General features: G+C 34.1%; 5 protein-coding genes and 2 long non-coding RNA genes across 8 annotated transcripts; 4 read left to right on the top strand and 3 right to left on the bottom strand.

Annotated features, from left to right (window-relative positions):
• Positions 1-20082: 20082 nt before the first annotated feature.
• Positions 20083-28087, top strand: LOC128209361 (uncharacterized). Its single transcript, XR_008256979.1, has 9 exons — positions 20083-20192; positions 20499-20612; positions 22223-22324; positions 22969-23096; positions 23403-23516; positions 25127-25233; positions 25878-26005; positions 26312-26425; positions 28036-28087. It is a non-coding gene; the product is annotated as an uncharacterized LOC128209361 (long non-coding RNA).
• Positions 28077-29508, top strand: LOC128209362 (uncharacterized). Its single transcript, XR_008256980.1, has 3 exons — positions 28077-28149; positions 28794-28921; positions 29228-29508. It is a non-coding gene; the product is annotated as an uncharacterized LOC128209362 (long non-coding RNA).
• An 18854-nt stretch (positions 29509-48362) lies between these two features.
• On the top strand, positions 48363-53811 carry LOC128208462 (plasminogen-like). The gene is made up of 6 exons (XM_052912026.1): positions 48363-48401; positions 48667-48835; positions 49412-49475; positions 50109-50220; positions 51645-51815; positions 53690-53811. The coding sequence occupies exons 1-6, from the start codon at positions 48363-48365 to the stop codon at positions 53792-53794; spliced, it is 660 nt and encodes a 219-aa protein (XP_052767986.1). The 3' UTR covers positions 53795-53811.
• A 1289-nt stretch (positions 53812-55100) lies between these two features.
• LOC128209640 (endoplasmic reticulum lectin 1-like) lies at positions 55101-84349 on the bottom strand. Its single transcript, XM_052913756.1, has 14 exons — positions 84144-84349; positions 82821-82913; positions 81971-82051; positions 79921-79998; positions 69294-69366; positions 68102-68166; positions 67428-67651; positions 66331-66442; positions 62503-62694; positions 62133-62192; positions 61291-61400; positions 59258-59335; positions 58517-58595; positions 55101-57542 (listed from the first exon to the last, which is right to left on the bottom strand). The coding sequence occupies exons 1-14, from the start codon at positions 84264-84266 to the stop codon at positions 57468-57470; spliced, it is 1443 nt and encodes a 480-aa protein (XP_052769716.1). The 5' UTR covers positions 84267-84349; the 3' UTR covers positions 55101-57467.
• LOC128209636 (uncharacterized) lies at positions 72931-77838 on the bottom strand. The gene is made up of 5 exons (XM_052913753.1): positions 76453-77838; positions 76067-76219; positions 75491-75609; positions 75093-75168; positions 72931-74759 (listed from the first exon to the last, which is right to left on the bottom strand). The coding sequence occupies exons 1-5, from the start codon at positions 77630-77632 to the stop codon at positions 74185-74187; spliced, it is 2103 nt and encodes a 700-aa protein (XP_052769713.1). The 5' UTR covers positions 77633-77838; the 3' UTR covers positions 72931-74184.
• Positions 77929-120436, top strand: LOC128209639 (transmembrane protein 87A-like). 2 transcript variants are annotated; one of them, XM_052913754.1, is made up of 22 exons: positions 77929-78656; positions 83063-83270; positions 84153-84235; positions 84535-84673; positions 88045-88105; positions 91636-91727; positions 93927-94073; positions 97608-97646; positions 98264-98563; positions 98823-98922; positions 100399-100460; positions 101290-101410; positions 101807-101972; positions 102900-102993; positions 106022-106103; positions 108174-108278; positions 113896-113951; positions 114353-114456; positions 115677-115753; positions 116172-116230; positions 116531-116583; positions 117003-120436. In XM_052913754.1, the coding sequence occupies exons 4-22, from the start codon at positions 84578-84580 to the stop codon at positions 117067-117069; spliced, it is 1881 nt and encodes a 626-aa protein (XP_052769714.1). In that variant the 5' UTR covers positions 77929-78656; positions 83063-83270; positions 84153-84235; positions 84535-84577; the 3' UTR covers positions 117070-120436. The 2 variants fall into 2 exon arrangements, with proteins under 2 accessions (XP_052769714.1, XP_052769715.1); XM_052913755.1 differs by lacking the exon at positions 83063-83270.
• LOC128209641 (uncharacterized) lies at positions 118022-119324 on the bottom strand. The gene is made up of 2 exons (XM_052913758.1): positions 119218-119324; positions 118022-118895 (listed from the first exon to the last, which is right to left on the bottom strand). The coding sequence occupies exons 1-2, from the start codon at positions 119322-119324 to the stop codon at positions 118022-118024; spliced, it is 981 nt and encodes a 326-aa protein (XP_052769718.1).
• Positions 120437-124160: the final 3724 nt, after the last annotated feature.

The raw sequence follows: 124160 nt of genomic DNA, 5'->3' as shown, positions 1-124160 counted from the left end.
AAACTATTATATAAACACGTTAAGGTGCACTAGCTGATATATCAAATCAAGTACCTTTGCAGCTATCCCTAATAAAAACTAGGTAAATTAGCAGACATACACTAGTATGTTAACAAATTAAGGTACATAAGCTGACATATCTAATCCAATTAACGTACATAACCAGACATGCATGTATAAATACAGGTACATTATCATTACATCATATATATGGCATCAGACATATATGATAAAATAAAGGTACATTATCAGCCATACCCAAACACATAAAGGTACATAACCAGACATGTTTACACAAAAAGTGCATTAGCAGACATTAATTGACAAATTCAGATACATTACCAGACAAATCTGGACAAATAAAAACAAGTATCTTCTATATTTTATCAAATATATTGCTTTGTGCTAACAAATAAAGACATTTCATTTTCATTCAAAGACAGCCCAGTACCTGGATATGTTTCCACAACTGAAGGGAACTTCAAAAAGACGACATTCTTGTACGATAAAACTGACAAAACAATGTCCTGTCACCCGGAGACTGTCCCGGTAGTTGCGGATGAGTAAGTATGAAAAATAGTTGTTATCTTTTTTATCAACACAATATGGCTTTATAGGAAGATTTACGTACACATTTTAAATATAATTTAAAAAAAAAAAAATTCTAAACCATTTGAAGAGTTTTCAACTATTCATTGTTTTATGTATACTTCCGTGTCCGCTCTGTATCCCTTGCATCACTTGGAGGATGTTCATGAGACTCTGGTCACAACGTCCATACGATTGCTAAACTCACAATTCAGGTATGCAGGCTTAACATCAAGGTCAAAGTTCAACCACATTTTCATAGAACTTGTGTCCAATGTTCACTTATTGACACATAATCCACGATCTGCTCCATACCAAATGTCTTGGAAGGAATTAGACAATCATTTGTTTAAAAAAATCAGTATAGTTTCATAACGTTTAATACGCATTCTTTTAATTTACCAACATTTTTTACGATGCATGTGACTTTTCAGGGATCACGTGAATGAAGAAACAAAGAAAGGATTGAGCACCGGTGTAATTGTTGGGATTGTTTTGGGCTCACTGGGATTTATCGCTATTGCGTCTTATTGTTTTTGGTGCTGCAGAAAGATATACACAAATTGTTAACGATGTTTGTACATTAGTATATAAGCCGTACACGATGTCAAAAAGAAACCATTTACATGGACACGGATCAATGACGTTATTTCGGAATTATTTTATGTAAGGCTTAGTGATGTGTGGAAATAGAATACTACATTTAATCCGATATAGGAGCGTGTTGACTCTGTAGCAAATAGTGTTACTGTGAATGAGCAGTCTCAATCGAACCGAGACTGCTGTTAATTTGTATATAATGTGTGCTTCCGAGTGATCCTTTTTTCGAATGTATAGAAAGACAATGTGTGCTATTTTCCAAACTGTATACTGTATAAGTTGCTTGAATTTTTTTTTTCTTTTCTTTTAGATATTTTTATGCTTTTGTGTGTTATTTGTTCTAAATTGTAAAAATATTTAACGACGAGTTAAACTCCAATACAAGACAGTTCATTTGGATGTCCATAAAGTTTCCGTTCTTGTACATACGTTTTCTTTGTATCCCCTTTTACGGTGAAATAAAACCATAAAAATACGACTTTAAAACTATCATACTATGGTATACAAGGGAGAGCACGTATTAGGTTTCAAACGAATATTTTACTCTTCAATGATGGCGGCAAAAATGATAAAAACGCCGTGTTTTGATGGATATTTTCACCTATATTCATATTGTTTTGTGTGTTTAGTGAATATGTCCCTTTAATCACCATGATATCTCTTACAGTGCCCTTTCGGGTATACATTCCTTTGTACATGTCGGTCTGTCTGTTTATCGGTCTGTAAACCAAATCTTTCCGATTGATAACTAGGGAATGATTGGTTCTTTGATCCTCAAACTAGGAAGGAATGTTGGTCATGATTAGCAGATGACCCCTGCTGTTTAAGGACAGTAGCTCAAAGGTCATTATCATGGTACCCGTGAACACAAAATATTGATGACTTAGGCATGCTTTGGCCTACGGTCCTCAAACTTATTTGGAAGGTCAATCATGACCACCATATTACCCATATTAATTTGGAAGTCAGTAGGTCACAGATCACGGTCGCGTTGACCTTGAACACCATAGTAATTGTCTGTCATGCAAAAATGTGTTTATCTCGGCTCAAAGCTCAAGGTCAAACTTCCGCGCGTTGCTTGGTCGCATTTTACGAGGCATACGTTACAGAAAGGCAAAACGTGAATAAAAAATCGGCGCATTCTTTTAATATGATTATTCTTATCGTTAACTAAAAACATTTACCATTGAACTGTTTAGTATTTAATTAAAAACAAAAAAAGTGGATGTCTCATCAAATGCTGAATAAAATTTCAACAGGCGACATTCCATCGTCATCAGTATTTAGTTGAGAAGGTGACACTGATATTGTATTCTTTTTACGTTCTTCATCACAGCCCAGGTAAAACATCACATATATAAGGGCAAGCATTTAATCCAAAGTGATAACTCGGAGGAAGACTTCGACTACCTGCAATTCTAAGTGTAGCTTACGCTTCTTATTCGTATTTTTGGCTTTCACTTTCACTTCCATTCACTAATATTCAATCCCGCAAATCGAGTCTCGTCGATTTTAGATAGTGACGGAGTCTCCCTTATTGTTGCGTACATTTGCGTCCGGACAACATCAAGTGTTCCGGAAAGCGATGCTATTATTTCTCTTTTGGTTATACTTATATCTGTGGGAGAAACGGCGCGGTGCTTAGGCGTTATGATCTCATAAATCGCTGTTGACAATTACAACAGCGTTTGGGATAATTGGAAGAAGTTTGACCACGGTGTTTTTTCTTGGACTTTTGAAAATATCAATGATAAAAGGCAAACGCATTTTTAATCCATTTTTCAGATTAAGCAAGCGGTCAAGCAAATACACCTTGTATTGAAGGGAATAAAAGGATATTTTCAAAATGATTGCAGAATTTGTCAATAGTCAATACTTATTTTGTATCTAGTGAAAATAATCAGATTTTTATGAAACCAATTTGTGTTAAATGTATTTTTGATACTTTAATAATGATGTTTAAATTTACATTCAGCAATAACTAATCTTACATATAAAGTAAAGTATCACGCTGTATCACCTCGTGGCAGCTGTTCTTCCTGGCTAAAGTCACTTCCTGTTCACGGTTGTGGGTTTCTGGTAAAATATCACAAGTCAACCTCAGCCCTAGTTGTGACCAAAACTTATAAAGATAAGTATTTTAAATGAATTTCATCCATCTCTGAAATGAACGAGAAAGATTCGCAGCTTTGATAAACGCTCACATTTTGGTCACAATGCTGATATAAAAAGGTATGATGACGCCGCGCTCTTGGTTTTTATCTCAAATTTTAGAGTATGGAAGTATGTTTATTTGCGTGATCATTAGTTTAAAACTGTTTCAGATAAAAAAGGAGGTAATATATTCTTTAATCAGTATTCAGTTCCTAAAAGTTGTACGAGTATATGTATTATGGATAAACATAACTACCGACAAACTGAGGATTTTACTTGTTCTTCAAGTGTATATATTACACCTCAACTTCCATTCCTTCAATGAAGTGCCTTTTTCGCAATTGCGTTTATCAATCGATGAACGCAACATCTTCGGATATGTTCGGATCGCAATTCATCCCATAAAAATATACATGAAACTTATTTATCGTGTTATTGTTTGTATTGTGTCAGCAGGTCCCGTAAAATATAAATCAACATTTGAGAAAGTGTTTATTTATTATATTTTAAATGTATTGTTGCCATAAGTGTTTCAATTTTACGTTTTAAAGTGATTCCAAGTGGTTGATCTTTTCCCGCGTTATTGTGAAGTCATTTGAAAAAAATGTTTCCGGTTTCAGTCGGGTCGTTCTATTTACAAAATGGGTAAGAAAGGATTACTGAAAGGTTTTCTTAAATGAAATGAAGTATTTTTTAAACAATTATTGAATGAAATAATAAAAAATTGGTGTAAATATAAGTAATGAATTGCGGGGTTGATGTCATTATCGGGGATATGAACGCACACACGCTTTGACCATCCCATTTGTGTTCATACCCCGATAATGACATTAACCCCGCAATTCATTCCTTAAATATACATACATGTTAAACATTAATTTAATTTTCAAATTCGAAGGGAAAGAAACACAAGGGAGACATATGTGTAGTTATTGGCATTTTAAACAAAAGTGTTGTTTTAATGAAGATTTCATGATAGATTGTATTGACAAAGTCGGTTATTTTTCAGATTTCATAAATTTTCGTTAGACTATATTTTCCAACGGTGAAAAAGGCAAAACAATATTTGAGTTCGCGTTTGGACTGACAGTTCCATGTCGTTTCAACCCATTTTTTTTTGTCTCAATGCGCTCTATGTTTAGCAGAATGACGTCGACATCATAAAAATAGATTAGTTGTATTGCAGTCCGAGTATGAGTTCTTGCTTGTTCGGCTATTTCCGCGCTGTATTTCTGTATCCCGGCGTTTTATTTTTACAGAATATAACTATTTTTAGATCGTTATATTTATCAGATTAATGTTGGTCAAAATAATGGAGGCTCTGGTAGGAAGGTAACATAATGATATTCACTCTGAGTTTAGCCCAAGATGTTCCAGAAATTATTACCGACTGCAAGTGTCCAATCGCCTGCAGGGTTTGTTATTATAACCTGACGTGACACTGAAGCACGCTTATTTGTAATGGTGCATTTTTTATATTACTTTTATGAGATAAGAAACAAAAACGATTGTCTGAGTGACAAAATAGTTGTATCTCAGGTTTTGCGTGTATGTTCATAAAAGGAAATGGTATATATGATGTATTATACTTTCCTATCGTATGATATCTAATCAAAGCAACGAAAACAGTTTATAAACGATTGAAAGGGCATGCATTGTAACATTAAGTACATGCGGATGGGGGATTACAACGATTGGAGTGACGTTTACATAAACAAAATGACACAAGACTCCATAAAATAGATATAGATATGTTTGTTTCATCGTCCAATTTGTGCACAAGCGCTCTTGACCATCAGCACATTCTTCATTTTTATCTATGTGCCCTTCACCCACTCCCATTGTTCAAATAAAATTTGCAACTCTCACATATTTGCCCGCAGAAAGTCTTTCAGCGCATTCGCGCTTTGATTACCATACAGTTTGGAGCCACTCAAAATATTTTTTTGGATTTTAATTTCATTGTCTGGGAACAGAATTGTAAATTAAAGCAAAATACCTTTCGTCGCGCCTACAGCCTTTCAACGCCTTCAGTGCTTTCATTTTGGTTTTGTTGAGGTTAAACGCCCTATTGATAGCTCAATTAAAGGCGTTGTCAGTTCATATAAAATCTACATGGCCCCTTATCCAGTGCATTCCTCGGTTTCACTTCGCTTGACTTACAGCTTTCCGACTTCAGATATATATTATAATGGTTTGCCCGTCCAATCGTCTGTTCGTCCGCTCTCTTGCTAGACTGTGTTACATGTATCACACTAACTTTTTTCTAGGATCTAAATCAAGTGTATTGCAGGTCATCAGCTTTAAGGCCAGAACCCACTTTTGAAGTATATGCCACTTGTTCACTATTTTTTTTTCTTCTTCGAAATTTGTGCAAGTGACACCTCATACATAAATTATTTTGTTTCGGTAATTTTGATTTAATAAACTAACTGTGTCAAAAATTTGTTTTTTCATTAATGTTTTTTATTTAGAAATAGTCATAATTGGTGTTTCTTATAGCAACGGAATACATCATATCGGAGAATACACACTCTTGATAACAACGTGTGCTAGTCAATAGATGAAGTAAAATCTCTTTACAGCTTATTTGGAAACACACACACACAAAACAAATGTTTTCATGTATTATCCAATCAGGGCAAATGGGCGAGTACTTTAGACATGGCCAGTAAAGTGAAGCAGTGCTCCTATTTCAGACGTAGAGCATATGCAGAGCTATAAATTCCACATCGTCACCGTGATGATTGCGTCACAATACGTTTCTGCTTATTACTTAATTAGGGAACAAAGTAATCACAAGGAACTGTAAATAGGGGGGAGTAAACACACAGCATGAGATACATAAAATTTCTGTATTTTGTAATCTTTGAATAAGAATGCCAAATATCAACACTGTGATTATATTGTTGTAGAGCGCATGCCAATGCCACAACTTTCCCCTGTACATAAAAAGGCTATACTCCGTAAAGTATCTGCGTTAAAATATCTATATTCAGTACATTACCACTGCGAAATTAAACCAGAAGTTCACAGATATCACTTAGAAGTTCTTAAAATGCTTTGAAACAGAGAATCTTGACTAACAAATAAAGAAACCCCTCAATTCAGATGTATGTTATTTGACGTTTACAAGCCAAATTATTAAAATAGTTAAGACACTTTGCCCGTGAGCTGTCTACTTTATATTGATGTATGTAGACCTGGACATGTCTATACCCGATTAACTGATACTTCATTGTGTCAATCTTAGTTTATATACTACAATAACAAGCCAAACCCTTACCGTCCCAGTGTTTACGTCTCACTTGTGCTACTTTATCCGGTGTACGGTGATTTAACGTGGTAATACACGTTAGTGTCTTTATGTCTACTTTACTGAACTATTTGCTGCTTTTTTTTAAAAGATTCATTTTTCACACTTGCCAAACACGTTAAAATATACTCTAGGTTCGTGAGAATATTGTTCGCATCATGGCAAAACTATGAACGTATTTTTAATGACACATACATACATGTATATCAAAAGCTAAAGTAATGCAAAAGAAATAGTTGAACACTGAATTTCGGCTAAAACTAGTTAAAGAAATGATGTTTGTTTAAATCGATTTAATACAAGTTAGTAATACTTATGTATATGTGTATAAAATATATGATAGGTTATTAAAAGCATCAATAAACTTTTTTGTATCATGAACGTTTTTACATCCCAAAGTCCAAGCGATTGAACGATATCGTTTTTTGATACGTAAAAAAATATAAAAAAAGAATGGAATATTTTGATAGTTTCAGGGGGTAAGAAATTTAAATTGTAAAATTATGTTGCTGTGCAATTGTAAGGTAGGAGATGATGATCTCAATTAGATAACCTACATCTTCATGTACTCCAGCATAGGGTTTTTAACACGCATCGAAATCGTAGGTGACATCTTTTTCTGACTTTTTGTCATTGAATTAACTCACCTTTGGTGATTTCATAGTTTTGTCATTTATTCTAAGTTATTGAAATGCTTACTAGGAATGTGAATGCTTTTTACAGTCGGCTGTAAGGTAGCTGAGTTCTACATAAGAAATACACATGTTCCAATCGGACATGGTACCTGACAACAATATACTTCTTTTGGCCTTTTTCGATAGAGTCCAATTTCTACAAGGTCAGGACAATAAAATAGAATATTCTAATTCACGTAATTTATTCTACCGAGTGTTTCGATTCAGAGACACACTGTTTTAATAGAAAAATATGGATTTTAAAGTGTTATACTTTTTAAGTATTCTATATGTTATTGTCCAGGCCAAGAACACCGAAAGAAGAGCAGTGTATGTTCTGACAATTGTTTCTTCATGTGCTGATTATGCCAATTCAATATATGATATTCTTGACGGAGAAAATAACCCAGGCACAGTCTCTCCTGAAGATCTGGAAAATGCAAAAAATAAAATAATCACAGTCTTCTCTGAAAAGCTATCTGCCGTGCAAGCAGAGTTATATGGGAGCATAAAAGAAACGCTGGCATTGTCAAAGATTGATGAAGTTAATCACAATATTCAGAGTGTTCTGATCGATTTGGCAGCATATTTATCAGCGAATGGAACTGAACAGAGCATTTTTAAAAAAAGAAGAATTTGAAGCACAGGGTGCATTGTACATTGCAACTATTCGAAGCCTCCCGTCTCGTTTAGAAAAGTCCCTTGCTACTGCAGATCAATCGCTGATACAATTAATGGCTGCTAATTCTAAATGCAATATGACTGGTATTAACCAATTCAGGGATTTCTTTTCAATCTAACACAAACTGGAATAATTATTGAGCTTTCCTACAAGAAAATAAAGCACGGAAGCTCTCTTGAAACAGTAACGGAATGGTGGGATAGTAAGGTTCGACAAATGACCGTTTCTTTTGAAAAAAAGAACATTTAAATTGTAAAAGCATGTTCCTTACATTACTTGAAAGCTACTTGGAGAAACTCGACAATCTCAAAGAGTTATCGAATACTGTGCACCAGAAGTATATTTGGTATATTATTGACGTATTTATCTTGCAACAAAATAGTGGCGACGAAATCTATATTGAAGGCAATGAAACAAATATAATGACGATGGGTGTAAACGGTCTTCGGAAATACCTAATCTTTGTAGACAAACAAACCAGAGCTAATACCATCAAATGTCTTTTATTAAAGACAAACACTCAGACGCCGCTTGACGAAATCTTTATTCTCGACACAGGTAAGAAATCAGTGTAACCAGGTGTTTTCAATTGTTTGTCTATGTTGGTGTGTTTCATAGTCGTGTATGTTTACCGGTATACTTGATTGGCTTAGGTGTGTAAGCGTCTTCCTGGAGACGTTGTTACATGGCAGTGAACATTTTTGTAATACATAGAACAAATAGGGTCACTTAGCTCATACAACACACATGTTGTCACTCAGCTAAAGTGGGGTCACACAGCGCAAATGGGAGTCACGTAGAACACAAAATTTCACAAAGAAGAAATGAGAGTCACACAGAGCAAATTGTTTGCAACATAACAAAAATGGGGGGACAAACTGCACGAATGGATCAAGCAGAATATATCTATTTGGAGGTCACATAGTACAAAATAGGGGGAAACAGAACGATGGTTGTCAAACAAAAAAATAGGGGCCACATAGCTCAGATGCTGTCACTCAGAACAAATGGGGTCGCACTGACAAAAAGGAGCTCACGCAGAAAAAGCGGAGTCACACAAACCAAATGGTAGACACACAGAACACATGAGGGTCATACGGAAAAAAATATCTTCACAACGATATCGGTCACACAAAACAAATATCTTCACAACGTGATGGGACACACAGAACAAATATCTTCACAACGCAATGGGTTACACAGAACAAATATCTTCACAACGCAATCGGTCACACAGAATAAATATCTTCACAACACAATGGGTCACACAGAACAAATATCTTAAAAACGCAATGGGTCACACAGAACAAATATCTTCACAACGCAATGGGTCACACAGAACAATTCGGGGTTATACTGACTAAACGGGGGTCACATAGACAAATGGGCGTCACACATACTAAATGGCATCGCACAAATCCATTGGGGAAAAACAAAACAAACTGGGGTATATGGTCACACGAAACCAATCGAGGACACACGAAAACATATGGTGGTCACATACAAATTAGGATTTATATAGACCAGGTCACACAGAACAGGATATCCACACAGCACAACTGTCAACAAAACGGAATGTTCACGAATTTACAATTGAAGCCTTAATACTATATCCATCAAAATATGTTTACCATATGCTTCTATTAACACCTCCACGTCGTTTATACAAAATGTATCGGAAAAGAATGCTACAAAATGTCAATAAATTTGCAAACCAAATGAAAATGCAGATTTAAAAAAAATGGGTTTAAAAATTGGAGGTGTAAGGAGGACTGTTCCATCCATACATACAGATTGTTGTTTGTTGCTGACTGAATATGTTGCTATCAACAATAGTTTCAATCGGTATATCCAAAGCTTCAACTATATAGTGCTTAAATCTACCGCCATCTACAGTTCTTTTTATAGTAGTTCCAATTGTCTGCAACGCCTCTTAGAAGGTTATCACCAATGCCACAAGAGTTGGGTTTGTTTTGAGCAGCAGACGATTAAATCATTTTAAGCTCTAAACAAAATCAATATAAAGTACCCCATGGAATAAAATTCCTCAACTCATCGACTATCAAATTCATAATGTAAAGATAAATAGACATTCAAGGGTGTTTTGGGGAAGTGTAAGCTGTGACCAATGTTGTAAATCGCATGTTATTACTAGATACTTTGTGTTCAGTTGCTATGATGCATGTTCAATATACTTTTAATCCGAGAGCCAACAATTTGCTTTATATCAAATGGATCAACGAAGTCGTTCTGTGGAATCAGTGACAACTCTAAAGAGAAATAACATTCCTCCGAGTTTGTAACTAAATGTGTATACTCAGTTTGTTTCAAATGTTTGTTTTGAATCGTATTTAGTTTTTAGCAATTTGATAATCGGTCTAGGGTGACCAAAGGATGGGCAAATTCCCTTATTTATCAGTAATAATTACTAAAGAACATAAGTATGTATACATTTGGTCAGTCATTCGCTAACTAATGTTGCAAATTACTCTCGTCTTTTATTAATTTATGCTTTCCAGTGGTTTATATAACTGTTTGTAAGATAAAGTTGATTAATCACTGTTTTAAAACAGTGATATAACATTCTGATAACTGTTTGAAAATTGGGCACGTTTTGCCGTCCAAATACATCAACAGCGCGCACGCAACTGGGACAAAATCAATGGCGTGACGTTAACAATGTATTTGGCGCGCTGTTATGATTGTATGCCATTATGCCTGCTCTCGGGTTGACAATATCAATGTCACACATGCTGCCATATATTTATTTTATCATAACGAACAAAATTAAGTACATAAGTTTAAAAAAATTTTTTTATTCATTTAAGTTAACAAGTTTAACAAGGTAAACAAGATATAACATAATAAAATAATTACATCTAGAACAAAATGTCACCGTTAATTATGCTAAAATTCCTTCAAAAACTGTTTTTTATTACTGTATTTGTTTATGTTTACTTGCTGACAGTTCCCGTCGTCTGATGTTTTTGTGTACACATTGAATAGTGACGTCACTGCTGTATGTGTAAAAGGGAGGCAATCACGTCATGATTTAGCTAAAACATTGAAGCAGTTATTTGCCATTATATAACATTCAAAATATCACTGCGGTAAAATGACCTGACAGTAAATTTTCGTTTGGTCACGTGTCAAAAAGGTTGAAAATGTTTTTGATAGTCAAAATATCTCTTTTGGGTAATGGGGTTTTACCATTGTAGACAAAAGTGAGGTATAATAATGAAGCATATTTAGTTGACAGAAGAGTTGTTTATTTCTGTGAGATATGTATAATATTTCATCTCGTGAGCACTGAAAGTTGATATTTTCACTCGTGGTGCAACTCGTGAAAATATAACTATCGGTACTCACTCAATGAAATATTATTGATCATTCATTAAATCAAACAATTTTCCTCTTTATTTTATCCAACATATTGCGCTTTGTTCTATCAAATAAAGGATATGTCATTTTCATTCAAAGAAACCCTTGCACCTGGCTATTTTTCTACAACTGAAGGGAACATCAAAAAGACGACATTCATATACGATGAAGCAGACGAAACAAGGTCCTGTTTTCCGGAAGTTGTCCCGATAGATGCAGAGAAGTACGTATAAATAATAGTTGTTGTTCTTTAACAAAACAACTTGGCTATAGCCAGTAGTTTTTTTTGTAAATATCCAAAGATATGAAAAAAAAAAAACATCTCAATATTTTCCGTGGGTTTAAAAGACCTCTCGTTATGTTTTGTAGGGTCAAACATAATTTAAAAGAAAAAGTTTAATGTTGATTAACCGCTTTCAGCACTGTTATAATATTGCAGAAAGTGCTTAATCCATTCTTATTGTGGCATATAACTGCCTTAAGATAACCAGTTAATGTTCGCGAACTGTTTCGTGTTAACCACTTAATTTTCGCGATATTATCTAGTCAACATTCGCGTTACCATTTAGGTAAGATAAATATCATAAGACTTAAAACAGGCTTGAAAGTGCCCATAACTGCCACCTATTACCTTTTTAAGCTGTACAACACTTACAGAGTAACTAGTTATGGTGTGCGAATTCCACTTAATAAGTAACATACTATCTGATTAACGTAATAAGATACGTGTAATTACCACTAAGATATAAATGCACTTTTGACTCCAAGCAGTAACTGGTTAACTAGTTGTGGTTTGCGAATTCCACTTAATAAGTAACATACTATCTGATTAACGTAATAAGATTCGTGTTATTACCACTAAGATATAAATGCACTTTTGACTCCAAGCACTAACTGGTTAACTAGTTGTGGTTTGCGAATTCCACTTAATAAGTAACATACTAACTGGTTAACGTAAATCGACAATTTTAACCTTGATTTAAAAAAAAAATGTCAACAAAATTATAATGATTGGTATTTTGCTGTTTGATGCTATTCAAATATATTCATAAGTTGGCTCGGTAAAACAAAATTTAAAAATATTGTCACCAGCATAAAACCTGTAAGAAGATCACCATTTATTTTAAATCTATACATTTTATAAATGAATGGTTGTACGAATCACGATTCATTAATTACATTTAACCTAGCAATATCAATTTGGATTCTTGACATATTTGGTTTTGTGCTTTTGCCCTAAGTATATGTTTGTTTCAATTCTGTATAATCCTTTGCTATGCAGGGAAAGACCAATTGTTCTGGTGCGTAGATTCCATGTCTGTAACTCAATAACTCTTAAAACCCATGAATGATTTTCATGAAACTCGGATGTTCACCATATCGAGATGACATGCAAAACCCATAGTCCATGTCTTGTTCACCTATTGGATAATTTCCAGATGAAGTGCTGTACTCACATTCAAGGCGTGCCAGCTCAATGTCAAGGTCATAGTTCAAGGTCAAAGGCTCGAGCTTTAAAGCTGCATTCTCACAGGTATACCATTTTTACAACTTGATTTTGTCGTAGAAAGAGCAATTTTTTGCGTAAATATCTGCAAACCAATGATATATGATTGCTGACAAAAAATCAGATCGTAGATTTTCATATTTCCGTTCGAAAAGTAATGTTTTATGGCTTAAACCGTTACTAACGGTTTAAGAAAAATGCATAAAACATCACTTTTTGAACTTAAATATAAAAATCTGCAATCTATTGTTTTTGTCAGCAGTCTAATATAACTGGTTTCCATTGATTTTTGCAAATATTGGCTCGTTCCGAGTCAAATATAAAAAAAAGTTGCTAACACGTTCAATCTGTGAGAGTGCAGCTTTAAGCTCTAACACTTGTGTCTAATGTCCACGTCATCGACACAATACCAACAATGCGCTCCATATCCCCAAACGTGAAATGTCGTTGAATATAATGAGACAAGCATGTGGGTAGGCATCTGTTTTGTTCCCAACAAACAACCGCCTAGAGTCTTACTGTTTACGTTCATTATGTAAATTTTATTACCAATATTTACGATATATGTGTTGTTGTTTTCAGTGATGAAGGCAGTGAATCGAACGAAGGATTAAGCACTGGTGCTATTATCGGGATTGTTCTTGGTACACTGTCATTTCTCGCTACGGTAATTGCTGCTGTCCTTTGTTGCTGTAAAATGCGTAACGCAGGCTAACATAGAAGCCGTAGAAGCCGTAGAAGCCGGACATGATGTTAAAAAAAAACAAGCAGTTTCATGTGCACGGATCAGTGTAGTTATTTCGGAATTTAGTGTTACTGTGAATGAGCAGTCAAAACCGAGACTGCTGTTAATTGTATGTAATTTGTGATTCCGGTGAATATTTTTTTTTCAGAATGTATATAAGGGCTGATTGCTCACAGCTTTGTTAAAGATAACAACAGTGTAAAACGTCATCATTGTAAGTTTTCAAATCGTTACTGCCCCGGGGACGTGTTCATGAAGTATCTTAAGTCATTGCCTTACTTAAGCCGATTACTTATTTTTCATAGTCAAATTAATAGAAATGTATAAATGTTTTAAACATTAAAGTATGTTGTTGTTGTTTTTCAATAACGTCATGAAAAATATATTTCTTGGAAATTCTTAAATTTTTATTTCATATGACTAAAGTGATACTAAAAATAGGAAAGTCGCTTAAGTTAGGAAATGACTTAAAACGTTTTATAAATACCGCCCATGGACTTTTAATTGATATACTTGTAATCTGCTGTTTTTGTAATAAAAGCTATGACAATTGTTTGCTGAACTTGGTTGAATTTTAAATATGTGAGCAAATAATCATATATTTCACGCTTAAAAACTAACAACGATTTCGTTAATCATGTTGTTAAAATTAATAAAGATCGGAACAATCGGCCCATTCTATTTTCCAAATTGTGTACTTTTTGGCTGTATTGAATTTCATTTATTATAGCAAACACATTTGGGTTTTTTTGTTGTTTGTTATAATTTGTTCTAGCATTTACGACGAGTTCAAATTAATTCTTCGACTAAAATTTACAACTCCGAATCGAATTGTTCAGTTGGATCCAATCTCAACTGCAATCATACTTTATAAAGGTAGATAGTTCTTTAGGGATTCCAATGACAAAGATTAAAACATCGAAACATATATTGCAAGTTGAAACGGGATGATACATATATATTGTCACTAGTCAAAGAAAATGTAATAACTGAAAAAGAGATATCGATGATGAATTTCATTAAATTCTTTCATGTACAGAATTAAATAATCCAAGAAATAAATTCATGTCCATGTATTACTACAATACAGAGCCTTAGACCGTGCAAAAGTCGTTTTAAAGACCGAAACATCAAATATTAAAAAAAATATTTTTTTAAATTTAGTTTTGAGGTTCTATATATAGCAAGCATGGTACGTTTATCCTTGGGACATATGTACTGTTATTAGGAGTTGAGAAAGTTTTACGAAGGACGTTTTTATCCAATTTCTAATAGAAAAAAACTATTTGCATTTTTTTCCTGAAATATCTTTATACAAAATGAATATGTGTGTGTGTGTGTCAAAATAGTCAGTACTAATCAATCAACAATGTTTTGATGCCTTGTAGTGATTGCAGCTATTCTAAGAAAGATATTTGCATTTTTGTAACCAGGAAATTAATTAAATACACTATTTTTCATGATCTTGTATCTATTGTAACACTTTTCATTTCTTTTATTCGATACATGTGTTGGTTTTATATTTGTTCTATTGTGTTCTACTATTTACGACGAGTTCCAAATAACTCTTCGACTAATACATACAATTTTACAGATTTTAGGAGAAATGAATTGCAAACTGCTTTTCCCGATACATATACAAATTGAAATATGCTATTGTTATTAGCATCAGTTTGATTAGTTCATTTTACATTTGTTTTGTTTTAGCTGTTTTATTGTGTACTTTATTTGTATACTTTATAAAAATTACCATTTCTTTCATGCTTTTCGATGAAATACGGTGAAATAGTTTTATCAGTGAAATAAGTCAAATAACAACAGTGAAAATCTCAACTTTAAGAACTACTTTTAAAATCCATTGTAAATACTACCCCTTCATCGAAACTTACGCAACACATTTGAACTAGATAATGTTGCCAACAAATAATTTAAAATTTAATAAAGGCTGTATTAGTTTAAATATAGATATATTTGGGAATCAAAATTATCGGTCATTAGAAAAATGGTAATCTTGTTTTTAAGCGTTTCCCTTGAACTTTGACGTTGAATGTTCGAACATATGTTTTCATACATAAAAATAACAGACGAAAACAACTGTTCGAACATAAATAGGATTGTAAATCATCGTTTAAATATCATTTGAACTGTTTGTCGATGTAAAACGTTATAAAAACTTCCAAGAAAATCTACACAACAATAAACAGATTCGCAATTGATATTTTACCCCATCCGTGCCTCAAAATTGGTCAACAACCTATCTCTTCTTTCTTTATCTGTAAAACGACCTGTCTGCCAGCGAATCAGACTGGTCTCTGACAGTGAGGGATGACTCAATACCCATGTATCATGAAACAAACTTTAAAACTAAGAAAAATGTGTTTATCCAATGAGTATCCGCAACTGTTTTGCTAACAAGTTCGACTTTTCAAATTCTCATTCTATAAATGGCGGCATAGTAATGCGGTCATGTATTAATTCTCTGTTTAATTTAAAAGTGCTCTCGTGCTAACTGTTATAATTTGAAACATAGATGCATTAATAAAACATCATTGATTAATGTTCATATTTTTTGCACTAAACAACGAATGAATAAAAAACTAAATAAAAAACATCGGAGATCTTTTTATCCACGAACTGGACATAGAAAATTGACAGCTACGTCATCAGCTATAATCTTGAGGGAGGGGCGTCCCACGGGTAGCGGCGCAGAAAACACTCCTTCTAAAAAGGGGGTATTTAGAAAAATAAATTCAACTACTAATAAAACTCAAATACTAAGCATACAAGAAACAGAACAATTGTTGATTTCAGTGTAAGATCGTTTTTAATTTCACTTGAGTTCATAGAAAAACTATTTTTGATAATATCACTATTTAAAAATATGTTTTTCTACGACACTCGTGAAATAAAATACGATCTTCAACAAAATCAACGAAAATCCTGAATGTAATGTAAATTTAATTGCAGTTTACTTTATAAATATACTGTTTTGTATATATGCATTTCTCATGTTGTCCCACAAAGTGGCCTGAGATATTCAATAAAGTGTACTTGTCTTGGCCCATTTGTAAATATATGCTCTTTGTATCTAGTTTTCGTTTAAATACAAGTATATAACCAGCCAATTCGTTGAATTGATATCCCCCGCCTGATAATTAGGCAAAGTAAATGGAATGTAAATCGAGTGTTGGTGAAATTTTCCAACCGAAACATGAAATACGGCGGCAGAGTTGAACGTTTGATATGAAATATATGTTTGTTTTGCAATTGTTTGAAAAAAATAATATCGTATATAGTGAAGTCTTTAAATTTGACTTTGTTAAATAGTTTTTTTTATTATGCGTGATCTAATTTCAAACTAAAAATAAGAATCATAAGGGCAAACCTTACGAATAAATTTCATGAAGATTGAGTCAGAAATTATGAAAAAATATATAATGACGGTAAAGTTGGAAGGTAGTTGGTAGTTGGTAGTTGGTAGTTGGGGATTCGAATAATCAACTACTTACCAGTTGCCAGTTGGGTATTCAAATATTCAACTACCTGCTAGTTGCCAGTTGGGGATTCGACAAACACTGTTTTAATTCACTTTTATTGGTATATTCGCCAGTCGGATATTCGACCATTTCCAGTCGATTATTCGCGAATGTTCAACTGCAAACCAGTCAGTTATTGGGAATTCAGTTTATGTCTTTATGTATGGTTTTAAAGGTCACCTATGGGAAATTAATCGCCAAATGTTTCTTTATGCATCTACACATATGTTTCTTTGCGACACACACTGTTTTTATTTACTTTTATTCGTATATTCGCCAGTCGGATATTCGACCATTTCCAGTCGATTATTCGCGAATGTTCAACTGCAAACCAGTCAGTAGTTGGGGATTCAGATTTTTTTTATATGTATGGTTTTAAAGGTCACCTATGGGAAAATTAATCGCCAACTGTTTCTTTATGCATGTACACATATGTATCTTTGCGAAAAACACTGTTTTAATTTACTTTTATTCGTATATTCGCCAGTCGGATATTCGACCATTTCTAGTCGATTATTCGCGAATGTTCAACTGCAAACCAGTCAGTAGTTGGGGATTCAGATTATGTCTATATATATGGTATTAAAGGTCACATATGGGAAAATTAATCGCCAAATGTTTCTTTATGCATCTACCATATATATAGACATAATCTGAATCCCCAACTACTGACTGGTAAGCAGTTGAATATTCGCGAATAATCGCCTGGAAATGGTCGAATGTCCGACTGTCAAATATGCGAGAAAAAGTGATTTTATACAGTGTTTGCCGCAAAGATACATATGTGTACATGCATAAAGAAACATTTGGGGATTAATTTTCCCATATGTGACCTTTAAAACCATACATATAAAAAAAATCTGAATCCCCAACTACTGACTGGTTTGCAGTTGAACATTCGAGAATAATCGACTGGAAATGGACGAATATCCGACTGGCGAATATACGAATAAAAGTAAATTAAAACAGTGATTGTCGCAAAGATACATATGTGTACATGCATAAAGAAACATTTGGCGATTAATTTTCCCATATGTGACCTTTAAAACCATACATATAGAAAAAATCTGAATCCCCAACTACTGACTGGTTTGCAGTTGAACATTTGCGAATAATCGACTGGAAATGGTCGAATATCCGACTGGCGAATATACGAAAAAGGGTAAATTAAAACAGTGTTTGTCGCAAAGATACATATGTGTACATGCATAAAGAAACATTTGGCGATTAATTTTCCCATAGGTGACCTTTAAAACCATATATATAGACATAATCTGAATCCCCATCTACTGACTGGTTAGTAGTTGAACATTCGCGAATAATCGACTGGAAATGGTCGAATATCCGACCGGCGAGTAGGCTCAAGACCACAGTTATCTGCCCCCCGTTGACCAAGATCCGGATGTGAATACAGAAACAAAGAGTGCTTGTGTTCAAGTATCAATATTTTATTAAAATTGAATGAAAAAGAAGCAAAAAATGTTCTTTTTGCAGAGAACTTGACTGAAGTTGACACTCTATTGCAGAAATTGATAGTTTTCAATGTAAATATTGGAAAAATCATAGCTTGTGGAAGTCTGAAAATTAGTTGTTTGTAGCCGATTGACTCCCTGGCGGAAGGGTTATGTATTTGAACTCAATTTTGACAGTCGGGTCAATGGTTAACATGGTGTTTTCTTGTGATTATATTTTGTGTCTTGAATTGTTCTAGAGATGCCATGTCCTTGTTTTTCAATTGGGGTGTGTATAAAGTCAAAAGCCAGGTTAGTGTCTATATGAAACATATAGTAAAAATAACTGTGGTCTCACGCCTGATATAGAGGAAGCTTTTGGAGGGGTGGCCTATTTTAAATTGTTATAAATTCTTAATTTATACAGCTATCTGGTTGAAATTTGGCCAGTCGACAGTGCTTAGCCATAGAATATTGGTGTTTGAGTATGAAATGTGAAAATCTTATATTACATAATATAAATTAATAATATATAATTTTCTTATATATTTTTGACATTTTTAAAAAAAACTACTTTCACTTTCAATTTAATGTTTGGAAATAGTTCCAAATGATGGTAACTAATGAATGAAAGCCTCACTTTCAATTCCAAAGTATAAATGGAGGGATTTTTTTAACATAGGAAGCAGACCCAGGAGGAACTGTCTGTTGAAGACCCCCCCCCCCCCACCAAGCTGCCCACCAGAGGCCAAGCTGTACTTGGTGTTTGCCAACATGCTGTAATTTGTAAGTACTTCAATATAATATATTAGAAAATGGTATCCAAACTGAAGTACAAAGTGAGACAGTTTGGTCATAAAAGCCCATTGAGACTGTTTGTTCCATTCCTAAATGAATTTCTTTCATGTTGTCAATCATTTCTGGTGTGGCTTTAATAATAATATTATTTTCTAATGAAACTGCTGACTTGTATCAGTCTTTGGTCTGTATTGTGCATCTATTCACACATTTTGTTTGCTCTTTTAAGCAAACATTACAATAATTGCAAATTCTATAAGCAATTAAACAAAACTTACTGCACATAGGATGCAGAATGATGTTTTATTTAGTGTGCATATGATTTTCAGCTTATGGACAAGAAAACATATACTTTAACAATCACAGCAACACAATGAGATCCCAATTTTAAAGAAATAATGCCACCTTTCATTAATTCATTAATTCATTCTATCAATCATTCATATATATTCATTAATTCATTCATTTATTCAATTTATTCATTGAAAAACTTGACATTTCTCAAGGCAAAATAAATAAAAAGTGAGCAGCTTTCATAAAGAATAGAGCCTTTTCCCTTAATGCATTAAAAAACACAACCTTAATACAGTATAAATGTTTTAAAAACCCTAATTTATTGCTTATTTTAATAGCCAGCCTGGTTGCTGTAGCCACAGAGGAATTTTCAAGGACAAGAACCAGTGCTGGTAAAACTGTGGTCTCTGTGGTTTTCCATACCGGCTCTCGGCAAGGATTTTCAAGAAAGGAATACCATCTCCAAGTAAGAAGAAATTCTAAGCATGTCTGGTTTGAATGCTTGCAAAATGTATCTGGGTACTCAATAAGATGAGGTTTACCTTTGAGTTGTTAAAAACTGATTGCAAAATGTCCAAAAGACTATATATTCTATTAAATTTGTCCTGAAAATCTTTGAATTCATGAACTTTTCTGCATATTTATCACATTTATGACTATATTAAAGGTTGTGTATGCCTCAAATGAGTGTTTACAGGCCTTTTTCAAACTTTAACAGTAGTGGCAGATAGTTTTATTTGTGTAAAACATTGCTTTTGTGTCTTGCTTGCAGATCATGATGTGCCAATAAGCTCCAGTTAGCTGCGGCCTTTTCCCCAGGCGGTAGTCCTGCAATCTGAATCCAGGAGATGCAGCTCTGAATCCAATATTTCAGAAGAATGAAGATGTTAGTCAACTCTGTAGTGCTTGTTTGTGTGTAAATGATTCCAATGAGTGAGATTTATAGCAAATCAGGTGTAAATAAGCATCTTATAGACAATAGTGAAGTGCTGTACTCTGAATTTAATGCCAAATCTAGCCTTCAAAACAGATTCTTAAAGTAAATTTTTTTTAAAAATGGGCATAATAATGCTATCTCTGCATTTTCTACATCATGTAGCCACCTCATACATGAAAACACTAGCAGTTGTCATGAATCTTTAAGTTTTGGTGTGTTTTTTGCCATTTCCTTTGTTGCGCCATTTGTCCCGGAAGCCAACAATTTGGCATATAGTGTTGTTTAGACTGTCTATTAACACATTATCACTAAATTTCTTGTGTTAAACTGAACAGTTCTGTTACCTTTGTATATAAGTGGACCAGAAAAGCAAAATTTTGACAAGTTGAGGCATTTCAGTTGGGCTCTATGTCATTTTTTATATAAAACACTAAGCCGATGAAGTGGAAAAACCTTATTTTGCTTAGAAAAAATCTTAAAAGAGTAGGCAGGCCAGTTTTGTGGTGCTGTTCTATAGACACCATTAAAAGCTACAAGGAAAACTTTACTTGGTCAAATTATTCCAATGCATAAGGAAATAATGGCTCTTCAAAGGTTTGCGGCTTAACATTTGAGGGAAATGGCTGTTTCTGCTTTTTATGAAAATACCACAGGTGCTAATACTTGTCTCATTCATTTAGTGTTTGATATATCATTGCCAAACTTTCAGTATGTGTTGCATATAGCCTGAAGCTGAACTATAGGAGTTTTGAAGTCTGTTTCTGAAAAAAATGTTGCTTAAATAGGCTCAAGACCACAGTTATCTGCCCCCCGTTGACCAAGATCCGGATGTGAATACAGAAACAAAGAGTGCTTGTGTTCAAGTATCAATATTTTATTAAAATTGAATGAAAAAGAAGCAAAAAATGTTCTTTTTGCAGAGAACTTGACTGAAGTTGACACTCTATTGCAGAAATTGATAGTTTTCAATGTAAATATTGGAAAAATCATAGCTTGTGGAAGTCTGAAAATTAGTTGTTTGTAGCCGATTGACTCCCTGGCGGAAGGGTTATGTATTTGAACTCAATTTTGACAGTCGGGTCAATGGTTAACATGGTGTTTTCTTGTGATTATATTTTGTGTCTTGAATTGTTCTAGAGATGCCATGTCCTTGTTTTTCAATTGGGGTGTGTATAAAGTCAAAAGCCAGGTTAGTGTCTATATGAAACATATAGTAAAAATAACTGTGGTCTCACGCCTGATATAGAGGAAGCTTTTGGAGGGGTGGCCTATTTTAAATTGTTATAAATTCTTAATTTATACAGCTATCTGGTTGAAATTTGGCCAGTCGACAGTGCTTAGCCATAGAATATTGGTGTTTGAGTATGAAATGTGAAAATCTTATATTACATAATATAAATTAATAATATATAATTTTCTTATATATTTTTGACATTTTTAAAAAAAACTACTTTCACTTTCAATTTAATGTTTGGAAATAGTTCCAAATGATGGTAACTAATGAATGAAAGCCTCACTTTCAATTCCAAAGTATAAATGGAGGGATTTTTTTAACATAGGAAGCAGACCCAGGAGGAACTGTCTGTTGAAGACCCCCCCCCCCACCAAGCTGCCCACCAGAGGCCAAGCTGTACTTGGTGTTTGCCAACATGCTGTAATTTGTAAGTACTTCAATATAATATATTAGAAAATGGTATCCAAACTGAAGTACAAAGTGAGACAGTTTGGTCATAAAAGCCCATTGAGACTGTTTGTTCCATTCCTAAATGAATTTCTTTCATGTTGTCAATCATTTCTGGTGTGGCTTTAATAATAATATTATTTTCTAATGAAACTGCTGACTTGTATCAGTCTTTGGTCTGTATTGTGCATCTATTCACACATTTTGTTTGCTCTTTTAAGCAAACATTACAATAATTGCAAATTCTATAAGCAATTAAACAAAACTTACTGCACATAGGATGCAGAATGATGTTTTATTTAGTGTGCATATGATTTTCAGCTTATGGACAAGAAAACATATACTTTAACAATCACAGCAACACAATGAGATCCCAATTTTAAAGAAATAATGCCACCTTTCATTAATTCATTAATTCATTCTATCAATCATTCATATATATTCATTAATTCATTCATTTATTCAATTTATTCATTGAAAAACTTGACATTTCTCAAGGCAAAATAAATAAAAAGTGAGCAGCTTTCATAAAGAATAGAGCCTTTTCCCTTAATGCATTAAAAAACACAACCTTAATACAGTATAAATGTTTTAAAAACCCTAATTTATTGCTTATTTTAATAGCCAGCCTGGTTGCTGTAGCCACAGAGGAATTTTCAAGGACAAGAACCAGTGCTGGTAAAACTGTGGTCTCTGTGGTTTTCCATACCGGCTCTCGGCAAGGATTTTCAAGAAAGGAATACCATCTCCAAGTAAGAAGAAATTCTAAGCATGTCTGGTTTGAATGCTTGCAAAATGTATCTGGGTACTCAATAAGATGAGGTTTACCTTTGAGTTGTTAAAAACTGATTGCAAAATGTCCAAAAGACTATATATTCTATTAAATTTGTCCTGAAAATCTTTGAATTCATGAACTTTTCTGCATATTTATCACATTTATGACTATATTAAAGGTTGTGTATGCCTCAAATGAGTGTTTACAGGCCTTTTTCAAACTTTAACAGTAGTGGCAGATAGTTTTATTTGTGTAAAACATTGCTTTTGTGTCTTGCTTGCAGATCATGATGTGCCAATAAGCTCCAGTTAGCTGCGGCCTTTTCCCCAGGCGGTAGTCCTGCAATCTGAATCCAGGAGATGCAGCTCTGAATCCAATATTTCAGAAGAATGAAGATGTTAGTCAACTCTGTAGTGCTTGTTTGTGTGTAAATGATTCCAATGAGTGAGATTTATAGCAAATCAGGTGTAAATAAGCATCTTATAGACAATAGTGAAGTGCTGTACTCTGAATTTAATGCCAAATCTAGCCTTCAAAACAGATTCTTAAAGTAAATTTTTTTTAAAAATGGGCATAATAATGCTATCTCTGCATTTTCTACATCATGTAGCCACCTCATACATGAAAACACTAGCAGTTGTCATGAATCTTTAAGTTTTGGTGTGTTTTTTGCCATTTCCTTTGTTGCGCCATTTGTCCCGGAAGCCAACAATTTGGCATATAGTGTTGTTTAGACTGTCTATTAACACATTATCACTAAATTTCTTGTGTTAAACTGAACAGTTCTGTTACCTTTGTATATAAGTGGACCAGAAAAGCAAAATTTTGACAAGTTGAGGCATTTCAGTTGGGCTCTATGTCATTTTTTATATAAAACACTAAGCCGATGAAGTGGAAAAACCTTATTTTGCTTAGAAAAAATCTTAAAAGAGTAGGCAGGCCAGTTTTGTGGTGCTGTTCTATAGACACCATTAAAAGCTACAAGGAAAACTTTACTTGGTCAAATTATTCCAATGCATAAGGAAATAATGGCTCTTCAAAGGTTTGCGGCTTAACATTTGAGGGAAATGGCTGTTTCTGCTTTTTATGAAAATACCACAGGTGCTAATACTTGTCTCATTCATTTAGTGTTTGATATATCATTGCCAAACTTTCAGTATGTGTTGCATATAGCCTGAAGCTGAACTATAGGAGTTTTGAAGTCTGTTTCTGAAAAAAATGTTGCTTAAATAGGCTCAAGACCACAGTTATCTGCCCCCCGTTGACCAAGATCCGGATGTGAATACAGAAACAAAGAGTGCTTGTGTTCAAGTATCAATATTTTATTAAAATTGAATGAAAAAGAAGCAAAAAATGTTCTTTTTGCAGAGAACTTGACTGAAGTTGACACTCTATTGCAGAAATTGATAGTTTTCAATGTAAATATTGGAAAAATCATAGCTTGTGGAAGTCTGAAAATTAGTTGTTTGTAGCCGATTGACTCCCTGGCGGAAGGGTTATGTATTTGAACTCAATTTTGACAGTCGGGTCAATGGTTAACATGGTGTTTTCTTGTGATTATATTTTGTGTCTTGAATTGTTCTAGAGATGCCATGTCCTTGTTTTTCAATTGGGGTGTGTATAAAGTCAAAAGCCAGGTTAGTGTCTATATGAAACATATAGTAAAAATAACTGTGGTCTCACGCCTGATATAGAGGAAGCTTTTGGAGGGGTGGCCTATTTTAAATTGTTATAAATTCTTAATTTATACAGCTATCTGGTTGAAATTTGGCCAGTCGACAGTGCTTAGCCATAGAATATTGGTGTTTGAGTATGAAATGTGAAAATCTTATATTACATAATATAAATTAATAATATATAATTTTCTTATATATTTTTGACATTTTTAAAAAAAACTACTTTCACTTTCAATTTAATGTTTGGAAATAGTTCCAAATGATGGTAACTAATGAATGAAAGCCTCACTTTCAATTCCAAAGTATAAATGGAGGGATTTTTTTAACATAGGAAGCAGACCCAGGAGGAACTGTCTGTTGAAGACCCCCCCCCCCCCCCCACCAAGCTGCCCACCAGAGGCCAAGCTGTACTTGGTGTTTGCCAACATGCTGTAATTTGTAAGTACTTCAATATAATATATTAGAAAATGGTATCCAAACTGAAGTACAAAGTGAGACAGTTTGGTCATAAAAGCCCATTGAGACTGTTTGTTCCATTCCTAAATGAATTTCTTTCATGTTGTCAATCATTTCTGGTGTGGCTTTAATAATAATATTATTTTCTAATGAAACTGCTGACTTGTATCAGTCTTTGGTCTGTATTGTGCATCTATTCACACATTTTGTTTGCTCTTTTAAGCAAACATTACAATAATTGCAAATTCTATAAGCAATTAAACAAAACTTACTGCACATAGGATGCAGAATGATGTTTTATTTAGTGTGCATATGATTTTCAGCTTATGGACAAGAAAACATATACTTTAACAATCACAGCAACACAATGAGATCCCAATTTTAAAGAAATAATGCCACCTTTCATTAATTCATTAATTCATTCTATCAATCATTCATATATATTCATTAATTCATTCATTTATTCAATTTATTCATTGAAAAACTTGACATTTCTCAAGGCAAAATAAATAAAAAGTGAGCAGCTTTCATAAAGAATAGAGCCTTTTCCCTTAATGCATTAAAAAACACAACCTTAATACAGTATAAATGTTTTAAAAACCCTAATTTATTGCTTATTTTAATAGCCAGCCTGGTTGCTGTAGCCACAGAGGAATTTTCAAGGACAAGAACCAGTGCTGGTAAAACTGTGGTCTCTGTGGTTTTCCATACCGGCTCTCGGCAAGGATTTTCAAGAAAGGAATACCATCTCCAAGTAAGAAGAAATTCTAAGCATGTCTGGTTTGAATGCTTGCAAAATGTATCTGGGTACTCAATAAGATGAGGTTTACCTTTGAGTTGTTAAAAACTGATTGCAAAATGTCCAAAAGACTATATATTCTATTAAATTTGTCCTGAAAATCTTTGAATTCATGAACTTTTCTGCATATTTATCACATTTATGACTATATTAAAGGTTGTGTATGCCTCAAATGAGTGTTTACAGGCCTTTTTCAAACTTTAACAGTAGTGGCAGATAGTTTTATTTGTGTAAAACATTGCTTTTGTGTCTTGCTTGCAGATCATGATGTGCCAATAAGCTCCAGTTAGCTGCGGCCTTTTCCCCAGGCGGTAGTCCTGCAATCTGAATCCAGGAGATGCAGCTCTGAATCCAATATTTCAGAAGAATGAAGATGTTAGTCAACTCTGTAGTGCTTGTTTGTGTGTAAATGATTCCAATGAGTGAGATTTATAGCAAATCAGGTGTAAATAAGCATCTTATAGACAATAGTGAAGTGCTGTACTCTGAATTTAATGCCAAATCTAGCCTTCAAAACAGATTCTTAAAGTAAATTTTTTTTAAAAATGGGCATAATAATGCTATCTCTGCATTTTCTACATCATGTAGCCACCTCATACATGAAAACACTAGCAGTTGTCATGAATCTTTAAGTTTTGGTGTGTTTTTTGCCATTTCCTTTGTTGCGCCATTTGTCCCGGAAGCCAACAATTTGGCATATAGTGTTGTTTAGACTGTCTATTAACACATTATCACTAAATTTCTTGTGTTAAACTGAACAGTTCTGTTACCTTTGTATATAAGTGGACCAGAAAAGCAAAATTTTGACAAGTTGAGGCATTTCAGTTGGGCTCTATGTCATTTTTTATATAAAACACTAAGCCGATGAAGTGGAAAAACCTTATTTTGCTTAGAAAAAATCTTAAAAGAGTAGGCAGGCCAGTTTTGTGGTGCTGTTCTATAGACACCATTAAAAGCTACAAGGAAAACTTTACTTGGTCAAATTATTCCAATGCATAAGGAAATAATGGCTCTTCAAAGGTTTGCGGCTTAACATTTGAGGGAAATGGCTGTTTCTGCTTTTTATGAAAATACCACAGGTGCTAATACTTGTCTCATTCATTTAGTGTTTGATATATCATTGCCAAACTTTCAGTATGTGTTGCATATAGCCTGAAGCTGAACTATAGGAGTTTTGAAGTCTGTTTCTGAAAAAAATGTTGCTTAAATAGGCTCAAGACCACAGTTATCTGCCCCCCGTTGACCAAGATCCGGATGTGAATACAGAAACAAAGAGTGCTTGTGTTCAAGTATCAATATTTTATTAAAATTGAATGAAAAAGAAGCAAAAAATGTTCTTTTTGCAGAGAACTTGACTGAAGTTGACACTCTATTGCAGAAATTGATAGTTTTCAATGTAAATATTGGAAAAATCATAGCTTGTGGAAGTCTGAAAATTAGTTGTTTGTAGCCGATTGACTCCCTGGCGGAAGGGTTATGTATTTGAACTCAATTTTGACAGTCGGGTCAATGGTTAACATGGTGTTTTCTTGTGATTATATTTTGTGTCTTGAATTGTTCTAGAGATGCCATGTCCTTGTTTTTCAATTGGGGTGTGTATAAAGTCAAAAGCCAGGTTAGTGTCTATATGAAACATATAGTAAAAATAACTGTGGTCTCACGCCTGATATAGAGGAAGCTTTTGGAGGGGTGGCCTATTTTAAATTGTTATAAATTCTTAATTTATACAGCTATCTGGTTGAAATTTGGCCAGTCGACAGTGCTTAGCCATAGAATATTGGTGTTTGAGTATGAAATGTGAAAATCTTATATTACATAATATAAATTAATAATATATAATTTTCTTATATATTTTTGACATTTTTAAAAAAAACTACTTTCACTTTCAATTTAATGTTTGGAAATAGTTCCAAATGATGGTAACTAATGAATGAAAGCCTCACTTTCAATTCCAAAGTATAAATGGAGGGATTTTTTTAACATAGGAAGCAGACCCAGGAGGAACTGTCTGTTGAAGGCCCCCCCCCCCCCCCCCCCCCCCACCAAGCTGCCCACCAGAGGCCAAGCTGTACTTGGTGTTTGCCAACATGCTGTAATTTGTAAGTACTTCAATATAATATATTAGAAAATGGTATCCAAACTGAAGTACAAAGTGAGACAGTTTGGTCATAAAAGCCCATTGAGACTGTTTGTTCCATTCCTAAATGAATTTCTTTCATGTTGTCAATCATTTCTGGTGTGGCTTTAATAATAATATTATTTTCTAATGAAACTGCTGACTTGTATCAGTCTTTGGTCTGTATTGTGCATCTATTCACACATTTTGTTTGCTCTTTTAAGCAAACATTACAATAATTGCAAATTCTATAAGCAATTAAACAAAACTTACTGCACATAGGATGCAGAATGATGTTTTATTTAGTGTGCATATGATTTTCAGCTTATGGACAAGAAAACATATACTTTAACAATCACAGCAACACAATGAGATCCCAATTTTAAAGAAATAATGCCACCTTTCATTAATTCATTAATTCATTCTATCAATCATTCATATATATTCATTAATTCATTCATTTATTCAATTTATTCATTGAAAAACTTGACATTTCTCAAGGCAAAATAAATAAAAAGTGAGCAGCTTTCATAAAGAATAGAGCCTTTTCCCTTAATGCATTAAAAAACACAACCTTAATACAGTATAAATGTTTTAAAAACCCTAATTTATTGCTTATTTTAATAGCCAGCCTGGTTGCTGTAGCCACAGAGGAATTTTCAAGGACAAGAACCAGTGCTGGTAAAACTGTGGTCTCTGTGGTTTTCCATACCGGCTCTCGGCAAGGATTTTCAAGAAAGGAATACCATCTCCAAGTAAGAAGAAATTCTAAGCATGTCTGGTTTGAATGCTTGCAAAATGTATCTGGGTACTCAATAAGATGAGGTTTACCTTTGAGTTGTTAAAAACTGATTGCAAAATGTCCAAAAGACTATATATTCTATTAAATTTGTCCTGAAAATCTTTGAATTCATGAACTTTTCTGCATATTTATCACATTTATGACTATATTAAAGGTTGTGTATGCCTCAAATGAGTGTTTACAGGCCTTTTTCAAACTTTAACAGTAGTGGCAGATAGTTTTATTTGTGTAAAACATTGCTTTTGTGTCTTGCTTGCAGATCATGATGTGCCAATAAGCTCCAGTTAGCTGCGGCCTTTTCCCCAGGCGGTAGTCCTGCAATCTGAATCCAGGAGATGCAGCTCTGAATCCAATATTTCAGAAGAATGAAGATGTTAGTCAACTCTGTAGTGCTTGTTTGTGTGTAAATGATTCCAATGAGTGAGATTTATAGCAAATCAGGTGTAAATAAGCATCTTATAGACAATAGTGAAGTGCTGTACTCTGAATTTAATGCCAAATCTAGCCTTCAAAACAGATTCTTAAAGTAAATTTTTTTTAAAAATGGGCATAATAATGCTATCTCTGCATTTTCTACATCATGTAGCCACCTCATACATGAAAACACTAGCAGTTGTCATGAATCTTTAAGTTTTGGTGTGTTTTTTGCCATTTCCTTTGTTGCGCCATTTGTCCCGGAAGCCAACAATTTGGCATATAGTGTTGTTTAGACTGTCTATTAACACATTATCACTAAATTTCTTGTGTTAAACTGAACAGTTCTGTTACCTTTGTATATAAGTGGACCAGAAAAGCAAAATTTTGACAAGTTGAGGCATTTCAGTTGGGCTCTATGTCATTTTTTATATAAAACACTAAGCCGATGAAGTGGAAAAACCTTATTTTGCTTAGAAAAAATCTTAAAAGAGTAGGCAGGCCAGTTTTGTGGTGCTGTTCTATAGACACCATTAAAAGCTACAAGGAAAACTTTACTTGGTCAAATTATTCCAATGCATAAGGAAATAATGGCTCTTCAAAGGTTTGCGGCTTAACATTTGAGGGAAATGGCTGTTTCTGCTTTTTATGAAAATACCACAGGTGCTAATACTTGTCTCATTCATTTAGTGTTTGATATATCATTGCCAAACTTTCAGTATGTGTTGCATATAGCCTGAAGCTGAACTATAGGAGTTTTGAAGTCTGTTTCTGAAAAAAATGTTGCTTAAATAGGCTCAAGACCACAGTTATCTGCCCCCCGTTGACCAAGATCCGGATGTGAATACAGAAACAAAGCGTGCTTGTGTTCAAGTATCAATATTTTATTAAAATTGAATGAAAAAGAAGCAAAAAATGTTCTTTTTGCAGAGAACTTGACTGAAGTTGACACTCTATTGCAGAAATTGATAGTTTTCAATGTAAATATTGGAAAAATCATAGCTTGTGGAAGTCTGAAAATTAGTTGTTTGTAGCCGATTGACTCCCTGGCGGAAGGGTTATGTATTTGAACTCAATTTTGACAGTCGGGTCAATGGTTAACATGGTGTTTTCTTGTGATTATATTTTGTGTCTTGAATTGTTCTAGAGATGCCATGTCCTTGTTTTTCAATTGGGGTGTGTATAAAGTCAAAAGCCAGGTTAGTGTCTATATGAAACATATAGTAAAAATAACTGTGGTCTCACGCCAGTATTCGAATAAAAGTGAATTAAAACAGTGTTTATCGAATACCCAACTGACAACTAGCAGGTAGTTGAATATTCGAATCCCCAACTGGCAACTGGTAAGTAGTTGATTATTCGAATCCCCAACTACCAACTACCAACTACCTTCCAACTTTACCGTCATAAAAATATAGCCTCTAGAGCATTCACAAGGTGTTTCTAACATTTGACCCTTGGTCTAGTTTTTGACCCCATATGACCTAGTTTCAAACTATACTTTCGGTTCGGTAGGAGATAAAAAAAAGGCATCTTAAGTTTTGACAAGGTATTTTAGGGCCTTCATTATATAGTTGGCTACTGGACTTGTCCCCATATAGTTTCAATGTACCTTTTGAACTCCCGATTTGTAGTAGCCTAGAAAGGAACGATAATATATTTATGTTTGCGCATCCTAGCCTCTGAAGTTTAATTTACGTTCCAAGGAAGACTTAAGACAGGTTGGATTGAAAGATCTGGCTTTTATATTAAATGCCAGACGATTTATTAAAAAGCATGTACTATAATGCACCAGTCACTGAGTACTACATACACAGAGAGTACAATATACACAGAGTACTATATACACGGAGTGTTATATACACAGATTACTATATACAAAGAGTGCTATATACCAAGTCTACTATATATACAGAGAACTACATACACTGGGTGTTATATACCCAGAGTACTATATGCACATATTACTATATACACAGAGTACTATATACACATATTACTATATACACAGAGTACTATATACACAGAATACTATTATAACACAGAATACTATTATAACACAAAGTACTATATACACAGAGTACTATATACACAGAGTACTATATACACAGAGTACTATATACACATATTACTATATACACATATAACTATATACACCTATAACTATATACACATAGTACTACTTACACAGAGTGCTATATCCCAAGAATACTATATACACAGAGTACTGCATACACTGAGTAGTATATACCCAGAGTGCTATAAACACAGAGTACTATATACACAGAGTACTACCTACAATGAGAGTTAAATACCAAGATACTATGTACGCAGAGTACTATCTACATTGAGTGTACTACACCAAGCGTACTATATACACAGTCTACTACTTACACTGAGTACTACCTACACAGAGAGTACAATATACACAGAGTACTATATGCACAGAATTTTAAATACGAAGATAACTTTATACACTGAGCAATCAATACACTGAATGCTATATACACAGAGTGCTCTATACACAGAGAAATATATCGACTTAGTGCTATATATACTTTGGGCAGTATGCAAAAAGTACGAAATACACAGAGTACTATAAACACAGAGCATTATATACACAGAGTACTATATACACGGAGTACTACATACAAAGAGTTATATATTCCAAGACTATTATATACACAAACTACAACATACACAGAGTGTTATATACAAAGACTACTTTATACACATAGTTCTTTATACACAAAGTGCTATATACACAGAGTGCTGTATATAAAGAGTACTATATTCACAGAGTACTATATTCATAGAGTACTATATGCACAGAGTACTACATATACTCAGAGTACTATATACCAAGTCTACTATATACACAGACTACCATATACAGAGTGCTTAATACCAGGACTACAATATATACACAGACTTCAATATATGCACATAGTGTTATATACCAAGACTACAATATACACAGAGTGCTATATACACAGACTACGAAATACACCGAGTGCTGTATACAAAGAGTACTATATACACAGAGTACTTAATACACAGAGTACTACTTACACAGAGTACAATATACCATGAGAACTATAAACACAGAGTGCTACGTACACAGAGTATGGTATACACAGAGTACTATAAACACAGAGTGCTTAATACCAAGACTACTTTATACACAAAGTACTATATTTACAGAATACTATATACACAGAGTGCTACATACACAGAGTGCAATATTCACAGGGGTCTATATACACAGAGTACAATATACACAGAGTACTTTATACACAGAGTTTACTATACAGTGAGTACTGTACACACAGAGTTTCATATGCACTGAGTGATATATACACAGAGAGCGATATACACAGAATATTATATTCAGATTGTACTATTTACACTGAGTGCTTTACGCACAGAGTACTATATACACAGACTTTGATATACACTAAGTGCTATTCACACAGAGTGTTATATACAAGATAACTTCATGCAAAGAGCACTACTTACACATAGTAATATACACACATAGAACTACATACACAGAGTAATATACACACAGAGAACTACATACACAGAGTAATATACACACAGAGAACTACATACACAAAGTAATATACACACAGAGAACTACATACTCAGAGTAATATACACACAGAGAACTACATACACAAAGTAATATACACACAGAGAACTACATACACAAAGTAATATACACACAGAGAACTACATACTCAGAGTAATATACACACAGAGGACAACATACACAGAGTAATATACACACAGAGAACTACATACACAGAGTAATATACACACAGAGAACTACATACACAGAGTAATATACACACAGAGAACTACATACACAGAGTAATATACACACAGAGGACAACATACACAGAGCACAACATACACATAGTTCTATATACAAAGAGTACTATATAAACAGAGGTGCTATACAGACAGATAACTATTTTCACAGAGTATTATTAACACAGAGTTCTACATACACAGAGTACTATATACACAGAGTACTACATACAAAGATTACTACATACAAAGAATGCAACAAACACAAAAATTATACATGCACAGAGTTATACACACATGTATATACACAGAGTACTATATACACAGAGAACTACATACGCAGAGTATTTTATACACAGAGAACTACATACACAGCGTACTACTTACAAAGAGAACTACATACGCAAAATCCTACATGCACATAGTACTATATACAGACAACTACATACACAGAGTTCTGTTTACCAAGAATACTTTATACACAGAGCACTATATATACAGAGATAAATATACACAAAGTACTATTTACACAGAGTAATACATACACAGAGTACTATATATACAGAGATAAATATACAAAAAGTACTATATACACAGAGTACTACATACACAGAGTACTGCATGCGCAGAATTGTAAATACACTAAAATGATAGTAACTAATGATAACTTGACTGTTCAAGTTGTGAACATGAAAAGACAACCACGATGGTGGAAACGGAATTTCTTTAGGGTTTGTTAACAGCCAATGAATAATTGAATGATTGGCTGGCGCTTTTCACGATCATCACTGTCACGGCCATTATCATTCAGGTACTCAACAGTGTGACACAAAAAAGAACATCCAGCACGAGATGGATGCGTAAACAAAGTGGTATCAATTGCCGTTTGTTCAGATCTTAACAACGTTGTAAGCAGCGTCAAGTTTAGCTTTAAAAGTTCAGATATTTCATGATATTCACATACATTTAATAAAAACATGTAAAGCTGAAACGTTTGTTTCGAACTTTACAAGAAAAACTGCAAATCCGAATGTGCCCATCAAGAAATAAAGCATTAAATATTTGAATGTTAACAACGAAGACTGTCATATAATTATTTAATTAAACGAAGTTTTGAATAGTTGGCCCAATGTTTGACATAGTAACTTATCAACATAGCTCTGAATAATCGGCCCAATGTTTGACATAGTAATTTAGGAATATAGTTCTGAATAATTGGCCCAATGTTTGACACAGTAACTCAGTAACATAGTTCTGAGTAATTGGCCATATGTTTGACACAGTAACTCAGTAACATAGTTCTGAGTAATTGGCCATATGTTTGACACAGTAACTTAGAAACATAGTTCTAAATAATTGGCCCAGTGTTTGACACAGTAACTTAGTAACATAGTTGTGAATAATCGGCCTAATGATGGACACAGTCACTTAGTAACATAGTTCTGAATAATCGGCCCAATGTTTGACACAGTAACTAAGTAACATAGTTCTGAATAATCGGCCAAACGTTTGACACAGTAACTTAGTAGCATAGTTCTGAATAATCGGCCATCTGTTTGACACAGTAACATAGTAGCATTGTTGTGAAAACCGGCCTAATGCTTGACACTGTAACTTAGTAGCAATGTCGCTCGGTAACCGAGTTTTTCCTCTTAGCCTCCGCTTTGTTTTATTTTAAAAAAAAATGATATGAAAATAACCAACTTACAGCGATAATCATTTTCGAGTCGAGCGGTATTTTGCTTCACGTTATAACCAAGTGTGACGTCACAAACCACGTGGTATGTCCACACTGTATATAATAGCTACCAAAGCGTTATGCACTCTGGTTATGGATGAGACTTAGGAAGACTATAGATTATTCTGATGTCACAACATAAACGTATGTGGTAAATAAATACATTTTAATATAAAAAAAATAAAAAAGTCCCATCGAAATATCCTTCCTGTGAGATTTCTTGGACTTTGGTTAATGAGAACCTCGATCGTGGTGAAGTGTGCTCCTAGGAGAACGATTGTTTGACCAAACCGCCGCGGAGCGAACGCACACACTTGTCTGTTGTGAGGTGTGTTTTTTTACAAACATGGGGCATAACTCAACAATTATTACATTTAGAGTTATGAGCATTGCTTTAAGTGTGCGTACTATATTTGGCAACATGTATACCGTGTTTCACTCAATTGTCTTGAACCTTTTTTTTATTTGAGGCAAAGCTTAAAGTATTTGGACAAAAACTCAGACACCGACGCCGCCGACAAAAGCTTTCGTTACACCTCGCGTCTTATCTTCAAATACAGAAATTATGGCTTTTGAAATGCTCACATTGTATACCGCATAACGTATTAATGTACTAGTCAATAATCATTGACTTATTCTGGATTTTTGTAACCATTCAATTTTGTATAAAAAAGCGCTATTATTTATTCACGTGTTTATTCGAGCAAAAGAATACGCTCGGCTTGTTTCAATAAACGAGTGGCATTGAAGAAAGTGTTGCATGCATCCGTAGACGATGTTTAGCAAAAGAAGACCAAATTAAAGCGAAAAACTATTGTATACTTGGGCCAGTTTTCATTTGATCTGCAATTGATACAAATACTTCTTCATGTGATTATAAACACTATACAATATGTGAAAATACCCCCTTACACAAAAGACACTTTGGGAGAGGTGGAGTGTCTATTTTATGGCATAAACGTCTGGACAATTTCGTTGTACCTTTAAATATTGATGATGATAGAATTATAGGAATTCAGTTGCAAATTATGCAAGGAAAATATTTATTTATTTTTCAGGTATATCTCCCTTGTATAAATCACCCGATTGAATTTTATTATGGGTATTTAGATAAGATGTATGATTTGTATAACATGTACTGTGATAAAGGTATGCCTATATTTATGGGTGACTTTAATGTCAAACTAAATGCACATATGTTTAGAACAAGAGACCACAGGTTATATAATTTTGTTTCTGACTGTAATCTGTGTGCCGTGAATTTGCTTGATACATGTTTTGGGTCTATTGATACTTATGTGTCTTATGACGACTGCGCTTCGTCAACCCTTGACTACCAGGGTGAGGAATCACGTGACTTCAACGGGGTTCTCACATGTGTCACCACGGTTAAAAACTGATGTAAACAAGCAAGAAAGTGACAGTTATTACTAAATTACTTTTTTGAGAGAAAATATTGGAAAATATTTCTTAGCCTATAAAAGACTATGCTATTTTCTGCTTCTACAAGTATGAAATATTTTGGATTCACTTGTATTTTAACGATGGAAACCTTGGCCAAACTTTCGAATCGACGGGATTTTGGTAGAACGATGCTACGCTGTGCGCGCCGTGATTCTTTGTTATGTACATATTTCTTATTCATCTGTAATAGTTAAGATATCAGACATGCGTTAAAAAGTTAATTTTGCTCATTACGCTCATAAAACGAATTGTTCGTTAAAAGTTAAATTAGTTTTTTTTCAATAAATATCGAATTTTCATGAAGTGCTGTTGTAAACGTGATAGTGATATGTGCTGTCGTTAACGTAAACTTCTTCTCATCTAAATAAAGCTGACTATGTTTAATCGGTATCCTTAACAAACCTATCATAACATGCTCAGTTTATTCTATTTTATGGTTTGTATTGCCCTCTCATTTGTGACGAGAATTTATACAACCTAAAGCTCTTATTCATGGTATGAATTTACACCAATTTGATCGATTTGAAACTTCCAAATATTCAGCATTCCTCTGCAGTTTCACCAAATGTTTACACAGGTAGATAAATTAAATGGATGAAGTAATAGATACAATAAAATGGAAGGCAAAATTCACTTCCGCCAAACCCGTCTCATGTACGTTCCAAAGTTAAAGAAATTCAACACCCAATAAACGACAAATAGCAATAACAATTAAATAACAAAATCGCCATTCCTAAAGGTTAATCATAAAACTGCCCACGCTACAGTTGAATTCCATGCTTCGAAAATGGTCAAAATATCTTTATTCATAAAAAATCAGGAAATAATAAGAAGCACTGACAACGAAATTGACTACCATGAAAATGACCTTCCCTCGTAAGATGATAATTTGTATCTGGCATGGCCTTTCGTGTAAAAAGATTCATCCCCAACCCGAGCATAGCGTATTATGCGGAAACAAGGTTAAAAAGTTTTCACTTTCAAACGACGGCGGTCTTCAACAAGGGAGGCAGGTATGTGATGAGAATAGAAGAGTGTAAGTATCTATCATGTGTTTCCGGTACGGATAGAAAAATCCGACCCGAAGGCTTGCGCGTAAGCCAGTAACGAGGCTTGCCGAGCGTGCCCGGGCGTCGGATTTTTCGATCCTTACTTTAAACACATGATTGATATTTTTTCTTGCATAAAAAAAAGTTTTATTCTGTAACGAATCTCAGGACAATTATTTAATAGAATGTATTACGCGTTGATATTATAATTGTAAAATAAGGTACCAAAATGTAAAAAAAAAATTGTGTCGGAGACCGGGTTCGAACCTGTGTCGCCAAAATTGCGCCAAAGTGTTGTATCCACTGTGCTACGAAGGCTTACTTCAATCAAGTGGTATATTTAAGCTATAAACCTAACTTGGTAATATATGGTGATAACATCGACTAGCCAATCCCGCATAAGGAATGAAATATTTTAGGTAGACATACCCAGTAATCTTTTTTAATGGAAATATACGAAATAACTGCTAAACTTAAATAAATTGTAAACTATGTGGTACTTCAGTTAGTAAGTTTCAATGCATTGTACACATTTATACCAAGTTTATGTCAGTTTTCGATAATTTTCTATTTTTTTGCAATTTGATCATCTGGTGCACAGCTGCTTTAATATCATCACATTGTGAAATCTTTTACAACTAATAAATCACATTTAAAATTCCTATGATAAGTAATACCAAACAACAATGGTATATGATTATATTTATATAAACAACAACATGACTTTACTTATGTAATACGCAAACATATATCAAAAAAAAATATTGCATACATTACATCCATAACTTAAAAGGGTTGAATTTTTCATTTATATGAGTGCGACGTTTTGAATCATTTCACTCAAAGGGTTTTTCTTATATCATGAAAAAATAAGTAGTTTATAATGACATCATATACAAATACAATGAATCCAACCAGCAAAACATTTAATCACTATTTCTTTTATTCAATAGTTTAATGATTTATTGTACATTAAAACGTAGTTCAATCATCTCTTCGCTGTTGACTTGCTTTTACCAGGGGATGTCAACATTTGGTGAAACATATAAGGGTTGACTCCGCCTCTTACAGAAGGACAATGGATAATTTGGACATATCACCATGACGGCCAACCTAGAACATAAATTTGACATTTTAAATCGAACAAATGGATGGATTTATGTTCATTTCATGAAAGAGATATTATTTGGAATAAAAGTTTAGTGTTGAATGCATTATTGTCAAAGTTTGGAGAGTAGTTCAAACTACTTATAAAATCAATTAAGCATGTTATGAGAAGAATTCACGTTAACAACAGCAAATATAAAATTCACGTTAACAACAGCCTCTCTTGAAATATCGATATTCATAAAAGAACTAAAATAAATTTTACAAACAATTCGTTTAATGAATGGAATGAGTAAAATCAACATTTTAACACATGTTTGAGTTCTTAAATATTACTAATTACTAAGAAATGTATACAAAACAAAGAATCACGGCGCACACAGCGTTGCATCGTTCTACAAAATCCTGTCGATTCGAAATTTTGGCCAAGGAATCCATCGTTAAAATACAAGTAAATCCAAAATATTTCAAACTTGTAGAAGCAGAAAATAGTATAGTCTTTTATAGGCTAAGAAATATTTTCCCATCTTTTCTCCTTTAAAAAAGTTATTTAGAAATAACTGTCACTTTCTTGCTTGTTTATATCGGATTTGAACCGTAGTGACACATGTGGGAACCCCGTTGAAGTCACGTGATTCCTCACCCTGACTACATTTGTATACCAGTTGAATTTGTTGATTGCCTCATACATGCGAAGTGGCTGATGAGTGTTGTCTAAACATGGCAAGGCATAGACCTATTTTATGTTGTGTGAATATTACGTGTGATGAGAGCCCCTATGATAATAATGCAGATTCAACGAATCGTATTAATTGGGAAAAGGTGAATAACGATGTTAATATGTTATATTTATATAATAGTGCATTAAGAAATGATATTGAAGTACTTAACAACTCATTATTAGATTAACGGACGTTGATCGCTTCTATGAATAGTTATGTGAATCGTTGCGTCAAAATGCATTTAAAAGTTTGCCTGTCAAAAAGTTTCGAACATTCTTAAAACCGTATTGGTGTGAAGAACTTACAAAAATCCATGACCATATGAAATTAACACGTGATTTGTGGTGTCGAGCTGGACGGCCTCGGAACTCCCAGGATCCAATAACGGCGCGTAATAAAACCGAGAAAGCATTGTTCAGACGAAGACATAGATTTCACGCTGAACAGCATTTAATACTCCTGAACAATAGACTATAACACTGGGTAGAAACAGATTCCGTCTATTTCTGGAAAACGATAAAAGCTAGGAAAGAACAATCAAAGATGAAAGTAGGAGACGGAATTATATTTAACGGTGTTACATATCGAAACCGTGAGGATATTGTGAAACAATGGGGCGAGTATTTCAAAACACTTTACATGCCGTCTGAAATAGCAGACTTCGAAACCGACTGGAAACAAATAGTTGAAGATACTGTTCATCAAGCAATAACAGATATTACTCTTGACTCGGACGTTAGAGTATCACCGAAAGTAGTTGCTGAGTGTATAAAAGCTTTACCAACTGGAAAAGCCTGTGGTCCCGATGGAATTAGTCATGAACACTTATTATATGGCAAAGAGGTACTTGCACAAGCCCTAGCTACTTTGTACACTGCGATGCTGAAATTTGGCTACATACCTGCGAAAATGAAAGAAGGGGAGACCATAACACTACATAAAGGTGGAAACAAGAGGAAAGACGATCCTAACAATTATAGAGCAATCACCCTGTCATCTACAATTCTCAAAATCTATGAATCTGTTCTGCTTAACCGCTGTAAGAGAAATATTATGGAAAAACTGAATAGACAACAAGGCGGATTCCAAGATTAGTTAGGATGCATCAAGACCAGTTTTCCACTGAGAGAATGTCTGCATTACGCAAAGGAATTTTCATATCCAGTATATCTCGGCTTTTTGGACGCTCGACAAGCCCTTGATCGGGTCTGGCACGATGGGCTCTTTTATAAATTACTGAAAATGAACTTGGACTCTAATTCTCCCAACCCAACGATCGACGCGAATACTGTATGAAGGCGCCAAAAGCCGTGTGAGGTATCGGGGGCTCTTCTCGGAGGAACTTCCGGTACTGCAGGGGACCCGCCAAGGTGGCAATAGTTCACCGATCTTGTATGTAATCTATATCAACGACTTGATTAATGAACTACAACAAAGTAACAACGGACTATGTTTGTATGACATTAATATGAGTGCGCCTACAGTTGCCGATGACATGGTACTTGTTTCCTTCTCGAAGACCGGCATGGACAATATGTTACAAATTTGCTCAAATTACTCAAAACGTTGGCGATTTCTATATAACTCGAGTAAATGTGCTATTGTTGTGTTTAACAAATCAGGTGTGCTGGTACAATCTGTAAAACCGTCCTTTTCTTTAGGACACGACCTCGTCCCAACACAGAAGAAATACACCCATCTTGGTATTATTTGCAATGAGACTCTCTCTGTGCAGGAATGTGTTCAAGAAGCGTGTACAAAACTACGTAGATCTTATCTAAATATATGCAGCAGTGGTATAAACCCTGATACTGTCAGTGCCAAAACCCTTAGGACATATTACCAGTCAGCGATCCTACCACGGGCCCTGTACGGATGTGAACTATGGACTAATATATCAAAGAATGAAATTCAGAGACTAGAAGTTGCGCATAAGTTTTGTGTAAAACACATGCAAGGATTTCAAAGAAGTGCTGCTACTAAATTCGTTTTATCTACTTTGAACATTACATCTATTGAAGTACTTATCGATTGTAAAAAACTTCGCAGACTTCCGTGTCAATATTTAGCGAAGATCATCTTCAATAGTAGACTAATACGCTACATCAACTTTGATAGACAGACTGTAGGTTTTGTACCTGACATTTATCGCTTGTGCCAAAAATACCTTTTAGTCGATTATATAACGCAATATATAAATACTGGGCAATTTCCATCCAAGTATGAATGAAAAAAAAATCTATTAATAAAAGTGTGTTACTCCCAGCTAGACAAACTACTTTTGAACTAACCGTGAACGAAAATCGAGCAATGCAAAATATGATATATTTTAATAATTGTTCGCCACTGTGGATTATTGCAAGAAATAAACCCAAACTGCGATCAATCTGTAAGCAGATTCTAATTGATTTTGGTCTATTTGTGTCACGCTCATATTTACAAATTTGTAAATGCTGTAATTTAAGGACATACAATATTATTGTTCATCTCTTACTTTATTGTCATGCGAACGAAGAGTACCGTAATTCCCTTTGGGGTACAATTTACGAACAGTGTGGGATCGACATTTTTAAGTCGATAATGACAATGACATGTACTGATCAATGTGTGTATCTATTTTCACTTAGTACCGATATTTATGATGAAAGCTTTGTCAACTATACTGTCACAGTTGCAATAGTCAGACTCTTGCGGAGGGTGTAACTTTAGATTACTAAATAGCTTCAAAAACGGTTTTCACTATAAACTGTCTTAATTTTCGTTTTGTTTAAGGCAACCTTAGTGTTTACTTTGCTAGGCTATTACTAATCTGGACAAATGTGCTTTACTTGTATTTTACACAGAAAGCGCCATGTAGAGATTGTATGTAATACATCTTGAGTAGATGATTCTGAATAATTATCGTTCATATATTTTGCCAATTTAGACTACTTCTGACTATCTATACATAATTGTATGTGCATGGAAGATGTTGGCTTTGAAAATGATTACTCGAAATGTTTAATGTTCGTAATCTCCATCTATATTATATCACAGTGTTCTTTTGATGTTCGTGTTTATAATATCATCGATGTCTGTATATATTCTTTGTTACATATGTATATATGTTAATCTCTTCACTTATGGAGGAATAAAAAGTATCTATCTCTCTATTCTATCCCAAACAATGATTCAAGGCACGTGTTTTGCAATTTGAAAGAGCATCTTAAGGAAGCAAAAGTATTAATTGTGGTAGAATGTTCTCTTTAAAAAAATGAAGCGAAATCCATTGACCTACTGATAATGATAATAATGGTTTGCTTATAGAATTTAAATTTTCAAAGCAGATTTTAACTAGAAGCGCCGCAATGCGACGAAACCAGGTTTTTGTTATGGGCAATCAGAAATTATAGCCAATTAATTTGTTGTATGACTTTACCTTTACTTTTATCAAAAATAGACATAACTGAAAATTACTGTTAGCGGAAACCATTTTTCTAATTTTAGTAATAGTGACCCTGACCTTAGCCCCTCCCCACTCCAAAGCAATTCCAAGCTAGCTCTTCACATAAGCTACCTACACACTAAGTTTCATCAATATCTATCAATGCTAACTTATGTTATTGGGCAGAAACCATTTTTCTATTTTCAGTAACAGGCGAACTTGGCCTTAGCACCCCGCCCTCAAAAGCAATCCCAAGCTAGCTCTGTACATAAGCTTCCTACACACCAAGTTTCATCAATATCTGTCAATGCTAACTAAAGTTATTGGGCAGAAACCATTTTTCTATTTTAAGTAACAGTGACCTTGACCATTTTTCTATTTTAAGTAATAGTGACCTTGACCTTAGCCCCTCCCCACTCAAAAGCAATCCCAAGCTAGCTCTTCACATAAGCTACATACACACCAACTTTCGTCAATATCTATCAATCGTAACTAAAGTTATTGGGCAGAAACCATTTTTCTATTTTTAGTAACAGGCGACCTTGACCTTAGCCCAACCCCCTAAAAAACAATCCCAAGCTAGCTCTTTACATAAGCTACTTACACACCACGACCGCCCGCCCGCCCGCCCAACGACAACCTCATTCTAATAACCCGGTTTTCGTTGAAAACCGGGTTAAAAACGCTAGTTTTACTTGCAGTACCAGACCGAACGTTCAGGAAATGTGAAGCTAGACCGGGCCACAAATTCTCGAAAAAGAAGTGGCGAGTGCTGTACAGACTGAGATACAGGGTCACTTCTCAACACCTACATAGCTAACGGTACCGTTACACATGTACCTAAACGACACGTCTGAAAAACGTACGCAATTTACGTTCACGCTAACATAAAATGTGAACAAAATGCTTTTAACAACGCTAACGCGTGATCAAAAGCTTAAAACGAGTTGGGTCATAATCATTTATTTAAAACATATGACAGTAAATGGTGGTTTTTTTTTTTCGCAATTGGTAAAGATTAGTTTGAATCTGCTTCATCCTTTAGATAGTTATATATTAATGCGAAAACGCTTCCCATTGGACCGTAATCGTTTTAAAATTATAATAAAAATGCCTAATTGACCTTCGCATAATGAAGGGGCGAATCAGATTGATGGTCGTGAACATGACAAGGTGTTCCTGCATGAAAGTTGGTGATATGGAAGGAGCGGTGGAGAACTCAAAAGTCCAGCTGAGAAGTTTTGAAAATATACTGTGTAAGTCTACAAGTGACTAGCCCCAGCAGGCAAATACTTAACTACGATTTATGCTTGGAACAAAAGAATCAATGAGAGACACAACGAGCAATTGGATTGCAAATACAGGTATATTTGAACAGGACAAACATAAACTATTCAACATCTTGTTAATATTTTCTTATGTTCATTTTAAGCCATTGATTTATAAAGTAGTTAAGGGCAGGCAATCAGACATGCAAGAGTGGGTAGAAAGTCCCAACAGTAAAATACGGTGCATAACCCATGAATTGGATCGTTGAACCTGAAAATGAAATCCCAACCTAATTAATTATTATAATCACTTGAAGCAGTGACTTGATAATAGGAACAGGACAGATCGGACATTTAATTTAGACTTGTACAACGAACATCGACTACAATACACAAGTTACCTTATGAAAGTTCAGGGGACATGTTTTTTAAATGCAATTCCTACCAATAGGAATATCCTCAGTATGATCATTTTGACTATACTTACATTGTTTACTAGTATAACGGCTTTAAAAGTGACGATATTTTCGGAATGTATAGAAAACACTGGTGACGTTTTTCGTTATTCAAGCCTTTCGTTACAATCTTGTTCGGCACTTTGCGCTCAGCGAACATGGTGTAAACTATTGTCTTATCACAGACGGATGCATCTATGCTCTCTTTACCAAGAAGACTCTGTTTTGGACGAGGAGAACCAGAATGATGGCAGTGAACATAATACGTGTGCCTACATTAAAAGGGAAGATTTGGAAGGAGCGGTAAGAAATTAGCATTATGTCGAATTCACAATAAGAACCATTCAGTCTGTTTCAACGTGTTCCGATTGTTTTATTGGATAGCACTACTTTCAAATTTATTAGAACGACGTTCAATGAGTTTTTTAACAAGGGATGACAATGCTTATTCATGTTTATGCAAGCACATGAATTGATTTAGGCATTGCAAATAATTATTTTTCATCTTCAATATCTCAGTTATGTGTTTACGTACACTGTATTACTATTTTTATCCCCTTGTTGATAACATGAAAACTTAAATAATGCAAGTAAAATAATAAAGTCAGTTCATAGTATTATATAACTTAGACTTGCACATGATATTCAACCCCAGATTCTCCCACCCCAGATAAGTAAATCCAAATATTTGGCCATGCTTGAAATCCTTATCTTGCCCGTGGGCAAAGATTAAAAAGTACCTGTATGTAAAAAATACAATTCATGTATTTATTAAGCTGGGGTGGGAGAAAAAGCACTTTCTTGTACCAATATGGCTGCTCGTGAACGATAGTTCATCCCAACCCTCACGCTGGGTGTTCTGCGGAAACTCGATAAGCCTCGTTTTCGCTCGGGTTGGGATTAACCTTTCTAGCACACGGCCATGGAATACATTTATAATCTTAATAAAACTAGAGAATGCTACTTTTTCAAGTGAACATACATTCGAAATTGATCATCAAAATACAGGAGGCCCAGCTATGTGACGCACTCTGCCCTTACTTAGATGGTCGGCGTCTCCAAGTTTGTGCAGACAACGCCTGCTACGACCATGGTATTGCTTTTACGTTGTTGTTTTTTCTTGAAATATCCCTGTATAAACCAGTTACTATTATCATATTAGCCGATAAAGAAATTACGCTAGAGGGGGTAAAAAGCATATTATCCAGAACCATATCTTAAGATGATGTACTTCCGGCGAAGCAGCTTAAGCTCGGTGTCGAACTAAATTTTGGACGAATCAAATGTTGTTAATTAAGCGCGGTATTTAGATACACCGAAAAATAAAGTTTGATTGTTATTTAAACAAAGAGACACTTAATGAGTGTATTAAGGTATAATAAACATTTAACAAAGTCTCTTTTAATACTGAATGCAAGTATAAAACATACCAAATCAAGTATCTATGTCAAACACACAACATTCATGAAAGTACATTATCTAGTATTCATACTTAAGAAAAAACAGTAGCTGCGTTTCTATTTTTCTTACAACAAAAGTGCATTATCTCTAAATACGATGATCACATGACAATTACTTGCGTAAAATGTCATGCATATAAACGTTCTGATAATAGTAAAATGACCAAATTGAGGCAAAGACACATGTAAGTGGGGTATGTATGTGTCCAACATTTTGCTTCATGAAAAACGTTTGAAAACTGGTTACAAAACCGAATTGCCGGATACTAGTCCTTCTGTGTACAGTTCGCAAAGCAACATATACTATGAACTTACAATGGATTGTTATGACATGTACGTGATATTTAAAATATCTATGACATTCTGATGTGATGGATTTATTTTTATTGGAAACGCTCTCTCTTTGCAATAACATTGTTTAACATGACACGCACATTTAGTTGAAGAAGACATCTATTGAAGTCTGTTACACATATCCATTTATATGTAATAATGATGCGTATGTGGTGATAAAAATAAGATAGAAGTTTCACCTGATTTAAGAAGTGTACAGTAGTTCGGTGTTGAGTTCATATGCATCATAGAAGTGTACTACCTTAAAGCAATCGAGGAACGAAATTTTGTCGTTGGGGAAAAAGCAACATAATGTTCGCCGGGAAAAAAGTTCTAGCCGGATCAATTTATATGTGTTTTTCCAAAAATATTCAACTGTGTTTTCTGTGCAACTTCAACATCCTTAGACGACACTTTATTCCCCGATTTTCGAAAAAAACTCCCCTTTTCTTTAAGGAAAAAGAGAAATAAAAGTCATATTCACTTTTTGTGAAAAAAACAGCCCGTCCGCTCTAGACCGGAAGTGACTTTTGCTCGTTTTGCTATGTTTTTTTTTTTTGTTGTAGTGCGAAGGTTTACCAGGCGTGTTTAATACTTGTTTCAAAAGACATTCATTTCATACAATAAAAAATAAAGAGTTTTACACTAAAAGCTCATATTTATCATTTATGCATTATGACTAATTATTCATTAATGTTAGTTGAACTTCTTACTTTAATTGAACAATTGATATATGTGCATGTATATACAATTATAAACACTTCATTTCCATCCGAGAGTAAACATCCTCTCTCATTATCACCAGATTGCTTGCCAATTGGTACTAATGTAAATGAACAATTGGTTGGCAATGTAAATACGGAGGGTGGCGCAAAGACAATCCATTGTGACGAGCCATATTGGCCGAGAAACGACGTGACGAGAAGCGTTTGCACAAAGGGACGCTGGACTCCTTTGCTACAATGTGACACTGGTAGTTTTATGTTGACTTTTAAACCCTCATCCCCAGCCCGCTGCTCTATAGATCAATTAAAGAACTGTATTCATAAAGAAATAATTGTCATTTAAATAATTGAACGAATATTTCGTAATTGAACGAATATTTCGCATAAAACTCACAGTAAAGCATACAAATGATCAGGAAATTTACTGTCTTTCAAATCAATGCGTAATGCTTGTCTCGTACTTAAACTCATGTTATAAATGTTGCCATATCCAGTAGTCTAAACTTAGACAGGGGTTGTATTCAATTAGCTTGGGGATAAAAGTAAACTCTGGCTGTTTTGATTTGACTATAACAGTAAATGGCCAATAGAAACACTCAGATTTCCCCCCTAAGATCAATGTAATTGGCCAATAAAAACACTCAGATTTCCCCCTAAGATCAAGGTAAATGGCCAATAGAAACACTCAGATTTTCCTTATAAGATCAATGTAATTGGCCGATAGAAACACTCAGATTTTACTCATAAGATCAAGGTAAATGGCCAATAGAAACACTCAGATTTTCCTCCTAAGATCAATGTAATTGGCCAATAAAAACACTCAGATTTCCCCCTAAGATCAAGGTAAATGGCCAATAGAAACACTCAGATTTTCCTCCTAAGATCAATGTAATTGGCCGATAGAAACACTCAGATTTTTCTCATAAGATCAAGGTAAATGGTCAATAGAAACACTCAGATTTTTCTCCTAAGATCAATGTAATTGGCCGATAGAAACACTCAGATTTTCCTCCTAAGATCAATGTAATTGGCCGATAGAAACACTCAGATTTTCCTCTTAAGATTAAGGTAAATGGCAAATAGAAACACTCAGATTTTCCTCCTAAGATCAATGTAATTGGCCGATAGAAACACTCAGATTTTCCTCCTAAGATCAATGTAATTGGCCGATAGAAACACTCAGATTTTCCTCCTAAGATCAATGTAATTGGCCGATAGAAACACTCAGATTTTGTAATTGGCCGATAGAAACACTCAGATTTTGTAATTGGCCGATAGAAACACTCAGATTTTCCTCCTAAGATCAATCTGAGATGCATACTGAAATACTGCCTATTCATTTACTACTTTCTAGCTGTAGCTGACAGCGTTTGCTGGGAGGGCGGGGCACCGTTCATGTTCTACGGTGGAAAGGTGGATATGACGAGAACAGGCAACCAGTGTCAGAACTGGATTCAGGTAAAAAAACGAACTACATATATTGACAAGTCGGGTATTTGAAATCGAACCGCTATTGATAAAATGAAAATGGTTATTTTGAAATTTATCTTATTTCGTATTGGATTGAATTCCGCCAAGCTGACGTACCTCATGTTTATGTTTCTATTTTATTTAAAGCAATATATACTGTTGCACGAAGAAGTAAACTGTCTCTTCTATGACTTGTGCACTTTGAAAACTTCATCTTCAAAGTATCTACTAAACTAAACGTACTCGATTTTAGGATTATCCACACGGTCATTCATACCATGGTGACAACAAATTTCCCACCGACGGATCGGAACTGGCAGCAGATAATTTGTGTAGGGACCCAAGCAACAGTTCATTTCTGTGGTGTTATACAATTGATCCAAACACTCGATGGGAAAAGTGCGATGTTCCTTATTGTCACGGTAGGTTATGAGTTTATCTGGTTGGTATTAGTCTATAAACTTTAAGATTTGGTTATTAACCGAAGTTCGGGCAGAACAATATTTAGAATATTCGTTATGTTAATGGCATATTATATTACTTTATACAAGTCAGGCGCGTAGCTGTCTGTGTGCAAATCCGCATTTGCCTAATAAAGTTTCAACAGGTCTAAGTTTTTGTCATACCAAATACCCCGAATTTGAAACAAAAACCGAAGTGGGTAGGAAACGATGCTGTCCGTCAATGAACAATTTCGATCTGCGTTATCCCAAATTGGCCCTAGCTTCGTGCCTGCAATGTGCATTGATCGTACAATCTTTAAACGTTTTGTAACAAGCACGATCACAGAACATAACTTAAAACATTTCGAACCACATATTTTAAAACCGCCGAAACCTTTGAAACCAAAACTGAAACTAGTTAGGTATCAACGAATACGCCCAAAGTGACATGCAAAGTAAACGTACACTACTTGTGGACTTTTCGCGTTCATTCCCGCATTTGGAGCTAGGTTTTTCATTGGAGCTAGGGTTAATTCATTTCCTTACTTATTACAGCTTCACAAACATACCAATGGGTATCGGGGGTAATCAGCTTCTCTTCTCAGTTGAGTGACCCGGGGTAAGTAATAACTTTGTTCTGTTGTTACTTCCAAATATTAGAGCATTAACGATTACAATCCCTCATTATCCGATCAATACCGTTTGCATGCGCAGTGGCTCAACTCTACCTACATATCCCATTCATTTGGAGCAGTGGTTCCGAAATAACAATTAAATAAAATATACGTTCAATTGTTTAGAGGGACTAGACACCAGATGATACAATTGCAAGAAAAAAAGAAAAATGTCAAAAACTATTATACAATTGATATGGTTGTGTTCAACGCATTGAATCTTACTTACTGATATGACACATTTCTTGAGACACACTTATCGTTCGTTCGCAGTCAATGCGTATTTTTCCAATTTGAAGTTTGCTCGGTTTGTCTTTTACCATGTAAATCCCAGTAAATTTAAAAATAGCAACGGTATATGTATCTATACTTATCATGTGATTTCAAATGCTGAAAATACACACCATGTAAACTAAAAACAGCGACAAAATATTATTTTAACCATGTAAAATGATGCATTAATTATCGACCTCATACTGGCATTGACAATGATAGGCTTGCTTTGCCGATAATGTTTTTGCCAATTTTGGTGTCTAGCCCCTTTAAGTTTAAAAGTTAATCGTTGTTCTATATTCTAGAAATGGAGCCAACCAGGTGATAGGTGAAGCCGATGTATATCCAGCTTATAAGCAGAGCGACCTGTCTTGGGCACCCTCAGATGCCCATTTATATGGAAGCCAATACATTGAGGTATCATGGTTTTTTTTGTGTGCAGTATTATTATTGGATAATTTTACAAAAAGTGATTTCCCGTTGTATCAGAAACACTCATGAAAATATTACTTTCAATGAGCACGCCGAGTCTCGGTGAAATAAATTTAAATCTTTTACGAAAAAATAACAAATTTTCTGCGTCTTTTAAGCTACAAAATATGAAAAATATCAAAAGAATTGCCGTTAATTGGAAAATCGCGTGATATAAATAACGTCGTGACATTATTTTAATAACATCATTTTAAAAATAATTAGGTACAGGGTACGCTTTTGTTTAACAAAACGGAAAACAACATTTTCAAAAGCAGTGAAACTAGCAGCAGTGGAAATAACATGCTATTTCACCGAAAAAAAAATTGTTTAGTTTCACAAAAAGTTATACCCCATTGACAAATTATTTTAGGTGAACGTTTATGAACAAGGACATGTAGTCAAGACTATTTCTTTCGTGTGAAATATACGACACACGAGTTTTGTATTATTACAGTGTGTGTATACCACGTGATAAATTGCGTCATAAATGCTACGTCGGAACACAGGGGCAGGTTGCGTTGTTTTGACACACCTTATGGGAGGGGGGGGGGGGGGTAGTTAAATGTCACGTAAGTGTTTTAAGAAACTAAACGCTCAATCAACCTTGGGTAAAAGACCAAAGGCGGGGCTCCGTAAGCGGCGTAGACTGCGCTATGTTTCATTTAAAATGGTGAAAAAATAGTCAAGTTATCTGTGTTTAAAGTCTTCATTTTAAGCAAAATATTGCCTTCCGACGCACAGGGGCAGGTTGAAGTCCTTATAACCTCGGGAAATATTTCGTGATAACGAACTTTCGGTATAACCGAAATACAAAACATATCTAGCTGAACACTAAATATTCGGAAAACAAAGTTCGAAATAACCGGGACATCGGGATAACAGAGTTCGACATAGCGAGTGTCGACTGATATTACAACTAATTGGTTTGCTCCAGAAAAGATGTGAACATAATTGTGTTCACTAGGATCGCCGGGCGGATTCCCTACTTAAATCTAATTGTGGTAAAAGATAGCTATTCGTTCTCGTAGGGTTTTAGCTCAAGAGGTATGGAAGGGTACTGCACCCTGCCCTTTTTTGGTAGAACCCTTCTGCCCTCGTGGGGGCCAGCTTTATAAAGAACCTTCTACCTTCATAGAATTAAATGCTTATGATAATAAAACATATTTTGTTTTGATAAAAGTTTAAAATATTATTAAAATTTCATACAAATTTGACATATTTGGAAGCTGAACCCTACTATTACTTCAGCTAAGCACAAGTCCTGCGATATTTTTCGTTAAATTCATAATGCACAAATTCTTCAATGCCAGACACAATGTGCCGTTTTCTTCCTTAGTACTTAATCCCATGTTCTCGTTCCTCTGTAGGTCATATTTCCAACCCAAGTGCACGTTGCTGGACTTGAAATCTACGAAACCTTCCATGGTGGCGCTGTGTCAAATATGATATGTTACCACTTCGGCGGAGCTCCAAGAATCATTTGGCAAGATTCTACCGTCCAGAACATTGAAGAAGCGAGAATATTCAGTCCAACTCTTGTAAGAATTTCACTCATTATCAAAACATTGTACTACGTTTTGTTTTAAAGCTGCACTCTCACAGATTTAACGTTTTGACAACTTATTTGTGTTGGAACGAGCCAATTTATGCGAAAATGCATGGAAACCAGTGATAATAAGACAGCTAATAAAAAATCAGTTTGCAGATTGTCATATTAAAGTTTAAAAAAATGTTTTATGCATTTTCTTAAACCGTTAGTAACGTTTTTTAGCCATAAAACATTATTTTTCGAACTGAAATATGAAAATCTGCGATCTGATTTTTGTATCACTTCTTTGAAGATATTTACGTAAATGTTTGCTCATTCCATGACAAAAAATAAGATAGAAAGTTTAGCTTAAAAACGTTAAGACGATTAAACTTGATAGACATTCGTTGAAAACGTGAAAGAGTGTTTCACATACGGGGGTAGATGGGGTTATTAGTTTAAAGCTGCACTCTCACAAATTGACCGTTATGACAACTTGTATTGCCTACGAGTGAGCCAATTTCTGCGTAAATGTCTAGATATCAGTAATACAAGACTGCTGACAAAAGATCTTATCGCATTTATTTTCGAAACTTAATATTTTATGGCCAAAATCACCACTAAAAAATGAAGTTTTGCAAACAATTGAGATCTATTTTACTGTGAGTTATCTTATATGACTGAATTGAAAACATTGATCAGCTGATTCTGAGACAAAACCTAAAAACGTCAAATCTCTGAATCTGTAAGTGTGCAGCTTTAAAGACTATAATGCACCCAAGGTAACGGTAGGACAGAGAACGTTTGTGATAGACGGTATCTAGCCGCAGACAGACAGATTATTATAGCACATGTACCACGGCATATTTAAGATTAACTTTCCGTGTGACCATGACATTTTCACTGTGACCTAATCATTGATAGTGACCTTGACAATTAAATACACATGGATTTCAAACAATAAATAACATAAATGTAAAATGAATGTTTATATAATAAAAAGGCAAATGAGCCGCATCGCGCGATTTTGGGCCTTTGTACATAATTATTACAAATGAAATAATCATTAATAAAAAATGCCAAAAATAATGATTTTTCCTATGTAAATCAATTTCTTCCCGACTTCTTTCTCTCTAAGGTTTGTCATTGGTGCATCATTTTCTCGACAATTTATGACCATTGGTTAACTCATGTTTCCATGGCAACCATGGATTTTGTCCCGACATATTTTGACTGGGTTGATAGTCTGTGTTTAAAACGGCCAAATGTATTAAAAATACAAAATGATTCATTATTTTTATCTTAATTTATGTTCTTTAAAGATTCTGTGATAAGAAAATAATTTAAATCATCAGCTAGTTTTAATGTTGATACGATAATTTTGCACGTAATTTGAATAATGCACTTTCGTTACGACGTCATTTGAATGACGTCAAATTTAGCATTCAAAATGCGCAATACGTGATCTCACTTGTAAACACATAACTTACGCAATTTAAGTGATATCATCATGAAATTCTCAGAATATCTTCCTGAAATATCATGCCATTCAAATACCTTAAAACATTGTAATAGTGAAAATATGTCCGAAGGCCCTAAATCGCGCGACGCGGCTCAAATAATAATGAAAAAGCAAGTTAGTATACAATCATGTTATGTAGTTATGTGTTTTAAGTTGTACCAGGTACCAGGTACCACGGCAAAATATAGGATTAACTTTGATGTGTCCATATATTTTTTTATCATGACTACGGTTAAATGTCGTCTACAGAAGTGTTCAGCCTTCGAATGTCATTGCTGATATGTTTTGTATGTAATTTCGATCGGTCATTTTTGATGTCATCAATTCAGAGTGTTAAAATGGCTTAAAATTTGTTCTTGCAGACCGGTTATTGTTTCTCCAACCAAATTCGTCTGGAGTTCACAAGCAACTTGTATCAGTACCAGATTGACGCTATAGTTCTTCGTGGATATCCATTGGGTTCATAAGCAACGGACATCCTTGGATTCCTAGACAATGTGCATCGATAAGGGCAACGTAGATTCTTCCTAAGTTTTCATGGATATCCATTGTGTGGACATGAATAACCGGTGTCAAGAGTAGTGTTAATATTAGAAGAATGAATGTTAAAGTTTGCGACGTTTCAATAAATATTCAATGCCCAGAACTGCAACCTGTTACATTTTTTATTTGTACAACATTAACCGGTTAACTAGTTATGGTTTGCGAATTCCACATACATGTACTAAGTAACATAATAACTAGATAAGATTTGTGTTACCACTTATCTATAAATGCATTTTGGCTTTTAGCAGTAACTGGTTACCTAGTTATGATTAGCGAATTCAACTTAGTAAATAACTTACTAACTGGTTAACAAGGTAAGATCCGTGTTACCAGTTAGCTATAAATGCATTCCAGATTCAGGCGCTAACAGGTTATCTAGTTATGGTTTGCGAATTCCACTTAATAAGTAACATACTAACTGGTTAATGTAATAAGAATTGTGTTACCACTTAGCTAAAATGCACGTTATCACGTTAAAAAGTTATTATGTTACTTATTAAGTGGAATTTATAAATAATAACTAGTTAAGCTATTAATGTTGTATAGCTAGAAAAGGTAATAGGTGGCAGGTCTGGACAAGTTCAAGCGAATATTAACTAGATAGCTAGATAATTATCGCGAAAGTGGTTAACACGAAACAATTCGCGAACGATAACAAGTAATCTTACGGCAGTTTCATGCCACCATCAGATATACCGTGTTTTATAGACCTTTCTTTCAAATTAAACTAGGTATCCTTCATAAGAATCATTGTTTGTGATATGCATTCATCCTTTGCGGTGAATTAGAACAATTGTATTAATTGTGGTACATCTTATTTGGGGGGTAAGAGTGCATCTGGGTCAAATGAGTGAGACACGATAATGCATTTAAATTATAAACAATCTTTTTTGCACCAACCTATACTGTGCGCTGTTGATGCTTTTTTGCAGTGAAACAAAAGACATAACATGGTAATGATTACAGCCTGTATTTTGGGCCTTGCTATTCATATACCAAGTTTCAGTGAATAACTTGAATATTTTGAACTATTTATGAGTAATGATTACGGTTCAAGTGTCTGGCCAATGTCATCAAAATACCCCATGTGTTTTTCTAGACAGACGAGGTAAAAATAAACTGAACTGATTCTTCTTCAGCCGTTGTGGTACTTGAAACACTGAGTAACCTTACCTTACCTGCCTGAATCTTATCTTTATTATACATGCATTATATACAACAAATTAAAATTTCTCTTTGATCATTTATTATTTGTTTTTCAATAATATGTTTCATGACATACATATGTATCAATACTTCAAATGATATAATTATATTTTATACAGAGCTTTTACACTGAATATCTTGTTTACAAAAAGCCATATTCTTTAAGTATCCTTAGGTTTATAAGAACAATATTACTCATGTATCAGAGTGGGAAAATATGTTTTTACTTCAGTTCAGAATTTAATAAAGCTTTATTCATTATAAAAATAAACTTGTGAATAAAATAGTTATATGTGTATGATTTATTACATGTAATCATATTAATAAAAAACCTATGTGTTGTGTACAGTCATTGATGTTTCTACCAAACAAAATGAACAGTTTTAAGCTTCACATGAGGATTTTCACTGTGACCTTGACATTTTCACTGTGGCCTTATCATTTACAGTGACCTTGACATTTAAATACACATGGATTTCAAACAATAAATAACGTAAATGTAAAGTAAATGTTTATATGGTAAAAAGGCAAATAATAATGAAAAACTAATGCTGTACCATTATCAATTATTCTTTGAAGTTTATCAGAGTAATTCTAAAGAGATGCATACTAACAAAAAGCATTTAAACTGGAATTTTACATTAAAAAGCATCTTCATACACTCTGAGTTAACATTTAAAAAAATTATAAAAGCATATTCGTACACCAACATAACATTAAAAGGTTTATAAAAGCATATTTGTAGTAAACCTGCATCCCATTTATTAGGAATATACTGATACAGTACATGTACACATATAACAAAACTTTTGCAGGGAGAAAAAAGGAAAATGTAACATGGTTTGAAGATTTTTCAATTATTTATTTTTTATTATGCTTGCTGTAAGTTGTATTACATTTTGGTTGTAACCAATTACCATTTTCCTAATTTCCCTGCAAAAGATCAACAAAACAAATCACAATACACCATATATCATTGAGCACAATGTTAAAGAAAAGAGCCATCACCAGGAATTAATGCAACCACCGTTTGGCTCACACATATCCAATATCTTAAAGAGTTTTCTGAGATTTCAAAATAGTTTAATTGGGCCTATTATTTTTTACTTTCTGTAACACTTCATATCAATTAATGTATACATATTTATATTTATATATTTGTCAATCTTTTAACAAAGGCCATGACGGCCCTATATCGCTTACCTGATTAGATATCAAAGATTTTTATATTTGTCAGTTATTCTTTTAACAAGAGGGCCATGATGGCCCTATATCACTCACCTTGTTACCTATATCAAAGAAATAATCCCTAGGGCCAGACAGGGTTACCATTTGATTAGATTTCGTAGAGAACCTCTAGATAATGGGTTTTTTTTCACTATAATATTACTCTAGCCAAAGCAGATCATTACAAGACGTTCAAAGTTGTCCCTTCATTATCAGGTGAAAAATATACTTCATCTGGGTGATGTTGTAAACATAGACATTTCAGCAATGTGTAAACATTAAGAAAAAGTGAAGCAATCAGGATCAAATTACTATTGCTTCTCCTGATATAAGAAAATGGTGGTGATAATTGACTATAGAGACTTCTTCTTAAAATAGTCCCTTTAATATGAGGTCTAATCAGGGTGAAGGTACAGAAGGGTAAAGCAACGATGGTTTTTAATGTCACAATGATGAACGAGTAACATAAACTCTGTTGAGCCTTTAAAGCAGCCAACATTTGAACACATTTAATATCTGCTATATTATGTACTTGTGAATAAGAATCATCTATCATTACTGGGTAATAACCGGTATGAATCATCGATGAAGCTACGAGTTAGGATTGAAACATGAACCCTCTGATCCAGGGTCCAGCATGCTAACCACACTGCCATAACCACAGATTCGATAGACAACACATCAGCAACAAAAAGAAAATAGGATAATAAAATATTTGAACGCAGTAAATATATATATATATATTATTGCATTTGTAAGGAATGATAAGTGTCATACACCAACTTCTTCGCCTACCAGAGTCATAAGCCTCAGTTCATGCAAAGAAACACTAATGCATTCAGAATCAAATTGAACTACATGAATAAGACTAATGTTAATAATTCCTTTGATGCCAAATAAAAAGATGTCACACTACATAGTTTAAAGATTATGTGAGCTATCCAGGCCGTCGAGCTCAGTTAGCAGTGAAATTGACTTGTGAGCAGACAGTCCTGGGATGGATCCCAAGATTGGCAGCATACTTTTCTTCTTTGTCTGTGAAAATCACTTCGGGCCAAAGGTGCTACACAGAATTGCTACACATACTATTTAAAATAATGATAATGTCAAAGAGGAAGTCAATGACAAAAATTTGACACACACAAATAAATATTTTTTTCCTCAGACTTCGATGTGATCCAATAATCCATTGTCGTCAGCTTTGTCCAAAATATCACAGAATAATGGAGATTCTACCTGAAATTACAATAAGGGGTTACATTACACCAGTTTCCTATAAATATGACACAATAAGGGGTTACATTACACCAGTTTGCTATAAATATGACACAATAAGGGGTTACATTACACCAATTTGCTATAAATATGACACAATAAGGGGTTATATTACATCAGTTTGCTATAAATATGACACAATAAAGGGTTACACTACACCAGTTTGCTATAAATATGACACAATAAGGGATTACACTACACCAGTTTGCTTTAATTTAAATATGACACAATAAGGGGTTACATTACACCAGTTTGCTATAAATATGATATGTTACGTATTGTATATATGTAAATGTGTAGATTTAGATTTTGAGACAATTTCCTTAATCGAAATACTTAAATCAGGAATTCCCTACGGCTTGACTGTCCCCTATTTTATAGCAAAGATTTCAACAACACCCTGCACTTAATAGAACAAAGAGAGTTAACAAAATTTTATAACTGTCATATGAAAAAATTGTGCCAAGATTAAACACACCATGAAAAAAACTTTATTACTTGATATATTTTCATATCATTGATATCTACAAAACCAAAACCCTCTATGTTTTAGAACATAAACTATTATTAATTATAAAGATTTTGAAAAAATCCACAAGAGTCGAATACGAAATTCCGGATCAAAACGCAGTACTAATAACCCTTTTATTATATATATATTACTTGTTAGATCACTTAAAAGCCACATGTTTTTATAATAAATTTCATTTTAACAACACACTATTTTGTTTTATGACGTCATTTAACATTGCGCACCGATACTTTTAACGTAACGTCACAAGAGTGGAATACGGCCTTATTGCACTGAGGTGGGATACAGACTACCGTATTTTGCGACATATTATTACGTATTGCATGTGGATATATGATGGGTATTTAATAAAATTTAATACTTAGCAAACTCAATGCTCTTCCTTAAACAAATATTGACCTACCCCAAGAACATATTCACAAGGTTGTGGTTCCACTAAGTATATAGAGACTGCATGAGGTTGGTTTGAACCTTTTAAACATCTGAAATAGAGGGAAGTATGTTAATATAAACATTTATGGTTGATGCTATAATAAATGAACAAAGTTTACACTAACTAAATGAAATTAATGTTTTAAGATACAGTAATACTAATCTGGTTGCAACGAGGATGTTTCCTGCAATATGATATTTACACTCCTTCTTGCGATTGCTTCAATGAATGTTAAGCAAATCTTGAAAGCAACATCATCAGAAATCAGACACTATGGAATCCATGTTAAAGTAAAACGGTTGCTCTAATGACCTTTATTGCAATTAAAGACATCAATGAAACAAGTGACGTCATTGGCGTCCTCGCTGTTCAGCTTATTTTCACAATGTTTAATCTCATTATTTTCAGGATATTGGTTGAGTCTTCACATAATTTATTTAAAATAAAAAAAGAGAGTGTTTATGTGTTTAAATATATTTCAACAATGTCTGTAAAGAATCGCTCCATCTGTATATGAATTTTTCTGTGCACGGATAATCATGAAGTCCTTCGAAACTTATTACTTTTTTTTAATTGTAAGTGATATTCGTTAACAGTATTGTTGTAAATTTATGTTTTCTCAAAAAGCATATTGATATTGACAACAGTTAGTCAGCCTTCATTAAACACTTAAGATAGCTTTAATCAAGTCAAATATTTCAGTTCACTTACTTTAATTTGACCTCTACAAAACGGGGTTTTCCAGTCAGATCACAAACATCTCCATTAGTGTAATACATTGATACACTCCTGAAACAGAAGAAGTCATGAAATTTATTAACTCCTGAAGAAGAGAAGTCATGAACAATATATTATCTCCTGAAGAAGATAAATCATGATCAATTTATTAACTCATGAAGAATGTATTTCATGATCAATCTATTAACTCTTAAAGAAGAGAAGTCATGAACAATCTATTAACTCATGAAGAAGAGAAGTCATGAACAATCTATTAACTCATGAAGAAGAGAAGTCATGAACAATCTATTATCTCCTGTAGAAGAGAAGTCATGAACAATCTATTAACTCATGAGGAAGAGAAGTCATGAACAATCTATTAACTCATGAAGAAGAGAAGTCATGAACAATCTATTAACTCATGAAGAAGAGAAGTCATGAACAATATATTAACTCATGAAGAAGAGAAGTCATGAACAATCTATTAACTCTTAAAAAAGAGAAGTCATTAACAATCTATAAACTCATGAAGAAGAGAAGTCATGAACAATATATTAACTCTTAAAGAAGAGAATTCATTAACAATCTATTAACTCATGAAGAAGAGAATCTATTAACTCATGAAGAAGAGAAGTCATGAACAATCTATTAACTCTTAAAGAAGAGAAGCAATGAACAATATATTAACTCTTAAAGAAGAGAAGTCATGAACAATCTATTAACTCTTAAAGAAGAGAAGTCATTAACAATCTATTAACTCTTAAAGAAGAGAAGTCATTAACAATGTATTAAGTCATGAAGAATATAATTCATGAGCAATCTATTAACTCTTAAAGAAGAGAAGTCATTAACAATCTATTAACTCATGAAGAAGAGAAGTCGTGGACAATCTATTAACTCTTAAAGAAGAGAAGTCATGAACAAATTTTAACTCTTGAAGAATATAATTCATGAACAATCTATTAACTCTTAAAGAAGAGAAGTCATTAACAATCTATTAACTCATGAAGACGAGAAGTCATGAACAATCTATAACTCTTAAAGAAGAGAATTCATGAACAATCTATTAACTCTTAAAGAAGAGAAGTCATTAACAATCTATTAACTCATGAAGAAGAGACGTCATTAACAATCTATTAACTCTTAAAGAAGAGAATTCATTAACAATCTATTAACTCATGAAGAAGAGAAGTCATGATCAATCTAGTAACTCATAAAGAAGAGAAGTCATGAACAATCTATTAACTCTTAAAGAAGAGAAGTCATGAACAATCTATTAACTCTTAAAGAAGAGAAGTCATGAACAATCTATTAACTCTTAAAGAAGAGAAGTCATGAACAATCTATTAACTCTTAAAGAACAGAAGTCATGAACAATCTATTAACTCTTAAAGAAGAGAAGTCATTAACAATCTATTAACTATTGAAGAATATAATTCATGAACAATCTATTAACTCTTAAAGAAGAGAAGTCATTAACAATCTATTAACTCATGAAGAAGAGAAGTCATGAACAATCTATTATCTCCTATAGAAGAGAAGTCATGAACAATCTTTTAACTCTTGAAGAATATAATTCATGAACAATCTATTATCTCAAGAAGAAGGGAAGTCATGAAAAATCTATTAACTCTTAAAGAAGAAAAGTCATTAACAACCTCCTAACCAGGTTGGTACCAATATTTGGAGTATATCAAGTGAGGCAAAGAATATCACTGTGCACATTTAAACAATACTTTCCTAAAGGAAATTGGTGACTTGAAAAGTTTTATCAAAGCACTCATCCCCACAAAGCATTTTGCATTTTGTGTCCAAAAACTGATTCATCCAATCTGGGACTAGATATCTAACAGTATGAGAAATGGCTACAACAGCCGTAACATGATGTTGTAGATTCATAACAAGGTGTGACTCATGTATATACATGTGCGCTTTGTGAAGCACTCAAATTCTTAGTTGGCTGAGTTTTAATTTAGTGTTGCTGTTACTCCAGCAGTAGTCCCAGAAGCATGTAAGAAACCACCTACTTTCTCTGGCCAATGGGTTTAGGACGTTTCCCAGGGTTCTGTTGAAGCCAATTAAGGTGCTTCCCGCTGTCCCAGAGTCCCAGATAGATAATTGTGTCACCATTCTGGTCCTGTGGGGGTAAATCTCATTGGTAAGAGCATAGATTAGGAAGTGTGAAACTTAAAAACTTTGGAAATTAATTAAATATTTCAATTAAAACTATGATGGATACTTGTCTGCCAGTAACAAACCTTTACTGACAAGAATGACAATGGTCACAATCAGGGCTTCTTAAATTATGAAAACTCAATATGTTCGGGCGCACATCGAGTCCATCCATCCCCTTACACCATAAAACAAGAGGCCCAAGAGGGCCTATGCTCTACTGGCATGGCTCTTGTGGTCATTTTCATTGGCATTTTTTTATACTTTCAAGACCCATAATCTAGGCATGCATGGGCAGATCTGGCTGGTTTTCAAAAGGAACAGAGCTTTAATGGATATCTAAATAGTACTGTACAAGTTTCATCGAGATACAACAAAACTGAAAACTGTATCGTGTTCACAAGAAATTGTTTAGAGACACATGGATGCATGAACACACGGACGCACATACTACGTACACAATACCATCGCATAAGCTCTTCTGGCCTTTGGCCAGTAGAGCTAAAAACAAAGCTGTTTTTTATTTAATAAAGAAAAATATGACTTGCGTACCAAGTTTAATTTAAATAACATTCATGTTTTCTGAGTTTAAGGTTTGAGTTTTTGCACGCTAAGGCTGCCAATGACAATGACGCCTAATATGTCAATACAAAAACAGACAAGCTAAAAATAAGACGATGTTTTTTACTTGTATTACCTCATGATATTGTTTGGCGTGTTTCTTGTAGCAGAACTCGTGTCTCCACCAACCTGTGCCCTGTAATTCAAGGATTAAAATATAAAACAGCCCTCATATATCATTGTATTGATAATTTCCATGATTTTTTATTATCTTTTTTTTTGGGGGGGGGGGGGTTGATATAATTGTTATGTTGTCTGGCAATCCTTTTTTACATATAAGTTATCCAAAATATTTTGGCTACCATTTATTGAATTTTTTTTTTTATATATTCTGGGTAAGTCTAAACAGTTATTATTATTACATATCATTTGTTTTTAACATTCACAGTCAGTCAGTTGTGTTACAAGAATATTTATAGTAATATCATTTTTCTAAATTAACGTACCCCATGGATACAATAATCTCCGGCCAGGAAGTCCCTGAGAAGTGACTTGTCTGCCTGCACCCCTATCTTTGTTTCTGGCCTGGGGTCGACATGCTGTGGGGTGGATCCCCCGGGCTTTGTCCCCTGGGGTGGGGTACTGGTGGGATGGGTCCCACCTTTGTGGCTGGGAGCGCTGGGGAATTCATTTTCTTCCTGGATAACATTAGCAGAGGTTTAAGTTTTATAAATGAAAAGACAAAAACATATATTAATCAGTTACTTACTTTAACCCTTTACTTCATGTAAACCTAAGCCATTTCAGGCTGCCAGTTCATGGCTTATCAGTTCATATCGGTAAACGGACATTTGCCCCCCCGGATGTTTGCCCCCCTTTTGGACCATGGCGGACATTTGCCCCCCCGCCGTTTTCGAGGGGGCGGACATTTGCCCCCCCCTCAATGTTCGAGGGGGCGGACATTTGCCCCCCCTCCGGTTATATAAGTAATATTCTAGACAAACCTATACCAAAATTGCTTATTAACCAACATAACTCCAATTTGTGTATTTTGCATGTCTTCAATCAAATAAAAGCCACGACATAAGAGAAGGGAGACTACTCGATAATGCGATAACTTTAATAATCTTACAAACTATCAACACCAAACATGTGTTTGTATTAAAGTGCGATCCAACACTACAATTAAAGCAATCCCGATCGCGCTAATTACCTATGTGTGCATGATATCAAAGAAGTGTTAATTAATGAGAAACAATTAAAGCAATCTCGATCGCGCTATTTACCTCTGTTTGCATGATATCAAAGAAGAGTTAATTAATGAGAAACAATTAAAGCAATCTCGATCGCGCTATTTACCTCTGTTTGCATGATATCAAAGAAGAGTTAATTAATGAGAAACAATTAAAGCAATCTCGATCGCGCTATTTACCTCTGTTTGCATGATATCAAAGAAGAGATAATTAACGAGAAAAATGTGTGACCTGAACGGTGTAATCTGTATTTATATGTAATTAGTGACAAACATACAAACTGGTGTAAATCGGTTGGCAGTTTGCACGTAAATTGAACAAATAGTTAAAGAAAAAAATGTTCATTTTTTTTATAAATTAATATATTTTTAATGTCTTGGTATAAACTTATAAAACCGGGGGGGGCAAATGTCCGCCCCCTTGAAAACGGCGGGGGGGCAAATGTCCGCCCCCTCGAAAACGGCGGGGGGGCAAATGTCCGCGATGGTCCAAAAGGGGGGCAAACATCCGGGGGGGCAAACATCCGGGGGGGCAAATGTCCTAGTTTCGTATCAGTACCCCTACTTCATAGGAGATTATTGATATTATTGGAATTTTAACCCTAATGTATTACAAACCTATTTTCTTAGTATTTCTTTTGGTTTAATCAATAAGTCATCAATGTAAAGTTTATAGAGAATTAAATTTCCAATCCAGTCATATAAATTTAATTTTGTTATCTAAATTATTTCCGCATGATATTCATAAACAAACAGAAAAATATGTCAAATTTGATGAAAATTAATTTTTATTACACTTTTATTTATCAAACATAACACGAAATATTATATAAACAACATATTTTTATAATTCATTTAATGCAACCTGAATTGAAACAAAGATGGACAGAATTAAAAAATAGTTCACAACAAAGAAGCACGGTATATTTATATATATATATATGATACAGAAGAAAAAAAAGTTGATCAACAGTCACAGTACTTATAACTTTCGGTTATTTAATACTACAATGAACAAATAAAGTTATTATTCAACTACTACATGAGGCCTGCATGCTATTGTTTACTAAATTTATATCGTTTATTGCATGTCCATGTATTGTCATTTGGGTTTGATTTTAAAAATCCTCATTGCTCGTATCCTTGTGTGCGTGACGCCGAGGTCTGAATTCTCGACGTCGTACTCAATGTCTCAAACTCATTTTAATTGAAGCCAGAATGTTCCGATTCATCAGACAAACACTGAAATATAAATGACATTATTCAGGAATGTTGTTTTAAACTGAAGTTAACAAGGGCAGAAATTAGCTCTACATTGCATTCTTGTGTATTCGAAAACACGTGTTTCAACAGCTGATCGATGTTAAATTGGGTCATGTCAAAGTTTAACAATAGGGATAGTCATTATTTTATAACACATTTGTACTTACTTTCAATTTGTAGAAGCAGATGCGCATTTTTATGACCGGATTAGCGAAACAGAAGTGACACATATGTCCCATATAATGATTTATGGCCTTTGTTTATACAAGCCAGATGATTTTTTGTTTATCCAACATGGCCGACATTTTGACACGTTTTCGAACCATGACCTGTGACGTCAGGCGCGTGATCAATAAAATATAGTTGTATTATTGGTAGTTAATTATAACTTGCAGTATTGTGTAAATTTCCACGAGGAAAACGAGACAGGAATGCCCACAAACCTGCGCAGTCAACGTTTTACGCATCTTTGATACCAGTGACCTTATTTTGCGATTTTTCGAAATTCTTTAAATAGTAACATAGTGTTTTTTTTAGTGCATTGTATTTATCGATGTTTATACTTCATGAATATGAATTTATAGCGCATAAACAAGCATCAGGTATGAAAATAAATGCCCCTACATTACGAATACGTAGGATTACGTATCTATGAAGCTATGGATAAAACGTTAAGATCCGTATCTATGAAGCTATGGATAGATAAGTAAAATTGCGTATCTATGAAGTAAAGGGTTAAGTAAAAGTTAGAAGGGATTAAGAAACATCTTATTGATTAAGAATGAGTGGATTTTAACCAGCAAGATTTTACTTAATATCTTCCAATTGACTAAGAATGTAATCACAAGCTGTATTCATGCATCGAGCTTTGCTGTTTGAATTTGGGCGCCGGTTTAACTATGTTGCATTGCATACTTTCTTCCATTTCAATGTATATCAGGGTACCCAATTGCATTGGAAAGAGTTTTTAAAAGGACGACTAAAAAGATTATTTGTTGAATAGGATATTTTTAGACTTTGAAGCACTATTTCCTTCCATGTCCTTCCATTGGAATTTTTCTTAGTTTACAGTGATTTAAATAAGAAGAAAATCTACATGCTATGCCACTGCAGTATACCAAACATTTAATCATCGCCATTTTGGTATGAAAATGTTTGACAACAGATTCTCATGAATTTCAATTACACATCTGACAGTGGTTCCTATTATTTTTCAAGATTGTTGCTGACAGTAAGTTGTACATTCCTTTTTTAATGCAAATTAAAAACAATTACCACCAAGACTAACATACGTGAATTTAAATCACAAAACAAGAGTATCATTTAAACAAATAAAATTACTTTTAATATAATTATTTATTTTATTATTATTATTTTGTTTTCAAGGGCTTATATAAACACACAAATAAATATCTTCTGAATAATGTTAACAAAACAATGTACAATACGATAAATCAATGTGTTTTTGAAAAGGCAGAAATGATAATGGACAGGCAAATGAGTACAGGCTAATGAGCTGTTTCATTGGCTGAAAATGTAGGTTGTATTCTTGAATTAGATTTTGCTATGTGTTACAAACATTTGAAAAAGTCAAGAACATTTTTCTGTCAGACAAAAAAAGTCCCATCAGGTGACATTATAGGCTGAATGAAGGCAAGGTTCATCTGAAGGTCACATCCTTTTAACATCATATCAAAGCGATTTCATAGTTATTTTGATAACACTAAAAAAAGAAGGTAATCTTCCACTTTTCAGTAAACTGAAGAAAAAAATCATTATTTCTCTCTAAAAACAATATTCACTTCCCTCCAAGCCTTACCTGTTCAAGGGAGATTTCAGATTCGACTTGAATTTCCGTTAGCCGAGTGGGTCTTGTTGGAGATCCTTCGACAGAGTGACAGCTAATTTGGCTTACAGGAGGGTCTTTTGGCCTACAATGAATGTTACTTACATGAAATCGTATTAATATTTAAACTCGTTTTCAAAAATTAAATAATAAATTTTGCATACACTGGCCTATCAAGGAGATCCATCTATGATTCTGCTAGAAAATTCACTCACTTTATACAATGATTGCTATTTGTTATTTGGGCATGATTGTATATTTTTCATTTTTTTTCAAAGTCTTGAAAGTAGTTCTTCATAAATTGTAGCCAACAATGGTTGTGAAATGAGGCTTTTTAGGGCTAGTGGAGAATAGATTTAAACAAACAGCTAACACCAACACTTGCCTGCCATTGTTTTTCAGTTGAATAATGGGATAACGCAACAATTGTTAAAGCCATAGTTATTATCTTAGCTACACATGGTTATTATCTGTAGCAACTAGCCACAATTATGCGCGTTTAGGGAACTTTTTTAACATTTGGATATTCATTTTGTTTCCTAAATGCCACAAGTCAACTGAGCAGTACCAATGTAAAATATATTCTTCAACTGTTACTCCACAATACTGAACACTTCACTGTTAAATTTAAACACAAAAGTTACACTTTCATTATTATAGCCAATACCTTTTACTTATTACACAAGTGTTTAATGAAACACAAATAATTAGTTTAGTTTAGATCGACTTCTGTCAATAACGCATCGCCATTTTGAAACCATCTAGCAGGTTCCCGTTATCTTTCAGCTCAATATACTTAGCGCTGGGATCTGTCATTCTTGGCTAGGAAAACATCAAGTGGGTTAAGGACGCGTAGAGTCACAAAATAAAAAAATCGTCAAAGACTCTGAAGCGGCTGTTATGGACTACTGTAGGAACATGTTTATCAAGTTTTTTATGAATTTCTTGAAAGAATTTTTATACATTGCCACAGTTGAAGTTGCTTCACGATGCAGATGTCAACCCTGCTGACAACAACACCTTATACAGAATGAAAGTATCATCATCATGATAGTCACTACAAATCTTACTTGAATGCTGGATGTTGACACAGTACCGCGGTAAGTACAATGATGTCATATTCACAACTAGATGTCTCCTTAAGTTGGTAAATCTCGCCTCGACCATTTGGCTGACAGATATACATCACATGACTCTTTCTTGGCTGTCCCGTCACATCACAATTAGATCCTCCGCCCATCGTAACAGCGTAATATGGTAAATCAAGGCCATCCAATTTAATGCTTTTTATAATCTGTGAAAAATGTTAGAATGGTTAAACAACTAGTAATATTATTCATATAAAATGTGATAATAAGATGTCTTCAAATTGTGTTCAATATTATATTCAACTTTCAGTCTTTAGAAATACAAGCGGAATAAAGAAACTGTGCATTAATTTTTTATTTTTTTTAAATAAACTCAGATATAGCATTTTGGAATGAAACAAATAAGGACATTATTGAAAAAGTTATCATAGAAAAATCATTGAATGACGCATTATAGAAATATTCACAGTTTTTTTATTGTTATAGTTTATATTTCAGGCTGAGTTTTACACAAGGATTAGCCTTTCCCCATAAGCAAAGATAACTTAACAGCTAAAATAGATTGACAGTTTAGGCATCTTTTTATAATTTGTTTTGTCTCAGAATTAGCTGATTTTGGAGGAGGAGGAGTGGGAGGAAAAGAAGAAGAAGAATACCTGTTCTGCTGATTTCTGTTTTTCTGGGTCTTTCACATCTGTTTCTCGTGTCTCCTCTTTACCATCTGAAGAAAAACAATGGCAAATGAACGAAAAGAAAATTCTTTTCAGACACAATATGTGTAAGGCCATAACAAAACTAAGTCTGGTTCCAGTGACTTGTCACTGACCCTTAAATTTAGGTGCTGACCCTAATATTTAAAGCACAGTGGTTAGTGCAATCAACCTCGCCTAGGCGCCCTTGGTTCGATTCCCGGCATGGGCGCATGAGAGTTTGGTTTGTGGTCACCAAGTCGGACAAGTGGGTTTCCTTTGGGTACTCCAGTTTTCCCACACAACACAAGACCACACTCTCATGTCACATAGTGCCAACAAGAGTGATTAATATGAGTTGCAATAGCTTGTTTCACAATTGTTGTAAATGTAAATAATTAAAGGCCAGTACATGAAAGCTTACAGGGTTTTATTAGAAAACAGAATAATAACTTGTTTTGGCCTCATGCTTTACTTACAAACTTGTACATTATTGGAATGTGTGATTTGTTTTTTTATTCATTAATTTATTCTCAGAATGGTACACAAAGTATACCGAGCAGTGTTATAAGAAGTGTGCAAATAAATAACAACTCTATTCACTTATACTCCCGCTGGTTATTGAACACTGTCCTTGACAACAAGACATGTTCAACATCTGAATCTTTAAAAGCATATGGCACCGGAAAACAAACAATTATGTTTTTTAAAATTCATTTTGCCAACAAATGTTCAAAAACAAGTTTCAATACTCAATATTTTTACACTATAAACATGTACCGGTATGTAATTTCTTTATGCAGTTTTCCTAAATTTTGACAAAACTTCTGCTAGCAAGCTTTGTACTTTTCCCCCTAACATAGAGGTTGAGGGACCTTTCTCCAAAGATAGAGGAAAATATGATAATGCATGTACATATACAAACATGTTTAAACCTGTTACAAATACTAGTTATACATGGTCATCTAACCACCAGGTGTAGAGCAAAATATTGATATGAAAAAGTGCACACCCATTGGTAAGATGACTCTTTCATAATGGCTTGTATTGGTTACTGTGTTAAAACATGTTTAAACATGAAACATGCATGATTCACACTTACGAGAATTGTCTTATTTCCCAAATACCTTATTCTACAATTCTGGAACACTCGATATACCTGATTTTGTAGTTTTCTTATCTTCCTCCTTATCCATTCGTCCTAAGTAATATTCCTGAAGCTTGGGCTTTTGCTGAAGAAAGAAGAAGTCAATATAAAGCTTACTGGCGAGATTTGAGATTGTTACAGTTCAAAACTTTGATAACATCACCATTTTTTACTTCATTACAATTCTTTACTTTCAATTCATAACAACTCTGGAAGTTTAAAATCATCAAACATATAATAGTTCTCCAAGTCAGCAATGATGCCATTTACAGCATTGTTATCTTTATCAAAATTCTGCATTTACAGCATTGTTCACTATATTTTAAGTTCAGCATTTACAGCATTGTTAACTTTATCAATGTCCTGCATTTTCAGCATTGTTCACTCTATAAATGTCCTGCATTTTCAGCATTGTTAACTTTATCAATGTCCTGCATTTTCAGCATTGTTAACTTTATCAATGTCCTGCATTTTCATCATTGTTAACTTTATCAATGTCCTGCATGTTCAGCATTGTTATCTTTATCAATGTCCTGCATTTTCATCATTGTTAACTTTGAAATAGTTGTGAACAATCTGTCAAAACTCATTTTTTAAAAATAAATTGTTGATAGGTTCAGTCTTAACTCTATAATTATAAATGTTCAGCTGTCACTTTTAAATACTGTTCTGAGTTCGATCACTGGCCATAGCACCCAGCCTCCATCTTATGGGTTCATATAACTGACACAAGACCTACTACCTCTCCAGGAAAGGGGCTCTTCAATTGCCATTTAAATCATAGTAATTAGCATGTACAAACACAAACATTTATATACATAAATGGCTTTACTTAACTTTAAGCTAGACTGGCAGTCACCTATATAGACTTTTTTGTACAATATGTTTTTGCATGTGATGCCACTCATACACTAATACATAAAACCCCCAAATATTATGTAATACAAATAACAAGTACACTATATAAAAGTCTCAATTATATGTAAATATATATATATATATATATATATATATATATATATATATATATATATGTGGATGGGAATGGGAATATGATCATTCTGGCCCAAAAATGACATTTTGAGATATTGTTACCTTTATGATGCCAAGTATTTCTAGAACAAAAATCCAAAGTTTCAAGACAAAATTCACAAAACCTAAAAAAATATAGTACTTTTCGTAACACGGGTGTAGAAATTGAAATGAACAAAATGTATGGTCTAATGTGTTTATTTAGAATGAAATATCCATGTCACATTAATATCATGTCAAGGACTATTTACATGTAACATATAAGTTTTAGCATAGAAACAATAAGCACTCATTGTTTGATTACAAAAGTTAATAAAAAGTTCAAAACTGCATTTGGTTGCTATGGTAACTATTGATAAAGCCATTTTCACTCATTTTCTACATGTTTACCAAAAAATAATGTTATTCATAAAGTTGTGTTTTAAGTAATTGACTTTTTTATGATACCAAGCAATTGCAGAAATAAAATCTGAAGTTGCAAGTCAAATATTAAAAAAACCAATGGATATAGAACATTTTGTAAAAGAGGGATTAAACACAATTTGAACTAAATGTTGGCTAAATCTGTTCTTATTTTGAATGAAGTATTAAAGTCAAAATATTAAAATATAAAACTATGTATCTTTACTTGAATCACATAAACTGCAAAAGGAAAATAACAAGTATACATCGCTAATGTCCATAGTGATAAAGAAACTTACAACAAACGTCATAGCAAAATTCAGTTGCTATGGTTACTTATGAAAATGCTATTACCAATCATTTTTGAAAGTCTGCATAACAAAGAATTATATCTTAGTTAAATTATTTATAGTTATTGACTTCTTTATGATACTAAGTATTTTCAGAAATTAAAACTGCAGTTTCAAGTTAAATTTCACAAAAGTTCAAAAAAACATATGAAACATTTTGAAACACAGCGCTAAAAAACAATTTGAACAAAACTGTTCTAATTTTGAATACAATATCCATGTCAAGATATTTAAATTTTTAACTTATCTTTACTAGTGTTACATAAACTTCAAAATTAAAATAGCAAGTACACATTGCTAATGTCCATAATGACATAGAAATTGGCCACAACGGTCAAAGCAAAAATCTGTTGCTATGGTTACTAATGAAAATGCTAATTCCAATCATTTTTGAAGTCTGCCACAAAAAGATGTGTTCCTAATTTACAATGCCTTTTAAGTTCTTGGCATCTAAATGATACCAAGTGTGTAAGATATAAAAACCTTAAGTTTAAGTCATTTTTGTACAAAGAAATCAAAAGATATGGATCATTCTGTTACACATTGATAAACAGTTTGAAAACAATGTCCATTAAAAATGTTCTTACTTTAAATGCACTATCAATGTCGAAATACTAACTTTACTGTATGTTATAGCTAACACATTAACTTATTCATAGAGACAAAGAGTACACATTGCTCATTTATGTACAAAATGACAAAAAGAACTATGGAAACAACAGTCTGTTGCTATGGTTACATGTGATAATGCCATTTTTTGATCATTTTTTCACATTTGCCACAAACATTTGATCTACAATCAACATTTCATCAACAAATGAGTAAATGACAATACTTAATTCATTGAGATGTCATTTTCAACTGAAGTATTAATTCTAAAAAATGCATCTTCTTAAATTGTCAAGTCACATTTCGGTAATTAATGCTAAAGGCCTAGCAAGTGATTAAGGAAAAATCTGCACATTCTCTTTCATTTGCAAAAAAACAGAGTTGTAGTTTGCAATGATTTTGTAATAAAAAACACTTCCACAATGCAATGCAACAAAAAAGCAAATATTCTTTCTCCTGCTTCAAATGGCAGAGATACATATAACTTAATTGCGCTAGTCTTTAGATGTAGAGGATATTTCTCAAGTTGTTCAATACAAAGTTGATTAAAGAAGTGTTTTCTGTCCAACTAATATAAAGGGACTTTGCAAGCCTATAACAATCTAAGTAAACAATCCCAATAAGTTATTTTTCATTTCCTCTCATATTCATATCAAACCTACTAATGTGAGTATTTAAAGTCCTAAACACATCGATACTACAAAGAGTTCACATTTTCAACACTATTCATTATTATGATGTCATGTTACAATTTATTACACTTGCTTAAAATGCCATTTATGACATAAGTATACTTCCTGGCTGGTTTGACAAACATATCTATGCAGCACTACATTTAACCAGTCCACATTAAATTAACACAGAAGGCTATGTTTGCGTTTACTGCCTTTCGGTGTGTCATTTTTGCCAATATCAACTTTGACTTTCCCCATAGTTGGTTTAGGGCATACTGCAGATCTTGATGACTCAGATCTAAAGAATGGACCTATAGAATCGTGAAGGTACCATTGACGTGCAGCATCTAGGCACGGTGCGTGCTTTAGTTCAGGCAAAATACCACATTCTGGATTCATCCTCAAAAGATTAAATTCACTTTCTGATGAATCTACAAACTCTTTGCAAACTACAACTCCTGGTTTCTGTTTTGATACATGGAAATGGTGGTATTTGGTGATATTCTTTAGAGTTTTGAAATACGTATTTAGGAATGATTTCCAACTGTGAAATGTCACTGGCTGCTGAGGGTCATTAACCAGCTGTGGGATGTTGTGGCCAGACTTTGAAGAGGCGGATACTGTGTGGGCAATTTCTTGAAGATTCTCGGCATTACAGCATCGCCACTTGACCTTCCAGATGCCGAAGTGACAGTCAGGAGCAAATTTGGTTTGAAAAATCTGTTGCTATGGTTACTAATGAAAATGCTAATTCCAATCATTTTTGAAGTCTGCCACAAAAAGATGTGTTCCTAATTTACAATGCCTTTTAAGTTCTTGGCATCTAAATGATACCAAGTGTGTAAGATATAAAAACCTTAAGTTTAAGTCATTTTTGTACAAAGAAATCAAAAGATATGGATCATTCTGTTACACATTGATAAACAGTTTGAAAACAATGTCCATTAAAAATGTTCTTACTTTAAATGCACTATCAATGTCGAAATACTAACTTTACTGTATGTTATAGCTAACACATTAACTTATTCATAGAGACAAAGAGTACACATTGCTCATTTATGTACAAAATGACAAAAAGAACTATGGAAACAACAGTCTGTTGCTATGGTTACATGTGATAATGCCATTTTTTGATCATTTTTTCACATTTGCCACAAACATTTGATCTACAATCAACATTTCATCAACAAATGAGTAAATGACAATACTTAATTCATTGAGATGTCATTTTCAACTGAAGTATTAATTCTAAAAAATGCATCTTCTTAAATTGTCAAGTCACATTTCGGTAATTAATGCTAAAGGCCTAGCAAGTGATTAAGGAAAAATCTGCACATTCTCTTTCATTTGCAAAAAAACAGAGTTGTAGTTTGCAATGATTTTGTAATAAAAAACACTTCCACAATGCAATGCAACAAAAAAGCAAATATTCTTTCTCCTGCTTCAAATGGCAGAGATACATATAACTTAATTGCGCTAGTCTTTAGATGTAGAGGATATTTCTCAAGTTGTTCAATACAAAGTTGATTAAAGAAGTGTTTTCTGTCCAACTAATATAAAGGGACTTTGCAAGCCTATAACAATCTAAGTAAACAATCCCAATAAGTTATTTTTCATTTCCTCTCATATTCATATCAAACCTACTAATGTGAGTATTTAAAGTCCTAAACACATCGATACTACAAAGAGTTCACATTTTCAACACTATTCATTATTATGATGTCATGTTACAATTTATTACACTTGCTTAAAATGCCATTTATGACATAAGTATACTTCCTGGCTGGTTTGACAAACATATCTATGCAGCACTACATTTAACCAGTCCACATTAAATTAACACAGAAGGCTATGTTTGCGTTTACTGCCTTTCGGTGTGTCATTTTTGCCAATATCAACTTTGACTTTCCCCATAGTTGGTTTAGGGCATACTGCAGATCTTGATGACTCAGATCTAAAGAATGGACCTATAGAATCGTGAAGGTACCATTGACGTGCAGCATCTAGGCACGGTGCGTGCTTTAGTTCAGGCAAAATACCACATTCTGGATTCATCCTCAAAAGATTAAATTCACTTTCTGATGAATCTACAAACTCTTTGCAAACTACAACTCCTGGTTTCTGTTTTGATACATGGAAATGGTGGTATTTGGTGATATTCTTTAGAGTTTTGAAATACGTATTTAGGAATGATTTCCAACTGTGAAATGTCACTGGCTGCTGAGGGTCATTAACCAGCTGTGGGATGTTGTGGCCAGACTTTGAAGAGGCGGATACTGTGTGGGCAATTTCTTGAAGATTCTCGGCATTACAGCATCGCCACTTGACCTTCCAGATGCCGAAGTGACAGTCAGGAGCAAATTTGGTGTGCCCAGCCAACATAGTGTTTAGTGTTACACTCTCATGCAGTCCTGAAAATTGTAGGAAGATCTGTTCAGTGTAAATAAAACGTATCTATATTCAAAAAAAAAAACTAAGGATATTATTTTAGCTATGGTATAATAAAATTTTCAAGACATATAAATCTTACAATAATGGAGTGTTTACATATATGTTTATTTAGTTATAACATATCCCTTATATAAAATTACTGCCAACTATGCTTTAACTTAATCCAGTTCAGCATTCTATTAAATTAGAGCACTGCTTGCAGGTATCAATGATGTGATTGATTTCAAAAGACAGCTCAATGCACAAATCCTTAAAAAACAGACGAACAATTATTAACAGATTAGAAAACTGACCTGTCATAACACGCCACATGGCATACCAAAGCACAGTGTGGTTCTTGTTTTGGCCAACGGCATTATCAAAATGAACCTGGAAAATTTAATACAATCTTTTTTCATATTTGAGCTTTATGCAGTACAATGTTACAATGAGGGACACATTTCATAAGCCATAGTTGAAACTAACTATCCAATTGTTATCAAGCATCGAATGTGAAATGGAAAAACATCTGAGTAAGAATGTGTTTCATGGTGTAATATATGTTAAGTTTCATCATCTATTATATTCACTATTGATTATCATAATCTCTTCTCAGCAATAAGGATGAACTTTGCATAGGCTGATAAAACCTTTAATCCATATTTATTCTATAGATAATTTTAATGGGTAATCGTTTTGAAGCACTAAATACCTCAGCATGTTTTTCACCAACGCCAAAGTGCTGAAAGTAGTGGTGGGCCATGCTCACGACACTGTCGCTTCCTTTCCCTGGCAATTCGGCCTCGTCCACAAGATAAAATGTCTGCTTTCCTGTTAATAAATATTAATTGTTAAAGGGACTTTACACCAGATTGGCATCAAAAAATGTTTTTTCTGTAATGAATCTCAGGACAATTATTTAATAAAATGTTTTACTTTTTGATATCAAAATTGAAAGAAAAATACCAAAATGTTAATGTTCGATCCGTAGTTGCCAAAATTGCAGTCCAGTGTTGTATTCACTGTGCTACGAAGGCTTACTCTAAACCTTTGGAACATTTAAGCTACATACCCAACTTGGTAATATCACGTGATAACATCGACAAGCCAATCACGCATAAAAATGAATTCTACTAGGTATACCTAGTAATCTTTCTTAATGGTAAAATACGGAAAAACTGTGAAAAATAAATTATTTGTAAACTATGTATTACTTCAGTTAGTTTTAACTGTCTTATTCTGTTACTCCTTGTTTAATTCCAAGTGACATCTAACCATAAAAATTTACCTGAACCTTCGGCGCACATGCCAAACACTTGGCACTTTCGTGGGGTGGCGAAATATATCGGCCCAACTTGTTGTGCATGATGTGGATAGTGAACTTGCTGGGCAAAGTCCCATGAGTAGTGGTAGTGCACATCTTGGCTACATGGTTCAGCACCTTTAAAGACAATAATTATAGCATTTAAAAAAAATCAAATAGTATTGTAATTTATGACAACAGGTGATCCGACCGCTATTCAGTAACTTTCAAATGATAGTAATATACACTGTATCCGAAAATGTTAGGGTAAATAATAATTAATTGTGGCACAGACAAGTGTACTCAGAACAAATATTTTTGATCAATATATTAACATATAAATCTTATTTTGGTTTTGGAATGGCTCTAACCTTGTGAAAGAATTTCACTGCTATGAACATCTTTGCTTGCAGCAGTTAACTCCTTGTACTGCTCTCTTTGTTTTTTTGCAGTGCTTAGATGAGCCTCGTACTCACTTACAAGTTCATTTTTATCTTCATCACTTAGCTGACCCGACTTTCCCAATTTTACACCAAATTTTTGGCATTTAAAACAAAGGTCTGTCGTTGGCTTTGCCAAGGCTATGTGAGGGCAAAGTTCATTCCAAATGTTTCGAAATGTTTTAAGACACACTTGTCTATAGCCAGTCTCAACAGCACTTTCCTGATATATTTCATGAATTTCAGAAATGTTAACATCAGATGGCAATAAAAGAACAGTCTGATTTGGGCAATGAGGGAGCCGACCTGGCAATGGCAAAGCATTGTCTGTTGCATAATTTTCAATAAAGGTTTTCAACCTGCTTTGGTCTGTAAAGCTAAGGGCGTTAGCTGGGGCCTTGTGCTTATTCCCATGAATTCTGGGCTTTATCCCCTCAGAATCCAGTGATTTTGCCATTCTTTGCAAACTGCAGTAAGATGTTGCATGTGCAAAAATAAATGTGGTTTTACAGATTTTGTGTCCCATAAAATAATACATCTGCGATGGTTTCACACGGGTCTTTTGTGATTTCTTATTGGACAATATGTTGCCAGTGGTAACTCTATGGGCAAGCAAAAGACTCTTAATAACAAGTTCTCTTTCATCATTTGAAAGGTCCATGCAGTTTTGTCTGTAAGCTAACAGTTTTTCAAAATCAACTACTGATGAGCATGGTTTCCCATTATATAATCCTTTACATCCACATGTTTCTGCTCGCAGTTTGTTTACATTATGAATCTCCTTGACATCTTCAGGTCTTGAAGTACCATCATAATCATTTGACAGAGTAAGTACATCATCGTTGAAACTAGTTTCAAAAACATCATGTTCACAATCAGACTCTTGTTCATTGTTTATTTCACAATCAGAATCATCATTATTTATAAAACATGATAAAATTGACCTTTCATCTGAATCTTTTATATTTTGACTTTGAGATGACTGCACAAGTTCATTGAAATAAAGATTGTCAAGTTTAAGTAGTTCATTTGCAAAATCTGGATCATCATTTTGAATATATTCTATATCATAAGGTACCGTCGAGGCCTGTGACAACGTGAACTGACTCATAGTTTATTTAACATTTAACATTTAACCTTGGCGGTCATTATCGGTTGCTAACAACAAAAAATATTTTCCAATAGGTGTCGCAGAATTCACTTCCGGGTTTTGTCAATCACTTTGATTGCCATGTGAAAGTACTGTCAAATTGCATTATCAAGCTTACAGATTGTGTTATACTGATTAAACATAATCAATAAATGATTAAATAACATTTTATTTGCACTTACCACTTGTAATTCCACATTTTGAACCCAGAAACGTTGAAGTTTAACACCGGATGTTCCTCGTGATAACTGGGAAACGGTGTCTCGGTTACTCAAACTCCGCGCAGTGTTACTTCCCTTGCAGTACAGTAATCACTGCCTTCACAAATATCACGTGATGATAGAAACGGCACGTGATTGCAATTTACAAAATGGACGGAACACCTTTAAAAGAAATTCCAGCAACATGTTTCATTTGTTTAGAAAATAAACGATTTTATTCCATAAAAGGAAAAAATGCAAAACGTTCGATACATGTCTGAATAGCTAACAACACATCCATGTTGATATTGTAATTTGTAAATCCTACTTTCAATTTGAAAAAAGACCGAACATTTCCGAATGTTTTTTTTAATTGTTATTTTTTTATAAAACATATTATGCCTATCAACTGGCGTAAAGTAATTATTTAAGAAAGGATATAAGAATAAATATATATGATTAAAAAAAATGCCATTAAAAGTTTTCATCCAATTTTGGATGAAAATCTTGTGGTGGCAGTGATTACTGTACTGCAAGGGAAGTAACACTGCGCGGAGTTTGTCGGTTACTGCGTTGTTTGTCAGAATGTGAACAAATATCGGTTATAAACCACCATTTCATGATCAAGCATATTCTGATCAATGTTCTTTCGTTTCAAAAAAATAAAATAATACTGTTTTTATTTCAAAAACATCTCACATCATCGACCAGAAATGTTTGCACCTTACCGTCATACAGACGTAGTTACCAAAGTCCAAAAGCCGAACAGCTGACCAACTCTTTCGGTAAATTAAACACACGTTAAAAGGTTATGATCAACTAAACGTTAATAAATAGTGTTGCAGAGGGTTTATTGCTGAAATTGACGTGTTTTTTTTATGTTGACAACAAATAACTAAGTTTTAAGCTCGAAAATACCATGAAACATCAAGGGGAAAAGAGTGCGCGATTTGATTCTCGCTTTTTCTCGTTATTCACGTTAGCGCCACAATGATCAAAATCGCGTTCCCATCCACATATATATATATATCTTTGCAATGTGCTTTGTTGTATAATATTTGTTAATACTGAATAATAAAATGGGTAAGCTGAAGAGTAATAGGGGGGTGCTGCACCCTGCCCTTTTTGGTAGCACCCCAAGGCCCTCATGGAGACCAACGTGTGCACCCATTTGCTTTCTTACAACTGAATGCTGAATACGCAATTCTATAATTTGTTGTCAAATTGATCATAATTAAGTTCTTAACAACTCCATATGATGTGTGTTATTTCTCCCTAAGCTCCCTGTCCTTTTCCTGCAGCAACCAGTGTCCTTTCTAAAACTAAGCTTACACCTACCGGTACTTTCTTTTTTTATACTTCATAAATGTATCAAACATTTCCAGTTGATAAAGCAACCTATGGCAATACTATATTATATTAAACATTATGTTATAAACTTTAATGTGCTTTACAAACTGCCTTAGGTAATGTACATGTAAACCAGATGGCAAAGGTTTTAAGGGCACATACAATGTAACTTTACATATAATAAAGAATGTTTAAGTACAAAATTAATGTAGTTAACATACATGTACTTTTAACATGTCATTTAACTGACTTTTTCGGAAATCGTTTTTTCCGTGTTTGCCTGTAAATTCAGCACATCACATGTTGTACAAACAATGATACATTACCATATATATTGTGTTAAACATAAGGTTAACTTGTCATAAAAAAATATTTTTAAATACATATTTGACATGATTGCTATATATATATATATATATCAATATCACTGTCAAATTTCAGTTTAATGACAGACAAAGTAAAATTTTAAAAATATCATAATTTTAATGAAATATCGTCTGCTTTCACTTAGAACACAGGTATATTTACCTCAGTAAATGATCACTATAACATACACTTAAATCATGCTTCATAATGTAAATTAGCAGAAACTTTTTTTATATTTATTTGATGGTATCGGGTCAGTGTGTGCTTAAATTTCGGAAAACCTCACCAATTTTGAGTTTTAAATAAAAACTATAAATTAAAAGTTCATTTTACCAGCCCTAGTTCCTTGTTTTCATGGTACTGCTTCACATGTTTGCCATGACATAGTTCATATGTCCAGTAACTTTCAATCTGAAATATGAGTAAAAAATCATGGATATGTTATTTATTAAAGAACTGTCAGGGCATAGAAAAATGACACCTGATTTAAGGCTTCCAGTAATTGGTCCTAAATTTGTATTATAAGTATCTATCATGTGTTACCATTACGGATGGAAAAATCCTACCCGAAGGCACGTGCCTAAGCCGGACTGGAAACACATGATTGATACTTTTTCTTGCATATCTAAATTTATCAATTTGTGGAAAAAATGACGTTGAAAACAAACTTTTGTACAATTACACCAAAAAGCACGTGCGATGTTGCTTATACCGACGTCATAGAGTGTTTTTCCAGCACTGGTCACATGACCGGAAACACATGTCCAGTCAATCTCATTAAAATCATATCGTGACGTTCACTTCATTTCATTACATAGCGTAACGTCGTGAAGCGTGTATTGGGGATCTGATTTTATTGAGATTGATGTCCAGTATGCAAGAAAATTTAATCTAACATATTTATTATATTGACTGTCTTGATATTTTCTTGATGGCAGTGTTTCTCCCAGGGCCTCATCGGGATTTGATACCAATATCCCTTCAAAAGCCAGTGATTTTCTTCCACTTTTAAGAAATGTTGATGGGACCCTTTAACAGGGAAAAAATACCGTCAGTTTGACCAAAAGCGGAAAAATACAAACATGATTCATATAGTTATTTAACAAACTCATCGACATATTCATGAAAGGCACTATATTGCTATGTTTGCTAATGTTAAAAGGTCAGTGCTCTTTCAAACACCAAAAAATTGAGGGGGATTTTTCAACTGGTAAGGGGAAAATATTTACTTTTTCAGGAAAAGAATGGGGCCAAATTTCCGTACAAAAAAAGGATTGAAAAACACCACTGCATGCAGAGCTGGATTTCAGAGAAGGGTTAATTTATGTCTACCATGCCTAATCCAGCAGGCGCATGACATTTCATAATAGTTACGCAATACATCATGAAACTGATCTTAATTCTGCCTGCTGGAAGTTTAATTATCCATTCAGTGTTTAAGGTGTTAACCCATTGAATAATGGTGCTCCATTTAGTTGGGGTGTTCCGGGTTATGAATTTATTAGAGATTACAGTGCACCATAAACTATCTGCAAACTAGAAAAACAATAAATTTGAAATAATTATATCATTAAAATCAAATAATGAAGATTTAAAAGTTTCCCAATATGAAATTAAGAAAATCCATGATGACCTCCATAGAGGTGGCTCATGTAGAGAAGTTGGACTATGACATCACTATGACGCAGTAGGCATAAGGCAAATAATAGCCACTTCCTGTGTTACCTGAGACTTTAAAATGATGCGGTCAATTGTGCCTACTGATGTATTGATGGTGACTCATTGTGACAACGCGTTAACATTTTGTTTCACCTATATATGTTGATACTATGTTAGGAATATTTAACTATGAAACTACCCGCTATTATTACCAGCCATAACATTTATTAACATCATTGTGTTGGAGAATCATTTTTGAGTGGGATTTAATTACACTTTGTGATCTTAAAAGATCTTGAAATATTTGTCAAATTGCATTATTGGTGAATGATATACTTAAAAAAGGGCGGACACCCCTCCCTGCCCCACCCCATTCAGTCCGACATCCCTTAAATAAATCCTAAAGGAAACCCTGCTTGATAAGGCTAAAAGCACATTAAATTTCTTAAAAATATGAAATGAAAATTCAATCAATACTGGTATGTAACGGTAATAGTTGATGTTTCTTTTTTTTCTTCAATAAGTTTTAGTTTTCTTAGCAACCACCATCATTCTACACTAGCAAACCACATGTAAATGACTTTAAACTTACTATGTAAAAGAGAAGCTATCTAATAATCAACAAGAGTGGGTCAGGCAATCATACTGGTTTAGATATAATACCAAAGCTTAAAATATAATACATAAGTGGGTCCGATAAACAAAGGAATAAAACAATTGTTACCCTATATGAGCATGACGACATAGAAAATAGGCCTTGGATTAGCTCATCTGGTGTGGCTCCATTATATGTTGCTTTTCTTGACTGCAAAGGAGAATGACTAATTTATAATAACATTTGTACAAGACACCAAAATGTTGTAATAGTCTTAACCTGGTATACATGTACATGTATAAGAAGGAGTGTTGTTTTTTTATAATATAAAAAAGTAACAATTTGGCATGGACATTTTACCATATCTTTAAACATAAGACAGCAGAATGTAATTCAAAACATATTGGTAATACGATGTTTGCAATTTAATTATAAACCCATCAAAAATCCAAACACAATACTTGTATCGCAAAAAAAACTCTGCTGATGTCATGTCATATCAAGCATCATTGCGCGTATTAAAATGATGTAATAAAATCAAAATAATGTGTCATCAAAATAGTATTAATCATGATATCATGTGTCTATTAAGTGGTTCAAACTAGTAATGTATATATAACTATGTGTTATGATCCAGATGTTATATTCGACTCTTGTGGATTTCTATAGATAGTGATTTCCCTTGGCTAGCGTGAAATCCAACTCAAATCCAACTTACCAGACCCAAATGCAGTAGTAATTTTATAACCCTATCATCTACTTTTAAAAAAATATCTAGCCTGATGTCAGCCATGACTGCAACATTTCAAATTCGTAGGAATACCTGTAGGGGGATAGATCTAAGTGTCCAAGCTCTATATAATATATATAATGCTCCAGCTGGTACAAAAAATTAACAAGTTATCATAAAAAACACTCTCAAAAAAACACCTATCAGTTCACTGAATGAAAACATATAAAAAGAACCTGTTTTACTTACAGCATCAATGGAAGCCTGGGATTCAGGGATGACACACTGGTATTTTTCATAGGCCGCAGTTTGTACAGACACATAGTCAAGATCCTCATTCTCCTGTAGGAGACAGGGAAATATACATGTATCATCACATCTATAATTCAACAGGTGATAAAAAATAGGGTCACAAGAGTCAAGTGTTTGGCTTCCGATCAAGTTCTTAAATATTTAATTAGAAATATATGACGTCATTTGTTACTTTTCAGAAAATAAATATGTTTAATCCAATTGAGGTCAGAATCCATTCTAACCTGGTCAAATGCATCCTTAAAAAATGACAAAAAGGCCTGGTTCATATCAAGGGGTCCAACGTAAATAATGTTTGCGGATTTTTAAGTGTGGGACATGTTCTATGCAGAACAAAATGGCATATTCTTGGAGTATTTTGGTGCGTTCAAAGAATATTTTCACCTGGTAAGTAAGTATATCACTTTTAATATTTCAGTATAAATATCCCTACCCGGAGCCAGAGTTAAAAGCTCCTCTCGGTTATTTATGTTTCTAATATTTAGTCAAAATATACCATTCTTGGGCCTGTTTTAGCTAAAAAAAATCAAAGTGAAATTAGAAAATAATGTGACTTGAAACTGTGTTTTTAGTCAAAATATACCATTTTTGGGCCTGTTTTAGCTAAATTTTATAGTTTTTGCATCTATTTCTTTCTGATAGCTCGTTCACTGAACATGGGTACTATATAGACAGTTTTATTATGTTTAAACACCTTTGATGTTTGCCGTGGAAGGTTTATGCAGTGTTTGTTCTCTGCAGAATCAGAATAAGTGTGTTAATATAAGTGGTATTAAGACCAAGCTGTAATAAATGTTAAAATTTATAACAAAAGACAATTTATTACCAATACGAGCCTTTCCTGTATTTCCAGATACACATGTATACTATTGTAGAACTTCATAAAATCTGTGCCTTTTAAAATCATAGAGGCGATCAATAAACTTAATTCCTTGCATCAACAAAGTTTTAAAGAAAGGTTGCATGCTATTAAGTTTAATAAAAGAGTTATTCCAAAGTATTTGTTACAAGAAAGATTTCAGATTTTGGTTATCGATGTCCAACCTATGCAAGGTTTCTAAACCCTGATAGATGATTTCAATCTAATGAGGCAGTGACTTCCACTGAAGTAATGATGAGTGTTTACTTGATTGCTATCTTTAAATATATGAAGTACTTTTCAATAAAAAGCAAAAAAAAAGAATAATTATCATTTGTGTTACAATTTACCAGCAGTGAAATGCCAATGTCATACAAACTTCTATACAATAATACACATACCAATTTCAGCTTATCAAAGTCAATGGGACCTGCCCAGTTAATGGAATAGAGATCATCATCAGAAAATGGGTTAAAATCACCCAATATTATAGGTATAAGGCTTAGCAGAGCAAAATACAACATTATTTTATAGAAATATATGTAAACTAATCAAAAGAAATCAGATGACGTTGATGTATATGTAAACACTCCATGGGCGCAGCCATATTGTGATTCGGGAGTAAAGAGGATGTTATTTTGTTCATTTCATTGGATAAAATTAAAATGATTTCCAAATGTAGACCTGTAAATTATGTTCTCTCTATTACATAATTTGACAAACAATAGCTGATAATATCAATATTATTATCTTTCATGTTCGATTTATTTTATATGTTTTTCCACGTTTCAGTGTTCATTAACCCCGGTCCAGTTACTTGTCAAATCAGGAAAACATGGAACTACTCAGAGTTTTTACAAGTTTGGCTGCAGTAAGCCTAGTTGTCGGGTTTTCAGAGCCAGGGCTTTGGAAGAATACTAAATTTTCCCAGGTACTGTATGTAGATTGTATTCGTCCTCAGTTCAACTCTTATTAGGAAAAGCTATGTTGCGTCGGTATTGACTTACCCCACCCACCAGATAATCATGTAGCAATTGTGTAGCTCATAGTTAAAACTGTGTCTCTGTCAAAATGCAGTGCTGAAGAGACTGTAAGTTTATTTTGGCTATTATTGACTAATCTCATCAATCTGATAATGTAATAATGAATAGTAGTGACATATCAATGTAAGTTGTGATTCGTTGTCGAGGAAATAGTCCAAATAATTGTACGTTGACAGATTTATTTTAGATTTTTGATATGGTAAATCCTTCACGTACAAATTGTTTAGTATCAAAAGTGGGTAGTTGTTCCGATCAGGATTCCGGGTTAAAGCATATAGCGTCTATAAAATATCATAAAAACAAGAAATATTACCAGATAATGTTATTTTATATTAGTTCCGTACACATTTTTTTTTTATCCAACTTATAATTATGAATTTGACGGTTTTCTTCATTTCATTCTGTCAAAACATAACGATATATACATGAAGGGCACCTGCAAGGCTTCAGGGAACAGTTTTAAATCGCTCGGAACATTTCGGCCATGGCCGAGTTGTTACGATTGTATCGAGTTGTTCCCATTCGCATAATTGTTTTCTGTGTCAGTCAACTTTCGTTTTATTGGATAGGTAAACAACTTGTTTTAATGCATTAAATGCTTGTTTAGTGCAAAATAGCATTTCACTTACATGGTAAAATATGAATATAACTCTTTATGATTAATTTCAACCATAAAATACTTCACTTAAAACAATTTCAATATTTTTAAAACACCCCCGTTTTTTGCACATTCCCGTTTAGACGTTAGGGATTGGAAGAATCCCGTATAACACGTCTAATATTTTAGACTATCGAGGAAAGTGCACTCGGATTGTAATTAAATAGTTTTCTTCCTATATTAAACCTAAGGTCTTGAATTTAAGATCGAACTGTGTTGCAAATTGTTATGAATGCTGAAAATTTCAACTTGCTAAGTCTGAACTTCTCTCCCAGTTGTTTAGTTCACCCCTTTGTATTTGTTAGGAAAATGTAATGTAATTAATAAAATCTCTGTTTTCTGTATCATAACAATTTACTTTTTAAAGCAATGTCAGAGAGGTACATGTAGAATTGGGTCTCCAAGTCAGTAGAATGGGTTCATAAGCAGTAGAATTTCTAAATCGCTTTCATTTTCACAATGATGGATACATTGTAAACAAAAACTTGATGGATGTTACTATTCTAGATTTTCAGAAAATACGCATAGAATATGTCATGGTTCAGGATCTTGTCAAGTGTCAGTGTTTTGATTGTGAAACAGAAGGAATATTATGTCTGGCTAGTAGTGATGTTCCGATGATCGATTATAATCGAAAATCGATTGGTTGGGCCTGAAATTGGCGACAATCGATAGTATTTAGTTATAATCGATTATCGAAAAAAATAAAATATTAGTAAGTGTTCAGATGTTATCTTTAACAAAATGGCTGATGAAAGCCACAATGAGCAAGAAAATGAACTATTTTTTATACAACAACACTTAATAACTTCAATCATAGACTTAAGGATAATGTATATAATGATTAAGATTTTAATACTGTACATGAATAAAACTACAACTCGGGTACTATCTAGTATTTTAAAAACCGATTGTACTATCGATAATCGGTTATTTGAGTGGAACCGATCATCGATAGTAAAATTGCAACCGATTCCCAACACTACTGGCTAGTGAAAATTCTTTTAAAAGTTTATTTTTAGTATAGCTGCTGAAAAATCAATCATATTGTCTAACAGGTCTAGTGCAGAATGGAAGAGCAGACAACTGCAAAATTGTGTATGTTAATTTTCGCTCCAAAATGTTATAAAATTTTATACATTGATTGAAGATAATGCTAATTTATACCACTCAGTCTGCATGTATTATTGTATTATGCAAGGCCCACTCTTTACTTGAATAACAGTCATTATATGCCCCTTTTTCACATGAAAAAAAAACAAACAAAAACAGATGAGCATTGGCATATGCTATGTTAAAATTTAATTCTATTTGTCATTTTCTATGTTAATTGTGATGAAAGCATATATTTCATGTCAATGTAACAAAACTTTTAAAGGCTTAAATAAAGTGTAAAAGTCTTAGATATATATATTATAATAATTGATATAAAAATGCAATATCTTTTTCAGAAATGATTCAAGTATTAATAGTTCAGTGATTCTATTTTAACTGCTGCGCTCGCTAAAAATCAACTCAACTTTTACTTGTACCTAAAAGTGTTAACACAGAGTTTAGAATTATAACCAGGTTATGCAATTGTGAATGTAATGATTTTTAGCTCTACTGGCCAAAGGCCAGAAGAGCTTATGCGATGGTATTGTGTACGTAGTATGTGCATCCGTGCGGTCGTGCGTTCGTGCGTCTGTAAACAATTGCTTGTGAACACGATACAGTCTTCAGTTTTGATTGTATCTCGATGAAACTTGTACAGTATCTAGATATCCATTAGAGCTCGGTTACTTTCGAAAACCAGCCAGATCCGCCCATAAATGCCTAGATTATGGGCCATGAAAGTTTTAAAGAAATGCTCTCTATTTTTAGCCAGGTCTGCATGAGCGAATTCTATTTTTAGCCAAGTTTACACGTACATGTAAATTCAAGTCTAGAGTTAAGGGAGACAATTTGCAAGTCTAGGATTTTGAGAGACAATTTGCTTTTTGCTTCTGCAGTTGATTTTGTGAATTACTCTGCCTTGTTCTTGTTGAAAGCCCAAAGGCCATTTTTTAGCTTTAAGTTCTGTAGTTTGCGCATTCATCTTAACAAAATTGGTTGTGAATGTTTAAGTTATGCACCTGGTGTCATTACTGGCCACACCCAGGGTTCACAGGTTTGGTAAACATAAATCTGGAAAGATTTGAAAATCTTTTTGTGTGTTCGTGCATCCATCTCAGCACAATTGATTGTGAATGTTTGTTCAAATTGATCAATGTTGTCCTAGGATGCCCTTGACTTTGACCTTTTGACCAACTTTTTTTAACTTTTAAAACTACAGAAATTTTGACTATGAGTACAGTTTTGAAAGCATTTTTTTTTGTCAGATGACTTTTACTTGGCACATATTAAAATAGTTCATGCAACTAATCTGCTTACAATACTTTCTGGGCTCAGATGTTGAACGTGCTACGTTTTCAGGTAACCCAAACACAAAACATAAAGTATATGTCTGTTGCCTTTTACCCATACATACATGCTCTGGATTGATATGACCACAAAAGCCATGCCAGTAGAGCATAGGCCCTTTTGGGCCTCTTGTTTAATTTCCATTATTGTGCATTGCAGGATACAAACTATTTAGTTTTCCGGAAAAGTATGTACAAGACCACAGATGTCTATGTTACAAGTAAGTGTGTAGCATTAATTTAGTGATAAGATTAGTCCATAGAATACTTTTATTTTATTGTTGAAGTTTAACCTATATAATCATGCAAGCAGACATCGCGAAAGTTCAGAAAAATTCTGGTCATTCAGACCGACAGCCTCTGATATTTTGTCGGTCCGAAAGAAAATAACCTTTCAGCAGGGCTCTCACTAGGATGAATATTTTGGGAGAAGTGACTTCTCCCTCCAGCCAAATTAGGGAGAAGTGAGGAGACTTTTAGGAGAAGTGATACTTCACCTTCACCATTGTTAAGGTTTGATCATTCCCGTTACATGGTATACTATATAATTGGATGTTTTTGTCCATTGGATACCTTTTTTTATGCCCCTGAAGGTGGGCATATTAAAATCTCACCGTCCGTCCGTCCGGCTCTGTAACTTTCCCTTGTATGGACAGATTTTAAAATAACTTGCCACATGTGTTCCACATACCAAGATGACGTGTGGCGTGCAAGACTCGTGTCCCTACCTCAAAGGTCAAGGTCACACTTAGTGTTTATTCACAACGGAGTGCTGCATATAAGGACATAGAGTATAGGTTGTCGTGTCCGGGCTGTAACTTTCTCTTGTATGGACAGATTTTAAAATAACTTGCCACATGTGTACTACATACCAAGACGACGTGTCGTGTGCAAGACCCGTGTCCCTACCTCAAAGGTCAAGGTCACACTTAGTGTTTATTCACAATGGAGTGCTGCATATAAGGACATAGAGTATAGGTTGTCGTGTCCGGGCTGTAACTTTCCCTTGTATGGACAGATTTTAAAATAACTTGCCACATGTTTTCCACATACCAAGACGACGTGTCGCGTGCAAGACCCGTGTCCCTACCTCAAAGGTCAAGGTCACACTTAGTGTTTATTCACAATGGATTGCTGCATATAAGGACATAGAGTATAGGTTGTCTTGTCCGGGCTGTAACTTTCTCTTGTATGGACAGATTTTAAAATAACTTGCCACATGTGTTCCACATACCAAGACGACGTGTCGTGTGCAAGACCCGTGTCCCTACCTCAAAGGTCAAGGTCATACTTAGTGTTTATTTACAATGGAGTGCTGCATATAAGGACATAGAGTATAGGTTGTCGTGTCCGGGCTGTAACTTTCCCTTATATGGACAGATTTTAAAATAACTTGCCACATGTGTTCCACATACCAAGACGATGTGTCGCGTGCAAGACCCGTGTCCCTACCTTAAAGGTCAAGGTCACACTTAGTGTTTATTCACAATGGAGTGCTGCATATAAGGACATAGAGTATAGGTTGTCGTGTCCGGGCTGTAACTTTCTCTTGTATGGACAGATTTTAAGATAACTTGCCACATGTGTTCCACATACCAAGACGACGTGTCGCGTGCAAGACCTGTGTCCCTGCCTGAAAGGTCAAGGTCACACATAATGTTTATTCACAATGGAGTGCTGCATATAAGGACATAGAGTATAGGTTGTCGTGTCCGGGCTGTAACTTTCCCTTGTATGGACAGATTTTAAATTAACTTGCCACATGTGTTCGGCATACCAAGACGACGTGTCGCGTGCAAGACCCGTGTCCCTACCTCAAAGGTCAAGGTCACACTTAGTGTTCATTCACAATGGAGTGCTGCATACAAGGACATAGAGTATAGGTTGTCGTGTCCGGGCTGTAACTTTCTCTTGTATGGACAGATTTTAAAATAACTTGCTACATGTGTTCCACATACGAAGACGGCGTGTCGTGTGCAAGACCCATGTCCCTACCTCTAAGGTGAAAGGTACACTAAGTGTTTATTCACAAGGGAATTCTGAATATAAGGACATAACAGTGTAGGTTGTCAAGTATGGGTGGTATAAATACTATTTTTTTATGTTCAGATGCAATTTAAAATAACTTGCCATATGTATTTGACACGTAAAGGCAAGATCAACTTTTCATGTACTGACCTTGTTCGTAGGTCAATGTCACATTCGGGGGCATTCGTCACATACTGTGACAGCTCTTGTTATTGATATGAAATAAACACAGATAATTATTACATATTTTTATTGCTAAAACATTATTTTAAATAAGCACTTACAACAACTCAAAGGTGAAAATCATTTAAGATATGTATGAACATTTCAAACAATGGTAAGATAACGAAGTTACATATATGAAAGAAAACAATGGTAATCTAACAGGGTTACATAAAAAAATACATTTGTTCTGTACTGCAGCTACAAACATCACTCAGAAATTCAGTAATCCTTTCTGACCCATTCTGTAAATAGAACGACCTGACTGTAACCGGAAACATTTTTTTTCAAATGACGTCACAATAACGCGGGAAAAGATCAACCATTTAAAATCACTTTTAAACGTAAAATTGGAACACTTTTGGCAACAATACGTTTAAAATATAATAAATTAACACTATCTAAAATGTTGATTTATATTTTACGGGACCTGCTGACACAATACAAGCAATAACAAGATCAATATTTTCATGTACATTGTTATGCGATGAATTGCGATAGGAATATATCCGAAGATGTTGCGTTCATCGATTGATGAATGCAATTGCCGAAAAGCAGTTCATTTAAGGAATGGAAGTTGAGGTGTAAATATTAAGATATTAACCAGTTAAACTTGAACACAAATAACAGTTCACAGAGCTTCATTTGCCAGATTTTGCCCCAGAATATAGAATTTTAAGGTAGCCATTTTTTGACACTCGCACTTAATCGTAATGCAAATTCTGATTGGTCGATTTGTTGGCAATGTGTATTTTTTTAACCATTCCGGTTCCGGTTTCGTAATCGAATAACATGTTCCTAAGGATAAGATTATTGTTTGGAAAATTTGGAAATATCATTTAAAACATTCCAATGTTCATGCGAAATTTTATCATTTTAGCCTTTAAAAACATCGCGCGATAATATATTCACAGTAGAAAACATTATTTGGTAATGTATTGCAAAGGGAGGCAAATGCTGCATGGTGTTTGACTTAGTGCAGTATGCATTCCGACATCTGCACTACCGGAAAATGACATTGGATTCGTAAACAAATGGTTATTTGTCAATATCATTGATAAAAACACAATTTTCTGTCAAACGAAATAAATTATTCTTACTTTGAGCAGTGTTTAATAATTGATAAAGATTAAATCTTCATTATTTTTTACATCTGTCCGTGAAAACTTTCGGTCAGACAGACCATCACAAATTTATTCAGTTTTCGCGATGTCTGATGTAAGTCAATTTAAAAGTGTTGTGAACATACCAAGTATGTACGTAAACTAATATTTACAAACACTCTTAGATAAAATTAATACACGATAAAGAGTCTCTATATACATGTAACAAAAGTTGGAATAGATAGTAGCAATCTGATTGGCTTTTTATAATGTATTAATTTATCCTTTTCATAGATTCATGTATGCAGTATGCCTGTTGAACAATAACAAATGTTTTGAAGATACTATTTATGAATTTATTCTAGTGAATAGTAAAGAATATCTATCCATATTTGCAGTTTCCTGTCCTGAAAATAAAGACGTGCACTTCACCATTAAATGGATTTTACGCTTCTCGCCATGTGCTGAGGAGTATGTGATGTTTGATGAGGTTTGCTTATTTAATTTCTTCCTTTTAGTAAAGTCTTTTAGATATTGGCTTCAATTAAAAACCCTTTTCAAATTATTATCCTCTAAAAGTTCGAATAAAATAAATAAATTTGGAGGTCAGGTACTGCTGAGGCCTAAAAAAAAGTTGTTTGGTTAGGGTTACATCCCAATTTTTATGCCCCCGAAGGTGGGCATATTAAAATCGCACCGTCCGTCCGTCCGTCCGGCTCTGTAACTTTCCCTTGTATGGACTAATTTTAAAATAACTTGCCACATGTGTTCCACATACCAAGACAACGTGTGGCGTGCAAGACTCGTGTCCCTACCTCAAAGGTCAAGGTCACACTTAGTGTTTATTCACAATGGAGTGCTGCATATAAGGACATAGAGTATAGGTTGTCGTGTCCGGGCTGTAACTTTCTCTTGTATGGACAGATTTTAAAATAACTTGCCACATGTGTACCACATACCAAGACGACGTGTCGCGTGCAAGACCCGTGTCACTACCTCAAAGGTCAAGGTCACACTTAGTGTTTATTCACAATGGAGTGCTGCATATAAGGACATAGAGTATAGGTTGTCGTGTCCGGGCTGTAACTTTCTCTTGTATGGACAGATTTTAAAATAACTTGCCACATGTGTTGCACATACCAAGACGACGTGTCACCTGCAAGACCCGTGTCCCTACCTCAAAGGTCAAGGTCACACTTAGTGTTTATTCACAATGGAGTGCTGCATATAAGGACATAGAGTATAGGTTGTCGTGTCTGGGCTGTAACTTTCCCTTGTATGGACAGATTTTAAAATAACTTGCCAAATGTGTTCCACATACCAAGACGACGTGTCGCGTGCAAGACCCGTGTCCCTACCTCAAAGGTCAAGGTCACACTTCGGTGTTTATTCACAATGGAGTGCTGCATACAAGGACATAGGGTATAGGTTGTCGTGTCCGGGCTGTAACTTTCTCTTGTATGGACAGATTTTAAAATAACTTGCTACATGTGTTCCACATACGAAGACGGCGTGTCGTGTGCAAGACCCATGTCCCTACCTCTAAGGTGAAAGATACACTAAGTGTTTATTCACAAGGGAATTCTGAATATAAGGACATAACAGTGTAGGTTGTCAAGTATGGGTGGTATTTTTTTATGTTCAGAGGCAATTTAAAATAACTTGCCATATGTATTTGACACGTAAAGGCAAGATCAACTTTTCATGTACTGACCTTGTTCGTAGGTCAATGTCACATTCGGGGGCATTCGTCACATACTGTGACAGCTCTTGTTTTTTTTGTTGTTTTAGTTTTTCATTTTTTTTTTTCAAACTGACTATAAAAACGGTAGGGTCGGCGCCTATTTCGTAGGTAGGGTCGGGTTACCGAACCAAATGTATTTTTTTTTTAGGCCTGAGGTAGATGAAAGTATATATATTTTTAACTAGTTGAAATAAAAATGAATTACTTAGCTAATTTTACTTTGCAATTAGCTATTGATTGATTATGACTATATATTTTTACCTTTCATCTTAGTTTGCTTTATAAAATACAGTCAGTCAGCATGGTTTATCTGATTCTTTCTTAAATTGTTTAGTGCATGTATATGACAAGACTATGATATTTATATGAAATGGTATTAGAGGAAAAAAGGGACGGGATTGTGTTTGTTTTGGTTCTGTTGTTGGCATCTGTTAACTTCCTCATCGTTGTGTAAAACTTAAACCTTCTTAAGAAGATGATCTTTATAAGCTTTTAGCTTTCGATCAAATTCTTAAATATTGAGAATGAGATATATATTGTCACTTGTATCTTTTTATGAAATTAATATGTTAAAACCAAAACTTTAACCTTACCTTTAATCAAAAGCTGTTTAAGATATTCAACTGAAACTTGGTGCACATGTTGGCTTAGACAATGCCCACGTTATAAAGCAAGGGTCCATAACCAGGCCCCAATTTCTCGAAACTTCTTAAGCTTAACAGGCTTAAACTTGTAGCTTATTTCAAGAAGTCAGAATACATACTGAAATTGATTTTTTATAAATAAAAAATGGTTAATTGTGATTATCATAAACATAACTCCTATCTTAAGTGTAAAACTCTTAAAGAAGTAAATATTGTGCAAATTATTGGAAATCTAAAAAAGTGAGCTTAGCTTAATCCTGTTGAAAAGTCATTAATCTTATTGCATACCAATTGTTTTCAGAAGTCTCAGTTTGACCACCTTGCCAAGATTTATCTGGATGATCCCCAGAGGCAGTATATGAAGTTTGACTACCCAGAAGTCGAGTTTATAGCAGACACAACACATGCTAATTGTTCGAAAGATGGAGTCCATAAAGTGTACCTGGTGGTATGTACATGCAAGATTTGAATTAAGAGGCACACAATAGGTTGATGCCAAAAAAAGAACAAATGAATATGAGTTGTGTACAGATAAAAAAAATATTAGCCTTTAGGCCACACCAAATGGATGTTTCGTTTTGCATATTTACCGCACCTATTTTTTGGAAATGTAAAAAAAGTTTATTTTCATGTTTTTTTGGGCTGCTGCACATTTTCAACAGGAACCAAATTTTGGGGGGGTTATCAGCTTTATTGAAAGCTGCAATATATTTGTTTTTCTGCAGCTTTATAATTGATTTTCTGCAGCTTTATAATTTGTAAAAGTGATTAATGGATGCATAGAGTTTTATACTGTACATGTATGTCAACCTGTTTAGCAATGGTAACAATAAATTCAAACAAGATGGCAGCTTCCAGCATTTTTAATTTGTAACTTTTAACAGAGGTGAAATGTTGTTTTCACCCAAAAAGGAAAACTTTACTTTGTATATAAAAAAAAAAAATCAACAGTTCTCCAATCAAATACTTTTTATTTGGCTGTGAAATGTGTGTCATTATGATAAAAGCACAAGTTAATGTTTGTGCAAGTATTTTAGTTTTACTATTTTTGCTCAAAAGGCCATTATCTGATTCATGTTGTCGTATACACTGGTGCACATTAAGGAACCAGAGTTGCTCTAACCAGGGTAACATTCTGTCTGTGCACTGTCCTATAAAACATTAATGACCTACAAGACTAATCAGAGCAGAATGGGCCTTGCCCTAGTGCGGATATAAATAAACTTAATAAAACCACCAAGGTTGTGTTACTCATGACTAGAATTTGACCTGACAGATATTTTTCATAGTTTTGTCTGAAATGATGTTTCAAATTTATTTTTTACCAAATACTGACAAACACAACAGATGCGAATAAAAAAAAATTTAAGCCTACTTTGATATTTGTTTTAGAAATTTGGTTTATTCTTATCTGTGCTTACTCAAAACCGATTAGTTATTAGTATGTATTGGAACATTTTTCCATTATCCAGTAGAGAATCAGGTCAAGATTGTGCTCAAATGGATTAAAGGGCAACAATATTGATTAATCTTTCTTATGTTATATTTTCCGATCTTCCCTGATTTCCAGTTTTATGAAAAATGATAAAATTGTATTTATTTATTTTTTAGGCTGGATTGCTTCTATTTGTTTTGGCAAAAATCAGAGGAATATATTTTAAATTTGGTGTGGCCTTATCAGGGATGGTAAAATTCCGGATTAATCCGGAATTCCGGATTTAAGGTCTCACGGATCGATTTTGAGATTTATGTAAATCTGTTGAGTTTTTTCTAGGGGGGGGAGGGGTACAGGGAGCGATTCTAGCTCAGATCGAACAATATGGGTACGAAAGGTGAGTTTTCCGGAAGTGTAAAGCTGGAAATTATCGAACCTATTTACGTCTTGGCAGTCGAGCTATATGATTGGTTAAGCTATCATCGGGTGATTACGGAAATTACCGATGGGACTAGAAGACAGTATCCGGATATGACAGACGACGAAGACGAATAAACGAGTATTGGAAAAAAAACGACCACCACCAACTTCTAAAAACATTGATTCGTCGATTTAAAGGTATAGTTGCTATTTATTTTTAAGAGAAATTCCCGAAACGTTTCTTTTTAAGTTAATAGAATGTGATCAAACTGAGAATGGCTTTTGCGCATGTAGCAATATTTTGGACATCGCGATTCGGATTGTGTCATAATAATCGATTTTTATTTTACAAATTTTATTTGGCCGCTTGAAGTTTACGCTGTTAAACCGTTTCTTTATTGTTCCCATAATGTTTGAAGCATTGTTCTCAATAAGAAGTGGCTGTTGACTATTTATAATGGAAGGTTCAAATGAAAATTAAAAAAAAATGAATACATATTTTGTAGTAGTAATATATATTAAGTAGGAGCAGTCAGTTTATTTTCTATTTGAGACAGTTTAACAAAACTTCTTGAGGACCCAGTTTGAGTGAGATTTAATTTCTATAGTTGTAATTTGAATTTCCAGGTATGTTGATGGTTCCAAAAGTCAGGGATGAACAGACACCTCGGCCAGTGCATCAAGTTGTTCCTGTCAATGACTGACAATTCAATACAGAGGCCATGATACTTGGATATATGGCTGAACATGACCTTCCATACTCCCTGGCACCACATGTAGTGAGTCTTACTTAAGACACTTGCCAAAGATACAAAAGCTCTCAGCGAATTAAAACTTCAAAGGTGTACAGCATCATATAAGATGACTTAGGGAGAGGCAAGCCATTTCAATGATGAACTTGTGGAGGAGTTAAGTGAAACTTGGTTTTGTTTGAACTTAGACAGGTCAACAAACACAAACAATGAGAAAACTGTTGCAGCTATTTTTGTGCTAGAAAGAAATAGTGTTGAGACATTTGGCCTCCTTAAAAATCACAAGGGCTGATTCTGAATCAATTTTCAAGGAATTTGAAAGCCTGTTTGAGAGACTTGAACTGACGTGGGACAATCTGGACAATCTAATTTGTGTGCTACTGTACTCCTGTAACACCATGAGGGGAAATGGTTTTGGCTTTGAGACCAGAATACGTCAACTTGTCCCTCACCTCATAGACATTGATGGCGACACAGTCCAACATGACCACAACGGCTCACTGCCGAAGCATTTACAGTCCCGTTTGGATATTACTTGGAATAATAATTAATAATATTATATTCTCATCAAATGTGCAGATAATGGAATAAATACGTTTTATGATATATAAAAATTGAATAAATAACACTTTTACAATAAACATTTGCAAGTTTGATAATTGATATGTTGTTCATTATTATAAATCAAACATCCCACAGTGTAGACTGTTCATACACAGGCATCATTTGATCATAGCCAGTTGAGTTTTATGGGAAGTGGACAACTGAACCAAAATGTCAGGTACATGTCTTATGCCTGTGACTTCAGGTAAAAAAGTAAATTTAACTTTGTTTGAAGACAAAGGTGTTTAACTTCACTGCTAAGATTCCTGATAATTGTTCTGATTGCGGATGTCTCCTGTTGAACATAATTGTATCTACCAAACCGAAAGGTGTACTCCTTGAACACTATTCTAAGGCAAAAAAGGGTATGAGAAACCCTGAAATACTGAAAGCTTCGGGGGGCTTTGCCCCCCTTGTCCTCCCACCAGGGCTTTGCCCTGGACCCATCGGGGGCCTTTAGCGGCCCCCTGAACCCCACGCAGACATTTTCAGGATTGGCAACTTGGCTCTGTTATCATCCCTGCCTTATAGATGTTTGTTTTATGAATCACTATGGCAACAATATCCCATCTTAACTCCAAAGTATCACTTATATTTTTTCTTACCTGTAAACATATCTTTTAAATCTTATATGCTCGTTTATGTTACCGTAAACTGATTAATCTGAGATCAACCTTTGACAGTTCTTGAAAAAAATAAGCTTTTTCAAATTTAAGAAATTGAACTATTGAACTAAAGAAAATATTTATAACTTCAATCATTGTTTTTCCAGGATGGAATACCACCAAAGATGAAGAAACTGAACATGACAGTGAGTGATTTAGAGCCATAGATTTTGAAGAAACGTTGTTAGTGCGGAATGCTGTTGAATCAATCATGTTTTTTATTCAATGTTGTTCTTTCACTGACAAAACACCGTATTTCATCGAAAAGCGTAAACTTCTGTATAAAGGCTATTAACTTAAAAAAAAAATAAAGAAATAAAGAAATAAAAATTACCAACTATAAAAACAGTAAGGTCGGCGCCTTATTTGTAGGTAGGGTCGGGTAACCTGAACCAAGTTTTATTTATTTTTTGCCTGACTGATGTAGGAAACAATTTCAGTCTAGGCTTTTTCTGGGAGTCGCTTGCATGTACTCTATCCATGGGGCAATGTTGCCGATTCTTTTTGAAGTGTCATGGGGCAATTAATTTCTCATCAGATAGGGATCTGCAAATGTATATGACCTTGTATGGTAAAATCTACATAGCGCTAGTGGTATAAGAAACTATAAACTTATGGCTGATTCCTTTTGTTCCCCAAAGACATTGTGTGTTTTTTCCTGCTTGGTTGAGGTAGGTTTCTACATTGGAATTGGACACCAAACATAAAATGAATGTGGTATTGTCTGATGCTTCTCATTGCATGAATAATTATTCTTTTTTAGAATGTTCAATTGGTGACAGCAGACAAAGAAGGTAAAAAGGACAACACAGAAACAGACACAGATGAAAATGGAGGAGACGACAACGAAGTTCCACCTCCTGAGGACGCTGATGAGACTGGCGACGAGAATAATGAGGGTGCAGGAACTTCAGCATCCCAACAACCAGCCAAACCTGGTAGCGCTCAGAGAAAAAAGAGGGCAGATCCTGCTGCTGGTCAAAAGACAGACACTAAATCCACATCTACACCAGCCAAAACTATCTCGACCACCACACCAGCACCTGCTGTAACAGCTAAAACAGTGGGTGATTTATATTATGTCCATTTCCTTTAACAAACTAAACAGGCTGTTGTGTAATGGTATGGAAATATTTTCACTAGTTTTTTTTTTTTAATTGAGGTTGTTCTTCAACCAATTCAATATAAATTTTGCTTCTTAACATAAATTGAGAACTTTGGCTAACTGACCGAATTTAAAAGATTAACAACAAACAAAAAAGCACTAAAAACATACGGTAACCATTTTTAGTCACTATTTATCTCCTATATTTTCCACAAAGGAGCAGCATTCAGCGATAGTTGGCCGCACATGGAGAAGCGGCTACTATGTTCTCATTCTGGAGTTGAAGAATCTGGAATCTGACAGCGAAAAGCCAACAGGTTCGTCAAATAATTTTAAATTGTGTAATTTTTGTTTCTAGCATTTAGAGATGTGTGCCTGGCTGAGTAGGGTAGAGAAATGAACGTACAATAGAATTATTCCATACAATTTAAAGTACTCAACCGTATCCACTTGGCTAGCTATAATAAATACATTATGGAAGGGTGTTTAGAGGATAGTTTTCATTGCGAATTGTTGTCCTTCATTTATAAACTTGGAACTTAAAATCAATATAAAGTTTTGAGAATGGGGACTCGGATTCCCTTCAAAAGGTTTTCATAAGATGTTTTATTTTCAAAATAATAATCTGTCTGAAAAATACAAAGGTGATGACGTCTGAACAGTAGTGATGGTCAGATGGTCGATCATAATCGAAAATTAATTGGTTGTGCCTAAAATAGGTGACAATCGGTTGTATTTGGTCATAATTGATCATCGACTGAACTAGCGAGTTGTTCTTCTTCTATTCTCTCATTTACACATTCGGAAGTGTTCAGATGTTATTGTCAGCAATATGGCTGAAAGCAACAACAACACTTAATAACTTCAAACATACACATAACATAAAAGCATTATTAAGGATTCCGAGTTCTGTACAAGAATAAAACTACAATTAAGGTTATGCCAGAAACAGGAATTGCACTATTGATAATCGGTTGCTTGAGTGGAACCGATTATCGATATTGAAACTGGAACCGACTCCCAACACTACTGGACAGACTAGACTATTACATGTATTATAATTTAGAAAAAAAATCTGCTTTTGGAAAAAAACCATTTATATAACACTGCTGACAAAAAATTAGATCGCAGAATTTTGTATTTAAAGGGGTTGTACTCCTTATGATGAAATAGCGAAAAAAAGAAAGAAAATTGTCGAAAACTGACATAAACTTGGTATTGATGTGAACATGCATTTAAACTTACTAACTGAAGTACCACATAGTTTACAATTAATTCATTTTTTGCAGTTTTTTCGTATTATTCCATCAAAAAAGATTACTAGGTATGTCTGCCTAGTAGAATTCATTATGCGTGATTGGCTAGTTGATGTTATCATGTGATATTACCAAGTTAGGTATATAGCTTATATATTCCAACCGTTCAGGGTAAGCCTTTGTGGCACAGTGGATACAACGCTGAACTGCAATTTTGCTGACAACCGTTCAAACACGGTCTCCAACTCAATTTTATTTTACATTTTGGTAAAATCATTGAAAATCTCTGACCTGATCTTTTGTTAGCAATCTTTTATCTTTGGTTCGCAGATATTTACGCAAAAATGTGCTCTTTACTAGACAAAAAAATAAAAATGTTGTAAAAACGATGAATCTGTGAGAGTGCAGCTTTAAGTAAACTTACATTTCTATGTTGATTTTTTTCAAACCTAGTTCTAAAGTATGAGTATTTTGTGAGTAATCTTGACATTAATGCAAAATAATGGTTTGCATAAGAATGTTTTAACTTATTTTCAGTTACCGTGGAAATGAAGGGAAAAACAGGATACATATCAGCGGTAGATTGGCCCCTGTTGATTGTAAGTGATGTGTTATGATCTTATTTCTAACCAGAACATGAGGCATACAATGTTGAGCCTAAATGAATTGGCAAGATATTGATACTTCTCTGTCCCAAATATTTTCATAATGTATTTGATTTGCTCAGTTTTAATTTATTTTATTAAAAAGTTGAACCTTAACTTTTTTAGAAAATGCACATTCAAATGCAATTTGGAACTCTTGCACTTAACATAACATTATGTAGCTCAGTACAATCATGTGTTATTCTAAGGGCATAACTAGAGCTAGTTATTGATGGCGAATCTGGATATGGATCAAAACACTGACCAATGTCTGGTGATATGGGAATCTCTCATTGCAAGCAAGCCTAAATTCTTACACTAGTGCTTGGCATCAAAAATTGTCAACAAGCCCTTCTTTTATAAAATTCAGAATTTGAGCAAGCCCGAAAAGCGTTTTACCAGTGTAGGGCTTGCTGGTTTGTGTTTATTCCACCACTGTTTGTAGATAGATAATCAGGTTGATGAGATATTGAAATCATTTATTACAGAAAAAAAACAAATAGCATATATCAGAATTGATACTCCTTGGACCAAATTAATCAAGCGTAGAATTGTTTAATTTTCAATAGCATTACAAACGCTTTTAATCAGAATGAAGCAATTTCCACCCGATTTTCAAATATTTAAGGCCAAATTGTTTTCTATTTGAATCAATGATGATTTACCATTGTTACAAGCACTGTTCACATAGCACACACAATTGAAATGTTTGATGTCTCGCCCTAACAGTTGAAATGATTAATATCTTAAGTGTATAATAGAGTTGTTAATCCCTATTTCACAGTTTTACGGAGTGATGGGACTGGTTTACATCATCTATGGACTGGTGTGGATCGTCCTGCTGGCATGTAACTGGCGGGACCTCATGAGACTGCAGTACTGGATTGGGGCTGTCATCTTCTTGGGTACATCCTGGTCAATATTAGTCTTAAGGCGCCAGCTGAACAATTTGTCCACAAACTGACACGTTATGTTTTTGGCAAATTTGCGTTTTTTTTTTTTTTTCCGGAAATGATCACATTATAATTTATAATATTGCACCTTGATCCAAACCCTTAAAATTAACCAGTTTTCTGAAGTTTTTTATGTTAAGCCAATAACTTATGATAGGGTGTTCAACAATCAAAAGTTAATTTGGTCACAAACTTGTTTTCCCCCATAATAATGTTGTTCTTCTCCAACCAAGACACATTCTTATGAAACGCTGCCATCAAAAATGAGATTTGTACACTCTTGCAACTGATGTCTTAAATGGTTATGTTTAATTTCTATTAAGTTTCTTTGACATTGTGTTACCACAGGAATGCTGGAGAAAGCCGTCTTTTACACAGATTTCCAGAGTATTGCCAACACAGGAAATCCCGTGTCAAAGAGCACGATAGTGGTTGCTGAGGTTGTCTCGTGTTTAAAACGTGCCTTAGCCAGAATGCTTATCATCATCGTTAGCGTGGGATTTGGGACTGTCAAGTGAGCCTCCTTTTTCTAGTATTCATTACATCCATGAAAAAAGTGCTATATGTACATCAACATAGTCAATATTTGCCTTTGTATGTATTTGATTCTTGAACTTTTTTTGTTCTATTTTTAGTGATGATAATATAGTAGAAATTAGTTGCCCCTTGAATGTTTGAGGTGAAGAAAAATAGTTGGTAATGTTACCTCCTTGTCTCTCACAGAACTGATTCAACAACTTAATATACATGTCTTGAAAACAGACAATTTTGGGGCAAGTGTCTGGAAACCAGTGAATTAAGACTGCTGACAAAAGATCAGATCAGTGTTTTACATATTCACCTTTAAAAAATAATATTTTATGCCACAAAACTACTTTTTCTTTAAGCGTAAGGTGCACTTTTAGCCATAAAACATTCAATTTCACACATTACTATAACAACTGCAATCTGATCTTTTGTCAGCAATTATAAATCACTGGTTTGCAGACATTTACACAAAAATTAGTTCATTCCAAGACAAACAATTAAAAAGTTGTCAAACGGTTCATCGTGAGAGTGCAGCTTTAAATTTTTTTACTATCAATGCTTTATGTACATGTGCATTAATTCATTTTGACACGCATCCTGAGAGCTATACTCCATGTTTAACCTGAGGACCGATTATATCTAAATATCTGCATCCTGGGCATGTGTTGTTTTTAATTGATAAATTAATTAAAGGTAATGCTTTGGAATCTGAGATATGTTCTGAGTAAAACATCATTATGAAATATGGTATTCCAAAGCAATACACTCGAGCAGATTTGAAAATAACTCCATATCAGTTCCGATCTATTTGTTAGATTATGAATTTCTGCTTGTAATTTCAATTATATATTAATCCAGAATAAAGAATTTCTGAGGTTATTTTTTCACAATCTGTGCTTGTTTTTTTTTTTAGACCGAGACTTGGACCCACCTTCCATAAGGTTCTGTTTGTGGGCGGCCTTTACTTCATTCTGGGCTCCATCGAAGGCTGCATGCGGGCACTAAAGGTATGAATTCAGTTCAGATTGGAGTAATCAAGCATTTTGAAAGTTGCTTGCCCAATTTTTTTTTTGCTTTGCTGAATGTGCAAATTTTGGGGCAATTGTAAAATGTCTTGTTAGATATTTTTTTAATAGCCAAACCATAAAAGACAAAGAAAACAAACTAAGCTAGCAGTGTTGGTTTAGGTTATGGCTTTGTGTGTAGCTTGTTTTTGGACTTTGTTAACTGTTTGAATACATAGATATAATGTGTTCTTGTTTATGACAGCTTGCAATCAAATAGCAGTTGTTGAATGGAAGTTATTCTAAATTAAAGGGACTAGACACCAGACATTCCCCAAATAGGCAAATACAGTGTTTTCCTGAAAAAGAGCCTAGAATTTTTGATACGAGCTAGTATAAAACCAATAATACATCACTTTACATGATTATTAGAATATTTTGTCACTGTCTCAGCTCGTTTAAAAATAGTACATGGTTACCCAGATTATAGTTTGTATATTTAGTATGTGAAAGTCACGTGATTAGGATAAGTACATATACCAATGTTTTTTTTAAGTTAACTGGTACTGACATGGAAGACAAACACAGTGAATTGTGTATTTGAAAAATTACTCTAAAACAGCGAAAGATACATGTGTGCTAAGATATGTGATACAGTAGTAAGTGAGTGTACACATGATATCAATTTTATGTAAATCTTTGGCAATTTTTTCTTTTTTTCTTGCAAGTGTATCATCTGCTGTCTGGTCCCTTTAAAAATTAAATGCAAATCTGCAGAATACTGATTGATGAGGCCTTGGTGTATAAATGAATTGCTTAGAGAATATGATTATTAATGGTAAAAACAAAACAGAAACTGATAGACTATTGGTATGAACAATATTGACATTGATGAAGCATTTCAGTGATTCAACTGAATAGTATGCGTTTAATTTCAAAAATAAGGCTATCTTTAAAATCATTTGTTTGCAGTGACTGGACAGACACCAAATTAGCATTAACAAATTGTATTAGCAAGAACAAAACAGAAATTTGCTGTTTGAGTTGGTCTATTTTTTCTGATTTAAAGAAAATAATTGAAGTATTGTCATAGTTCTGGTGTTGTTTTTATTGTCATTATACTTGGCATTGTGCAGAACCTTAAACCTTGACCATATCTCAGATGCATATTCCAATGAAACGTGGTTAACATGTAACCAAACACAATACACACTGATTTAAAGGCCCATAACTCTTGCTTCAATTTTTGTCCAGTTATGCTTTTTTTTCATACAAAAAGAAAAATATGAGTGTTGGCGTTGGAACTCATGGGGCTTTTGTTACTTTAAGTGATCACTTTGTTACCTAAAGAACTAATTTCCTACGTACTAACCTTCCCAATGTTCACTTGGAAGGGGGAAAGAAATTCTGAATCAGGCCACTAGAAACACAATGAAACTTACACAATTAATTGTCTTAATTGATATGTGAGGTCAAGGAGTTATTATATCATAGCATACAGATGAGTTTGCACATTCTTGTCAATCTGTGGTTTATACATCATTTAGAATATTTTGATACATAAATAATAGCTTAATCACGCATTATGTTGCGTTTTCAACCTTATATATCTTTCAACTTAGATGCTTTCAAGTTTCATTGTTTTTTGTCCCTGAATACATAAGTTTCTTCTTGGAAAAGGAGATAATAATCCACTGTAATGATTAATCAGTAATGGATCCAAAAATAATAACATAAACAGATATATTATTAAAAAGAAAACCAGTGTTTTTTATGTTACATTTTAGGAAAGGGGGCGGGGTCTCTCTGATGGGAAAAATGCGTCAACTCCAATTTTGCCTTGAAATGATAAAAAATGCTGTTACAAAACAAAGAGGAAAGATAAAGGAATGAGGAATACACAAACTCTTCCATACATAAATGCTTTGGGGTCCACTTATTTGAAAAAAAGTATCAGTTTTAGAAATTGGAATGGGGCTGCAATTTGGCACCAACTTGTTAAAAAAACAACCACTGAAATCATGGTCTAGCTATACCAGCAAGTTAATATTGCAAGCTTAAATATTTTCAAGTTTGTTTTTGGAAGTGTAATGTCCAGGTTTGAGCAGTCATAGGTTTGGAAAAAAAGAGAATGTAAACTATCAGTTTGGAAATATTGTTTGCTTTTGAATGCTATACTGGAAAACAGCTCAGTTTTGTATTCAGTGGCCTTTTTTATGAAATTGATTAATACTTTGGTTTAGTCAAAGTTAGCAAAATTGTGATTGGCCAATATTGATTCAATTTTAAATATTAAAGGGACTATAGACCAGATTAGCACCAAAAAAGTGTTTTTTTCTGTAACGAATCTCAGGACAATTTTTTAATAAAATGTTTTACTCTTTGATATCATAATTGTAAAAAAAAATACCAAAATGTAAAAAAAATCAAGTCACAGACCGGGTTCAAATCGGTGTCGCAAAAATTGAAGTCCAGTGTTTTATCCACTGTGCTACGAAGGCTTACTCTAAATGGTTAGAATAATTAAGCTATATACCTAACTTGGTAATATCACGTGATAACATTAGTTAGCCAATCACGCATAATGAATGAATTCTACTACATATACATACCTAGTAATCTTTTTTAATGGAAAAACACAAGAAAAACTGCGAAAAATAAATTAATTGTAAACTACATGTATGTGGTACTTCAGCTAGTTAGTTTTAATGCATTGTACACATCAATACCAAGTTTATGTCAGTTTTCGACAACTTTTTTTTCGCTATTTCATCATACGGTGTATAGCCCCTTTAACCAATCAAATCATTGAAATGTGCAAACTAGCCAAAAGATAACCTTTGGACAACATATCTTAATGTTTATACAACTGGCTGCTGATTCAAAATTATTTAATCAAGAAGAGGAAAGAACGTAGCAGAGTTAAAAAAATATGTCATAAAATGTTTACATGCATGTTCTACACATCTACAGTGCAAAATGCCATGGCAGTGAATGAATATTTGAATAGCTGTGGATTTGTTTTTTCCAGGCGAAGGCAGACCAGTCAAATGATCAGATGCTAGCGGCCGTGCCCCTTGCTGTACTAGATGCGTCGATTTGCTGGTGGATATCCTTTATTAAAAACATTTCATGGATTTGGTACTTTTTGTCATCTTTTTTAAGATGATGATTTTGAAAAATTCACCAAAAAATCTACCCTAAAGCGATAATTAATAGTAAGTTTGACCATGCCACTTGGACAAAAACCTGGGACCTGACATAGTATCTCCTGTGGTCATACTCATTTTCGTTTTGTTTTTTTATGGTTCAGAAGTGAAATAAAAGAAAAAAGAACCTACCTCCCCAACCCTAAAAATGTGAGTTGGGTATGCTTTCATCGAAAAATAATGGGTTTTATCAGAGTAAACTGGCGAAAAATGGTTAGGCTGGCGGTTGTATGGTCTTAGATAATAGTGTGTCATCTGGGGTCAAAAACAGGATATCTGGGAGTTATATTTTAGAAAAAGCTGATGTATTTATAAAATGTTCATTTTTCCTCATACAAATGGCATAGCCTCTGTTGATCTCCATGAAATTTGATCAGGTTATTTGTATGAACATATCTCCGGTAAGTATAAATATAGGTCTTTTTGGTTAATGAACTCGGTCACTAGGCTAAAACAAATCTTAGGTTTGCAAAATTGCATCGTCAAATAAAACATCAGGCTTTAATGCGGCAATGCCACATTGGGATCTTGTTAATTATGGTCTTATGCCAAGATTTATTTTTAATACAGCTTTTAAATTATTTAAAGCTTTAAAAAAACTGGATCTTCAGATATATTATGTTACTTAATTGTTGAAAAACCTGAAGAGCCATTACTGTAGAATAAATGCAAATGTTTCCCATTTCCATTAAACTATATTATTTATGTCTCCATTATGAATTTCTTTTAAAAGTTATGTAATAAGCCATCAATCTGTTGTTTTTCGATGGTTTTTCCATAATCTGGTAATATATTTTCTTATATTTGTGCAAGTTTTGAACAGGATAATTATTTTATTGCTATTTAATGATAGATAATATTATTTTTGCTAGTTTGGACTATCAGCATTATAGCTATGATAATCATGATGGTCTTCATATGTGTCGAAGGTTCCGGAATATAATCATCATACATAATATTTTGCTATTGGTTTTGTGTTAATTAGTTGATACGTTATAATTATTCAATGACTTAATTTTTATAATTTATTATCAATAGGCCCGTTGCTATTCATCTGAGCTAATTTGTCATTGAGGCATTAAATTACGCTATCTATAAACTCATGCTAAGTAGTATTCATACAGACTTGTGTATAAATTTACTGATATTTATGGCAGTTTTTGGCCTTGAACCACATTTTTTATAATAAATTTTACGTAGTTAATGCAAGTTATCAAAATGCTTGTCTGTTTTTTATGAAATGAGGTCTCCGTTTTGTGATTATCTTGGGTGTTGTCGTCATCAGTTTCATTTAAAAACTTGAAACATAGGCCTCAATTCACAACCTGTTCAAGATGTCCAAATGTTACTAGATACATGTGTTGCTTAGGACAATTTGCACATATACAGAAAGGCCTGTAACCCTGACTTGAATATGTGTTGAAGTGATTGCCCCTTTCTAAAATAAAACTGCAAAGGAGGTTTTGTTTACACACAATGATTCTCTTTTTGTACTTATACCAGTTGTTTATAATTATTATTTAAATTTGTTTCATTGTGTTTCAACACATTTATCAAACATTTGTTTATTAAAAAGGTCATTAAATTTTTTGATTATTTTGTCAAATCCCAATGTTTTACCATATTGTAAACATATTTAATTGTGATTAATTGCCACTTATGAAATGAAGATCTGTATTTTAACTTTCCATAAGTGACAAATACTTGGAAGAGAAACACTTCCATATTTTAGTTGGTCATGCACATTGACACTTGTACAAGAATAGATAAACAGTTATTCCCTTATCCTAGAGTGAGTTATATCCCTTTTTTCAAAAGGCTAACATTAAAACATGCAAAAATATATGCATATTTAGAGTACATTGTCAAGTACGCTTTAAAATATATATCACTTACCTTTAATAGCCAACAAAAAATATAAATGCAGAAATTGAAATGAATACAAAATTTGTTTCCTTGACTTATCCCAGATATTCTCTAGCTTAATCCAGACCACACGACAGCTTAGACTGAGAAGAAATATCGTCAAGCTCAACTTGTACAGGCATTTTTTCAACACGCTCTTGTTTACAGTATTAGGTAAGTGTTTTTTTCAACCGGTTTGTTGCTTTGTCAGTTCAAAGGTCATGATAATGTCATAGCCATGGTCTCGCTTTTCTTGGAAACGTAATGTTATCACCTTATCTTTTTCCTTATTTATTCTGTTGTATTGAGATAACTTCATCGATGATGCACTGAAGAAAATTGTGGATTATCAAAATCAGACTCGCTTCATTTAAAATGATTATTAAGTCAGCATTCAACTGCGGCAAGCGTATTATTAGTTTAATAGAACGATCGGTGCACAGTCCTTTCTCGATACCATTTTCAGACAATTTAGCATTTTCCAAAATCGATATATTGCAATTTGAAATCATTTTGGAGGTTGCTAGTTTTAATTGTCCTTCTATAAATATTTCCAAAATAATTCCATTGAGTATGAAAGCATATCACATGGCCTCACTTCTAAATGGTGAAACTTCAAAATGTTTTCAGTAGCAACATTTTCAGTATTTAATCTTGGTAATTTGATCACACATTTTTTTTTACAAAATGCAGAAGTTACAATTTTTGTAGTTAAAATTTCTGAAGGTTGGCATTTTTGCTTCTCTGTGAGATGTCCAATTATTGTTCAACATTTCATTCACATGATGCAACACCATTTTCTCATAAGACTATTTACTCTGCATTTTGCAGATAAATGTGGCTCGCTGTTTTAGTGATGTAAAAATTCTGAAATAGAAAAAATGCAGCTTCGGCATTTTAAAGTGAGGCCATTGATATAATGTTAACACCAGGTCTTTCATTTTAGTTGACATTAATGTTTTGAGGGTTAACATTACATGCTATCACCCACCATGGGATCTGATATTTATTTTATTATACTGCACAAGTATTTTGTTATACATCAAGAATGAAGCCAATGTCAATGTCACGTCTGTTAAATGCATCCACTCAACGCAGATTTTTGACTGTATTTTATAAGTGCAAATTGCACCCAGGCGCTTAAGATGAAATCTATTTTTGGACAGCACACGAGGGTCGTTTTTAAAATTATCACATGAGACATTACTGGATAACTGATAATGACTATAAGTTATTTCATAAAGGCAAAGTCATATGAGGCATGATAATATTCATATCTGTTGCTTGTCATCAATTTGTATGAACTAAAAATAACGTTGTACAACCGATAAAACTCAATTTTCAATCTGCTTTTCATAATTATGTCTCCCCCTCTCTGGGGGAGACATATTTTTTTTGCCCTGTCCAGTAGTCCGTCAGTCCGTCAGTCCGTACGTCACACTTCGTTTCCGATCGATAACTGGAAAACCGCATGACCTAGGATCACCAAACTTGGTAGGGAGGTTGGTCGTGATGTGTAGAGGATCCCTATTGTTTTTGGGGTCACTAGGTCAAAGGTCAAGGTCGCGGCGACCCCCAATATAAAAACATTTCTGCTCAAAATCTTGAGAACGGTTTGACCTAGGTTCACCAAACTTGGTAGGGAGGTTGGTCATGAGGTGTAGAAGATCCCTATTGTTTTTGGGGTCACTAGGTCAAAGGTCAAGGTCGCGGCGACCCCCAATGTAAAAAACATTTCCGCTCAATATCTTGAGAACGGTTTGACCTAGGTTCATCAAACTTGGTAGGGAGGTTGGTCATGAGGTGTAGAAGATCCCTATTGTTTTTGGGGTCACTAGGTCAAAGGTCAAGGTCGCGGCGACCCCCAATGTAAAAAACATTTCCGCTCAATATCTTGAGAATGGTTTGACCTAGGTTCACCAAACTTGGTAGGGAGGTTGATCATGAGGTTTAGAAAACTCCTATATTTTGGGGGGTCACAAGGTCAAAGGTCAACGTCGCTATGACCTCTAATGTAAAAAAATATTTCCGTGCAATATCAGGAGAATGCTTTGTTCGTTTCCGATCGATAACTGGAAAACCGCATGACCTAGGATCACCAAACTTGGTAGGGAGGTTGGTCGTGAGGTGTAGAGGATCCCTATTGTTTTTGGGGTCACTAGGTCAAAGGTCAAGGTCGCGGCGACCCCCAATATAAAAAACATTTCTGCTCAAAATCTTGAGAACGGTTTGACCTAGGTTCACCAAACTTGGTAGGGAGGTTGGTCGTGAGGTGTAGAGGATCCCTATTGTTTTTGGGGTCACTAGGTCAAAGGTCAAGGTCGCGGCGACCCCCAATATAAAAAACATTTCTGCTCAAAATCTTGAGAACTGTTTGACCTAGGTTCACCAAACTTGGTAGGGAGGTTGGTCATGAGGTGTAGAAGATCCCTATTGTTTTTGGGGTCACTAGGTCAAAGGTCAAGGTTGCGGCGACCCCCAATGTAAAAAACATTTCCGCTCAATATCTTGAGAACGGTTTGACCTAGGTTCACCAAACTTGGTAGGGAGGAAGTACAAATTTCATGTCCATCATTGATTATTTCTCACCTACGACCACACAATGGGGGAGACATGCGCTTTTTCAAAAAAGCAATCTCTAGTTGTTTATTGTTGCTGTTGTCTTAAATTTTATGCAGAGGATGAAATATAATTTGAGTGCGTCTTACACAGTCGACTCTAGTTAACAATGCGAACAACGATCAGTCAAATGAAATATCTGTTGATTTTTTTTTTTTTTAATTAAAATAGATTGAGTTGAACTAGCAGCCTTTAGGTGGTAAATTCTGCATTAAACCACTGTGCTAAGTTATGCCAAACTGGCTGAACCTATTATATCATAACACTTTTTACATTTTCCATTTATGTCTAATTCAGATATTTTAATTCAACTTTAAACTATCTAAAATTATCTACTAAAATACATTTGATTCTTCATTTCTTTATATGAAATATGACAAAAAGGTTTGAATTTTGAAATAAGTTTACCGAAAGCGTCCATTTTCTTGTCCCATCCATAGACACTGGTTTTCTCTCAGTTTTAACCAGTTTACATGACTTGGTGAGGTGGTAAAGTACAGGGTTCGAATTTAGACTCGCATACTCGCAAAATGCGAGCGACATTTGCAAATTGCGAGTGACTTTTATTCAAGCTCGCAAAATTCTGCGAGTGGCTTTTTCTAGACCACAAAATGTTAAAAGGACAGTAGAATAAATATGAACCTAATTCCGCTGCGTAGTCGAGTGTAAACACCCTATAAGTGGCATGTTTACACTACCAGTATAAAAAAGACAGTACGGAGTCACGCTCTAGTAAGTTTTCAAAAATAGAACAAATACGGAAAAGGCCGAGTTTTATCTCGAATCTTTCCGAGGCGTGCATAATACAAAGTGAATACAAATGACGTAATCACCTAGCTTAATTATTGGCTAAATTTAGCGCGTTCGCGCACTATATTGGTAAACCCCATCAACCTTTGATATATTTCCGCCGAACTGCCAAAGTGAATAGACTTCGTCGATCGATATATTTCATGGAGAGCATCCTCGCTAATTTAATTTTACTGTTTCTTTCATTTATTTTTAATTTATAATTTTATTGCTTTGAAGACTTAATGAAATCTGTACCGTGCTTGCCGAATGGGTATTACCCGATGGCGAGGGTAAATATACAAAGTGAACAATGTAAAATTATTGGACAGCTTTGTAATCAAAAAGCGTCTCGCATCTGATGAGTCTTTCCGTACTCCCCAAAAAGAAAAAGCCATCAACAAGTTCTAGTAGTTGAGTTACTCAAGATTGATACGTTTTAATATTCATAATTTGTCTTAGGTGTAAATTTCTACTTAAATTAGACAATATTACAAGGGAATAAAGCAAATAATAAAATTGCAAGTTGATTTTTAATTTTGCGAGTTGCCTCAAAAAGCACTCGCAACATTTTGCGAGTGCTCCTCAAAGTTAAATTCGAACCCTGAAGTATAAAATATCTAATCACTTTTCCATTACTGAACTAGTGAAAACCAACGATTGAAATATAGTGAATGCACATACTGTGTTATTATTTACCTGCGACTGTTTCAATAAATAGCACAATACAAGAATCTCACAATAGTCCTGCAAGTTTGCAAGTGAATTTTTGTTGAGTTTCCAGCGATTAAAATCTGCCCAAGCCCGCCCAGGCAAAGCATGCCCGGGCTTGTTTAAAACTCTGGATATTGTCATATGTTTACGTCTTCTGGCTTGTGGGTTAGGATCTCATTACTGAAATGAAAAAATAGTACTCGAGCTGGTTCAAGGAAATCTGAATTTTGATGACTGAGTAATGCCAAAAAAAGAATCGTTTTTGTCAGAAACTCACACACTGGGTTTAACAACATGGGCATGACTCGTTAACATGAAATGATGATATAAAGTTAAATACAACAAAAGGGCATTGGCACCCAGTGGTATTCAATATTCAACTTAAGTTGATCTTATGGTCATACATCATTGACTTCATTCACTCTATTGGTCAGTTATTAATAACAAGTAATCCGATTAGCTACATCGTTCTTAGATCCAATTAAGACCAATATTGAAAACCAGTCCAGGCAGCTTTTTGTTATCTTTAATATCAATAATTATAACACAAGTCCAAATTTAAAATTAAAGCATTTATTCTGTTTTGTTGCTCAAAGTTTGTATGACCATGTCGAAGAAACTGTACTGGCTCCAATTTCTCGAAACTTAAGTCTCTTATAACAGTATTAAGCTAAGCTCACTATTTTTTGTTTTTCAATAATTTGCATATTTAATTCTTTAAGAATGCTGATAGGAATTATCTTCATGATAATCACAATAAACCGTTTTTTGTTTATCAACATTCAATTTAAACATGTATTTTGACTAATTGAAATAAGCTTCTTAAGCCTGTTATAAGCATAAGAAGTTCGAGAAATTGGGGCCTGAAGCTGTTGACTCCTATAAATGTTGAATAACATACGAATATCATACTTGGATGTATCTTAATTAATGAATTGAATGAGGCAAAAATTAAATATAATTTATTTGTTGTTTTGAAATTATAATTATTAATTTTGCTGTTTAATCATAGACAATTAGACGATTGATTCATCATATCTATATCAAGGTGTATAAATAATAGATTGTTTCAAACTTAATCTTTCCCAGGAATCTGCATACATCGAGATATTATCTGCCTTTTTTTTAGCTTGTCTGATTTTCAAAGAAAAATATGAAGTGTTGTGATGGCCTTGATGTGGTAGGTGTAGTCTTTTAGCTTGCAAGAATCTGCCTTTTCCATAACTCTAAACCATTGTAGATATTCACATGAAATTTGGTACACAGTTGTTGTTAGCGGCAGTGTGTGCTTCTGTAGCAAGAACAATTAACATGTAGCTTTAATCAATAATTTTTGTGTTATGCCCCTTTTTTACGAAAACGCCAAAACAGACCAGCACTGGCAACCACTTGAGGTGCTCTTTAAAAAGGAACTGTTAAGGTTGTCGTAACAATTTGTGCAATTTTACCGACTTTCAATCACTTCTCATCAGGACTGAGTTATTGTCAAATAAAAACTGTCGGGATTGGAGGTTTCTGACAGGGGGGAGAAGAAATGAGAATCTTTGATCAATACTGGCCCTGGCCTCATCAAACAGTTTATAAATGTGTACAAGATGTGAAAGTTTACAAACTTTCATTGGTAAAATTTGATGTTTTTGTTTACATTTTTATTTTTGTATTTTTCCAGCTGCCATAGTTTTCATGTTGTGGTCCATATTCCAAGTTAAAATGAAAAACTGCATTGTAAGTATTGTTGGTTTAAACAATGATATAACAATTATTATCTGTCAGCAGTGACCGTCAAAATGTGTGTATAGAGATGCTCCCTAGAGTATCTTATAATATTAGTAAAAGTTTTACATTTAAAAGCAACTATGCAACATATAATATAAGATGCAAGTTTTAATTTGAGTTGCATTACATTGATTGTTATTTTATTGATAACAAAAATGCATTATCTATCTGTGAATATATGGAGTGAGCGACTGTCTTATGAATGCGTCTAAACCATTTATTTATCCTAGGCTGTGTTTGTCTAGATGCTGCAATTGGTTTTCTATTCAATAAGATCATTTTGCAGGCTGTTAATTTTTCTTCCTATACTGTTTAGAATCTGATGCCTAGGAATATTTTCCTGTTTTCAGAAATTCAACGAGTTGTGGGTTGATGAAGCCTTCTGGCACCTGCTATTTTCTGTAATACTCGGCATCATCATGTTTCTGTGGAGGCCATCGTCAAACAACCAGAGGTAGGGATGGCAAATGAAATTGTTCTGAAGCCTTGTGAGAGGGCCTTTAAATGTAATGATTATATATAACTGCTTTTCGACTAACTTGTGGAAAAATAAAATTTGAGATAATACCTACAAGTCCAACTGGGACAAGAAACTTGTAACAAATAAAGCTGTGCCATAGCTAGATTGTTGTAAGTATTTTCGTCAATTTTAGGCAATGTGTTTTTCAAAAAAATAAATAAATGGGGTATTGTTATAGCCTAGGTGTTGTTGTCGTCATTATTAACTGAAACTTTTGGACACATTTTGCAAGAGACAATATGAACATGAACAGGAAGGCCAATAACTCTGGCTTTCATGATTGTTGAGTTACTCCCCTTGTTTGAATTAAAAGAACACAGTAATGTGCTCTGCTGTTGAGAAATATTTTGTTATAAGACTTTTTTTTATTATAAGACTTGTCAACCCTTGCACAGCAATGTTGAAAGAATAATTGTAGGAGATCCCAGCATGAGGCCTTTAACATACAAACAGCCAAGTGGGTCTAACTAGCAGACTAGCTGTAGCTCTTACAAACCAATGAAACCATTAAAATAATCTCTAATAAAAATTGATTTATATTACTATGTTTGTCCATTAAATTCTGCAACCTCTGATGAGAATATAAGTATCTATCATGTGTTAAAAATATCAATCATGTTTTTCCGGTCCGAATCGAAAAATCCGACCCTCGGGAAAGCTGCGTGGCCGGTAACTCGGCAAGCCTCGTTACCGGCTTACGCACGTGCCCTCGGGTCGGATTTTTCTATCCGTACCGGAAAAACATGATTGATATTTTTTTTTTGCATATCTAAATTTATCAATTTGTGGAAAAATGACGTAGAAAACAAACTTTTGTACAATTGCACCAAAAAGCGCGTGCGACGTTGTTTACTGACGTCATAGAGCGCAGTAATTTTAAATAACTAAAAATAGTGTTTTTTACGATTATTAAATTTTCAATTTTAATTAAAAGTCTTGCTAACATATATATTTGATTGCGCTTTATTGAAATGGCATAATATATTTTTCATAAACCATACAATAAATGAAATAATGAGTGGCGCGTTGTTGCGCGTTACTCATCTTACATGGGGTATGTAAGATGGGTTTTTCCAGCACTGGCCACATGACCGGAAACACATGTCCGGTATGCAAGAAAACTATTTTCTAACCTCACCTAATGTTGGTATCAGGTATGCCTTTTCTCCGCTGATTGACGCCTCTGACGATGAAGACGAGGAGGAAACTAACTTCAACAGTGACGCCTTTGGTATGTTAACCTCGCTAACTTAAAAGTTGTTTGGGAATCTCTCTTTGTACATGTAGGCCACACTCACATAAAGGCCTTTGTCGTGATTTTATACATCATTTTATTACCACTGTATTTAAAAATATTTGTTTAAAAATCATACGAACACTAGTGCAAGTTGTGGCGTAGGTCACAAATTGTACATGTTCCCTCGTTATTAGCAAGACACTAATGATATTGATATGAAATCTGGAACACTTGTTATTAAACAAATAAATTAATAAAAGATATGAATATGTACCAAAAGCACTATCACTCTTGCTAAAATAGAAGTCAATGTGAAAAAACCCACTGGAATGACTATTACAGAATTTATTGTTTGTCTTTTCCATCAAGAACAATCCAATGTATTTTAGTGTATTTAACTTCTTTCTTACAGATGTGAAAACAAGAAAAAAGCAGGCAAATGGCTCACCAAAAACAAAACAGACCACCATTGTAAGTTTTTTTAGAACATATACAACATGATTAAATAAACTTGGAATTTCTTGAAAGAGTTAAAGAATTTCTTGAAAGAGTAAAAAGATGTTCTTAAAATTAAAGTTGAACTGTTTCCTGTATTTTGCATTCTTTTTGGAGAGGAAATGCGGAAATATTACAATATTTGAATAAAACATTAAAAAAAATCTGAGCATACTCCAATAATAAGAGTTTTATATATAATTAAGCTGAAAAAGGTAATCAAACTATTGCTAACATAGTTTCCTATAATTTATTGTTTGCCTCCATATATTCCAGGAGGACGATTTGAAGTGGGTAGAGGAAAACATTCCATCAACAATTTCCGACAAGTAGGCAGCATTCCTTGATATATTATAGCAATGGGCTGTGAACTGTTTATAATAATAAAAATAGTACTCTTTTCAAAATCTGCAAACTTAAAACATTTTTGTGATAAGTATATGTTTTAAATACATGGCACTATACCTATTGCTATTGCATAAACATAATACATAAAGTTACTAACATATGTTAGACCTGTGCAGCCACCTGTATAAGACTTTGATAAGTTGTCCACAGGTTATTTGTTTGCTAGTTGACTCATTTAAGCAATTTGATTGGTTATTAGTTATTATAGGATGAATATTGACCAATCAAAATTGGTTTTATACAATTGGCTGCTGGCTGCTGATACAGTGTCATATATTTGGAATGTTTTTCAAGGCTGACATAGTCTATGTATTTTATGTTTTACAAATGCTGTTTTCAGGGCCCACACCTTGATAGATGACTCAGACGAGGAAGTTGACAAATATGAAGTTTCCAAAATGCAATAACCTATTGATGCGGAATCTGTATTGACATCAAATATTTGTCCTAAGAGTGTTTTTATCTGTGATTTATACATGCGTATGTCCATAAACACATTATATATGCCCATATACATACATATGGCTGTGTTAACATGTATGCCTGTATCCAAATACGTGCCTGTGAACATGTGTACCTGTTTACATATATATGCCAATGCCCATACATTAGCCTGTCTACATTACATATCCTATGTGCAGACATATATGCCTGTGTACATATTGATGACCTCACTTCCATATTTAAGAGCTACAAAATCCCATGTTTTCAGAAGAAAATTTATTAGTATTTAATCTTGGGTTTTTGATCAGATGCATTTTTTTACAAAATGCTTAAATTACAATTTTTGTAGTAACAATTTCTGAATGTTCGGCAATAACACCATTTTCTCATTGGACTATTTACTCTGCATTTTGCAGTAAGATGTTGCTTACCTTTTTGATTTTATTGATGTAAATATTCTGAAACAGAAAAAATGCAGCTTTGGCATTTTGAATTGAGGTCATTGATTTGAAAATGAAAATGATTGTGTGTATACATATGTCTGTGTAAATGTCTGTACAGATATACATCGATGAAAATAGGTATGACTGTGTACACATGTATGTCCGTGCATATAAATCTCCATTTCATGAAAATTATTGCTGGATTCTGTTACATAGAGAGACAGTGACTTGTGCTAATAATAAAGGAAATTGTGTGTAATTATTCTGGACATTAATGACAATTAGCTTTGTCTTCAGTTTTTGTTGCTTTCAAGGTTGTGTAACAAGGCTTTGTAAATCACTGAAGGCTTATCTATTTGTGTTTTATCTGTTCCTAATCCAATTCTTGTAATCTGACAAAAAACAACCTCTACTCTGTTATAGAACAAAGAAGTTAAAAATGTGATGGCTTTCAATTTTGTTAACTTACCTTTTACTTATGTTTGAGGTATTTCATTGATTGCATGATTTGCATCTCATGTTTGATTGTTTTAAAAGATGGACTGATATGTATACATGTATAAATGGGACCTTTGCAAGTTGAAGGGGCTGATATGTATACATGTATAAATGGGGCTTTGCAAGATGAAGGGGCTGATATGTATACATGTATAAATGGGACCTTTGCAAGTTGAAGGGGCTGATATGTATACATGTATAAATGGGATCTTTGCAAGTTGAAGGGGCTGATATGTATACATGTATAAATGGGATCTTTGCAAGTTGAAGGGGCTGATATGTATACATGTATAAATGGGATCTTTGCAAGTTGAAGGGGCTGATATGTATACATGTATAAATGGGACCTTTGCAAGTTGAAGGGGCTGATATGTATACATGTATAAATGGGGCTTTGCAAGTTGAAGGGGCTGATATGTATACATGTATACATGGGGCTTTGCAAGATGAGGGGGCTGATATGTATACATGTATAAATGGGGCTTTGCAAGTTGAAGGGGCTGATATGTATACATGTATAAATGGGACTTTGCAAGTTGAAGGGGCTGATATGCATACATGTATAAATGGGGCTTTGCAAGTTAAGGGGGCTTATATGTATACATGTATAAATGGGATCTTTGCAAGTTGAGGGGGCTGATATGTATACATGAATAAATGGGACCTTTGCATATTGAGGGGGCTGATATGTATATAGATAGGACCTTCCCAAGTTGAGTGGGCATGGGCTGATATGTATACATGAATAAATGGGACCTTTGCATATTGAGGGGGCTGATATGTATATAGATAGGACCTTCCCAAGTTGAGTGGGCATGGGCTGATATGTATACATGAATAAATGGGACCTTTGCATATTGAGGGGGCTGATATGTATATAGATAGGACCTTCCCGAGTTGAGGGGGCATGGGCTGATATGTATACATGAATAAATGGGACCTTTGCATATTGAGGGGGCTGATATGTATATAGATAGGACCTTCCCAAGTTGAGGGGGCATGGGCTGATATGTATACATGAATAAATGGGACCTTTGCATATTGAGGGGGCTGATATGTATATAGATAGGACCTTCCCGAGTTGAGGGGGCATGGGCTGATATGTATACATGAATAAATGGGACCTTTGCAAGTTGAGGGGGCTGATATGTATACATGAATAAATGGGACCTTTGCATATTGAGGGGGCTGATATGTATATAAAATCCGACCTTGTTGAGATAATTGTAATTCATTAATTTCATAAAAGCTGTTAGTGATTGTTTTCTTTTATTCATTTATTCATTATTTCATAGCCCCTTGTGATTTTTTTATGTACCATTATCTTATTTAAAGATGTTTGCTTTTCTGTTTAATACTTGAAACTACTGTTCGATGTCACCATCATTTTTTGTTTTTGTTTATTGTATGTAATTTTTGCAACAAAAAATAAATGCTTTGTTAGATACTTATATGTATATTGTCATTATGTATATATCTCACAAGAATTTAATTTCATTATGTAGTTATTTAAGCTTTAAAATTGTGGTATTTGAAAAAATAATCATTACCATGTTTAAAAATGTGCTCGTGGAAACATGTTATTCAAATGATATTTTGTTTACTTCCTAACTTGTTGAGAGCGTTATATTTTTTTTCGCCAACAAATTATCTCCTATTTTGGAACGGTTAACATAGAATGGGCGTTACCATGGGGATTAACTACAACACTATTCATTTACACACATGCTATTTATTGAACATTTTCTTCGACACAAGGTACAAAACGTCACTTGCAACCCCGATGATTAAATCGAAATACCGCAGGTTGTGGTTCCGTAACTGTTACCCAGCACTGAAATAACATCATGTCAAATATGAAGATAAACAGCATGGGCATTGAAAGTAAGATCATAATCCTCACATGTTTAATGAATAGTTTGGCTCATACTCGTAGTTTGGTAAACATAGTTTATGCTATTTTTTTCTCTTTCACTCGCGTATTATGTTATTAAAGTTATGTTATTTATTCACTTTTATTTTATTTTTTGCTTGAACCAGATAAGGTATTATTCACTGCCTAATTAAATAGAATAATCACACAATGAATATACTATTTATCTGGGGGGATGTCAAGTTGTTCCTGGAAGGATTTAAACAAGACTATGTTGTTACTTTTAACCATAAAGGGAAAAAAGACTTAACAGTAAGAATAACTGAATTCTATTATCGTTGAACCAGTTTTTGTCACTAGTGTTCATGAGAATTGTGCTTCATGGATTTGAAGTTGAACTTTGCATATGCTGGTTATATGAGTGTAAATTTACTATGTATGCATAATTGTACCTTTATACTACATTTGGTTTCATGTTCATGATAAAAAAAATGGAAATAAATGCAATAAAAAATATGTTGTGTTGTGTAATAACGTATTTTTAGCTCGACTATTCAAAGAATAAGGAGAGCTATACTACTCACCCTGGCGTCGGCGGCGGCCTCACACCTTGGTTAAGGTTTTGCATGTAAGCACCTTAAAGTCATTATCTCAGTGAATACATCATTTATTGCATTGCAACTTTGGATATGTATTCCCAACTATCCAAGCTACTAAATTAATGAAACACTTATTTGAATATAATGCAAATAATTGGCCTTTATTATTTGACTTAGAAATTCTGGTTAAGGTTTTGCATGTAAGCACACATAGGTTAATATCTCAGCAACTGTTTGAGGTATTGCATTGAGACTTGATACAATGGTACTCTACCATCCAACCAACTTAATAAACCAAGTTAGATAACTTTAGTTTGCATTTAATGCAAAATACTTGCCCTTTATTATTCAACTTAGAAATTCTGGTTAAGGTTTTGCATGTAAACACATTGTCAATAACTCAGCAAATACATCATGTATTGCATTGAAACTTTGGATATGTATTCCCAACTATCCAAGCTACTAAATTAATGAAGTAAGATAATACTTTCTGGAATATAATGCAAATAATTGGCCTTTATTATTTGACTTAGAAATTCTGATAAGGTTTTGCATGTAAGCATACATAGGTTAATATCTCAGCAACTACTTGATGTATTGCATTGAGACTTTATACAATGGAACTCAACCACCCAACCTTCTTAATTAATCAAGTGAGATAACTCTATCTTGCATATAATATAAATTTTGTCCCTTTATTATTTGACTTAGAAATTCTGGTCAAGGATTTGCATGTAAGCACATATAGGTTAATATCTCACCAACTACTTGATTTATTGAATTGAGACTTAATTCAGTGATCCATGCATGTTTCGCCAAAACTTTTCAATCCTTACACTGAAAAGCGGCGGAAAAGTCGAGCGCTCTGTCTCTGTAACAGCTCTTGTTGAAAAAAGTACCGCCAATAGATTTGGATGTTCCTCTGGGCACTTAAATACTTTTTTTACCAACCAGCTATGCCATCTGCCATCAGACAATATCTCGAATTTCTCGAAAACCGCAATGCAGACAAACATTTTTGTGAAAATTTGCCTAATTCAGGATTGGAATAGTATTGGCTTTGTACAGTGCAGACCCCTATAGGCACTGTGCGTACTCTTAGTCAAACACTTTAAAGGTGCACTCTTACAGATTAAAAGTTTTGACACATTTTATTTTATTTTTGTCTTGGAACGAGCCAACTTTTGTGTTAATGCATGGAAACCAGTGATATATGACTGCTGACAAAAATAAGATCGTAGGTTTTCGTATAATTTATATATGTTAAAAGATGACGTTTTCTGCATTTTTTTAAAGCGTGAGTAACGCTATTAGCCATAAAACAACAGTTTTTCAACGGAATTATGAAAATCTGCGATCTGATCTTTTGTCAGCAGATCTTATATCACTGGTTGTTAGATATTTACACAAAAATTCGCGTATTCCAAGACAAAAAAAAATAAAAAATAGAAGTTGTAAAACGGTCAATCTGTGAGAGGACAGCTTTAAAAGTATGGTCCATTCATGAGCGTTCACCCTGACTTGATAATGTACTTTTCATGAGCTAAATAAAACAAACTAATCCCATTAAAGGCAATCCCTGGAATAAATATCAACCTCGAGACAAGAATTACTAAAGCTACAAAAACATTTAAACAAATTCCGTCCTGATATGGGTGATTATACTACAATGAATGTATACATCGTCCGTCTGTTTTTCGTAGAGTATTAATAAGGCCAAAAAAAAAATATGTTTAGGGTAACCTTCCCAAAATTTCTAGGTAGGGTAGGTAGGGATTTTTTTTTTCTTCAAAATCTGTCGTAAGTTCAGAGTGTTTTCTTGCACATGGCAGTCTTTCCTACATTACTGTCATTGCCTGACTTTGTTTTATCATATAAACAATAATTCTGATTAAAATCTGCATTTATCCGCCCTTCGTAACTCTCTATTCGCTAACGAATATTTTTTTTGCTCAGAAACGGAAAAAAAATAGTTAGGGTCGGCGCATATTTATAGGTAGGGTCGGGTTATCCGAAACGGACACATTTTTTAGGCCTAACATGTAAATGGAAAACTTATTATGTAATAAGCCAAAAACATTGTCTCTGAGACATAACGTTTCATATAGTCTGTTTAAAGATACTCTCTCAAAGATTGACCGATTTGACATCTTTTTTGTCTTGGAATGAGGCATTTTTTCGCCAATGTCTGGAAAACAGTGATATAAGACTGCTGACAAAAGATATTTTTTTTCTAAATTTACATTTGGAAATTGATCTTTTATGGCTAAAGTGTTACCTATGTCTAAATAAAATTGAAAATTTCATCAGTTTTTCAAACAAATGAGATCTGTTATATTGTTCTATCTTAAATGACTTAATTGAAGGCCGGTTCTGAGACAAAAAAAAAGAATAAATAATGTAAATTTGTAGATTGCAATGTTTAATGGTACTTTCCAAAATTTAACAACACAAAACTGTGGTTCCGATTGTTTATAAGAGTCAAAAGAAATAACCACCGCAATTACAATGGCCCTAAGTTGTGATGGTCAAGAGTCTTGGCCCAAAGCCTGTCAGTATTTACAGTTATATGCACTAATAATGATTTGCTTATAATTAGCTCTAGCTGTGTTTCAGCAGGTCCCTGGTACATATGCGTAGGACTGATTACTCACCCTTTGTTAATAAAAAGGCTAGGCCTTATAAACAGTACTTATGACCCTACTTACAAAATAGGCGACGACCCTACCTTTTTATGCACCAGTCAATTGTAACCACGCTACCCCCACCCACCCCCCAGGTCCGGGGAATAGCGGGGACTTTGACTTACGGTCCAGCCAAGCCCGGGCAATATCCCGGCCCTGAAGGAACTAACTGCTGGTAACCCCCCCCCCACCCCGCCAAATGCCACCGCACCCCAGGGACCCTAAGTTAGGTCCATTCCCCGCCATATTTGGTGCGAAGACAAAACCACCACATTCAACCGGCAATGCGGGGCCACCTGGAAGGTAAAAACATGGCCCATTTCCACGGTTATGCCCGGTATACTCCCGGACCATGGGGGGCCGTGGTTGCAATTGACTGGTGCATTATAATCCGTTGGTACAAGAAGGTGCGTTTTAATATGTAGTTTAAAACCTTATGCATTATTCAGAAAATAACATTATAGCCATTCCCCAATAGTGGCAATAACGTTCTTACATAAAGCCTTTTAAAAAAAGAAAGAAAAAATCCTTGCCCTACTTGTTTTTGAAATGGATGTAACCCTAACCATTTTTTTCTGTGTTTGCCCTACCTCGAATTTCTCACAATGTTTCTATGTCACTTGGGACAGATTGAGTTTAATTACAGCTTTGTTCGTTCGTACATAATACCTTCACTAAATTTATTCAATACATGGTATTGGGCAAGTTCATTCTTTACACTGTGCAGGATGTCACTGTACTGTGTAATGGTGCATAGTGTGGCAGATTGGAATGTGGAATCTTTTCAGAGCTTATGTTCATTAATGTGAATAATGTATGTAATACTAGTAGAAGTAAATAGTGCCAGGAAGCTAAAGCCAACGCTTGTTTGTTGTTATGATTTGGGTTAGGGGCGTAGCTAGCCCTCTATTCATGTGGATCCATAGTTGTACTAGGGGGGTTCAGGGGCATGCCCCC

The sequence above is a fragment of the Mya arenaria genome, chromosome 11 (genome assembly GCF_026914265.1).
Source record: "Mya arenaria isolate MELC-2E11 chromosome 11, ASM2691426v1".
Classification (NCBI taxonomy): domain Eukaryota; kingdom Metazoa; phylum Mollusca; class Bivalvia; order Myida; family Myidae; genus Mya; species Mya arenaria.
This window is presented reverse-complemented; position numbering and strand designations above follow the sequence as displayed.

Coding starts and splice junctions, on each gene's coding strand:
- LOC128208462 (XM_052912026.1), top strand. CDS start 48,363: ATGACGAGAACAGGCAACCAGTGTCAGAACTGGATTCAG. Junction 48,402..48,666: donor AGTGTCAGAACTGGATTCAG/GTAAAAAAACGA, acceptor ACTCGATTTTAG/GATTATCCACACGGTCATTC. Junction 48,836..49,411: donor CGATGTTCCTTATTGTCACG/GTAGGTTATGAG, acceptor TACTTATTACAG/CTTCACAAACATACCAATGG.
- LOC128209636 (XM_052913753.1), bottom strand. CDS start 77,632: ATGAGTCAGTTCACGTTGTCACAGGCCTCGACGGTACCTTATGATATA. Junction 76,220..76,452: donor CAGTGAAATTCTTTCACAAG/GTTAGAGCCATT, acceptor TTGTCTTTAAAG/GTGCTGAACCATGTAGCCAA. Junction 75,610..76,066: donor CATGTGCGCCGAAGGTTCAG/GTAAATTTTTAT, acceptor ATTTATTAACAG/GAAAGCAGACATTTTATCTT.
- LOC128209640 (XM_052913756.1), bottom strand. CDS start 84,266: ATGTTGTATTTTGCTCTGCTAAGCCTTATACCTATAATATTGGGTGAT. Junction 79,999..81,970: donor TGTCGTCATGCTCATATAGG/GTAACAATTGTT, acceptor CTCATATTTCAG/ATTGAAAGTTACTGGACATA. Junction 62,193..62,502: donor GAGATTATTGTATCCATGGG/GTACGTTAATTT, acceptor CTTGAATTACAG/GGCACAGGTTGGTGGAGACA.
- LOC128209639 (XM_052913755.1), top strand. CDS start 84,578: ATGGAACTACTCAGAGTTTTTACAAGTTTGGCTGCAGTAAGCCTAGTT. Junction 102,994..106,021: donor GCTGCATGCGGGCACTAAAG/GTATGAATTCAG, acceptor TGTTTTTTCCAG/GCGAAGGCAGACCAGTCAAA. Junction 115,754..116,171: donor CTTCAACAGTGACGCCTTTG/GTATGTTAACCT, acceptor TCTTTCTTACAG/ATGTGAAAACAAGAAAAAAG.
- LOC128209641 (XM_052913758.1), bottom strand. CDS start 119,324: ATGAATAAAAGAAAACAATCACTAACAGCTTTTATGAAATTAATGAAT. Junction 118,896..119,217: donor AGCCCCCTCAATATGCAAAG/GTCCCATTTATT, acceptor CAATATGCAAAG/GTCCCATTTATTCATGTATA.